Source organism: Tenrec ecaudatus, chromosome 12, assembly GCF_050624435.1.
Source record: "Tenrec ecaudatus isolate mTenEca1 chromosome 12, mTenEca1.hap1, whole genome shotgun sequence".
In the NCBI taxonomy this organism is placed as follows: Eukaryota; Metazoa; Chordata; class Mammalia; order Afrosoricida; family Tenrecidae; genus Tenrec; species Tenrec ecaudatus.
In genome coordinates, this window is record NC_134541.1 from 5,310,471 (window position 1) to 5,453,325 (window position 142,855).

General features: G+C 53.2%; 1 protein-coding gene across 1 annotated transcript; it reads left to right on the top strand.

Moving 5' to 3' along the window:
* The first annotated feature begins 24,471 nt into the window (after positions 1-24,471).
* Positions 24,472-112,345, top strand: BMP7 (bone morphogenetic protein 7). Its single transcript, XM_075527734.1, has 7 exons — positions 24,472-24,889; positions 75,959-76,151; positions 94,193-94,341; positions 103,124-103,321; positions 109,746-109,822; positions 111,291-111,401; positions 112,068-112,345. The coding sequence occupies exons 1-7, from the start codon at positions 24,472-24,474 to the stop codon at positions 112,215-112,217; spliced, it is 1,296 nt and encodes a 431-aa protein (XP_075383849.1). The 3' UTR covers positions 112,218-112,345.
* Positions 112,346-142,855: the final 30,510 nt, after the last annotated feature.

Here is a 142,855-nt window from a genome sequence, read left to right on the forward strand (position 1 = left end):
TAGACAAAAGAAATGAGCCTTACTGTTCAGGACACTCAGCTTGGGTGCAGGGGAGGAACCTTCCCTAAATGGCCCAATGGGACTCTCTGGGTGGTGTCAAGAGTCAATGTGTTTGGCTGCTCTCCCAAAGGTTAGAGGTTTGTGTCTCCCCAGAGGTGCCTCCGAAGAAAGGCCTGGAGATCTACTTTCCTTAATGAAAAGTCTTCATTGTTCAAGCTGCCTGATTAGGTTCTGCTTGCAAACAAATCCATCCCAGCTGCTGCGGTTGCTCTTTGGTGTGGTTGGGTTGGTTCTGACCCATAGACACCCCGTGGGCAATAGAACGGACCACTGCCTTGTCCTGCGCCGCCAGCTCAGCTGTGACTGGAGCTCAGCTGCAACTCGTGTGCCAGCCCGTCTCCTTCAGATGTTCCTCCTTGTGTCCCCACTTGACCACGCAGGCTCGACTTTCTCATCTGGTAAGTGCAGCCCAGACTCCGCAAGCGCCCACCGTCCCCTGGGCCTCCACTCACGGCACCGGCACGGCTCTCTCCCTGGCGGTCAGGCTAAAAACCGTAGCATCTTCCTTGGCTTTTCCCCCCATACCCCACATTTGATCCACCCCCAAATCCTGATGAACTACCTTGATAGAGAACCCCGAAGTCAACCACTTCTGATTCCTTCGGGGGCTCACCCAGGTCTAAAGCACACCCTAGATGTCCCCAGTGACCTTCCATCTGGTCCCTGCCGCCGCTATGCTACCCTGAGATCTAGTCTCCACTTAGCGACCAGACTAAGCCTCTCTGTGTGATTCTGAGAATGCACCCCTGCTCAGAACCCTCCCGCCGTTCCCACGTGAAAGCCCCAAGTCCTTATCTGGGTTCGCCATCGATGGCGATGGAGCAATATTAGCAGAAAGTCCGTGACTTCAAACAGCATACACTTATGATCTCGGCGGTGTCTGGCTCAGACGAGCCTGGCTGTTGGCCAGACAGGGGTGGATTACCCAACCAGCAAGGTAAGCCCAGGCGGATGGATGTGTGTTTACTTATGAATCTGTAGTGAGCAGATGTGGTGAGAAACACGAGAAACTATTCACGACAGAGTAGCACGAGAGCACAGGTCAGCCTGTGCTTATTCTGCTTCCCGAGGCCTCCGTCTCGTCAGGGATTGAGTCTGGAAGGGAGGTGCTGTGGGGCTGAGAGAGAGAGAGAGAGAGAGAGAGAGAGAGAGAGAGAGAGAGAGAGACAGATGCCAGCCGGAATCTCTGCTGTGGCAAAGCCAGGTGAAATGGTTCGCCATAGGTTAATAAGTAGCACAAGTCAGCCTGCGCTGACAGACAACGGCCAGAGCCCAGGTCTCCCCTGAAGGCTCCGTGTAGGAAGGTGGCTGCTTCCAGGTCCTGGGGGTGGTGAGGCCGTGGCCCTTGCAGGCTGTTGGCCTGAGGCTGTCCCCAGCTCCCTCTCCCTGTCAGAGAACGTGGCAGCTGCCTGCAGCAAAGCCCACTGGGAAGGGAGATTTCTTGCAAAACAGACATTGTCATCTCCAGGGGGAATCAAGCCAAGACGTGGCATCCCCGCTGCTTGCTCTGTGTAGAAGCAAGTCACAGTCCCTCCCATACTCCAGGGCAAGGGATGACCCGGGAGTGAACACCATCTGGGGGCGATGGAAGGCCACTTTCAAACAGGCCTGGGACAAGGACACTCGATGTCCCCTGTCAGCTAGCCCTCACTTTGTTCACCAATGCTCCAGCCACAGGGACCTTGCAGCTGACCCTTGGGCTCCCCGGGATGTCCTGCACAATGGCCTCCGACGAAGCGCTCCCTCTGCCATTGAGAGTCTCTCTGCTCTGCCTTTCCGTCCTCCTCAGACACACCTGCTCAGAGACAGGTGGCCTGGCGACTGTCCCCGAAGCAGCTCCCTCGCCTCTCCTCGAGCTCCCGGGCACTCCTAACCCAGCACTGCCAAAGCAGCACTGCGAGGGACCCACGGTGTTCTGGGCTGATTTGATTTGCCTTTGTCGCTGTGAGAGTCCTGACTTACACAATGCCTCAGGGACCGCTGTGCCTTCTCTTTTCTTACAGATTCGCCTCATTAAAGCCTCGGGGGTAGAGTGCCTAGTTGTGGCAGGCAGTGCAGGGCTTCCTCCAAAAGTTGGGATTGGAAGGAGCATGTGGTTGTTGCTGCTGCTGCCGTGGCTGTGGGGTGCTGTCGGATCGGTTCCGACTCGTGGGACCCTGTGTCCAACAGAGGGACCACCGCCGGGTCCACCCGTCCCACGCTCGCATTGTGCTTGTGTGAGCCCCTGATGCAGCCACTGTGTCTGTCATCCCTCTTGGGGGAGGCCTGAGAACTGCAGAGGACTCCGCCGGCCCACTCCTTGGCAGAGAGCCTAGAGCAGTGGTTCTCAACCTGAAGGTCATGATCCCCTTGGGCATCAAGTGACCCTTTCACAGGGATCGTCCAATTCATCACAGTAGCAAAATGACAGTGATGAAGTAGCATCGGAAATCATTTTATGGTTGGGGTGACCACAACACGAGGAGCTGTGTGAAAGGGCCGCGACGTGAGGCAGGTTGAGAACCCCCGGACTAGAGGATTAAGAGCCTCGCACAGAGAGATAGACACAGGCTCATGTTCATTGCCGGACTATTCCTCATAGCCCACAGAGGGAAGCCTGAACGCCCCCCAGTGGGAGACTGGATCCATCAACCGCGGCCCAGACACACAATGGAACAGGAACAACGGTGAACCCGCAAAACAGCTCGAGTGTAGACGAGCCAGGAGAACCGTGTGCTGAGCGACATTCGTCAGTCACAAAAGGACACGGTTGGCAGGAAAGTGATATTGTAAAAAGTCAAGAAAAGGTTTTCACCCTAAAAGAAACCGTCTTTGATGGCCACCAGGGATTGGAGGGAAGAGATGAGGGGAAATGAGCAGCTAGAGGCTAGACTTGGGTTAACTTGGGTGAAGGGGAAGGCAATAGACAATGGAGGGAAGTTGGGGGCGGGGGGGGGTATGATGGAGGCAGGGGAACACCCAGTGAGGCTTTGCCCAAGTTCAAGGCAAAAGGGACAAATACTGAAACAATCCTGAAATAGCGGTGACCTGTAAGTGCTTGGATAGACAGGCCGGCTGAACAAGTGTGAGAGGGCACGTGGGAGAACAGGCACAGAAACCCATAGGCTGGACAGAGGATACGTATGCGTGTGTAGAGTCTAGTTGCAAACATAGCCACGCATGCGGTGGACCATCCAGGGGGAGAAGTGACGAAGGCTTATTTGATGTAACCAAACACCTCGAGAGAATGAGCCGCTGAACCTGGGAGACCAGGACCAGGGTCTTAGGGCCACCAAGGTCAATTGTCACAGCATCCTTCACCAAGACAAGGTTCTACATCCGTGGTTCCCAAAATGTCCAATCCTGCCCCTAGGTGCGGGGCAGGGTGCTAGAATGACCGGGGGCGGGGGGGGGGGGGCTGCACAAGCAGATCCCTACACTTTGTCCTGGATTATGGGCTAGAGTACAAAGTTGTTCATTGCCAGGGAGCACTGAGTTAAAAAAAAAATTCCCCTGAAAAGAGGGTGGGGCCAAATAAGTTTGGGAACTTTTGTTCTACCTCCTGCTTTGGTGAGTAACAAGTGCGGTCTGGAGCGCTCACGAGCAGTCACCTCAGGGGCGGCGTGGTTCGCTCCCCTCCAGAGGAAAGAAGAGGGCGGAAAACGTCACGACTCGTGGGAAAAGGGCGTCCTGTGGACGAATGGGTCCCAGGAACCTCAGTCTCCACGGCCCTGAGACCAGGAGAACAGAAAGGAATCACATTAGAAGGCCCTGGATAGGATGGGGATAATATGTGAACTAGAACTCAAAATCATCAGAGACCAGGCTGAGTGATCGAACTTAGAGACAGGTGGGACCCCCCCAGGATGGTAGCCCTTAGTCACCATCCAGATCTGGAGCCAGACTCACCCCAGCATTAGAGAAACCAACCATTTAAGATCAAAAGGGCAGCACTTAGCAAGTATAACGCTCAGAAGGCGAGGAAAGGATGGGTGGACATAGGACACCCAGGGAGGAGGCAAGCTGAACAATTAGAGGTTGAGGGGATGGCAGCAGATGAGCTGAAACAAGATGTGTATGAACTGTCGGATGTCAACCTGACGGTCTGCTCGGTACACTTTCACCTAACCCACAACTAAACGCTTAGAAAAAGTAGTCTGGTTCGAGATACACTCTATGCAAGTGGACACCAGCCTGTATGATCCAAGGATTGGACATAATAAAAGCCAAGATCAGAGAAGGGAATTGGATGACAGTTGAAATTCCGAGTTTGGTTTGAGGAAGGCTATGGATGACAGTGAAAGCCCAGACCCCATTTGCAGAGCCCCCATAGGATTAAGCTTCCATTAGCCTCCGCACGTCTTTGACCAGAGATGTGAACAGTTTCGTCCTCTGACAGAGTGCACTGGAAAGTGGGTTACTGCAGATGGAGTTAGGTTAAAATTTAACATATTATCATTTGCTTTCCCTTTGGACCTATGTTTTTAAAATATTTTACTGGGTGGAGAGGGCTCTTACAAATCTTATGACAATCCATCTTTCAATTGTATTAAGCACATTTGTACATATGTTGCCATCAACATTTCCAAAACATTTTCTTTATACTTTGAGACCTTGATATCAGCTCCTAATTTTCCCCTCCCTTCCCTATCCTTCCACCCTCATGAAGCCTTGATCAACTATATATTATTTTATTTCATGTCTTACACCATCCGTTGTCTCCCTTCACCCACATTTCTGTTACACGTCCCCCTGTGGGGTGGGCTCTATATCTCTATATCCAACCTTGTGATGAGTTCCCCCTTTCTCCCCCTCCTGCCCCCATCCTCATGATATCTTCATGATATCGCTACTCCCACTACTGTTCCTGAGGTTCACAGCAGAATGCTGAGCGGTGGCACCCCCAGGCCTCTTGCAGTTACTAGTCCTGGAGCCTTTTCCCCAGGAGATATATGTGCTGCTGCGAGAAAGCAAGGAAGGGATGAAACGGCACAGGTCTCTCAGTCTCGTGAGGCTCACCTGGAAAAGGTGTTTTGAGCAAGCGGCCTAACAATATGACTCATACACAATTGTGTCTTCCTACAAGGTCAGATGCATTTGCCCATTAGGATAACAAATCAATAAACCAATTCCCAGAGCTGTGTGGTTCTGGGAAGGCGGGCAGAAGTTGGGGGGCAGTCTCACAGGTAAACTAACAACACACAGAGGAAGGATCCTTGGGTTTGAGATTCTGTGTGTGGGGGGGTGGGTGGGAGGGGTTCTGGTTCACCCAGAGAACAGACAAGCTCCTCCCCCTTCAACTCTGGACTCCCGCTGGGCTGGTGTGATGCTGGGCAACATGAGGAGCAAAGATCTCTCCTCAGGCAGGCACAGCGCGCTCTCCTTTCAGCTTCGTCATTTGGCAAGATAACGAGCTCTCCAAATTTCCAAAGAAGCCCTGGTTAGCTAGAAGGACGTCCAAGGCTAAAAACAAACAAACAAAAACAAAACTGTCTGCCATTCCATGGATTCAGACTTAGAGTAGCCCTGTGGGACAGGATGGAACTGCCCCTGTGGACTTCTGAGACCGTTAATCTTTAGGGGAGTAGAAAGCCTCATCTTTCTCCCATGGAGTGGCTGCCGGTGTAGAACTGCTAACCTACTGGTTAGTAGCCCAATGAATAACCCACTACTCCACCAGGGCACCTGCCATGCCTCTAGGGTGAGCAATGCTGTTTGTGGGCATCTTTCTGTACAGAAAAGTGCTTCTCACGTGCGTCGTCGCACAAGGTCTTCTATCGAACACATCTGTTTTGTTTTCGCTCGAGGTTTTATTTTCAACCCAGTTTTACTTTCAAACAACAAGAAAGTTATTTTAGAATGAAAACAAGTTTCACTTAAGAATTAGTTTCTTATCAAGCTGGTACATATGCTCATACCTGACTATGTGTTTTTTAAATTAAGATTGCTTATCTATTTGATAGTCATATCAAAAAGGGCTAGGAGGCTGCAGCTTAAAGGCAGGTCTCAGGGCTCAGCTGCAGAGAGAAGGGGGTGTGTGTCCATGGGGGGGGGTCAGTCCTCACTGCATCCGGTTCTGCTGCTGCTGTTGCTGGACCCCATCGGCTTGGTTCTAACTTGCAGCGACCCAAATGACCAACAGAGCCAAACACAGCCCAGTCCTGCACCATCCTCACAATGGTCCTGATGTGGGGCCGCATGGTTGCAGCCACTGTGTCCACCCATCTCGTCCAGGGTCTTCCTCTTTGGGGTTGCCCTCGACTCCACTGAGCAGGATGTCCTTTCACAGGGACTGGACTCTCCTGAAAACCTGTCCAAAGTACCGCTCGGCTGTGTTAGCTAGAAAAACTCTGCTTTGCGGAACCATCTGCTTATTGAGTGCAGGATGGCACCGGCTCAGCCTGCGTATGGCTTAACACCCGACAGGCTTTCGGAAGTCAACCAAGGCCTTCAGCGAGCCTCGGAGGCTGCCACCTCCACCCCCACCCCACCCCTGGCCTGGCCACCGTGATTGATCCCCTTCCTCCCTTCATAAATGGAAATGAACGAACCAAATATCTGTAAATTCAATTAGCTGCTTATAATGAGGCTTTTGAATCCCCTTAAACCATCCTTTTGTTCCTCCTGTCCCACCCTCCACCCCCAGCAAATTCCCACAAGGCATTTGGCAATCAAAGGCGATGACCCCGTGCCAAACAAGATGGGGGCTGCAGACTCAGAGATGTAGGCAAGTGGGGGGTGTCAGAGTTCTGTCTTCATGGGATCCCCCCATACCCCTTCCTAAGGAACGAGCCCTGGACTTGGTGTCTAGACAGCCTGGACCTCTGGGTTCTTCCATCTTTTGCAACCTCCCTGGTGTCTTGGAACCCCTGGGTTTGCAGCCCCAGATCGCTCCTGGGGGTGCATGCTGCTCGGAAGTGGTCCCACTGACAGAAGATGGGAGAGGCGGCTGCCCAGTTCTGGGCGCTGCTGAGGGCCAGAGCGCCCAGGCTGGGGGCTTGTGATGAGTTCTTCGTGTGTGTGTAAGAACTAGGTACCCATTCGAGTCACCCCAAGAATGTGGTGACGTGGTAACGACACCCATGTCTGGGACTGGGGTACAGCTAACCACCAGCCCCCAGGGAAAGCTGACATTAGGTGACTGTGGAGGAAGGAGGGCGGCTGGAGGGGCCAGGCTAAGATTTACATTATAGACCGACTTTCAGTTCTACATCCTGAGATCCCAAATCGTTTCCTTCCCTGGGATGGGGCTGGTCACCTCCTGTTGCTACTGAGCCATGCATTTTCTCTTCCCTTCCATGCTTTTATCTCCGAAGGTCTTCATCTTATCCATCAAAGAGCTCTGGATTCTGACTTGGCTTTCGACACAATCTAGGGCTTTGGTTTTGCTGTTTGTTTGAGTCTCTCTCTCTCTCTTTCTCTCTCTCTTCACTCAACAACATGAGGATAGGCACAGCTTCTCCACAAAGCCTTCCTGAAGCTTTGGATTCTAGAGATTCTTCACCAATAACTAGGATTTTGGGGTAGGGGGTGCTAAAGAAAATTACACATCCTTGCAAATGTCATTGGCTAAGGCCCCCTCCCCAAAGACAGCCACCTCTCCTCTTCCTTCCTCTGTGCTCCCGCTTCTTCAGGACAGCAGGGACCCTGCCACCAGTCCCAGGGCACATCTGCCCTATTCTGAAGAGAGGGGCCCAGTGAAGAAGGAAAGGAAGGGCCGGGGCAGGAACTAGAAGGGCCGGACTGTGTTCTCTCAGACGCAGCTGTGCATACTCAAAGACGGAATTAAGAAACAGGCAGGCCTCAGTCTCCAGCAGATGCAAGAACTTTCCAAAATCCTGAATCTGAGCTACCAACCGGTGAAGACCTGGCTCCAGAACCAGAGAAGGCAATGTAAGAGGTGGGAGAAAACTACCAGGTGGTCCGAGAGTGACCGTGGTGTGACTCAGGTGTCTTCACCTACAGAGGCCTGGGCCTCTGTGCTTCCAGCCCCCAAGGATGCCTGCCTTCTGGAAACCTTCCGGTGTAGAGTGACCAGAGGTCCAGCCAGGGCTGGAACAGCAGCCGGGGGTGGAATAGTCGGATGTGGTTCACCCAAGCACCATGGAAATCACCACTCCTGGGATAGTCAGGCCTGGAACAACCCATTCCAAAACGATTGAGAGGAATTTCCTGCTGTCCCAGTTCCAGCGAACTTCTGTGATCTGGAGGCCGTACAAACTTTAGATTTCTTTTTAAATGAGTCCATAGCTACCATCTGAAGGTGGGTGCAGACAGACACGTGGCTCCGCGTCCATCCGGGCCATTTCTGCATGCCTTCCTTTGCAGTAGGTCTTCTGGTTTTAGAATTCTCCTGGCTTGAAAACCTGGGTTTTCTCGTTGCTGCCATATGTGGTGGCCGGGTTGAAGACTGTGGTCGCTATTTAACCAAAGACTCCACAATCACCTCCCGACTGTTTGCCTTGGATGCTCTGGACAGCATGTCCCTGCCTATAAAGAACTGTGTATATTACCACCCTGAATATCTAACATCTAGCCTCAAGAGTAGGAACTAAAAGTACAAAGATGTGCGATGAAGGATGAGTTGTAATTTTTAGGATTGGGAGTCTTCTCATGAAACAAGTTAGGGGTGGGGGAAGGTTCAGTCATAAGGAGCTTCGTGGATTTCCTCAACCCTTCTGCTCTGTTTTAATGATAAACACTAGCTTGTTTCCTTTAAGTATTCTGCTATTTTGTATTTCGCTGCATCAGTATGACTGACTGAATTCCAAGTATTGGTCCGAACAAATAAAAGAATATGCATTTTACCTTTAAAGAGACAAAAAAAAAAAAGTGACTGTGGAACCAAATAGCTCAGGTGCTCTTTGGACTCACCACAGGGCCTTGCATGTGCCGGGGCACCAGAGGACGTGTTGGTTGCACATCTGGCTTCTCCGGGGACATCACCTTCTCAGGAAGGCCTTCTCTGGCCGCCCTGGGCTCTGAATCCTCTCAGTTGGCTTTCTTTGTCTCCATGGCACTCTGCTCTTTCCCAACTAGAGTTACCAGAGATCTTGAATGGTTTTCTGCGTCTTCGTTCGGGTTTGGACTGGAAAGGCATCACCAGATACCTTAAACTCAGTCGCACCTGTTGATTGAAACCGTGAGGAATTCAATCCCAGACTTCCGGATCCAATCATACTGGGGGCGCACTGCACAACTCTGGAGCCACCCTTCCCAAGGCCCAGGGCTGCATCAGAGGCAGGTCTGGGAGCTGAAGACACCGCCAAACCTGTAAGACTCAGGAGTGTCAGCACACTGGGCCCAGCCTGTAACCTCCCCATGTGCCCATTTCCGTCTGTAAGACCGGACTCCTGGTAGCACCTGCCTGGACCCTCAGGATCCAGGGTGGATTCACAAAGCGGGCGTTGAGGAGTGTGAGCAGTGTGGAGGGCCATCTTACGTTTAAATACAGCAACAAGCTTTCCTGGTTGGCTCTGCTGGGATGGGTCCCCCAGGAGACAGAGAGCAGGCAGGAGCCCCGTGGGTGAGATGCGAGGAGGATCTTTCCTGCATTCCACCCAGGGCCCAGGGCCTTCCCAGGGGCCTCCTGGTGTCCCAGCAGCCAGTGCCCGCCCACTCAGTCCTCCTCTCCAGGCCAGGACACCATCTTGGCCTTGACTGTAACCCGATCTGCCCATCTGCTACACACCTGGGCCGGCCTGGCCATGATGAAAGACGGCCTGGAAGTGCAGGGGCTGGTCGTGTTCACCAGCCAGCCAACTGGGGTCTGCGCCCCGCACCTGCTGCCGGGCAAGGGCTTTCATTCCATACGTCATCAGTCACATTGTGCCAAAACGATTGTGACTAAGTCAGCATTCAGCATGTGTCTCAAAGGCAATAAAAAGCAGACAGAATTCTGCTGACAGCACATTGTTCAGGGTGTGGACCTTCACCGGCAAATGCTGAGACCATCTGCACCGAAGCTCAGCCAGCCGGGCTGCCCGGCTGCTCCCTCTGACTACCTGTGGCCAAGCCGGCCATACCAAGAGCTCCGTGCACCTGGCATAGAATGAGCGTGAGCATGCCGTGTATATCAGATTCTGCCTGGACTGCATCTCCAGGGGCTGCACACCTGGGGTTTTTACACATACACACTTCCATAAAACCACAAACGACTAAATATCTCTCAGTTTGGAGTTCATGTGGCTGTGGCCACAGCACCAGATGAAAAGCACACTCATGCAAACACCCCTACATGCACAAATACACTGCACATGCACATACCACATTATGCACCGTGTACATATATACACCATGCACATGCACCACACACATATCCCTACCACATGTACACATATTATGCACATGCCACATTATGCACCATGTACATATATACACCATTCACATGCACACATACACCACACACATATCCCTACCACACGTGCACATATACATACCACACATGCACATACCACATGTATACACCAGGTGTGCACATATACACCATGCATATGCATGCACACAACACATACATATCCATACTACACATGCACATACCACATATATGCACATGTATATGTATGCACCACAAACATGCAAACACACCACCTACACATATATTCACACCACACACATATACACACCTAGATTCACAAGCCACATATATGACCACATGTATATATACACATGCCACATGCACACTACACAAGCATATACATGTTACACATACATGTACCACACACATACACCACACACATGCGCACACATCCCACAAACATGTGCACCATACACATGCACACATAACACATCCACACATCCACAGCATACATTCATTCTACAAAAATATATACACTACACATGCACATACCATATATACACACCATACACATGCACATATCACACATAAACACCCCCATGCACATCAATCCCATACACATGCACATATACGGCCAAAAAATACATACCACATAAATACAAATCCATACCACACATACATGCACCCACTCCACATATGTACACCATGCACATGCACTCCCCATAAACATACACATCACACACATTCACACACAACATATACACCCATATCAGTGCCTTATATAAATGCACACTCCACAAACATACACACCACACATATATACACACCCGTGAATATACCATACACATGCTTGTATTCACAATACACATATTCCACATATACACACCTATATATACACCACACATATGCATACACAGTATAAGCATACATACCACATAAACACATATCCACACCACTCATACATGCACACAAATCATACACCACACACATGAATTTATTGGCAACACACATATACAAACCAAATGCTCATACACACACATGCTCAAATGTGTACACATAAACATGTATGCACACCACCCATACATATTGCATACTCATATACACACCCCATGTACCTATACACATGTGACACACAAGCACAGCTACACATAATATGGCACATACCACATGCACACTACACACATATGTGCATGCATTCCATGTGTACATGCTATATACACACTATATATGCATACACACAGACCACACATATATATGCATATATAAACACCACGTACACACAACTACATATCATCTACACACAAACCTATATATACCATACGTGCACGCACACACAGCACATTACGCACATGCACACACATGTGTACACCATGTCCATGCAAACGACTACAAACATGAATCCATGGCACACACATCACATATGAACATAAACATACCATGCACACACATGCAAACCACACACTCCAGGCACACGTGAGTACGCACACCTCACCTCTAACAGCTGATTCCCTAGGCTTGCCCTGCAGCCAGGTCCTCACAGGTCGCAGGGGGCTGCGGGGGCTGTTTGCCGTGGGCACGGCCGGCCGTGGGCTCTTCAGCACACTCTGATCACTCCCTGGCCTTTGTGAAGATTGAGACTAGCCGTTCTCAACCTGGGGGCACAACCCCTTTGAGGGTCAGATGATCCTTCACAGGGGTCACCTAATAGGGGTCGCCTAATAAGTCCTGCATGTCAGATACTTACATTACAATTCATAACAGTAGCAAAATGACAGTTAGGAAGTGGCACACCTTTCCCTACCTGTGCTTCAGCTCCTGAGTCAGGAGAAGGGTCCAACTTACATCTGGCTGACAGACTTGAAACAGACAGGACTTATCTATTTCTACAACTGTGTGAGTCTTTTCTTGGTATCAATCTCTTTCCATAGACAGGCACATATAAGCACATTGGCTTTGCTTCTTTACAGGACCCAGCCTAACACAGGTGTGTTTTAGGGCAATCGCCTTTGAGAGTCATATAAAAAAAGCAGATCATGAGGTGTCAATGGGATCAGGTATCAGGCATCTAAGACCCAGAATAAAACCATACCCAAGGTGAATGGTTGGGGGGCATGGAGTGGAGACCCAATGCCCATCTGTAGACAATTGGACATCCCCTCACAGAGGGGCCACAGGGAAGAGATGAGCCAGTCAGGGTGCAGTATAGCACCAATGAACCATAAGACTTTCCTCTAGCTCTTTGGTACTTCCTTCACCCTACTATCATGACCTCAATTCCACCTTACAAATCGGATTACACCAGAACATGCACACTGCTACAGGTAAGAGCCTGGGACACAGGGAATCCGGGATAGATAAACCCCTCAGGGCCAATAATGAGAGTAGAGATTCCAGGAGGATTAGGGGAGGGTGGGGGAGAAAATGGAAATCGATCACAAGAATCAACCTAGAAACCCGCCCCCAGGGGGACGAATAATGGAAAGGTGGGTGAGGGGCGACAGAGGACGATGTAAGATATGGGAAAATACTCTATAACTTATCGAGGGTTATTCAGGGAGGGCGGGGGAAGAAATGGGGAGCTGATATGAGGAGCTCAAGTGGGAAGAGAATGCTGGCGGCATATGTGGAAATGCACTTGACATACTGGACGAATGTATGGATTGTGATATGAGATGTAAGAGGCCCCAATAAAAGTATTTTATAATAAAAAAAATCAGATCAGCCACAAAAAATGACGCGCAAGCCTGGGGCAGAAACATGTCCCAAGAAGATTGCTGAGAAACCCAGCACTGGCAACCAAAGAGACTAGCCTGCCCTTGCTCCAGAGCTGATCCGGAGAAAGAGCATCTTTGCCCCACATTTAAACTTCTAGCCTCAGCCTCCTACACGGCGAGAAAGTAAAGTCACTCACTTGTGATGCATGTCTGTGAGAGCATCACTGAGACTCTACCCAAAGCTACACTTGGGCCCCTGTGAGTGGTGAATCGCATCCTCATGCGGGGTGTCTGGTCCCAGGACCTGAGTGCTTAAGCCCTAGGCATCCCCAAACAGGGGCTTCCTTCTGCCCATATGCTGTAGCACACGGTGGGGGTCTACCAGTGTTCTGTGAACAGCCAGGGTAACTCAGAGTGTCTCTTCAAGTCTTCCTCTACAGCTGAAGTGTCGGACTTACAGGTCTGTGAGAACCATCCAGGTAACATAAACGTACAGGTGCAGAGCCCGGATCTCCCTCCCCTGGAGGAGACCATGGGCACAGATGAATATAGGGTCCGCCCAGAGGCAGTAGGGGATGGTGGGTTGGATTATCAGCAGATTAGTTTCCAGGGCCAGGACCTTGCAGGCCAGTGGGGAGCAGCCTCTGGAGAGGGCCAGGGTTCGAGTTTCAGGTCTTCCCCAGAAACTGGGCATCTCACTCCCTGCTGCTCTCCTTGCAGTCTCTGTGGCGCTCTCGCTGGTGCTGCCGGAAACGCTCCAACTTTGTGCTCCTTTCTTGATTTTATTTTTTTGGGGGGATGGGGGACCTTAAGGCATCCTCCAAAGCCAGCAGGACCCTTCATAAGGGGCAAACTGACCCCCCCAATAGGATTGGTGGTAGATGTGTCATCATTGGTCTAAATGGTTTTAAAATGTTGACATGTTGGGTGTTGTCAAGTGGATTCTGATCAGAGACCCTGTGCGGAGTCCTGGTGGCCCCGGGGCCAAGCCCTTAGAAGAGCTGACGAGTCCGTGGTTTGAACCCACCAGCAGCTCCACGGAGAAAAGGCCTGGTGATCGGCCCCCCTCCAGATGACAGTCTGGGAAACCCGATGGGGCCATTCTACTCGGGTCTGCTCTAAGTGGAAATCCACCTGATGGTACACAACAACAGGGCAACAACCACAATCCGATCCGTGTCTGCAAGTCAACACTGAGAGCTGTTGCACACCCCCCTGCACTTCCAGCTTCTCTTGAAAATTGGATTCATTGAAATCAAATCCTGGGGGTGGGCAGTGTCCACCGTGACAGCACCATGAGCATGAAGTCCCCAGTCCACTCCCTGTCATCCAGTCCCTGTCAGTGAGGTATCTATATTTGGCATATATTACCTTCAGGGCAGCAAACTCAAAACAAAACCAAATTCACTGACATTGAGTGATATCCAACTCACAGTGGCCCTATAGAACAGGGTGCTCCTATGGATTTCTGAGACTGTAACTCTTTATGGAAATAGAAAGTCTCCTCTTTCTCAGATCGGCTGGTGGTTTCACACTGCTGACCTTGTGGTTAGCAGCCCAATGTGTAACCCCCTAAGTTATTAGGGCTCCTTTATGGGCAGCCATGAGCCCCAGATGAATTTTGTTACTTGCATCTCCTAACCTTACAGGATAAAGCACTGAGGTCCATGGAAAAACATGCCAATTAGAAGTTTGCAGATATTTTCTTTTTCTGCTGCGAAAATGTACGGTCAAAGAAGGATCGCAGAGATGTCCCATGCAGGAATCAGAAACAGCTTCTCTGATGGAAGCCAGCAGGGGAGGGACTAGGGTTACAGCCTTTAAACCCACTCACTGCCACCCAGTCAATTCGGACTCAGTGACCCTCTAGGGCAGAATAAAACTGCTGTGAAGGATTTCTGAGACCAAAGCCATATGATAACAGATAGCCTCATTGGCCTCCTGTGGAGCAGCTGTTGGGTTTGAACCACCGACCTTGAAACTAGCAGCCTAGCCAGGGAGCCCCCAGGCCTGGAGATCGCTTTGGAAACATGAGCCCCTGGCAGTTCTGTGGTGCCGGTCCTCTGGGCTGGCTGGGGTGACTATGAGCTGGAGGTGACTTGGTGGTACCTGGTTATATCCCAGAGAGCATGCCGGACATAGGAATACCGAACAGTATGCACTGTCTGAAATGAAGATTAACCAGGGGGCCCACTCTGGGGCGACTCTAGCGAGGGAGCAGAGCCCTCACATGCCTCTCCTTCCGGCCGCTCTAGAAACCCACTTTGGAAATTGCCCATCGAGAGTAAGGTTGGTCCTAGAACGACAATGCAGGGATGGGGGCACACAACCGCATAGACTTTACAGCCGAGCCTCGAACAATGGCACGTTAGAACCACACAGGCCCTCGCGCACGCGGAGTTTTACTTCCTCCCTGTCACTGTTGTAGTGAGCTTTGTGCTCCGAGTATTCAGTCGCTTTAAACACCGTGATGCGTGAGCAGCTGTCTCCCAGTTAGCGGGGATGGAAGGGTGAACGGCGGGCAGTTACTGGGTGGAAGAAGTGCCCAGGCGGGGCTGATTCGTGTCGCACGATGTTTTAAGCAGACACTTGCACTCCTTGAGCTCACTGCAAAAGCAACGGGGGGAAATAAACAAACAAACAAAAGGTCCTCACGTTTGCTGGGTCCGGGCAGTTCAAACCCACGTTGTCGGAGGACCAATGGCAGCCCTCGGGTTCTCAGTGGAAATTCCCTGAGCTCATCGGGCCGCGTGATTTCTCCTCTCAGATGCATGGCTGAGCACGTGACCGGGCCTGGCCAATCAGAGCAGCAATGTGTGGTCAGTCTAGGCCAATGAGGCTCCACATCAGGCTCGCGTTGGCTCTGCTCCTCCCCTGGGGGATACGAAGGCCGCGCTGGGCACAAGCGGGGAGCCAGGTAGGAGAAAACCAGAGACTGAGAACGTCGTGAGCCGACCTGCCTGCCTGAAGGCAGCCCCAACCAGGATTTCTTAGCTGCACAAGCGGAAAAAACTGTTGAATGGTTTAAGCCAGTGGTTCTCAACCTTCCCCATGCCGCGACCCTAGAATACATCCCTCATGTTGTGGTGACCACCCCCCAACCATAAAATTATTTTCGTTGCTACTTCATCACTGTCACTTTGCCACTGTTATAAATCGGGCGACCCCTGTGAAAGGGTCGTTTGACCCCCAAAGGGGCCACGACCCACAAGTTGAAACGCTGGTTTAAGGCATTGTGTAACACGTTTTTATCCATTGTCAACCAAAATCTTGACAAGGTGCAGTGTACCCCTTCATGTGAAAGCCTCAGAGAGAAACTGGATGCAATGCCTGGGCATAGGACTTGGGCCCCCCCCCCCCCCCCCCCGCACTTCCAGGTCCCCCAGAGCATGCGCTGGTTACCCACAGTCACCTGGCTGCATTCGTTGCCTTCTCTCTCTTGCCTCATCATGTTCTGCTCGATTTAAAAATCCCCCTTCAAATTTTCATCGTTTTGCTCACCCCCCAGGGGTCAGCCTTCTCTCACCAGGTTGGTCTGCGCACCTATGAGAAAGAGAGTCTGGGAAGACAAGCAGATTGGAGCTCCTCTCAAATGCCGCAAAGAATAAGACGAGTGAGTGGCCAGGATGCAGCTCGGTGATGTGGGGCGCCTTCCAGATTATCTCTCATCTTCTCCCAGCCCCGCAATTAGATGCCAGGACTCCCATTTCACAGTGATGACACGAAGGCACAGGGGTCAAAGAGCTCGGCCACGGCCACGTGATCCACGAATGACAAAGCCAGCATTCACACCAGGGCGGTCTGACTTCACCCCACTGATTTCCCTGTAGACCGGCCCTTCTCATCAAGTCAGGCCAAGACGGTGACGTTCACGGCTCACAAGGTGACTCATCATGGAGTCGGGTGGCCGGAGTGGGTTCCTAAAAACACAGGACGCCCACCTAAATGTTAATTTCAGATTGGTATTTTTTTGCTGATGTCAGTGTGGCCAAAGTGTATGGATGGCACAGGTGCTGCTGAGCTGATTCTGGTTCTGAGCAATCCTTGGTGACCGAGCTTCCCAGGACGGGATTGGCAAGCCTTTCTTCTGCGGAGCCATGGGTCCATTTGCAGTGAGCAGCCTAGCTCTTGAACTGCTGCATCCTGGGGCTCCTGTGGGAGACACATTTACATGAACAAACATGGATGGTCTGCGCTTAAGATGGAGCTCGGCGCCCTGTGTTTTAGCAGGTGATGCGCCATGAAGGATCAAACACAGGGCGCTCAGCCCAGTCTCAACTCAGATCATCCAAGTATATACATGTATCTTCTGGATAATCCAAGGTGCCCCGGTGCTACCTTGGAAGCAAACACCCATCTGAGAGACTTTGCTTGGCTTGCCATGCCCTCTACCTGGAAGGCTCCTGTGGGGTTCACAGGGCGCTCTCGATGCTTCTTTTGAGTCTACTAAGGTGTCTTCTCACCAGAGGAGTTCAACCTGGCCATCCTGGCTCAATTCACATCTCCTCCCCTCCCACTTCCCCATTCTTACCTCCCTAGGTCCCCCCTTTCTCCGGAACAGTGCCACCTGACTTGTCAGCTATCCCATGGTCCTGGGTTTGTGGTCCGACATCGCAGGCAGAGATTTGGGTTGGTCAACTCCCTGGAGCCCAGAGGAATGGTTCCTATACAGCAGATGCTGAGCGAGAGAGTGGATGGATGGATAGATGGATGGATGGCCCAAGAGGATGCCAAGGTTCAGTCTGGTACACTGCCTGACTCAGTGTCAGGGGTTGGGATTATCACCCGCACCCAGTTACCTAGGTGCTGAATGACCTTGCCCTGAAGGCTCCACTCCCTGGGAGGGACCTACCCCTAGCCTCTCCTCCAATCAGACATGAGGTGACAAAGGGCCTCAGTCCAGAACAGCTGTGATTCAAGCATTCGAGCATGGCTTCCCTTTCTCATTCAAGAATTCGTGTTCCCAGAAGTCAGGGTCCAGGTGGCACACGCCCTAAAGTCAACAGGTGTCATGTGCCCCGTGTTCAACACCAACAACTCAGGGGGACTAACGGCTTCTCCGTGGCATTCGAGTATAAGATGTGGCACCCACGTGCTCCCCTCTCCCCCAGCCTCACTACTGTGTGAAGACCCTCAGTCCCACAAAGGTTCAAGGTGGGGAGGGGGGATGGAGAAGCTGAGTCTGCTGCAGAGGAGTAGCTCTGGGCACTGGAAGAGAGACCCAGGTCATAGTCCTCTCTGCTGGGACTGGAGGGGCAAAGTGACCCGGTGACTTTGCAGCACGGGGCCCTGGAAGGAGCTGGCGATGTATGGAAGGAGCTGGCGATGTGAGCCTTGCCAGTCCCTCTGAGGCCTGGAATGCAGGTCCCTGACTCCCGTGACTTACATCTGGGTCATTTTGTCCGTTCTGCTGCTGGTACACCTTCAACCTCCTCCAGATGGCCTGCCTGCCTCCTCTCCCCACCTCAAGCAGAGCGAAGGTTTCTTGTCCGTCCCCATCCCCACATGAGAGCCATCTCCTGGACAGAGGCCACCTGTCCTCCTGCTGTGTGTCCAGCCCAGTATTGTGCCGAGACCAGGATGGCCACATGATGTGAGGGCCCTAATTAAGAGATGATTAAGAATGTCCAGGTGGAGCAAAGACTTAATAAGATTGGGCCCTTCCCAGTGCAGGCCACTCTGGCTCACAGATGGCCGATCCAGGTAGCCACCCCGCCTGGCATCCAAGGAGTAAGTGGAAACTGGCCAGTGGGCAGAGGCCCAGGCAGAGGGACCTGGCATCTGTGACCACGGACAGCTGGCTCATTCATTTATTCAATGATCTGCTTTTAGTGACTAATAGCCGACATAAGGCAAATTTCCAAAGTGTGAAATAACTCACGCCTCCACTCCTTCATTCTGGCACAAGCCAAGCACATGCTACTTTCAGACCCTAACCACTCTGAGCTTGGTCTCTACAAGGGTAGGCTCTGTCCTTTCTGTCCTGCCCAGTGAGAAGAAAGCACCATTGCCTTCCACCCCTCAACCCCACGGGTTGGATAATTTGCTAGACTGACTCACAGAAACAATTACCCAGGCTTCCAGTTACCCCAGGTATTATAAGCAACAAGGTGACAAAGGGTAGAGATGAAAAGGCAGGGGAGAAGCCCCAGCTGGAGGTTTCCATGGTCCCCAGATCATGCCACACCACCTCCCCCACAGGGAAGGTCTGGCCATCCCGCTATCCCCCAAAGATCACTCAAAGTCGGGAGTCATCGGGACCGAGGTAGGTATGGGTGACCGGAGCCTTGTCAAGGCTGTTGTTTAGTTCTGACACATCACAACCCTCCCATCGGGACAACAGCACGAAACCTTGTCCCATCCTGAGCTACCCTCACTAGGGTAGCTCTGTTTGATCACATGGCTGGGGCCACTGTGTCAATCCATTCATTGAGGGTCTTCTTCTTCTTTTTTTAACATTTTATTAGGGGCTCATACAACTCTTATCACAATCCATACATATACATACATCAATTGTATAAACCACATCAGTACATTCTTTGCCCTAATTATTTTCAAAGCATTTGCTCTCCACTTAAGCCCTTTGCATCAAGTCCTCTTTTTTCCCCTCCCTCCCTGCTCCCCCCTTCCTCATGAGCCCTTGATAATTTATAAATTGTTATTTTGTCATATCTTTCCCTATCCAGTGTCTCCCTTCACTCCCTTTTCTGTTGTACCTTCCCCAGGGAGGAGGTCATATGTAGATCCTTGTAATCGGTTCCCCCTTTCCAACCCACTCACCCTCTACCCTCCCAGTATCGCCCCTCACACCCCTGGTCCTGAAGGTATCATCCACCCTGGATTCCCTGTGTCTCCAGCTCCTATCTGCACCAGTGTACAACCTCTGCTCTATCCAGACTTGCAAGGTAGAATTTGGATCATGGTAGCTGGTGGGGAGGAAGCATTTAGGAACTGGAGGAAAGCTGTATTCTTCATCGGTGCTACGTCGCACCTTGACTGACTCATCTCCTCCTCTAGACCCTTCTGTGAGGGGATCTCCAGTGGCCGACAAATGGGCTTTGGGTCTCCACTCTGCACTCCCCCCTTCATTCGCTATGGTAAGATTTTTTTTTTCTGATGATGCCTTATACCTGATCCCTTCAACTCCTCATGATTGCACAGGCTGGTGTGCTTCTTCCATGTGGGCTTTGTTGCTTCTGAGCTAGATGGCTGCTTGTTCACCTTCAAGCCTTTAAGACCCCAGACACTATCTCTTTTTATAGCCGGGCACCATCAGCTTTCTTCGCCACATTTGCTTATGCACCCGTTTGTCCTCAGCAATCATATCATGGAGGTGTGCATCTAATGATACGATTTTTTGTTTTTTGATGCCTGATAACTGATCCCTTCGGAACCACATGATCACACAGGCTGGTGTGTTCTTCCATGTGGGCTTTGTTGCTTCTGAGCTAGATGGCCGCTTGTTTATCTTCAAGCCTTTAAGACTCCAGACGCTATCTCTTTTGATAGCCGGGCATCATCAGCTTTCTTCGCCACATTTGCTTATGCACCCGTTTGTCCTCAGCAATCATATCATGGAGGTGTGCATCTAATGATACGATTTTTTGTTTTTTGATGCCTGATAACTGATCCCTTCGGAACCACATGATCACACAGGCTGGTGTGTTCTTCCATGTGGGCTTTGTTGCTTCTGAGCTAGATGGCCGCTTGTTTATCTTCAAGCCTTTAAGACTCCAGACGCTATCTCTTTTGATAGCCGGGCATCATCAGCTTTCTTCACCACATTTGCTTGTTCACCCGCTTTGGCTTCATCGATTGTGTCGGGAGGGTGAGCATCATAGAATGCCAATTTAATAGAAGAAAGTATTCATGCATTGAGGGAGTGTTTGAGTAAAGGCCCAAGGTCCTAATGCCACCTTAATACTAAACCTATAAATATAGGCACATAGATCTATTTCCCCATATATATATTTGCATGTACATGTCTTTGTCTAGACCTCTATAAATGGAGGGTCTTCTTTTTCAATGACCCTCGACTTTATCCAGCTTAATGTCTTTCTCCAGAGATTGCTCCCTCCTGATAATATGCTCAAAGAATGGCATGCATGGTTAAGGAATGGACTGCTAACCTCAGGGTCAGCAGTTCAAAACCACCAGTTGATCCACTAGAGAAAGATGAGGCTTCCTACTCCTGTAAAACGTTCCAGTCTGGGAGACCTACAGAGGCACTTCTCTGAGGTCCTATAGGCTGACTATGAGTTGGAATCAACTCAATGACAGCGAGTTTGGGTTTTGATTTGCGTGAGGTGAGATGAAGGAGTCTCACTCTCCTAACTTCTAAGAAGCATCCTGGTTGTACTTCTTTCAACCTCTACTTCATACAAGACAGACTTGCTGGTTCTCCTAGCCGTCGATGGTAGATGCACTATATTTTCAAAGATCTCAAGGATTCTTCCTCAACCTTCCTTATTCCCTGCCCAGCTCCTGCCTGCATAGGAAGCCATTGGAAATGCTGGCATAGCCTGGATTGGGTGCAACTCAATCTTCCAAGTGGTGCTTTTCTGCACTGGAATGAGCTCTTGTTCGGTGGAGTTGCCCAACGCAGCATGTTGTTTCATCTCTCTGTCTCTTTTTTTGATCTGTTTGTTTTTATTTTTTTCTCATCAAACAAACTTATTAGAACGTACTTTCCCATGCAGGGTTTTTCTTTTTCCATCTCTTGAAGCTGCTTTCAATCAACGAGCATGCACGACTGCCAATGGCCCCCCTCCCTTCCTGAGGCCAGTGGTCAGTGGCCAGGGAGCGGGACCAGAAGCCCCTCCTTGTTGACACTTGTTTGAGTTAGGCCTGTTCTGAAAGACAAAGAATATCCAAAATGCTTAGCCTGTTTTCAAAAACCTTCCACCAAAAGCCAAATTAAGCTCTTTGTCCCACAGACTGACCGGCTTGCATATTGCTTCTCTCTGCACTGAGGTGGCCCAGGAGACAGAGGGGGTCGAGGTAACAGAGAGGTGAAGCCAGGAGCTGTATGGCTGACTCACCTTTGCTCAGAGAACTGGAGAAAACCAGGCTCCTGGGAGCCGCTCTCACCAGTCCTCCTGCCTCTGGAAGGGTCAGCTAGGGGCTCCCTCTAGCCCTTAAGGACAGTCTGATTTAGACCCCAGGGGGCAAACCTCCTTCCCCCACACTCAGCCTAGACTCTTCTGGGGACCCTGCATCTTGACTCCATGGCACAACCCCACTGCCACTCTGGAAGGGAGCTCATTGTGTGCCATTCTAACAATGGATGAGAAAACCGGAGCGCCAGTAAGTAGAGACCACTGATGGACCTCCAACTTGCAGAGCAGTAGTGGCCTGGGGACCGCAGTCAGCGGGGCACAGGGAGGGCAGCTCTCAGCAGTATTTGTGGCAGGATGAATGAGGAAGCAAGTGGCTGGCAGGTGAAGGCTTGGCACAATCTCAGAAGTGTGCCCTGCAGACTGCTGATGGGGAAGGCCAGGCAGGGTTATGCAGATGTGTGGGGGGGGGGCGCAGGAGGGGGGCAAAGAGGAGGAGCAAGTTCCCTGGTTCCTCCCCCTGGCCATTCAGATTTTCTCCATTCACCCCAGAACACTGCTGGCTTTATCAGGTGTGGGGGTCCTAGAGCGGCTAAGCCAGGGGCCACTTTGGGCCCCCAGAGGCTCTGCTTCTAGTGGGGCAGACATAATACAAAGGACACTGCTTAACTCCAACAAATTCCAGACCGAGAGAGGAGCTCAGGGCCAGAAAAAGCGTTTGTGGGCCACCTCAGCTACATTCGCCAGGAAGGTCTTTGGGAAGAGATGGGCCTGGAGTAGGGACCTGGCGCTGGTGAGTCCCCAGCCTTGTGGCGCACTGGGGGTGGGGGTGGGGGTATGGTAGTGGGGGTGAGGTGGGATGGGGAGTTACTAAAAGCAAACCTACTCTCGTCCCAGAACACCTCGGCACGGCAGAGAAAGCGAGGCGAGACGAGTCTGACTATGGACAAGGCAGGGAACCCGCGTGGGGTCCCCCACCAGGCATCACTGCGCGGGGAGATTGCAAACACCGCAAGCAGGCTGACCTTCACCGAGCCGAGAGGATGCCGCCCGGTAGATTCACCGGGAAGAGAAACTGTTAATTTACCAGTATCTTCAGGGCGGGCCCCCTAGAGTTATGCTAATCTCCTTGCAGAAAAGTGGGAGGTCGGGTGTGAGTTTCCCTCATGCTTACATTTCAAGAGGAAGCATTCTAGATTTGCATACTTTTCCCGGATGATAAAGAACCTAAATTCCCAAGCTGGCTCTAGTGAGTTTTGAAAGGCGCGGGAACCTCTTCCCGAATTTTAAAATAGGACGAATGAAACCTCGTCAGTTCCGTAGGGATTGCTCTGACAGAAGGCAGGGGGTGGGGGGGCGGGGTGTCAGGGGTGCTGGAACTCCATCCAGACCCAGGGGACGCACGTGCAAAACCAAGCTGCCCAAGAGTTTGGGGAGGCGCGGGGGCAGCAGGGAGGTGTCTGCAAGCTCGAGTGAGGCGAGCGGGGGAGCAGGCCCGAGAGGGGCAGAGGGACAAGCCCATTCAGGGGCCACCTCCTTCGGAAGTCATCTACGATTCCCGCGTTTCCTCCGCGCTCCGCTGCAGCTCAGCCTCTCTGCTGGCTGCCCTGATCAACCCTCGAGCCCCCTTCTCGGGCCTCCCTCCCTGTCCCGACTGCGGGCCCCAAGAGGGCAGGGCCGACTGGGATTCCGCGCTGGGCACCCGGTGGGCACTCGGTCAATATTTGTCCAGCGCTCTAAGAGGATTGAATGAACCCATTGGGCGCAGCATGGGGGAAGGCGGGGCCGAGGCAGGTGGGAGGCCGCCGGCGCGGGAGGGGCCCCTGGAAGCCCGCCCTCCTCTCCCCCCATCTCCTCCTCCTCCTCCCAGGCTCCAGCGCTTACAGTCTGGGGCTCTCACGGCGGCCTCTCCTGCGATCTGGCGCGCAGGGCCCAGAGAACGACCCAGATCCCCGCTGTCCTGGGCGGCGCTGGAGGTCGGAAGCAGGCGGGTCGCCACTGCCCGAGGGGAGAGCGCTCTGGAGAGCCCGAGCGCCAGGCCACCGCCTCCCAGCTCCGAGGTTTGCGGGCTGCTCCTCCCACCCGCGCCAGCCTCCTCGCTCGCTCCCTCCAGACGCTCGCCAAGCCCGGCCGTGCGCCCCAGCGAACGCCGGGCGAGGGGCCCCGGGGCCAGCCCGAGGCGGGCCGGGGGCCGGGGCAGCGCGCAGCCGGCCGGGGAGGGGCCATGTCCGCCGCGGGCACAGCAGGACTGGTCTACAGCAAGTGACTGAACGGCGTGGACACCGCTGCCCTTCTCCGCCACCTGGGGCGGCGCGGGACCCCACGCCCGGAGCCTGGTGCCCGCGCGGCGCGAAGAGCCGGCGCGATGCACGTGCGCTCGTGGCGCGGCGCTGCGCCCCCCAGCTTCGCGGCGCTCTGGGTGCCCCTGCTCCTGCTGCGCGCCGCGCTGGCCGACTTCAGCCTGGACAACGAGGTGCACTCCAGCTTCATCCACAGGCGCCTCCGCAGCCAGGAGCGGCGCGAGATGCAGCGGGAGATCCTCTCCATCTTGGGCTTGCCCCACCGCCCGCGCCCCCATCTCCAGGGCAAGCACAACTCGGCGCCCATGTTCATGCTGGACCTGTACAATGCTATGGCGGTGGAGGAAGGTGGCGGAGCCGACGGCCAGGGCTTCTCCTACCCCTACAAGGCCGTCTTCAGCACCCAGGGCCCCCCTCTGGCCAGCCTGCAAGATAGCCATTTCCTCACCGACGCCGACATGGTCATGAGCTTCGTTAACCTGGGTGAGTGACTGCAGGAGGGGGCGCGCGCCTCGTCCGGGCGATAGGGAGGGGGTCACTTCCTTCTCCAGCTGCCCACCTTTTCCCGGCCGTTTGTAGAGCCGACAGTGCCCGGCTGAGGGTCTCCCACCTCCGGCCCTAGTGGACCCCTACCCCAGGTAGGGCGAGGTCGGCTTAGCTGGCCTGTGAGTGTTTCCGGGAGGGACGCGTCCATCCTAAGCGCCCCCTACCCCGGCCCCCTCCGGGTTAGGTTATCGGCTGCTCCTTGAGATCAACCCAGAGGCGCCGGCCGGGATCTCCGCTCAGTTCAAAGCGCGGGACTTGGTCATGTGAGCGGTCCCCTGGCCTGCCCGGCTGTTTCTACCTGGATTTACAAGGTCCCTTTGCAGAGGGCTGTCTTCTCGCGGGTCCTCGGCCCCGCTCACCCCGGATGGCCCTGGCTGCCGGGGCAGCGCGACGGGCCCCCGCCTTGGCGAGCCCTACCTGTTCGCTCCCGGTGCGCCTCCTTGGCTAGCAGCGCGCCCGCGGCGCCGCCGGGCCTCCCCCCGCCCCCCACCTCGTCGCCAGCGCCCCCCTCTCTCAGTCTCCCTGCTCGGGCAGAAACGTTGCCATTGCGAACTTTCTATTTTAAATATTTAATGATAGGTCCCGGGCGGGCAGAATCCATTTTCAGCGTTTATCACGTGTGGCGCGCGAAACCACCGGTTTTGGCGATTGGGTGGCGCGGGATCTCGGAGCCGACGCGGCCGGGGGCGGCTGGGCAGACCCGGCGGGGCCCTGGAGCGGCCCTCCGTCTGGGGCCGCGCACGTTCACGGACCTGCTCAAACCCAGCCCCGGCCGCGCGCGCTGTAGGGACCAGGCTTAAAGATTTGGTTTTTGAGATAACGCTCCCTGCTACTACCTCCCCACCCCACGCCCCCATCGCTCCCTTTCCTTTGTAGCTTTCCTTCTACCTGTGTCTCAGTGGAAATCCCAACGGAGGCGCGACGACAAGCTTCCGCCCACGGACGCTGTGTCAACGTGGAACGAATGGCCCATCTACTCAAGCGGGGAGCCGGCAGCGGCGTGACGGCCTGCGGCTGCGGGCAGGGGAGGCGGGGGGTGCACCTTCTCCCCCGGTCAGACCCCAACAGAGGAAGGTGGGTCAGTGAGCCAGCCGGGGGTGGGAGGCGGAGACGCCCCCGAAGACCCAGAAGAAAGTTTAAATGACACGAAGCGAGGCGGCCTGTTACGAACAAGGCTAAGATGTATGGGGTGGGGAAAGTGAGGGACAGGTCAGCCAGACTGCATGCGGGCCAGAGTGTCTTCAGGGTCAGGCACAGGGCTTTGAGAAAGGGAAGCTTTTGCCGGGGCCTGAGAAGCAGCTCTGAGGATGGATAGAGGGTGGTCTAGACTTTTCAATATCTTCTCTTTGATCTGACTTTTTTTGCTGTTTCCTTGCAAAAACCTGAAGGACAATTCTAGACCTAAGAATAAATGGAGTGGCACCTTAGCCCAGGCTAAACAAAGCCTGGTGAGCCAGGGTCCTGTGTGTGTGTGTGTGTGTGTGTGTGTGTGTGTGTGTGTGTGTGTGTGGTGGGGGTGGCCGGGAGTGGTCCTGTTATGGTGTCCTGTTGGGTGGGGTACCCAGACTTCTCAGTGAACTAGCCAACCCCAGCCCCGCTGCCTGCAGAGCCCAGCTGGGGTCATTACAAAGGCATTTGGAAGCTGGGCCTTCTGTAAACTGCTCTGCAAAGTCTTGCAAAAAGCGCCTAATTCCTAGCCACTGGCAGGCAGCTTGACCGGATTGGAGGGGGAGGGGGCCCTCCCCAGAGGAGGAGCAGGTTGCTCCCGGTATGCCTCTGGGGACTGGGGGCAGGGCTCCTTGCCCCCGTGGGTGGTGAGAGCAGGCCAGAACTCGCCTGGGAGGGCCCCAGCCTGCTGGTTTTCCTGGGCCGCACACACACCTTTCAACCCCGCCAGCCCCACTTCTTTCATCTCAAAAGGACAAAGACAGGCTTGTCTGTGCCTCGCCATCAGCTGGGCTGGCTTTGGGCTCTCGGGCAGTCTTCCTAGTTTTCTCAGGTCTCGCTTGCTGGAACATCGCTCCACAGGAGATGGTGGATCCGCAATAACAGGACACGCTCACTCAATCATGTCCCCCCTCTCTCTCCCTCTCCCTCAACCGATGCTAAGGAGTTAGGCCAAGGCCTGGGCCCTTCCTGGAGTCCCTTCTGAGTTTGGTCTTTCATTTCTGCTCAGCAACAGCCTGTGGAGAAACTGGGCGGCCCATCGATTTGATCTTGAAGGTGGCAGTGGGGTTGGAAGAGGACCCGGGAGTGGGGTGGGATAGGAGGGCAGCTGAATTTGCTGAGAAATCATGCTCACTTCCCTGCGATTGCAAATCACAATTTGTATAGTTCAGTGGAGGAGAAGGTAGAGACTTTCTACTCCTGTGAAGAGCTATAATCCCGGAAACCAACAGGGGCAGTGCCACTCTGTCCTCTAGGGCGGCTACAAATGGGAGAGGACTCGATGGCTGTGAGTTTGGCTTTTGCTTGTCCGTAGGTCTATGCACACCTCCCCCATGAGTGAGAAAAATACCAGTCGCTCTTGGCAAACCCTTCCTTGTTATCATTTGGGAGACTTGGGAAGCCTGGATGGAGCTCTTCCCTGGGAGACTGGCTCTCTGGCCCGCCCAGCACATACCTGCGTGTGAGCTGGGGGACCTTGGCTGGCCAGCCAGCTGTGGGGCTGGGATGCTGAAGGCTTTCGCAGACCTGCGTGGTTCTTCTTCCCGCTGGCAGCCAGACTGGTTTCTGGTCCTACAAGTTGTTCTGCTTGGAATCCAAGCTTTTTGCCAGGCTGAGCGGGACTTTAAAGGCAAGGGGGAGCTCATGACAAAACCAGGCCCTGGGAACAAGGACTTCAGACTGCACCTCCTGATGAAGACCAGCCTGGCTCTTGGAGCCCTGGGAGCTAGGTTAGTGGCCCGAGTGTGGGATGGACCACTCCCAGGCCAGGCAGGGCCCCTCAAATTCAATGGTGAAACTTGTCAACTTGTGTTTGGATTGACAAGCCCCCGACGCCTTGGGGCAGACTTCATTTTTTTGGAATTCAAAACCAGTGACCTCTGGAGCTCCTCCCTGCATCTCCCCCACCCTACCCCCCAACACCTATCAAATCCCTCGAATCCCCCAAAAACCCATTACCACCCTTGCTTTGGGACAACCTGCTGGCAGGAAGGTTGGCCGTGAGCATCCAGGTCTCTGACTCATGGAGTCAGTTGAGTCTTTGAAACAAAATCAGGAAGCAAACCAAACAAACGCACAAGGGAGAAAGGTGGGCATTCCATGCTGTGCGGAGGCATCCGCTGAAAGTGTCTTTTGTTTCTGTCAGGCCCGAGCATGGGGAGCGGGCTGGAGCAGTCCTGAGCTGCGCTGTGTGCCATCTGGCTGTCCTTTTTGTTGACAAGTGTTTGGCATTAAGATGGCTTCTTCTGCTCCTTAAGAACAGGCCCTACCACTGTAGAGTATTAGAGAAAGATTCTGTTACAGTTTTAAAAATTTCCTTCAGGGAGTGCTTCGCGGAGGGAGCCTGGACTGCAGGCATCTGCAGCTGTAACCTGGCTTGTGTTAAAATTTGGAAGGGCCGCTCCGCATTCCAGCCCGCGCCGGCCCTCCCTGGTAAGCAGCCAAAGGTTAATATAGATGTCACCCAGCCCCCCCCCTCTTTCTTCCCTTCTGCAAAGGGCCTTCCCTGCACGACTGTATCGGCAGCTGTGCTTTCAGTAAACCCTTTCAGAACCCCATTTGCCTGCTTAGAGAGCTCAAAGATCCCCCACCCCACCCAGTCTCCCCAAGGATGTGTGACCCCAATTTGAACTCTTGATCTTCCATGGATTTCCCTTTGGGGCTAAGAACAGGTTACAGCTGTCCCGTACCCCCCTCCCCAGGTGCCAGTCTTGGGGGGGGGGCTGGTTTGGTTTCTGTTTGTTTGGGTGTTCATCCCAGTTGTAGAGTGGGCTGGTGAGAGGGGGGTCCAAGGGAGGTAGCCTGGGGGAATTGGGTCACAGGGCACCCAGGGGTGTGATTCTCTGTTGGGCACTGAGCAGTGTGTGTGTGTGTGTGTGTGTGTGTGTACATGCGCTCACGGACCACGGCCAGCAGCGAGTCTGGCCTGCGAGACTCACAGCTGGTGCGCCACCCGGATGCCTGTGATGTGAGCGCATATCACATGGGCCCAAACGCACAGACAAGTGGTGACTTCATCACAGGGAGAGTCCCACCAAGATGATTGATCGCCCTATCGCCTTAATATCCACCCTCCCCCACCTCCCCTTTCTGGGTAAGGTCATACTTGGCCCATTATAATCACCAGTGTCCTAACACTCCCCTGCCTCCACCCTTCTCCGCCTGCCCACCATCTCCCCAGCCAGACTCTCTGATGGGGCTGTGCCCACTTGGGAGCCCTGACCCTTTTCCTGAGGCAGCTCTTCAGACCTAGGGTGGGAGCTGTCTCTGTGGCCGGGTCACTGCCATACTGTTGTCAGATGCAGTCCAGGGATTTGCAGGGGCATGGGAGCGAGGGTTGAGCCAGCTGGTGTACACTTAGGTTCAAGCCCCCCCCCCCCCGCGCCTTGGTAAAATCAATATATTGGGTTGCACAATGCCCCCGCTGTTAATTAGTTGAAATCAAGTGTGCTGGTGCCATTTTGCCGCCTCTTGCCTCCACGGGGTAAGGAAATACCAATATTTACACAGAAACTGTTAATGTGTGGCCACAGATATATGGCATCCCGCTTTCCACACTCCGACAGCTCCAGCTTGAAGGAGCCCAGGCCAACGTGGTGGGGAGGGGTGACGTCCACAGGGAGAGGGGCCAGCAAGGTAACACTGGTGTGAGGACTCAGGTGGGACTCTCACAGCCTCAGTACCTGAAGGTGCTAGTATCCAGACAGCGCACCGTCTTTCTATTAAGCTCCCTGCTATTGAGTCAACTCTGATTCTCATGACAGAGTAGAGCTGCCCCTGTGGGTTTCTGAGACTAACTCTTTACGGGAGTAGAGAGCCTCGTCTATCTCCCAGGGTTTCTACTACAAGCCAGAAATTTGAGAGTCACCCAATTGAAAGTAACAAATCCAAAAAACTCCCCCGCCACATAGCTGCCCTATAGCACAGGTACACCTGTCCCTGTGGGTTTGTAAGACTGTTCTCTACAGGAGTAGAAAGCCTCATCTTTCTCCCTCAGAGCAGCTGGTGGTTTTGAACTACTGACTCTAGTTGGCAGCCCAGTTCATCACCGATCATGCCCCCAGGACTCCTTGAGATTCACCCAGGGCACCCACAATCCTTTGCTCAGCGTTCTCTGAAATGAGCGTTCGACTGGGACTCGCCTTTTTGGTTGTCCGTTCTCTCAGCACTTGGGCTCCTTTGCACCGGGTGGCTGGGACACCATGGTTTATTTGCCACAGAACTCCCGGTGACAGAAAGAAGGTTGACAGAAGGAAGATGGGGTAGGGGCCTCTGCCTCCTCTTTAACGGCAGATGATCCTGGGTCCCACCATGGCTGTTACATGAGCTGCTTGGTATTAGCTGTGTGTTCAGCTGCGATGGAATTCCAGGTTCTACGGTGAATGGCATTTGACAAATAATATTGGACAAAAATGCACCCTGGTATTCCTTAATAGGGAACAGAGATTTCATAGTTAACCTTCCCCAGCGGAACATTGCTTGACCCCAATGCAGGTGAAGACCAGAGCTGCCTCTGCTGCTGCGCCCCCTGCCCCCTGCCCCCAAGCTCAGTGTTTATGATGGGGTGGGGGGCAGGATCTGAGAGCCAGCACCTTAAGCTTGACACCTACTAGCAGCAGCGACCCCGAGCAGCCTTCGCCATGCTGCTGCTGCGTTCACGCATCTGCAGGCATCTCGGGAGCCGCGCAAAGCCTCTGCCGATGTGCATGGGGTGGATTGAATTAATGACAACTCCGAAGGCTCCAGTTTTGGGGTAATTGCTTTATTGTTTTGGAGCCAGGGTGCTTTTAATCCGGTTCCTGTACAAACATGTTGAACGTGTGTTAATGCATTACCAAACCCGAGCGGCTCAGCATAGCCCTGCCTTTCATTAATTGATGTCGGTAGCATGGTACAGTATTTCAAAGGGCTGGCCAAGTTTAAACTGTGTTTCCAATTTCCTCCCTTTCCTGTGTTTGAAATGCCAATGTTAATTTGTTCCCATGCGGGAGCGGGGGCTGCCAACCGCTGCTTTATAGAAAGAACTTCTCAGTGAAACCTCCCAGCCCTCGCTGCCGGTGCTTGCGGCTGCCTGGCCAGGTTTCCTGACACTTCACAACTAATTCTGGGTGATATATGGAGTGGGGGGCTGGGGGGCGCCACTGCCGTGTAACGGAAGTTCTCGGTGACAGCGGTGGGTGTGACTTGGCGAGGTCTGATGGAGCAGCTTCCCCAGGGCGGCCCTCACCCCCAGCCTAAACCCCTGTGTCGGCTCCCTCTCTGCTTGCCTGTCGGCTGCGTGACCTTGGGCAGGTTACTTGACTTCTCTGCGTTTGTTTCATCTTCTGATGGTTGGTGAGCATCCCCTCCTTAGCAGGCAGGTGCGGAGGGCGACATGATTGGGTGCATAGTAAATGGGGGTGCTCTGTTTATTGTGGCAGCCAGATCAATAGCTACTCTGATGAATATTGGTGCAAAATTCAGGTTTTAATGACTTACGTTTAAAAAGCTGGTTATACATTGGGATGCTAACCCAAGGTCAGCAGTTCGAAGCCACTAATCACGCCTTGGGATAAAGAGGAGGCTTTCTACTCCTGTAAAGAGTTTACATTCACGGAAACCCACAGGGGCAGTTTTACCCTGTTCTATAGGGTCGAGATGAGTCGGCGTGGACTCAAGGGCAGGGAGGCTACTTTAAAGATATTGAGAAAATGGCCCCACAGGGATGCATGGGCACCTGTGTCCTGTGTCTCCAGTCCCTACCTTGGGATGAAGACACTCAACCTGAGGACCAGGAGGACCCCAGAGCATCATGCTGGGACCTTCTCTTGCTTTCCTCAAAGATCCAAACTCACTGCCATGAGCCGATAACGACTCCCAGCGATCCCATAGGACTGGGTTGGGGGCACCTGTGGGTTTCCGAGGGAGCAGACAGCCTCGTCTGTCTCCCAGTGAGGGTTGGTGGTTTCAAACTGCTCACCTTGTGGTTAACAGCCTGTCACTGATGCGTTTTGCTTTTTGTTGTGTTTGTGAAGTTGATTTGGACTCATGGGGACCCCTGTGTGATGAAATAGAGCTGCCCCAGAGAGGGGCCCAGGCTGTCACGTTCATGGGGTGGAGTCTCAGCTCTTTCCTGCTCTGGGTCGCTGGATGGGTTAGAGCAGTGGTTCTCAACCTTCCTGATGCCTCTACCCTTTATTAGAGTTCCTCATGTGGCGGTGATCCCCCAATCATAAAATTGTTTTCGTGGCTACTTCACTAAATTGTGCTACTGTTATGAATTGGGTGACCTCTGTGAAAGGGTCTTTTGACCCCCAAAGGGGTCACGACTCACAGGTTGAGAACCTCTGGGTTAGACCCTTTTGGTCAGTGGCTGAGCACTTAACTGCTGCACCACCAGGGCTCCTGCTACTTAGCCATTGCCCTTCTAGGAGAACTGAGGCAGGGGCAAGCAGTGGATGAGAATTCTCAGTGCTGGCTTTGCAGATTCCCTCTAAATTAAAATGTATCCCAAAATAACCATTTAATGCAGGAGGGGGTTGGGAAGGGGCGTGCAGGACCGGGTGAGCACCATCCAGCTTTTTCTTCCTCCTCCTTCTCTCTGAAAGACAAAGTACAAACGGCGTCTTCCTTCAAGAGAATGACAAGCCTGGAGCCTTCTGGAACGCAACAGTGCAACTTCCCACTCTTGCCTGAAGCAGGTGCAAGGCTGCTCCCCCTCTCCTGGCCTCCGTGCCACTCCACCTCCACCCCCCCCCCCACACACACACACACTCCCACCGGCTCCTGGCTGGCCGGCGTCCCCCAGCCCGGGGTCAGGCTGCACCAACAAAGCCCTGTGTGCACTCAGCGTGCTGAGAAGTCTCTGGAGACTTAAGCACGAAAGAGCACATGCCAGGGCCATGGGGGTGGGCTTTCACTCCAAGTGTCCCATAACTCCCCTGCAGCTCTTTCTATACGGTCTGAAAAATCCTACTTAGCGAGTATTAAGTTCCCCATGCTCCCCGAGGTCACGTGGGACTCTTTCATATCTTTATCTCCCGGAGAAGCCTTCAAGTTTCAAGCTCTTGTTGCCTGGCTTAATTAAATTTGGCTGTGAATAAAAACTTGTACTGTTTCCAGACTCGACGAGGGCTTGCATGTTTTCAGCATTGGACTTGGGCCTGTATGGACTTGCATCACCAGCCGCTTGCTCTCGCTTTCATGTCATTTGGGAAGGTAAAAAAAAGAAAGAAAGAAACACATCTGAGCATTAGCAAGACAGTCTGCATAGCTGGGTCTAGGGGCTCATTGGTCCTGCCACTTCCCAGTGGGCACACTCGGTGGTTCGGCGCTGTTGTGGTTTCAGCGGAGTGTGGGTTGGCCTTTGAAGAAGGGTGCACTGCTTGCTGTCCTCCTTGGGAACCGCCGTGCCAAGTTCTGATGGCTTCGAAGGTGCTCAGAGATGGCCTGTGTGTGTGCCTGGCTTAGTCAGGCGCCCGCGGGGTGCTTTAGATCCTACATGGCCAGCAGTAACTGCTGGGAGTGTACACCCTAAATAGAAGCAAGTGACGTGGCCCCATGCTGTGGCCTGTGCAAAGCAGAGACTCCCAGAGACACAGGACAAGGGGGCTCCCAAGAGGAAAGCGCTGCCAACTCGTCATTAACAGAAGAAATCAAGTTGGCAGCATCATTAAGATTTCCAGTGGTGTGGGGTGTCTTTTGAGCATTTTGTTTTAAATCATGGTTCAACTTTGGGGAGTCAGAGAGCAGAAGGTCTGGCTCTAAATGATCAGTTTGGGTGTGTGTGTTTTTTTCTTCAAATGTCCAATATTTTGCTCCTTTGCCTAGTCGGCATACGCTGCTAAGTAGGGATGGGGCTAGGGGGCTGGGAACAAGCAAGTTCACCATCCCAGGGATTTAAAAGCACAAGGTTTGCGATCCTGGTCCTTGGAAGGGCTGGTGGGGGAAGGGCTGATAGAATGCCACTGGATACTTTACCAGAACCCCGACTCGGTATGACTGAGTCAGGTGTGCTCATAGCAAGCCCCTAAGACCGAGGAGAATTCCCCTGTGGGTTTCTGAGACTGTGAACCGTTATGGGAACGAATAGGCTCCTCTTTCTCCCAAGGAGCGGCTGGTGGGCTAGAACCCTCTCTGACCTTGCCAGCAGCAACGACTAGTGAACCAGAGAGAAAAGCCCTACTTCTTATGCCATCTGATTGATGCCAACTCCTGGTGATGCCACAAGGCAGGGTGGATGGGGTTTCTGAGACTGTCAGGCTGCCTGCCACATCCTCCTGCTGGTGGTTGGAACTGCAGCTGGGTGCTTAACCCACCTGGGCTCCTTACCCAAGGGAAACCCAACCAAGCCAACTCACTGCCATCGCCCCAGTCAGTTCTGATTCATGGTGAACCTCTGAGACCAGAGGGTGAACCCCTCGAGGACCCTGTGGGTTTCTGAGACTGTAAATCTTGTCTGGAGCAGAACGCCTCATCTTCCTCCCTCCCAGCCACTGGGGTGTTCTGACTGCTGAGCTGTCGGTTAGCCGCCCAGTGCGTCACCAGGGCCCCTCCCAGGCAGACCATGTGTGTTTCATCTTGGCTTTTAAAATTGCCACCTGGGAGCAATGTGCCCCGCTACTGCCCTCCCTGCCCAGAGCCAGTCACGTGACCAGACCCACGGCGGGCTGAGGGGTCCCATCTGCCACCTACCATGCCGTCACTTAGGAAGACCCTCTTGCTTGATACCAAGACCGCGGTGGGAGAAGCACATGATGGCTGGGTTAAGATCCTCGTCTTCCAGCCTTCGGAGGTTAGATGCTGAGAGTTGATTCCGACTCACGGCAACTCCAGGGGACAGTGCAGACCACCCCATAGGGTTCTCTTGGCCATGACCCTTTAGGGGGGGCAGAGCACCAAGTCTTTTCTCCTCTGGAGCTGCTGGGGAGGGGGGTAGTGGGGGGAAGTCAAGCCTTCCTCCAGAGCTCCTTTCCAGCCCTGTGGGCCAATTGTTCCACACTTCTGCGGAAATCCTGTTCATGTTCATCCTTCCTGGTGTTCCCAAACCCTGAAATTCCCTCCACAAATATAATGGTAATATCCCAGGGCATCTCTGAGGCCTTTGCCATGGGCTGGCACCCTGTCAGGGAGAGCAGTGTTTCCAGAAGCTTCCACCTCCTCCCCAAAGTTCACGTGGTTCAAGAATAACCACTTCTTTCGGTTCCCACTTGTAAAATGAGTCACCTACCAGCGAAGGCAAGGGGCATTGGGAGCCCAACTGCTGGCCCTGATGAGGAGACCGCCCACTGCCAGGCAGTGCCTCCGCCAGGCTCACCCTGAAGGAAGAGCTGCTTGCTCTTCCCGGGCCTTCGAGGGGCACACCCGTCCTGTGCTCCTGCTGGGGGGAACTGGGCGAAGGCTCTCAGGAAACCTGTGCTTTCTCTTTGCACCTTCCCTGTGAATCCGAAGTTACCGCAGAAGGAAACGGATTGTGGATCATGCAACTGCCATGGGAAAGCTTGCCCGGGGGCGGGGGGGCGAGGAGGGACATGAGAAGACTCATCCCCCTGAGATGACAGTGCCGGGGTCTATGTGGGAAGCTTGGCCAGCGTGCTTGGCCTCCAGTGTACTCAGGCTTGATCCAGACCTGTAGGGACCCCAGGTGACAGCAAGCCTGCCCCCACAGTGCTTTCTAGGCATTGGCCTTTACGGAAGTGGACTGACATAGGATTCAAACTGCCGACCTCTCCGTGAGCAGCTAAGTGCTGAACGATTGCGCCCCTGGGCTCCATGGCTTCCTGGTACCCACCCCTTGCCCCCAAGGGCACTATAACTAATCAATGTACAGAACTCGATGGGAATTCAGGCACAAATGACCCCTCGGTCTGTCTAACACCAACACGAGGAGGTCCTGTATTTTGGGATACAGCGCAGCTGGGGGGGGCTCTTTAGTCTTTCCCTCTGGGTTCCTGGATTTCATTACCCGTCTCACACACACGGCCCCCTCCTCTTGTTCGCTTGCTGACTAACTTGACCTCACGTTCGTTGAGAAGGAAACCCTTAAAAATAGCAGTGGGGCCTTGCGATCTTGCTGGGCTAGTAAACGTTTATAGGGTGGAGGCACTGGCTGGCCATTTCCCTTAGGAGGAAACAATAAACGAAGCTACTTGCTTTGGACCAGCTCAGACCCTGAGCTCCTTAATTGTCTTACTATACTGTGGGGGGTGGGGGGGGGCCCTGGAATCTCACCCTCTGCTGCCTTGAACCTGGTCTGGACCTGGAAGGGCCCCTTGAGGGAGGGGTTAGGGCAGGGTGGACAGCAGCCTCCCCACCCCCAAGCCAAACTCACTGCCACTCAGTGGATTCGGACTCATAGCGACCCTATAGGATAGGGTAGAACTGCTCCTGTGGGGTTCTGAGATGGCAACTCCTTATGGGAGTAGACAACCCAATCTTGGTCTCACGGGGTGGCTGGTGATTTCCAATGGCTGACCTTGAGGTTAGCAGCCCAACATGTGACCACTACCCCACCAAGTCTCCTGGTCTCTACCCAGGAGATGCCAATAGCACCGCCTCCTCTGTTGTGCCCACTAACCACGTGTCCAGACTCTGCCACGTGTCCCTGATGGCTGTGGACAGCAAGTCCGTCCCAACTTCCCGTGTCTTCACGTGATAGAGCAGAGCTGCTCCATGAAGTGGCTAGGCTGTCATCTTGAAGGGGTGGAGCCCTGGTGATGCAGGGGTTAAGTGTTCATCGAGAATCAAAAGTTCAAATCTGTCAGGTGCTTGGCAGAAGAAGGACGGGGTCGTCTGCCTCCCTACAGATGGTGTTGCCGCCGGCACAGGGCAGCTCCACTCCACCACACTACGTCAAAGTGAGTCAGAATCCAGGAGTGGTCAGTTGTTGGGGCAGCAGATTGCCAGGCCTCTCTCCCTTGGAGCTGCTGCCGGGGTTCACACTGCTGACCTCTGAGCTGGCAGTGGCACATGCTCTTCACCATGGCGTTGCTGGGCTGAACTGTGTCCGTGGAGAACCACTCTCGGTGTTGGGTAGCTTTCTTCAGACTCAGGAAGCCCCGTCCCCAAACCCACTGGGGCATGCGGTGAGTGTGGACACCGCCATTATGTTCAACCGGATTGTTTTCTGGTTGAGAGGAACACAGTACAGTCTCTCCCAGGGACTCAGCTCTGCCTGGGACAGAAACGGTGGGGGGGTGGAGGTGGAGGTGAGAAGGGTGGCCAGCCAATAAGAAGGGGCCCCAGAGGGAAAATCTCTATACAGTAGATACGAGTGATGCAATCCTTGTATCTTTCTACCCCAGCTTCCTCAGAGAGGAAGCCCCTTCTTCCCTTGTCCTCCCCCCTCAGCCCAGGTAATGTAACTGGGTTGGGAGTATTTCATTCCGGGGGTGAGCAGAGCACAGAAAGCCTCCCTTGTGCCATAAGGAGCTTTCCAAGAGAGCGCTTTGCTGTTGTGGCATGAAAGACCTGCCAACCTGCTTCTTTTGCTGCAGACCCCACAGAGCACACAGCTCGATGCTGACCCAGGAGGCCCCCGCTCCAAGTCAGTGATGCTTTAGCCCAAGAGGCTGGAAACTGCAGTCGGGGGACCCAAACTCGGCCCGTTTTTGTTTTTTCACCTGCAAACGCAGGCTGAGTCTCACTTTTGGAAAATCACCCAGAGGAGGGGAGCATCGCTGGCATGTGAAAGTAGCACCCGGGGCTGAGATGGCAGCGTGTCAGTCACGTTTTATTGGCACCCACTCATCCACGCTCGTTCGTGTCTGGGTGGTCCGTGGCTGCTTCAGGGCCATCGTCCGCCACCGGAGACGGTGTGGCGCCAGAAGCCAGAGGGGTTTACTGCCTGGACCTTCCCAGCAGTTTGCATGCTATGGCCCTGATGACGACAGGGAAAGTGGAAGGGTGGAAAGCAAACAGGTCAACACACCCAAGGGTCGTATTGTTCATCATTTTGTTCTAACAGCCAGCCACCCAGATCCCACTGACTTCTTGGGGATGTCCACCATCCTGAGTCCAAGGTGACCGAGTTCCCCTCTGGAGGACTTCCGGCATCTTTCCCAAAGATGTGTGCCGTGAGCTCCCTGGGGACATGAGTGGCTTCTCCTACGTCCACTGGGACACAGCGCCCTCCTCCACCTTCTGTGGCTTTCTGATCCTTTAAAGCAGCTCGGGTGGTGGACCCGACCACGCCCCACTGCTCCTGGCTTGCCCTGTGACCCGGGACAGGCACTCAACGGCTATGCCCCACTTCCTCAGCTCGGGATCATCCGGGTGCCCACCTCCCCAGCTGTGGTGACATTTACATCCAGGGAGTCAGGTCAGTGGTGTTCGGAGCTCACACACCAGCCTGCGGACACCGGCCCAGAATGCAACGCTCGCCTGTCTGTCCTTAGGGGTGGCTCCTGTTGGCTCCTGTAGCAGGACGCGCTGGCCAGCACACCCTGGGCCCCAGGGCAGGGTGTACCCATGACTTCCACGCCGGGCCTGGGGTCTGAGCCCCATCTCCACAGGACAACCTGGGCGCAGGGGGCCAGGCAGGGAGCAGCTTGTGTCCTGTCGGACTCGAAAGTCGCCTCCCGCTGATTAAAATCTGTGTTTATCAGTTCTGGCGAACCTGCCAGCTCAGGGCCAAAGCAGCTCTGTCAGGTCCAGAAACGTAACCGTGAGCTGGCCTAATCTAAAACTGAAAAACAATCATGTTGACAGACGTTTCCCAGTGAAATTGTACCCAGGTTTTGTTTACGGTTTTCTCCTCATGAACTTGGTTTCTGCCCAACTCGGTCGTGAGCCCTGGTGGCGTAGTGCTTGCGCATTGGCTGGCTAAGTTCAGGGTCAGCGGTTTGAAATGCCCAGCTTCTCCTCGGGGCAGGGGGGTGTGGGGGCATGGAGATGAGGCTTTCTACTCCTGTCAAGAGTTCCAGTCTCAGAAACCCACAGGGCAAGTTCGTCCCTGTCCTACAGGCTTGCTCTGAGTTGGAACTGGCTTGATAGCGATGAGTTTGGGTTTTTTAATTTGAGGTGTTATTCCGCGGTATCAATCCAGTTCCAGCTCATCGTGCCCATGTGCAACAGAGCGCAGCTCCGCCCAGTCCTGCCCTGCCCTCCCAGGCATCTTGTCTAAGGCCTTCTTTTTTTCCTGCATGATGTCCTTCTCCAGGGACTGGCCTTTCCTGACATGTCCAAAGTGTGTGAGACTCAGTCTCGCTATCCCTGCTTCTCTGGAGTGCGGTGGCTGGCCTTGCAAGGCAGGCCGGTTGGTCCTCATGGCAGTCTGTGGTTCTTGGAATAGTCTTCGCCGGCATAATACAGATGCACCCGTTCTCTGGTTGTCCTGACTCAGCGTCCAGCTTCACATGTCTGACGTAGGAGGGTGACATCTCCCATGTCCCTCTTTGAATACAGACAGCCACACTTCCCAGCCCAATTGAGGGGACCCAACCCCACCAGCTCTCATCAAGCCATGGTGGGTTCTATAGTCGTTTTCACAGGTGAGGAGACTGGGGCTCAGCAGAGAAGCCACTTGCTCAGGCTCCCGGATGGCAGGTCACCTGGCTCTGCTTCCCGGTCAGTGGTGTGTGATCACAGGGACCAGAATGCTCAGGCCTCCAGAGGTGGGCTGGTGCAGAGCTCCGGGCTGCTGGGACGAGAGGACCTGGTGACAAGGAGAAACGCAATCCCTGGAGATTTCCCCCAAGGCAGTGCCTGCAGCCGCCAGTCTGCAGAACCTGCCCACTGCCCCTGAGGCAAGTGAGCCGCTGGGTGTCCGAGGAGAACTGCACTCCCTGAGGTTGGTGAAGTTGCTCTTTCAGAAGGAGAGTGCCAGGCCTTTCCTTGGTGCTGCCTCCAAGTAGACTTGAATCTCCAGCAGACCACCACGCAGGGACTTCTAGATCCACAACTTTCAGCTGCGGGTGGTTTCCTTCAGCCGCAGATCCAGCACCACCTCCACCACCCCTCAATCCAGCTGGGGCCCTCAAATATATACCTTCTCCCTCGATTGCAAATCAATAGGCAACCCAGCATTGGCCATCTCAGTAGCCTTCCCCCGACAGCTCAGTGAGGACGGTTCAGACATGCCCAGCACCGTGGTGTGGGCGCCCCCCACTCCCACCCCCCGCTGAATGGATGCCTCATTGCTGGACAACAGTGATCAAAACAGGGTTATGACATGACGTGTTGGCTCCCCAGTCTCCCCACTAAATGGCTTCCCTCGTCTGGATTCCTGTAGCACATTGTCCTCCAGTTCTTTCTTCTCGGTGTTTGCTTTTCCCTGGGATGCTGTCATCACGCCTCTCGTAGAAGTTAGATGAAAGGCAGCAGGTAGGGAGCGCAGCAATTGGACAGAGTGAACCTCTTAGGAAGCTACTGGATTGGAGGCTGTGTCTCTATATGATAAACCCTCTACCACCACCTCTTCCACCATCACCAAACCATCATTATTACCACCACTGCCTCCACCATCACCTCCATCACCAACCATCACTGTTACCTCCATTACCTCCTCTACCACCACCACCATGTCCACCATTAGCACCACCAACTCTACTACGACCATGTCCACCACCACCTCCACCATCTCTACCACCATCTCCACCATGTCCACCTTCACCGCCACTCCCACCAGTGTTTCTTTCCATGTAGTAGGGGTGGATTGCTACATCTCTCTTGCACGAGATGAAATAATTGGTTTACATTTAGGGCTCGTGTTCTATCAAGATCCTTATCTTTAAACACTAGAGCCACCCTGAGGGCCCGGACGTGCTGTGAGAAGCACGCTTCCTGCCGCCCTCAGAGGAGTGGTGTCTCAGCTGTCAGGTACGAAGCATCCAACGTGGCCTCAGCAATGGCAGCCGGTCATTATCTTCCAGAACAAGTCTTCAAGCAGCCGGGGTGGGGCTGGTTTTAGGCCTGGAGCATCAGTTGACTGATACCAGCCAGGACCCGTGAGCTTTCCCCTCTACCTTCCTCAGCAGCTCCTCCTGGTCACAGAATGGCTGCCTGGGCCCCAGCCACCGCATGCTCACATAGGCACACACTCAAGGCACCAGGTTAGGCTAAGGGTCCAGAGAGCTTTCATTCATCAGCTGCCTCTTGGTTTCTCAAAAGTTCCCAAAAGATGTTTCCTTTAGTCTCAGACAAACAGTTACAAGAACCGCACTGCTGCAAGGGAGGATGGGAAGAAAGAAACGCCTCTGTGAACAACACAGTGGGAGGTGGTCAATGGTTACTGAGTTGCTCATCCCTGCTGGTTACATTGTTTCACTCTTCCTCTTCCTTGCTGCTTTGCTCTCCCTTGGATTTGGATACATTATGTGTTCATAGTATTGTGCATGTCTGTGTCAGGGCCTGGTATATAGAGGCCCGAGGGAGTTTCCAAAGTCAGTGTTCCGCGTGTGAATAGGTGTAGATGGCTGGCTCGGTGTGCCAACAGCAATTTAACCAGGCCCTCCCACAGCCCATAAAGAGACTTGCGTTTCTTGCCAGACCTGAACCTACAAGGAGGTACAACTTTTTACCCTCACTCTTGACACCGGATGGGCGTCTAGCCAACAGCTAATTTTGCAAGCAATTTGGATGTTATCGACTGGAGCCTCATGATTTCCTGGGTCCGGGGCAGAAGGTCTTGAAAACGGCCTGGGGATGGTCAGGAGTGGTCATCTCCTGAGCGGGAGCCCAGGGCAGGGTGGGGCTGGGGCTGTCTGTCTGGTCAGACGGGTGGCTCCCGTTTCCCTCTGGGTAGAAGGATGGCCCCATTAAACACTCCCGGAATTTTAAGCATCTGTGTCACTGTGTGCTAGCCAGGGGTGAAGAGCTGCTGGGGGACAGGGCTGGAGGATGCGGGGCCCACACTGCTCAGAGCAATGTGGGACTGTCACCAGCAACGCCACTGGGCACCTATGACTACTTCAGGGGAGGAGAAGGGGCTAGAAGATCAATACGATGGGCCTCGATGTATCTATCCATGGGCTCATCAATTGGAAAGATGATCGGGCAGAAGGAAGAAGAGGTATTTACAGGGGCTGTTTCTGTGAGTGCATGTGGTAGAAACAAAATTTTTAAAATCGCTGCCATCGATGTGTTGATTCTGACTCATAGCGACCCTGTAGGGCAGAGGAGGGTGGCTCCTGTGGGTTTCTGAGCCGGTCACTCCTTCTCCCAAGCAGTACCTGGTGATCTCAAACTGTTGACCTTGCAGTTAGTAGCCCATCGGGTCACCTGCTATACCTCCAGGACTCTTAAGGGCATTTGTCAGAAGGCTTTGGTTGCAGGTAACAGAAATCCACTCAAATTAGCTTCAGAGAGACTAATTGCAGGGAACTGAGGGGCGCCCGGTGACATCGAGAAGACAGGAAGCTCCAGCCCTGGGAAAGGACTGCGTCGGGGACCAGGAGGTCCATTCCCTCAGCCCCTCACCTCGCTCACTGTCCTCGGACAGTCTACGCTCACAGCCGTCACACATGTCACATGCTTGCCTTCTGGCTTCCCCTGCTGCTTGAAATGACTACTGGGTGCTGTTCTGAGCAAGGAGATGTGAGGCTTCTCGGGTGGGAAAGGCCTCGGTGCGTGGCTTCGCAGGAGAAAGAGCTCACTCTGAAGCCTAGTTTGTGATCCAGGTGGGTTTTTATAAAGGATGGAAGCAGTGTCGGGCATTATTGTTAGCGAGAGAGAGCCCGAGACCGCAGCACGGCTAAGTAGAAGGCAGTGGAGCAATGGGAAAAGAGGGCCGTGGTCTCCAGGTTTCGGTTTTTAGGGCCTTCCGCTGGGAGGCGTGGTTGACCCCATGGGGTGAATTAAGCCCACCTGGCCTAATTTGGGGCCCACCCAGGTGTACTGCCTTCCTGGCTCAAGGACCTGAATTTGCACGTGCCCTTTAGCTTATTGCAGCAGTTCCCAACATGTGGGTCACAACCCCTTTGGGGGTCAAACGACCCTTTCATGGGGGTCACTGGATTCATACCAGTAGCAAAATGACAGTGATGAAGAAGCAACTAAAATAATGTTATAGTTGGGGGTCGCCACCACATGAGGAACTGTATGAAAGGTTCGTGGCCTTAGGAAGGTTGAGAACCACTGCTATTTTGGCTTCCAACTTAGGGGGGCCCTAGGCATGGAGAGGAACAACCCCCTATCTTGCTACCTAACAGAGACACAAGGGGACATCTGCTGGGGGTGCAGCAGGGTGGGAGGTACTTCTAAGAAAGATAGTGCTTCCTGCAGTGTGACAGCTGAGCAAACAGAACTCCCTGTCCGACTTCCCCCTTGGCTTGATTGTGACTCCATGAAGATGTGACGCTTGGAGCTGTGGGAGCTAGCTTGTAACCACGAGGCAAATCCTCCTGGGGATTAAGTCCATGTGCTGATGCAATTACTGGTCTCTCCTAGTCTGAAACAAAGGAGCCCTGTGCTGTAGCGGTTACGCACTGGGCTGCGGTCCTGCGTGGGCAACAGTTCGCAAACCACCAGCAGCTCCACAGAAGAAAGACTGGGCTTTCTACTCCCATGAACAGCTACCCTCTTGGAAGCCCACGGGGGTCCCTGTGAGTTCGTATTGGCAGTGAGTGTGGAGTTTGGGGTACTCATCCAGAACAAAAAGAAACAAGCCAGACACTCAAAGGGTGTCCTTTACAGGATCAATCATCTGCCCTGAGACCAGTAGAACTAGATGGTGCCCAGCTGCCACCACCACGTGTTCTGATGGGGGCCACACAGAGGGATTGTTACAGGAGGGGAGGAGAACGTGGATGAGAACTAAAGTCCTGACAACAAAGCAGACTGACTGTGCTAGCTGAGTGCAGAGGACTGTCTGCGACGGCTGCTTCCAGACGCTCTTCAAACCTCGAACAAAACTTAACTCCCGAGGTTGCCTTGTAGCTAAACTGCTAACAAACTTTTTTAAAATAAAGAAAATGAGCTAATACCAAGGGCTCAAGTAGAAAGAAAATGTTTTGGAAATTGTGAGGGCAACATATGTACAAATGTGCTTGATACAATAGATGCTTGGATGGATTGTGATAAAAGCTGTATGAGCCCCCCAATAAAATTATTTAAAATAATGTAACCGAGAGGAATTACTGAAACCCAAATGAAGGCTGAGCATGATAGTGGGACAAGAGGAAAGTAAAAGGAAGTAGAAGAAAGAACTAGGAGGCAAAGGGCATTTATAGAGGTCTAAATACAGGCATGTACATATGTAAATATATTTATATATGAGGATGGGGAAATAGATCTATGTGCACATATTTATAGGTTTAGTATTAAGGTAGCAGATGCACATTGGGCCTCCACTCAAGTACACCCTCAATGCAAGAACACTTTGTTTTAATAATCTGGCATTCCACGGTGCTCTTCTTCCCAACATGATCACTGAAGACAAAGCAGGTGCATAAGCAAATGTGAAGAAAGCTGATGGTGCCCAGCTATCAAAGATATAGCATCTGGGGTCTTAAAGGCTTGAAGGTAAACAAGCGGTCGTCTAGCTCAGAAGCAACAAAATCCATATGGAAGAAGCACACCAGCCTGTGTGATCACGAGGTGTCAATGGGATCAGGTATCAGGCATCAAAGAACAAAAAAAATCATATCATTGTGAATGAGGGAGAGTGTGGAGTGGGAACCCAAATTCCTTCTGTAGGCAACTGGACATCCCCTTACAGAAGGGTCTCAGAGAAGGAGACAAACCAGTCAGGATGCGGTGTAGCAACCATGAAATATACAACTTTCCTCTAATTCTTAATTGCTTTCTCCCCCACCACTGTCATGATCCTAATTCTACCTTACAAATCTGGTTACATCAGAGGAAGTACAATGGTACAGATAGGAACTGGAAACACAGGGAATCCAGGACAGATGAACCCTTCAGGACCAGTGGTGAGAGTGGCGATACTGGGAGAGTAGAGGGAAGGTGGAGTAGAAGGGGGAACCGATTACAAGGATCTACATATAACCCCCTCCCTGGGGGACAGACAACAGAAAAGTGGGTGAAGGGAGACTTCGGACAATGTAAGATATGACAAAATAATAATAATTTATAAATTATCAAGGATTCATGGGGGGGGCAAGGAGGGAGGGGAAAATGAGGAGCTGATAGCAGGGACTCAAGTAGAAAGCAAATGTTTTGAGAATGATGATGGCAACAAATATACAAATGTGCTTGACACAATGGATGTATGTATGGATTGTGATAAGAGTTGTACGAGCCCCCAATAAAATGATTTTTAATTATTTAAAATAAAATAAATTAATAGCCTCTGTCATCCATAAGTACTGTGCTTTGTCACAAAAGCACCTCCATGAGACCCCATGGTCAGCACTGACTTTTAAATAAAAGATGAGCAGGTCTGGGGGCAGAGAAACTAGATATGTGGAAACGGAGCCACTGAACAGAAGCCGTGAGAAAGTTTCCACCTCATGAAGGGTGTGGCCAAGGTCACTGAGCAAGCAGCCTGTCTAGAAATTGTTGAATGGGACTCTCAGCTCCTGAGATGTTATTTTTTTAAATAAGATATTGCAAGAAGGAGGAGGGGGGGGGAGCAGGAGGAGAAGTCAAGGTGCTGGTGATGGCCAAGCAGAAAGGCAGAAGGAAGTTGGGTTCTCGGGGACACGACCAGCGGCTGCACCGTGCTGAGACTCCTGGGAAGAGAGCTATTGCACAGCTTGGATTCCATCCTCCCTCGTGAATCATGTAGATCCAGAAGGTCGGTCACCCGAGTCCACCAGTTGTCTGGGAGTCAGCCTCTGGTCCTGGGTGCTCGGGCTAGGGTGTGGGGATGTGTTTGCAGCCCAGCGATCGCGTGCTTGCGATGATGATAGCAGCCATCTTAATGCTGACTTTTGTCCAGGGCTTCCTATGTGCCAAAGGCTCTTTGCCCACATGAACTTCTTTAATTTCACAACCACCATTTCAGGAAGGGCGGGGTGGGGCCATTGTTATTGTCTGTATTTTAAAGGCCGGAAAACCGAGCACAGAGAAGTTAAGGAACTAGCCCACGGCAACAGAGCCAGTGTGTTTTGGTTTTGGCGATCCGAATTCTAGAGTTCTAGAACCTTCTCTCTTAAAGTCCATCTTGAGTTGCTGCCCAGGCTAGGAGGATGGGTTTGGAGAAGACAGTGGGAAGGTCAGGTTTGATGGTGATAACCCAGTTGCATGGAACCCTGGTGGCCCAGTGGTTACATGTTAGGCTGCTAACTGCAAGGTCAGCAGTTCAAAACCACCAGCTACTCCTGCAAAGAGGGACAGTCTCAGAAACTCTTTGGTGCTGCTTTTGGGCAAGCGGATCACCAGGTCTTTCTTCATGGTGCCTCTGGGTAGATTTGAACCCTGGCCTTTTGGTTCGTGGAGTTTCACTGTTCGCATCATAAGGAACTTCTTGGGGGCAATAGGGAGCTACAGAAATGTTGTATTACATGCTTTAGGCCATCTTTCCATTCTCAATGTATCTAATATTAGAATGTCTTCCTCTTTGTTCTTTGTCCCAAAGAGCTGTCATCAAGTTGACTGTACCTTTGATGTAGAGTAAGTGGTCAGATCCTTCCTGGGTACAGCTGGAAACGGAAAGCCAGCCAGCTTGTCTTTGTAATGGAAGTGCTTGTTAGTGTGTACGGAAGGGTGACCAACTCCAGATCACTTGTGAGCTCTGGCCAAGATAATAACTGGACAGCCTTGATCCCTCTCAAGGAATAGACCCTGATCGGCTCCCAAGGCCCTCTCCCAAAGCTAGTACCCAAAGGCAATTGCTGTCTGTCTGGGCTGTGTTTGCACTTTTACGAATCTAACCAGATGACCTCTCCCTAACCAAAGGAACGTTGGTCTGGAAAGAACCCCCCTGAGAGTGGCTTCAGATGTAGCCCCAATGGCCAAGTGGAAAAAGCAGAAATAAAAACAAATGCTGGAGAGGATGTGGGGGATTGGCGCCCTCATACATTGCTGGCAGGACTGTGAAGCTGCTCAGCCACATTGGGCAGTGATATGGTGCCTCTTCCAACCAATGGGAATGGTAATGCCGTATGGCACAGCCACCCTTCTATTCCATGTACCCTATAGAGCCATATGCCCTTCCACTCTGCGTACCCTATAGAAAGAAAGGGCAAAACAGAAGCAGATTAACCCACCACATGTGTCTCAGCAGCGCTATGGACGATATCAAGATGAACTTGACCCCAGTGGCCTTTGCTGGAGGAATGGAGAAGTAGACCGATGGGTCCACCCTGTGGAGTACTATGCATCTCTAAAGAAGAACAACAAGACTGTCAGATGTCTCATGTCACGGACAGAAGGACGGATGGGCGGGGGAGAGAGCATGCTGAGCGAAGTTAGTCAATCCCAGAAAGACGAATACTATCGTAAAAGGAAAAAAAGCCAAGGAACAAAAAGGTTTTCGCATCCAAAGAAGCCAACTCTGATGGCTATGGACAAACTAGGAGGAGGACGGGGGTGGGAGGAGTGAGTGAGGAAGAAGAAAAATAAATAAAAAATTCAGTGGCAGCACTAAAGAGCTGCATGTTGGGGGTAGGGGAGAAAAAAATGATTGCCTCATGGAACCAGACTCAATTTGGAACTTTTGTAATCCTACTGTTGGGAATCTTAATGGAAAAATCAATTCTTTGCTTTGGTCTCAGAGTCTCTTCCTTACTGAGCACCCCGCCCCATCCCTCCCTCTCCCCCAATCCAAAAATCATATCTAAAGGATAAAGATGATGTTTGAAGGAGGTGTAGATACCTCGGCTTGGGAATTCTAGTATGGTTTGTCTTCCCACCGGACCTCTGGGTATGGCCTCTGAGTGTCTCAGCACTGCCCTGGTTCTGAAAAGAACCCAGTGGCTTGGTCCAAGGACAGGACTTGAAAGGAAACTCTTATTTTGAAAGGGAGGCTGGCACTGGGGCGCGGAGGAGTGGCTAACAAGCTCCTCCTGGGCTGCACCTGCGCCTCCTGGGCCTAATGAGTTTAGGTTGATGAAGCCCAGACCTCAGGAAGGATTAGAAATTCCCATTTGATTTGATTTGCTTCTAAAATACCTTAAACCAGCTGTGCCTGCCCCTCTGACCCAGGCTCTCTGACTGTTTTGGGAGATGGCCTGGACAGGCACCCTCCTGTGCTGGGGGGAGGGGAGTAGTGCTTCTCTGGTCTGACTGTAGAGGCCTGCTCTGGCCTGCCTGAGAGCAGCAGGCCACAGGTCCCTGCCAGGCCCCATGGTGGCAGCATCTATCCCTTGCATTTTTTCAGCAGCTCTGGTTATGTAATGGTTACACACTGGGCTGCAGTCCACAAGGTCTAGAGTTCAAAGCCACCAACCATTCCTCAGTAGAAAGACAGAACTTTCTACTCAGCCACCAACTGTTCCTCAGTAGAAAGACAGAACTTTCTACTCCCATCGAGAGTTCGTCTCCAGAATTTACAAGGGCAGCTCTACCCCATCCTACAGGGTTGCTGTGAGTTGGCATCGACTTGATGGCAGTGAGTTTTGGGGTCTGTTCCTGAGGGTTTTCTTACCCTTGTTTTATTGGACCAGGAAGCCAGGCCTCCCAGAGATGGGTTAACTCATCCTGAGTCCCAGCTGGCAAGTGGCTGAGCCCACATGTGAACTCACCACCCATGGTCTATGCTCAACCCCTATTTTCTATTGCTTCTTGAAGAGATGGCTTCTCTCCTCTTCGGCAACGGCTCACAGACCCTCACTTCCCTGAGGCTCCTGAGCACCAGGCTATGGTGGGTGGAACTGCAGCGAACAACAAACAGGAGAATCGTGACTGCCTTCCCGGATGTGTCAGGTGCTCCGTGCTGACAGTCCTCAACATGTGGTCACTGGTCCAGCAGCAGCACCAAGGACTGGCTGGGGTGGGAGTAGGGTATGGCATGTTCTTGGGCTCTAGTTCACCCACTGGCTCAGAAACACAGGGGGTGGGCCTGGCAACCTTTCACACTCCCCCATGATCCAGTCGTGCCCACCCTGGACTCCAAGGGGCTTCTTTCCGTGGATATTTTTCTCAGAGCTAGATTGCCAGGCCTTTCTTCAGAGGCACTTCTGAGTGGACTTGAACCCCAAATCTTATGTTTGGAGCTGGGTGTGTTTACATGAGCTCCTGCGAGGTCAGTCTTAGTACTACATCCCCAGTGATGGACCCAGGACTCACCCTCTGTCCAGCTTTAGCCTCACTTACTATCATGGCATCTGTTCCACTCACAATGACCCTTTAGGACCAGGTAGAACTGCCCTCTGTGGGTTTCCAAGAGTATAAGTCTTCCACAGGAGTAGAAAACCTCATTTTTCTCCTGCGGAATGGCTGGTGGTTTCAAACTCCTGACCTTCATGTTCTTCCATCCTTGGAGTTAAATCAAAAAGAAAAGAAAGTATGAGGCTGACCAGGCCCATCAATAAAGGAATGACAGCGCTCAAGTTCTACCTGGTGAAGGAAGGAGCCTGAAAGGGCAGGGGGCTGTCCAGGGAGGGCAGCTATGGGCATGGCACCTGAGGTGACATGGGCCAGGCTGTGTGGGGCAGGCAGATGCCCTGGTCCTACCTCCAGGTGCCTGGACATAGTAGAATATCCAGGTCCTGCCCCTCACTATGTCAGAAGTCTACTCCCAGGTGGCCCAGTGACCATAGCAGAGGTGGGCAGTTAATCCTAGATTAAACCAAGAGTTGCTCCACCCGCCCCACCCACCCCCAGTGTCTGTCCTGTGTCCACAGCCTGAAGTCGGTAACACTGGGATGAAGTCCTCCCAACTGTGCCATCTTGTGGATTCCAAACCCTGATGACCCTAAAGGATGGGCCAGAACTGGCCCCCAGGGTCTCCTGGACCGCGAGCACATCCAGTCTCTCATCTCCGATGCCAACGGGCGAGTTTGAACCTCCGCCTTCCCATGCACAGCCAAGTCCTTAACCTCTGGGCCACCTGGACTCCCTCAAATGTCCCCCCCGTCCCAGGAGCTTTCTCACACACCCAGCCTCTGTGTCACGGGTCCCTCCCGGTGGCCAGACCTGGTCTGCAATGGACAACAGTCAGTGTCCCTGAGTTGTGCCGTTGGATTTCTGAGCCTCCACGCTCAGCCAATTCAGAGAAATGAAGTGAAATGGCCAACGCAGCCCCTCGGTCCACCAGCTTCAAGACCATTAACAGACCCCTGTGGTCAGCGGCAGGGTGGGGCCGGCGGGCTGGCAGTTTGAGGCTGTTCAGTTGAACCACAGACAGGCAGACGTCAGAGATGTCACGGTTCGGTTCCCACCTGCAATGCAGCATCAAGCGCAGTAAAGCAAGTCACACATGTGGTTTGGGTGTCTGAGGGCACATAAACTTCATGCTTACACTAGACTGCAGTCTAGTAAGTGTGCAAGAATTCACTGCCAGAGAGTCGATTCTAACTCAGAGTACAACTGCCTCTACGCCAATCTTTACAGGGACAGACAACCTCATCCTTCTCCTGCAGAGCAGCTGGTGGGTTTAAAGTGCTGACCTCTCGGTTAGCAGCCCACTATGCACCACTAGCACAGAACGAGTGCACAATCCAGAACCCCAAACCAACTCACTGCCATCAAGTCCATTCCGATTCATGGCGACCCTACAGGACAGAGTAGAACTGCCCCTTGGGGTTGCTGAGACTGCAAATCGGTGTAGGAGCAGACCGCCCCTTCTCTCACACCGAACAGCTGGTGGTTTCAAACTGATGACCTTGAGGCTATTAGCCCACAAAGCCCATCCCCCTACACCACCAGGGGCCCTGAGTGCACTGTCAAGATGACACAGTTTGACGGGTCGTGAGAATGACTCAACACTGCGCTGACACAGAGGGAGCACTGGGAAAATGGCCCCAGGAGACTTGAGACTCGGGGTTGCCACCAACCTTCCATTTGTGACATAGAAGCAAACATCTTGCAGTATCTCCAAGGTGAAAAGGAGGCTTGCCCGCTTTCTGTTCCACGACCCAGGCGAAGAGAAAGGAGACTCTTTTGGTCCGTTTGGGAGCGCCGAACGCAGTGGACTTGGAGGGAAGCCCAGCTCGCTAAGCGCCCCAAGCCCGCCTGCTCGTCTGCTCCCACAGTGATACAGGGACTCCGGGGGTCCGAAGACAACTGTGATCCCTGGGGCTTCAGCGACTGGGCGTTTGGAAGGAGATGCCAGGCTTGCTTTCCAGGTGCCTCGGGTGGGCTCGAACCAAGTCAGCTGACTGCACCACGCAGGAACTCAGCTGAGAGCCCAGCTGGGGCAAAGCTCAGATTTTTAGACCCTCCCAAAGGTGCCCCGGTGACACAGTCAGTTATTCAAAGGGCTGCTTAACCACAAGGTCAGCAGTTTGAACCTACCAGTCACTCCTTGGGGAGAAGACGAGGCTGTACGAGGCGGCCTGGTGGCATAGTGGTCATGCCCTGGGCTGCTAACTGCAAGACCCGCAGTTTGAAACCCCCGGCTGTTCCTCAGGTGTGCGACAAGGTTTTCTACTTCAGCAAAGAGTTAGAGTCTGGGAATCGCCTAGGGAAGTTTTGCCCTACCCTATCGGGCCACTATGAGTCGGCACGGACTTAATGGCAGTCAGTAACAGTAAGGTAGCAGTACTGGTGCTCTATGGTGGGCTGGCTTGGGGGATGTTTAGCAGCATCTCTGCCTGCCCCCTCCTAGGGATTCCAGTAGCAGGCCCTCCCCTTAGGGACAACCAGAAACATCTCCAGATCTTGTCCAATATTCCCCAAGGGGCAACATGCCACCCCCCCCCCCCTTGTGAACCTCTGGTTTGGCTGAAAATAGGACCTGGTTTCTATGCTTGGCATCGTTCCCAAGAGCTGAGGATGGGGTTGGAGCCCAGAGGTCCTGAGGGGCGGGTGCAAGGGGGCCCCCCGGTTTACAGTGGGGAGCGAGCGTCACAGTCTGTTTCCCCTTCCAGCTTCAGCCGTGTCTGGGTCTTGAAAGCAAACAGCTTACCTCAGCCCTGGAGATAATTAAACCCATCTTTCTGGGCCTCTCCACCCGTCCCTAAACCTGTTGGTTCTTTGGACTCACAATGATAACATTGTTCACGCAGGGCCGCGCACATGTTGACATCGGAGTGTTTAATCTTGGGGGCCAGTCCTTCTCTGGGCCCCGCCCCCACCCCAAACATCTGTGCCGGCTGGGCGGCTCGAGACAACATGATGCCACGCAAGGCGCCCCACCCCACCCGCCCAGCTCGCCTCCCGGCCCTGCCCGTCATCCAAGCAGCACAGCAGTGTTTCCCCGGCCCCTCCCGAGTACCAGCTGTGGGGCTCCAGGTGGTCCAGCCGGCAGCGCGGGCACCTGGGGAAAGTTCGAAAGTTGAAGCCATAGTCGGGGAGGGCGAGACCATGCCGACCTGCGTGCCCACCACCAGGGAGTTGATGGAAATGGGTTGATGCCACAGAACCTCGGCTGCAGAGGAATTTAAGGGGTTTCTCAGGGCCTGAGGGAATGAATGTTGAGTGTTAGCAGAGCTAAAGAGCCCTGGTAGGGTAGTGGTTAGCGAGTTGGGCTGCTAACCTCAAGGTCAGCAGTTCAAAACTACCAGATGCTGTATGGGCGACAGAGGAGGCTTCCCACTCCCACAAAGAGTTGCAGCCTTGGAAACTCAGAACAGCTCCACCCTGGAGCTCACCATGCATCAGAATGGACTCAATGGCACTGAGTTTGGGTCAGCAGAGCTTTAGGACCAAAATAAGCTAGGAAAAAGGCCTGGTGATTTACTTTAGAAAATCAGCCTGTGGGAATGGACCACAATAAAACAGTGCCCAGTGAGTCCAGTGCTGGAAGGTGAGCCTCCTACATTGGAAGGAAAAAATTTAAAAATTTTTTAAAAACTTCCTCCCCGGTGAGTCAACTCTGACTCATGGCAACCGTACGGGACAGGGTAGAACTGCTCCTGTGGGTTTCCGAGCTGTCACTCTTTATGGGAGTAGAAAGCCATGCCATTCTCCTGTGGAGCAGTGGCTGGCGGTCTCGAACTACCAAACACATCAGCGGCTCAACACATAACCACTCCTCCACCGGGGCTCCCTAGAAGGCGCTGGGAATAGCAGCGGCTACCACAAAGGCTGCAGTCTGCAAACCTCCAAGAAGCTGCTGCAGGGCAGGCGACGCTTCCTTCTGTCGGCTCACGTCGCCCTGAGTCAGAGCAGACCCAGCTGCAGCCAAGACCAATGCCGATGGCTGCGCTCGAGCCGACAGCCGGCTGGACTATTGCGGTTGAGTGCCATCGAGTTGATTCGAACTCCAAACGACCTCACAGGACAGATCAGACCTGTCCCAAAGGGTTTTCTTGGCTGTTGTCTTTACAGGAAGGAGCCTTCGTGGTGACTCCAAGGTCAGCTGTTTAAGCCCACCAGCTGCTCCGAGGGAAAACGAGGAGATTATTTGTTCCTATCGAGATTCACAGCTGCAGAAACCCTAGGAAGGGTCTACCATAGGATTGGTTTGAGGTTTAGAATCTTTACAGGAAGGACCCCTGGTGGAACAAGGGTTAAGCACAGAGCTGTGAAGGTTGGCAGTTCGAATCCACTAGCTGCTCCTTGGGAGAAGGATGTGTGGCAGGCTCCTGGGAAACACACTGGGACAGCTCTCCTTTGTCCTGCAGGGTCACAGTGGGTTAGAATCGGCTCAGTGGCAATGGTTTTGTTGTGGTTTGGGGAATCCTTATGGGAACAGATTGCTAGGTTGTTCCCCCAGCTAAGCTGTGAGCGTAGTGGTGACACATTGGGCTACGGTTTGCATCCTCTACAGTTGGGAACCCCCAGCAGCTTCGCAAGAGAAAGACTGGGCTTTCTACTCCTGTAAACAGTCAGTCTCAGAAACCAACAAGGGGATCACATTGACTCGTGGCAGCAGTTTGGTTTGGTTTTCCCTCTCTGAGTTTCGGCGTCGTCGTCTGTAAAATGTGTCTGGTGAATGAGCAAGCCCACCCCTATGGAGGGCATAATTTGACATCTCTGCCAATGGGAAGGATTCTAAGACGGCGCTGTCACCCAGCGCAGGGCTCTGTGCACGACAGAGCTGCAGCCTCACTGAGCATCTACCACCTACCCTCTCCGCGAACCTGACAGCCGAGAGCTCTCAAGTCCCCAGCGGGGTGGCCACGAAATACTCATCGTCCAGAGTGCAAGTGTGAGGAGACATGATCTTTTCCTGGCCGGGGACTCCTAGGAGATTGAAGGCCTGGCCTTTCACCTTGGACAGCCCCCTCCTCCCCACTGGAGGAGCCTCACGTGCACATCGCCGTTCTGTGACAGAGAGCACTTCCCTGTGGGGGCTCGGCCACCCAGTCCTCCTAAACACCCACCTTGCTGTGCGCCTCAGGCAGCTTTACCTCATCATGCTCACATCCCTCGTCCTGGAAATCCTCTTCCTAAAAGCAGCCTTGGTAGCAACAGGCTCCAGTGAGATCTGGCGTGCTGCCGGAACCTCTGAAAGCTCTGTGTCCCGGTACAAAAGGAAGGGCCTCGGCTGCCATGACTTAGAGTTTGGGGGTGGGGGGGAGGGCCCTGGTCACACAGTGGATTATATACTCGGCTGCTAACCACAAGGTCAGTAGTTTGACCCCACCAGTCATTGAGAGAGAGGAAGGTGAAGCTGTCTGCTCCAGTGAAAAACAGAAGTCTCCGTCCTGTGGGGTCATGTTGAGTCAGAAGCGACTCAATGGCAGTGGGGTTTGGTTTGGTTTTGGGGTGGGGGTTGGTTTGTGGTCTGGAAGCTGTCTAGGGTCCTTGAAACTCTGTCCTGGCCTTTAGTCTTGGGGAGAGGGGTGGGGTGAGGCACCGATGGTAAAGTACTTGGTGACAAACTGAAAGGTCGGCAGTTCAACCAAAAGACACCTTGGAAGAAAGGCCTGGCAGTCCCATTCTGAAAGGTCACGACCTTGAACACCCTAAGGAGATGTTTTACTCCCCTGCACACAGGGGGTTGCCAGAAACCAGAATCTCTAAATCAGTGCAGCCACAAACAGCTTCTGGTTATATGGTGCACGAGGCTTGTTCTGTGGGTTCCTGGAGTCTTGACCTCATTAAAAGGGTCCCCAAGGGCTCTGTCCACTATGTGTAACTGGAGTTGAGGAGGTCGTGGGCCTGTCTGAAGTCATGGAAAACAGACTCTGCGAGAGTTTGGAGAGGAGACTCCTGCTGCACTGAAAGCTCTTGCCCGGCAAGAGCCCTGCTCTGGAGCACGGCGGCCGACTCAGTGCTTCATTGCGCATCTTTGTGGCCTGGACAGGGCTGCGGGGTCTGGCTGCCTGCCTGCATTTCTTCTAAAAGCCTTGGCATTTTTATCTTCTTTTAAAATTAAAATACTGTCCTTCTTTTAACAACTTTATTTAGATATACCTCACATACAGTCCACACATTTAAGTTGTCCGACGTGTTGGTTTCTGGAATCGTCACAGATAGGGAGCAACCATTGTCACAGTCAATTTTAGAATATTTCAAACAACTCACAAAACAGCCACCAAGACAAAAAGATGCACAGCCTCCTGCTAGCCAGCCCCGTTCCCTGGCCAGCCTTGGCCCATCTCTCCTCTCCCTTCTCAGCTGTTTTATCTTATTCTGGCTGCTGCATGCCAGTGGAACCAAAGCAGGTGTGTCTCTGTAAAACCTTCCTGTCACTTAGCATCAGGTTTCAGGGCCCATCTGGGTTAGGCTGTATCTGTAGCTCCTGATCTTTTTATGTTGTTTTTGTTAGGTGCCAACCAGTCAGTTCAGACGCATTGTAACCAGATGCACAACAGAAACACTGCTCTGTCCTGCGCCGTCCTCACAATTGTGATTGCATTGGAGCCCATTGTTGCAGCCACTGTCAAACCATTGCGCTGAGGGTATTTTTAACTGACCCTCTTCTTTATCAAGCGTGGTATCTTTTTCTAGGGACTTGTCTTTTCAGATAACGTGTCTAAAGTACGTGAGATGGAGTCACGCCAATTCCTCCTCCTCCTCCTGCTCCTTCTTTCTCCTTCTCCTCATCTTCCTCCTCCTCCTCCTCCTTTTCCTCCTCCTCCTCCTCTTATTCCTCCTCCTCCTCTTTCTCCTTCTCCTCCTCTTCTTCATCTTCTTTCGTCTCTGTCATCTGCCTTCCTTCTAGACGGAAAGCCTGTCCAAAGTAGTGGGATGAAGTCTTGCCATCCCTCCCTTCCTTCTGACGGGCATTCTGGTTGCACTTCTTCCAGGACAGATTTGTTTATGCTTTGGGCATCCCACAGTACCGTCCGTCTTCTTCACCAGCTCCAGCATCCAAGCCCATGGATTCCTCTTCACTCTTCCTTATTCAATGTCCACCTTCGACATGTGTTTGAGGCAATTGAAAACACCATGGCTTGGGTCATGCACACCTTCATCCTCAACATAACATCCTTGCTTTTCAACATTTCAAAACGGTCTTGTGTAATACATTTACCCAGTCAGTTTGTCACTTGATCTCTTGAGCGCTGTTTCCATGAGCATTGATTATGGGTAAGTTTTTGTGACTTTAGGTTTGGCAAAGAATTCTTAGATAAGCACACAAAAAAATGCTCATTTTGATGAAATCCAAATAATCTTTTTCTTTTGTTGCTCATGTTTCCATTGTCTTATCTAAGAATTCTTTTCCAAATCTGTACTCATGAAAGCATATCCCTCCTTTCCTGTGCTTCCTTCTAAGGGGCCCTGGTAGTGGTGGTTACACACTGAGCTGTAACCATAAAGTCAGCAGTTTAGAACCATGGGCTGCTCTGTGGGAGAAAGGCAGGGCTTTCTACTCCCATAAAGAGTTATGGGATATTCAACGGGGAAATTTTGCCTTGTCCCATAGAGATGCTGAGTGAGCATCTCCCCTTTGGCAGTGAGTTGGGCTTGGTTTTTAGTTTCCTTCTAAAAGTGTTTTAGGTTAGTGTTTACCTTATATACTCGTGTATAAGCTGAGTTTTTCCAGCACATTTTTAATATGGTTTTTGTGATAAAATTAGGTACCTCGGCTGATATTTGGGTCAGCTTATACTCGAGTATACACGGTATATTTAGCTTGTTGATCCATTAAGTGAATTTTGTATATGGTGTGAAGTAGGGGCCCGATTTCATTCCTTTGTAAGTCCTAGCACCTTTTGCTGGGAATACGATTCTTTCTCCATTGAATGGCCTTGAGTCTTTTCTAAATACCAGTCGACCATTTTGTTGTTGTAGAGTTGATTCTGATTCGTGGCGCCCTCGTTTGTGAGGGACTGGAACTTCCCCATGGAGTTTTCTTGACTGTCACCTCAAAAGGAGGAGGTTGTCCACTCTGGGCCACTGTCCCTCAGAGCTGAGTTCTGCGGTCTGTGAGCAGCTGATGGCCAAACCCAGTGAATGTCCTCCTCTCCTGCCTGCTTTATCTGGATCTTACCACCATTTGGTCATCCTGCCTACCTGGCCCTGGCCCTGCTTGGTCTCCTCTCCATCTCCATAATTTTCCATCTCCATGCAGTCTTGGACATTGGGCCAAGATCCTGCTTGTCTCTCTCATTGTGCATGCATTTTTCTTGTATCACTTTAGCCATAAACCTAACTCGGTAGCATCCAACTGGTGCATTTCCCCCATTATTCCAGACTTCTGCTTCTAGCTGTCCATCAAAGCTTCCTGTTGGGTTTCCACATGATACCTCTGTTTGTCAGTTTGTTACACGGGGATGGCTTGCGTGTTCTGTGATGCTGGAAGCTATTCTGCTGGTATTGCAGACAAACACCAGTAGGGTCACCCGTGGTGGACAGGGCTAATTGCAGCTTCTAGACGAAGACAGACTAAGAAGAAAGGTCTGGTTGTACTTCTGAAAATGAGCCAATGGAAACCCTATGGACCGCCCTTCTTGGTTCCTTCTCTTCAGATACCTACATCAGATCTGTAGACTTTTGTCCATTCCTGATGGAAGTTCGTTCCTCTTGTCCACTCCACCTTGTCCATAGTCCAGACCAGAAATGGGAAACTCAGTTGTTTCCATCTTGAGCCAAGAGGATTGGTAGTAGCTGCCTAATCACCAGATTGAAGGGCACTACTTTGATTGTTTAGTGATGCCTAGCCTGGTGTGTGTGTGTGTGTGTGTGTGTGTGTGTGTGTGTGTGTGTTTCGGGGGCGGGGGGATGTGTGCTGGATATATACCTGTACTGTCCCTGGTTCAGACTCTTCTGAGCACCCTGCCTCTGGTGGTTTTGAACTACTGACCTTGTGGTTAGCAAGGCAGTGTATACGAAGCCCACTAAGCTTCCAGAGCCCCTGATATTGTGCAAAAAGGAAGCATGAAATCCCAGGAATGAGTGCTTCTTGATGGAATGGCGTCGCCGATCTCCAGGACCAGCCACAGCCATCTCTTGGTTGGGGGCACACGTCTGTAGTACAATGTGGTTTCTACAATGGATGGCAAATTCATCGTAAGCTTGGAGCAAGGGGTCCAACCTTTGAGAACCCTGTGGAGGAGATGCTCACTTTGAGCACCTTCATCCCTAATGGCCCCACAACCCACTTAAAGTGTTGACCCAGTGGAAGGGTGTCTACCAAAAGTCCTGGACCTGAATGTGGCACAATGTGTAAAACGATTGAGCAGCACTGCCCAAATGCCCACCCAAGGCACCATGGGGTCTGTCCATTCAGTGGTGCCCTGACGCAGTCACGGGAAGGAAGGGGCTGATGCAGCACGGGGCGCCGTGAGTGAATGCGGGAGACTTTGGAAGGACTGCTGAATGACAGAAGCAGAGGCAGGGGGGCACACCTCTTGGGGGGTCCCATTGTTCAGGTGCAGCTCGGCATTTCCCCCTCCGGGTATCGTTCTGGTTTGCCAAACCTTTTAAAATTTGGTTCTGTTCTGATTTCACTCGATTGACCGGGACTGACCTCGCGCAAACAGGTTAGAACCTGTTGGATTTTTTGCTTTGTTTTGTTTTTTAACTCTCCGATCTCAAATGTCTAGTCTACAAATGCATAACCCAGAGCACTTTCATCTGAAGAAATACAGCTGCCAACTTTATCCCTCATATTGCAAGTGATATTCCATTTTCACACTAATCAGAATTTGCGTGCCCCAAGATTTTATCATTTACTTCGAAACCCTGACCTCCTCCTTTCTTACGTATTCCTTAAGCATTAACGCAAAATCACAGGATTACTAAGTCTATCATACGTGAGACATCAAAAACATAAAGGCAGAACACAATGAAGTGTGTAATAGTTTAATATTCACGCTGCTTCTAAGCGGGAGAATTGCCATAGCGCTACATGGAATGGGTATGTGATTACAAGTGCATCGTTCATTAAGAGTTGCACACATTACACAGCTCATTAAGAAAACATCATTGCGATAACCATAATTAAACTTAATTACAGGATTCTCTTAAATACAGAGCCTCTCATCTATAGATTTTTTTTTTTTTCATTTATGCTATCCCTATCGCCTAACCAGATGGATTTCAGACCCAAGGAAATTCTTTCCAAGCTGATCTGAGAAGCTGGTGCAGCCAGAGTGGCCCGAGCAGTTTCATACGGCTGGAGATACTGTGAACCGTTTCCTTTCCGAAATCCAGTCTCTTTGTTTTATTCACTTCAGTTTCTCCCTCTCAACTCTTAGTACTCTGTCAAAGCGTGTTCAAATGAGGGCCTTCCAAAGCTTTGTGGGACAATGGAGTTGATATTAACAGGACAGTCATTTGATTTGAATGGACCTTTTCTTTCTTTTTTTTTTTAATTAGAGACTCATACAACTCTTATCACAATCCATACATACATCAATTTTGTAAAGCACATCTGTACATTCATTGCCCGCATCATTCTCAAAACATTTGCTCTCCACTTAAGCTCTTGGCTTCAGCTCTTCATTTTTCCCTTCCTCCCTGATTCCCCCTCCCTCATGAACCCTTGATAATTTATAAATTATTATTTTGTCATATCTTGCCCTGTCCAACGTCTCCCTTCACCCATTTTTCTGTTGTCCATCCCCCAGGGAGGAGGTCTCATGTAGATCCTTGAAATTGATTCCCCCTTTCCAACCCACCCTCCCTATGCCCTCCCAGTATCACCACTCACACCACTGGTCCTGAAGGGATCATCCGCCCTGGATTCCCTGCGTTTCCAGTTCCCATCTGTACCAGTGTACATCCTCTGGCCTAGCCAGATTTGTAAGGTAGAATTGGGATTATGATAGTGGGGGGAAGGAAGCATTTAGGAACTAGAGGAAAGTTGTATGTTTCATCATTGCTACATCTCACCCTGACTGGCTCGTCGCCTCCCCGAGACCCTTCTGTAAGGGAATGTCCGGTGGCCTACAAATGGGCTTTGGGTCTCCACTCTGCACTCCCTCCTTCATTCTCTATGATAAGATTTTTTGTTCTGATGATGCCTGATACCTGATCCCTTTGATACCTCTTGATCGTGCAGCTGCACAGGCTGGTGTGCTTCTTCCATGTGGGCTTTGTTGCTTCTGAGCTAGATGGCTGCTTGTTTACCTTCAAGCCTTTAAGACGCTATATCTTTTGATAGCCAGACACCATCAGCTTTCTTCACCTCATTTAGTTGTTCACTCACTTTTTCGGGAAGGTGAGCATCATAGAATGCCAATTTAATAGAAGAAAGTGTTCTTGCACTGAGGGAGTACTTGAGGGGGCCCCAGTGTAATGGACCTTTTCTTTCATGAGCAATGGCTGCAGCCGTGGGCTCAGCATAGGAATGATGGTGAGGACGGCCCAGGACCGGGTGGTGTCTCATTCAGTTGTGCAGAGAGCTGCCACGGCGACGGAGCAGAAATGACTTGGCAACAGCCTCAACCACCACAATTTCTCTCCGTCCGAGAAATCATTCCAAATCCTCCACGTCACCCTTGGAAGTGAGAGTGTATCCTGAATCGTCTTCCTTTGTGGTGTTTTCAGAACTGCTCTTGTCAGATTCGCCGCCACTTCCCCAGATGCTCTGAAGTGGAGTCATTCACCTGCAGCTCAGCACAAACTAGTTAGGAACCTGCATAAACTACACGAGCATTCTCAATGTTTGCGTTCTTCCCCCCCACCCCCACCCCGAGACTGGTTTTTCACTCCACGTGTTTCCAAATGTATTATTAAGGATTCTCAATTTTAGCTTAATTTCCCCCACCCGAATGCCAAACACATCACTCGGGGTTTGGTTTTGCAGTCTGACTATCTGTAACTCCCTTGAACGGTTTTAAAGTGCTGGAAATGAACGCGACATAGCACCATTGATTATTGGAAGAGTAATGTCCATATCCTCAGCTAATTCATCTCAGCTGTGTTGGCATCCTACTGAGGTTTATAAACTCATCCGTGGTGTATATACTTTCCCATCTTGTTGGGCAACCCAGACTGTAACTCTTTAAGAGAGCAGAAGGCCTCTTTGTTTGCCCTCGGAGTGGCTGGTGGGTTTGAACTGCTGATCTTGTGGTGAACATCCCAATGTGTAACCCACTAAGCCACGAACGCTCCTCACTTTATAGCGGTCAGTCTTTTCTTACAAACCTTGTCAGCCTGCGATGGATAATGTCTGCCGGTCACAGCATAGCGAGTTGGTCAGTCTTTAAAACTGTCACTTTGCCCTGATACCTGTCATTCAGTTTCACTATCGTTTCTGAGCAAAGCTAAGAACTTGCATCATATTAGCGCCATTATCTGTGGCTATGGGATAAATCTGCTGTGAATCAATGCTGCCTAAAAATGGACCGTTGGGCTAGGTGCTGTCAGGTTGATCCTGACTCAGAGCCATCCCACCCAAAAAGACTGAGCCGCCACCTTTACAACTGCTTGAGGCCTTCGTTGCAGCTACTGTGCGGATCCATTTCCTTGGGGGCCTTCCTCTTCTTCACAGCCCCTCCCCTTACTGAACCGATGCCCCTCTCCAGGGACTTATGTCTCCTTATCACATGTCCAAAGCCCATGCGACAGAGTCTCACCATTCTCGCTTCTAAGGAGCACCGTGGCTCTGCTTCCAAGACAGATCCGCTCGTGCTTTTGGCCGTGCCCGGTACTTTCAGTATCTTCGCCAACACCGTAAGTCAAAGGCATCGATTCTGCTTTGGTTTGCCTTACTTATGGTCCAACTTCTACATGCCCGAGAGGCGGTGGAGCAGGCTCACTGCGGTCCCTGAAGTGCCATCTTTGCTGTTGGACACTTTAAGGAACAGATTTGCTGAAGGCACTGAGATGCCTATCGGCTTTCCTGCCTGCTCTGTCCATGGGTGTTGATGGCAGACACAGGATTTTCTGTGTCACACCTCTTACCCTTTTGTGCAAACTGAGCATTAATTGGTAGAACGGACAGGATCAGTCTTCTGGCCCTTTCTTCAGTCTTTATCGTCCTGCTTTGCACCGCCCCGTCTTCAGCGAGTGAGGATGCTCCAGGGCCTCTACATTCCCGACACGGTCTCCAACCACATACGAAGTCTGTGGGAAAGTGGAATCAAATGATTCCATGATTCCAAATGCTAGTGGGAACGGTCCGCAAACTTTTGAGCACCCGCCCCCACCCGATGTGTTGCACATTCAACACGTGTTTTTATTTACCACCTTTTCATACTTCAACACTCCTTGGCATGGATTTTCTCGGGGTTGCCCCACACTAAAACTCAAGGGATAAAAAGTGATGTTCACAGTTGGGCACATTTTGTAGTCACCATATTACATCCCAGTCCCGAAAACCCACAGGGGGCAATTCTACCAGTGCTAGCGGGTCGCTCTGAGTTGGAGTTGACTGGACGGCAGTGAGTGAGCTTGTTTATACCCCATGACCAGTAGGCCCAGCGGCACTGCGAGTTAGACGTTGGGTTGCTAACCACGGGTAAGTGATCCAAACCCAGCCGTTCCGTGGAGGAAGACAGGCGCCCTTGTGGCATAGTGGGGGACAAGGTGGACTGCTCCCCCTGCCAGCAACTACATGAGAGAAGAACAAGACTTTCCACTCCCACGAAGATGTCAGACTCACGAATCCAGGGTCAGTGTCCTCAAGGGCCACTGAGTCAGAATCAACTCTATGGCACTGACTTTTGTCTGGTCCCATAAAGATGTATCGTCTTGAGCTCTATTGCTATGAGACAGAATCAACTCCATGACAGTGGGTTAATTTTGGTTCTTTTTTTAAGTATTACTTTATTGGGGGCTCGTACAACTCTTATCACAATCCATCCATCCATGTGTCAAGCACATTTGTACATTGTTGCCATCATCTAATTTGGGTTCTTGGGTGACGTTACAGTGAGAACACATCTTAGATGCTGGTCGTATAAAATGTATAGAATGCATTTATAAATTTGTAAAGATGAAGCAGAGCCCCCAACAAGTCCCCAAACCATGGCCGTCAAGTTCATCCCAATGCACAGCAACCTAGAAGCCTGAGCAGGCCTGCCCGGCAGGGTTTCTGAGGCAGATCTTTACAGAACCAGATCTCCACGTCTCTCCCCCGGGTAGCAGCTGATGATTGTGAACCTGGTGGTGGCAGGTTTCCAGGCTGCAGCCGAGCACTCAGGCACCATTCCACCAGGCCTCCCTCAAATGAAGACCAGTCCTTACAAAAATGCTTCTAGTTAAAGAGAGAGAGAGAGAAGAAGAGAATGTTTCTAGTTACGCATTGCTAGTGTATTAGCAAAAGCGGAAAGCCATCGATATTTTACATCCCAGGTTTTTAGGTGCCTTCCACGCAGAATGTATCCTCATGCTCCTGTCCAGCACCTCTAGAAGATAAGGCCTCACTTCCTTGTGACAGCTTCGACTTGCATTCACAATTGTACCGCTCCTTGTCCTCCTGCTAGCTGCTGTTGCTGGCTGATGTTCCAGACTATTCCAAGTGATGTGTGAGTGCACCTTTCAATGGAATGTGAACTCAAACGCGCCGCCATGGAGCTGATTCCCCTTCATAACAACCCTACAGGACGGGGAAACTCTCCCTGCGACTGTCCAGGCCTGTCCGTCTTGGAGAGAGCAGAAAGCCTCGTCTTTTGCCCATGGAGCAGCTGGTGATTTTGAAGCTCTGACCTTGTATAACCACCTATGCCGCCAGGTTCCTCAAGTGCAGGGATAGGACTGCCCAAAAAGCGTATATGCTCATTTCCTAATTATGTGCCAATTTATTTTCTTTTGTTTCATACATAATACTTAATAATACACACCGTATCTCTGAATTTCTTAGATTTAAATGTCCCACATGGAAACGTGAAGGATGTACATTCAGTCTGCCTGTGCGCACTGGCGTGTTCCAGGCTCCGTGCCGTTGAGTCAGCTTGTTCAGGTCTCGGGCTGCGCGTGTCTCCATCACTGTGTGTGTCTCACACCTTCGGAAGGCTCCCGGCCGTGCTGAGTGAGGTCAAGCATGGGGCGGAGAGAGCGGCCCCAGCTGGCCTGTGGATCTTCTGCTGTGAAGTCACCTATCGTCTATAGCCGTGCCCAGTCAGCATCTCACATGGAAGCACATGTGTCCTGACCTACCGTGTCCCCGAGAAGCACATGGAAAATGTGGGTGCCCAATGCAGATCTAATGGTTCCATCATCTTGCTTACTGAAAAGTAACCCTGGGCCAGAGATAGCAGTGTGAAAAAAGGGAAAGTTTTAGATTTCAGCTCAAATCAGAATTGCATAGCTTCTCCCTCGGCCCCAGATCTCGATCTAGTTTTACACTGGTGAAAATGCAGTGGTCCTTCCCCAGTAACCCCATTTCAGTTTACAGTTCTGCAAAAATGGGGCCAAGACCATGTCTGAACACCGCTCTCACCCCCCAGCCCCCAGCTCTCTGGTCTGACTTCACTCAGGGGAAGGAGAATCAGACTCACATCTGCCCAGGACTGGCTCCTGGAGGCAGAGGGGAGACTTGTGTCCACCTTCTGATCTTGAGCACCCTTCCACTTCTCCCGTGGTGTCGCTTCTTCCCTGACGCGTTGCAATGGTCACACAGAACTCACATACAATAGCACCCTCCAATTATAGGGTTCGTTAGGGAAATTGACGGGTTACAAAGTCACGGTCAGAAACGTTAAAGGATGCAGTTCTTTTGTCTGCAATGCCTCTTCTCAGCCACTCTGCAGGCAGCCTTTCTCTGGTCCTGAGTCTCTGGGCGACATGGCCCGTGGCCTCTGCTGTACGTGGGCAAGTGTACAAAATCCCTGTAGCCCTGATAAGTCCCCCGAGAGCGCCCACTCTGCCAGCCAGACTCCCGCCCAAAGGTTCTCGGGTTTTCTTGTTCCGTGGGTCTGTTCTGCAGCCGGGGGAGCCCACCGCTCTGCTTCGTGGTCTCGATGCTGCCCCACGTCTCTGCTGCCCTGTGCCAGGACATCGACGCCCTCCCCTGGGACTCTTCGCTCTTGATGGCAAGAGGTGCCCTCGCTGTTTGTGAGCGGGCTCACTTCATACCCAGTGGAATGGCAACACTGACCGATCCCTCCCTGGCACCCCGTTCACCCTGTTTGCATGTTCTCACCCAGTCGTTTGGGGCACAGAGACCAGGGATGTCGAGGCCGCATGGGGTCATTTCATGTCACTGCAGGTTCCATTCTGGTTCGAAGCACTGGGTGTCAACATGCTGCCCACCGTTGGGGAGGAGAGGCTCATGTTTAAGAGAGAGGGGCCTTGGGGGACTTCCACAGCGGTAGGGAGGCACTGTGGTGGCACTGTGATTAAAGCACTCTGCCGTAAACCAAAATGTTGGTGGTTTGCCCCACCAGCCACCTTGAGGAGAGAAAGATGAGGCCGTGTGTTCAGGTAAGGATTTGCAGCCATGGAAACCGTGTAGAGCCGTGTGCACAGCTGTGTGGGGTCCCTGTGGGTCGCCATGGACTCTGTGACAGAGGCCTCAGGATTTGGGGTGGGTTTTTGTTCTTGTGTTTCCCACGCTGGGGTATTTGTGCTATGCAAATTCATCCAACTTCCTGAGCACATCATGTGTTGTCAGTCAGTAAAATCCATGCAGCTGCGTGTCCAACTGTGCTGGGCCTGAGTGTGGTGCATGGTCCCCGTTCCTACGGGGACCCTCTTGTCCTTGGAAATCATCAGTAGCCTGGGACTTGGTGTGCTGCCTCCCCTCTGCTCCTGGCATGCCTGCAATTGGGCTCCTGTTTGTTTTACACAGAACTGTTCTGGTTGCACAAGGCAGGGGCCTGGCTCTGATCAAAGACCTGAAACCCTAACCTTGAGGCTGGGACCACAGACCTGGGGATGGAACCAGGCAGGCGCCCTTGCTCCTGTCTGATCTCTCCTCTCCAGGCCCAGAAGCTTATTTCTCACAGACCCGCTTCCTCCAGGCACAGTGGCGTCTGGCCAGCCACTTCCTTGGAGCTCAAGGCAGAGAAGGCAGACCCTCTGTCCCACCAGGTTCCAGAGCAGATGAAGGAAACCCGTGCGTGACCCGCTTGGGCCTTGGCTCTGCCCATCCCTCACCCAGGCTGTGAACCAGATGGCACTACCCCGGGGGCCGCATGACTTGACTCAGACAGGGCATCGCTTTGTGGTGCCCCAGTGAGCTGGGCCGGCTGCTTGGCCCGCCTTAAACTAGGGAGCAGGAGAAACTGAGTCTCTCTCATATCTCTGCCCTCGCCTTTGTGAGCGTTTGCTGTGTTCGTTTAGGTTTGGTTAAGTGCTCTGGCAGGGAGTGCTGGGGGGTCGGCAGTTCAGAGCCAGCAGCCGTTCCTTGGGAGCCCAATGACAGTCTCAGAAACCCACAGGGGGCGCTGTGAGTGGGCAGGGACCCGAGGGCACTGTGTTCAGTGTTGGGGACACACTGGAGGTTTGAGGTCACCCAGAAGCTCTGAGGGAGTCAGGACTTGGCCCTCGGCTTCCAGAAAGATTCCGGCCTGGGAAGCCTTCTGGGCTGGGTCTGCTCCGCTCTTGAGTCCCTCTGACTCTCGAGGCAGGCTACGATTGTCCCGTCAGGTTTTCAAAAGCAAAAGCCAAACTCCCTGGCTCGAGTGCACTCTGACCCACAGCAACCCTGCAGGGCAGGGTAGAGCTGCCCCATGTTTCCCTGGTTTTATGAGAGTGGAAAGTCTCTTCTTGCTCCCGCCACGTGCCTGGCGGATTTGAACTCCTGGCCTTACAGCCAGTGTAACCCCCTACAAGCCCTGGGCTCCCCGAGGGCAGCTCTGGATCAGAGTGGACTCGATGGCACCTTTGCTGGACCATCACCCCTCCCTCCGAGGCAGCCATCGCTGCCAGTTCACTGCCGCTCTGAAACCCCGTGGGTCAGAGGTGAACGTCCCATCGGGTGTCTGAGAGGTGGCATCTTTCTCCGGCTACATGGCCAGCTGGTTTGAACCGCCAAGCACTTGACCACCCTGCCACCTGGGGCGCCTTTACCCCCACCCCCACCCATCTCCAGGGTGTTAAATCGGGTCCATAAATCCATGGTTCTGAATAGTTACACTGAGGAAGAAACGGACCCCGAGTCACCTCTGACTCCCCGTGGCCCATGTGCGCTGTAGGATCGTCAACGGCTGATTTCTGCACAGCGGATCTCCAGCGGGATCGCCTCTGTCTCTGAGGTGCCACAGAGTGCCTCCGAACCTCCAACCTTGTGGTTAGACCCCCAAGCGCGTTAAACTTCTGCCCCAGCCAGGGATCCCACAGGTACCCCGAGGTACACTTTAGATGTGTGACACCCTTGGTAAGTCTGCATGTCTTGTAGCATGTTTATCTGGTGGTTGCTCCCCAGCCCCCTCTTGATGAGGACTCCACTACTATTGGACGGCTATGCCTGACCGACCAGTGTAACTGAACCTCGGGGAAGGAACCCCCGACCCTGAGGGGAGGCTAGGTCTTCTTGGCTGGCTGCTTGTATCCCCCTCCCACCCCTGGAACCCCAGACCCTGAGGGGAGGTTAGGTCTTCTTGGCTGGCTGCTTGTATCCCCCCCCGCCCCCCGCCCACCCCAAGCAAAGGGCAGAGGGTCACGACAGGAAGGGCATGTCCAGGTGGACAGTGTCCTATTCCCACCTGCCTGGAGCCCTTTGTCTGCCAGGCCCGCTGGGGACTCTCACGGCAGGCTTTTGTAAAAGAAGGGCCAGAGACATGGCCTTGGGGTTGACCTCTGCTGTCAGACTGAGCCTTTCTGCAACCTATTCTCTTGGGTCTCGGAGTCATGGCACCTTTTCATCTTTTCCTTCTAAAGTAATAGTTTATGATATTTTAACGGAAAGTTCACACCCCGAGGGCTCTGCCTGACCAGCTTTTCACGCAGATTGCCCTGGGCCCTGGGTACTGTGCTTCCCTGCTGCTTTCCCACCACCCTCCCACCCCCACCCCCATCAAGCTTCCAGTCCCCCTCCTGGTCACCTCAGCTTTGCCTTTGGGTAAATGTTGGCCAGGCCATTGGGTCAATTGTTTACCCTTTTAATCTCTTGGAGATTAAAGTCCTTTGTGAGGGCCCCCTGAGCCAGCTTGGCTGGGTCGGCTGGAATGTGAAGGGTCATGGGAGAAAAGGTTGCCTTTCTGGGCAGTGGGCTCCCTCCTGGAGGCTTGGTTGTGGGCACAGCAAAACTGACGATGGACAGGTGGTTTTATACCTCAGGCCTGGGTCTTCAGTCCAAAAAGAAAGGGTCTTTTCTCCCTGAAAGCCCTGCTGAGCCTTGTGATGTGCTTTGTTGTGATGGTGGCGAGCCCTGGACCGGCCAGTGCCCGACACAGGTGACAGAGCAGAGCTGCCTCGCAGCCTGTTCCTGCCTGTGAGCACAGCGCTGTATTCTCCTCCAGACTGTTCATCAACCTATCTTATCTAGAGAGACCTGCAGGGAAAATGATATGCACAGAAAAACAGGACAGAGCAAAACAAAGCGACCACAACAAAACGACAACAACAAAGCAAATGACCAAAAAAAAAAAAGGAAAAGAAAAACCTGTAAATAGTTCAAGGTGTGTTTGGGCCTTCCTCTCTCACCGCCCCACCACGTCGGGGCAGGGCTCTCCAGAACACACGTCCAAAGCACCTGAGACACAATAGTCTTTTTTTAAAAATCATTTTATTAGGGGCTCATACAACTCTTATCACAATCCATACATACATCAATTGTGTAAAGCACATTTGTACATTCATTGCCCTCATCATTCTCAAAACATTTGCTCTTCACTTAAGCCCCTGGCATCCGCTCCTCACTTTTTCCCCTCCCTCCCTGCTCCCCCTCCCCCGTGAATCCTTGATAATTTATAAATTATTATTTTGTCATATCTTGCACTGTCTGATGTCTCCCTTCACCCACTTTTCTGCTTCCTGTTCCCTAGGGAGGAGGTTATATGTAGATCCTTGTAATCGGTTCTCCCTTTCTACCCCACCTTCCCTCCACCCTCCAGGTATTGCCACTCTCTCACCACTGGTCCTGAAGGGATCATCCGCCCCGAATTCCCTGTATTTACAGTTCTTATCTGTACCAGTGTACATCTTCTGGACTAGCCAGATTTGTAAGGTAGAATTGGGATCATGATAGTAGGTGGGGAGGAAACATTTAGGAACTAGAGGAAAGTTGTATGTTTCATTGTTGCTACATTGCACCCTAACTGGCTGGTCTCCTCCCTGAGACCCTTCTGTAAGGGAATGTCCAGTGGCCTACAAATGGGCTTTGGGTCACCACTCCGCACTCCCCCTCATTCACAATGATAAGATTTTTTTGTTCTGATGATGCCTGATACCTGATCCTTTTGACACCTTGTGATCACGCAGCTGCACAGGCTGGTGTGCTTCCTCCACGTGGGCTTTGTTGCTTCTGAGCTAGATGGCTGCTTGTTTACCTTGAAGCCTTTAAGACCCCAGACAGTATATCTTTTGATAGCCGGGCACCATCAGCTTTCTTCACCACATTTGCTTATTCACCCGCTTTGTCTTCAGTGGTTGTGTCGGGAAGGTGAGCATCAAAGAATGCCAATTTAATAAAAGAAAGCATTCTTGCATTGAGGGAGTACTTGAGTGGAAGCCCAGTGTCCTTCTGCTACCTTAATACTAAACCTATAAATAAAGACACAGATCTATTTCCCCATCCTCATATATAAATATGTTTACATATGTACATGCCTTTATTTAGACCTCTATAAATGCTCTTTGCCTCCTAGCTCTTTCCTCTATTTCCTTTAACTTTCCTCTTGTCCCACTATCATGCTCAATCTTCATTTGGGTTTCAGTAATTCCTCTTGGTTACGTTGCCCTTGATCACGCCCTACCAGGCCTCCTACACCCTCCTCACCACTGATTTGGATCACTTGTTGTTCCCTTGCCCCTGGATTTGTTAACACCACTACCTTTCCCCATTTCCCCCTCTCCCATGTCCCTCCAGAACTGTCGGTACTGTTGTTTTCTCCTCCAGATTGTTCATCCAGCCTGTCTTATTTAGACAGATCTGCAGAGATAATAACATGCACAAAGACAAGACAGAGCAAAACCAAGCAACAATATACAACAAAACAACAAACCAATGACAAAAACAACACAACAACAAGAAAGGAAAGCTTGTAGTGAGTTCAAGGACTGTTGGTTGGCCTTTAGGAGTGTTTTCCAGTCGGCACAACAGTCTTGCCTTGCTCACTTCTTCTTCTTTTTAAATCATTTTATTGGGGGCTCTTACAGCTCTTATCCATCCATCCTTCCATTGTGTCTAGCTCATTGGGCCCTATGTGGCTAGAATCATTCTCAAAACTGTTTTCTTTCTGTTTGAGCCCTTGGTATCAGCTCATTTCCCCTTATGAATCCTTGATAATTTATAAATTATGATTATTTTTTCATATCTTACACCAACCAATGTCTCCCTTCACCCACTTTTCTATTGTCCTTCCCCCAGGGAGGGGGTTATATGTAGATCATTGTAATTGGTTCCCCCTTTTTTCCCCCACCTTCCCCTTCCCCTCCTGGTATGGCTACTCCCGATATTGGTCCTGAGGAGTTTATCTGTCCTGGATTCCCTGTATTTCCAGCTCTTATCTATACCCATGTACATGCTCTGGTCTAGCTGGATTTGTAAGGTAGAATTGGGGTCATTATAGTGGGGGGGGGCACAGGGAAGGAAACATTAAGGAACTAGAGGAAAGTTGAATGTTTCATCAGTGCTATACTGTACCCTGACTGGCTCGTCTCTTCCTTGTGACACTTCTATGAGGGGATGTCCAGTTGTCTACAGATGGGCTTTGGGTCTCCACTCCGCCCTTGCCTTCACTCACCTCAATGTGATTTTTTTTTTCTGTGTCTTTGATACCTGATCCCATCAACACCTCATGATCACACAGGCTGGTGTTCTTCTTCCATGTGGGTTTGGTTGCATCTCAGCTAGATGGCTGACGCTGTATCTTTTGATAGGCGGGCACCATCAGCTTTCTTCAGCAGATTGGCTTATGCACCCACTCTGTCTTCAGCGACTGATCGTGTTGGGAAGGTGTCTGCTTGCTTCTAAAGAGTATTCTGATGGCACTTCTCCCAAGACAGGCTTGCTTGTTCTTCTGACAGCTGAGTGTTTAATCCGCTTTCTTCGCCAGCAACATAATTCAAATGCTCTTCTTCAGTGCTTCCTGTTCATTGTCCAGATTGGAGTCGCTTCCACATAAAGTGGAAGCCAGGAGTGGACTGGATGGGGGTGGGGGTGGAGGGGGGTGAGGTTTTAACTCACTCACTGCTTGTTGAAATCAACCACGGCGCCTCCTGGTCATTCACTGGGCAACTTTCAGAGCATGCGGTGATGTGGGTACCAGGGACTCAAGATGCACGTGCCACGGTTTATGCTCCGATGTGTGAAGACAAGGACGTAAACAGAGGACAGTTGGAGTTGGCAAGAGCTTTAGCTGGTCCCTGTAGCCCTTGTTGTTGCAGTTGTTGGTCGCCATCAAGTTAGTTCCAACTAACTTGGACCTGGTGACCAGATGCGCAGCGAATGCGATGTCGCCGGGTCCTGCTCGTGCCTCACACGGTCCCCTCGTTTGAGCCAGTGCTGCAGACACGTGTCAGTCCGCTCGTTGACCGTCTTCCTCCACTTTGCCGAGCATGATGTCCTTCTCCAGGGACGGGTCTCCCCTGACAACAGGTCCGAAGTTCGTGAGAGGAAGCCTGGGCATCCCGGCCTCTCGGGAGATTCTGGTGGCCCTGCTTTCCAGACAGGTCTGTTTGCTCTTCTGTCAGCCACAGCACCTTCAGTGTCCTTCACCAGAGCCATAGCCCAAATGCACGGATTCTTCGGCCGTCCTTATCCTGTGCCCAACGTGCACACGCATACAGGCGACCGGAGTATAATACCATGGCTGGGGTCAGGCGCACCGTAGTCCTAACGTCACAACGTAGCTTTTCAACACTTTAAAGAGGTCTTGGGCAGCAAAGGTAGTGTCACCCTTGATTGCTTTTTGAAAAGAAACCTTTAAACCCCAGACCTAAATCACCTTCACTGTGGAGCTGCACGCTGTGTCTACAGCGTGTTTCAAAGGTTGCACCTGCCGCAGACTGTGTCTTGGGCTGTCATCTCCACACCAGCCTCGCACTCAGCTGTGGGGCAGAGCAGAGCTGTGGGGGTTGGGCGGGAGACTGTCCCAGCACCTGGTTGGACTGGAATGCGCCAGTAGTTAGCAGCTGACACCAGCTAGGGGACTTCGTCAGGAGCTCTGCTGGCTTTCTGCTCCTGGGAAGATTTTCAGTCGTGGCAGCCCCCACGGGCAACTCTACCCTGTCCCATGGGTCGCCGTGAATCGGAATTTGATGACAGGCTACTGCTTGTTTGAGGGACTCGGTCTCTGTGATAAGGGTAGCAATAGCCAACCATTTCTCCATTGTTTGGCCCACGGAAAATGTTTTAAACTTCCAACCAAGTGACCGCAGCTTAAATGGGGAAACACACACTTACACACATGGCCCTTGCTTTTTCTGCACCGATGGACACCATTTTCCGGGAGCCCCAGTGGTGTAGTGGTGACGGCATTGGACTGCTAACAGAGAGGTTGACTGTTTGAAACCACCAGCTGCTCCGAGGGAGAAAGATGAGGTTTTCTGCTCCCAAACAAAGTGACCATCTGGGAAACCCACAGGGGAACTTCCACCCTGTCCTGCAGAGGCCATCCTCTGTGCGTTGGTGTCGACTTGATGGAGGTACATTTGGAGTGTGGTTTGACCTTGTGTGCCAGGCTGTGGCACAAAGCAAGCATGAATTATTTGCCCCATGTCATCCTCTGTGAGGGCCCACTCTGTCCTCTTCCCACCTAGACCAGAGTGGCTGTTAGAGACAAGGGGGGAGACCCACAGATGTTACTTGCTGTGTTAGTCTGGATAGACTAGAGAAACAAATCCAGGGAGACTCATATGTGTATAAGAAGAGCTTTATAGACAAGAGTAATTGCACATTAAGAAAACAGCCCAGCCCCGTCCAGATCAAATCCGTAAGTCTGATATCAGCCCATATGTCTGATACCAGTCTATAAAGTCCTCTTCAGACTCACGAAACACATGCAATGATACCGAATGTAAGAAGATCACAGGCCAGTGGGTGGGAAGTCTTGTGGATCCAGTGGCGTTGTAAGCATCTCAGCGATGGCAGGGGTCTCCACGTGGCTCCTCCAGCTCAGGGCTCTATGGTAGCTCCATGTGTCTTCTCAGTTGCAAAGTCTCTCAGGGAGTGAGTGTGTGTCCTGCCTCCTGTGAACTATTTATCTCCTTAGCGCCTCCAAATGAGCTCATCAAGCTGCAACCTGATTGACAGGCTAAACTCCACCCCTTCACTCTTAATCCTCTCAAATTAACAACAGAAGATGTAACTGCCACACTTACCTTGGTCAAGGTCACCCAGATGGTAACTCAGACCACCCAACTCCAAGGCTGGGGAGTTCAAGTAAAGCCACTTACCCAACTGTGGCTCTGCTGTGCTCAGGGACTCGTGCCTTCCCATCTCCAGACTCACGTGGGGACACCTGCCTCACTCGCCCTTCCTGTTCAGTCATGCAGTGTGTGTGGGGGGGGGAGGGCAGGAGCTGTAACCAGGGGGACCGTACGATGGGAGCAGCTATCTAATGAAGCCCAGGCTTCCAGCAGGTCCAAGTCAGAGATCGCCTCGCCAAGGGCAGGTCCCAGGCCACATCTCGCCTGTGCCATCAGAGCTCCTGACCTCAGGGGGCTTTGCTGCTCCGCTCAGCAGGGACCACTGGGTGGAGTGGACATCACTCAGCCGCCCTCCCCATGACCTTCCCCCCAGTGTCATTTTGAGTGGCTTTTCAGGTTCAAAGTAAAAGCAAAAAACAGAAACAGAAGCCCAGGCACCTCGGGAAAGGTGCCTCCAGGGGATGGGCTGCTTCTCTCTCTTTGTTCGCAGACAGAGTACAGCCATGTCCTGGCCAGCATCTGCGCCTCCGCCGCCTGCTCTGGCTGGAGACTGTGCTCATCCCAAGCTGGTGGGATTTCCTCTCTTCTGACCAAGCTGGTTCTCTTATCTCTCCTTATCTCAGGGCATCCCACCCCCAGACAGGAAGTGGAGGTGGGCTATAATCTGCAGGAGCCATCTGGGAGAGGGCAGGAGATGAAAGGCATCTGAGATCCCGCTCCGCCCCAGCAGGTCCCCTGCTTCTTCCAGCACTTGATGGCTTCCAGCTCCAGAACCAGCGCTGCCTAAGAGTCAGGTTCAGAGTGTGTGTGAACTCCAGGCCCACTCCCAGTCACACTGCTCCTGGGTTGTGTCCACCTGGGACGTACCTCCTACAAACTGGACAGAATCTCATGGTCCAACGTTCCTGCTGTGATAACGGAGAACGGCCCAATGTATCCCAGAGTCGCTCTGTTCCTGCTTCATTCTATGGCTCTGCTTACCAGCCCTGACTGCTCACTAGAAACTTCAGGCCAGGGAGCCCCGAGGGCCCCTCCCTAGAGGTATGGATCCAATTGGGTTAGGGGACAGCCGGGACCGTGCACCTGCCTCTTTCCCCGACTCCATGCCCAGTTGCTTGACATCTGGCACGATGGCAATGTTTACACCATGGGAATCAGCAGGCGCTACAGATGAGGACCCAGAGAGCCAGTCATTCGACATTCCTAGCTCACCGCAGGAAGAGCACACGGTGTGAAAAGGCCCCCATGGTGATTCTCGGGTGCCATAGGGTCGGCGCCCACTGCCTGACACGCACTGTATGAGGGTGCTCACCAGTAATCAAGACCGTTTTCCTGGCTCATGGTGGCTGGGGGCCTTGCAGGGTAGAATTGCAAGCTATGGAGGTTTGACGACTGACTATTGGGAAGGAGATCACCAGGCCTTTCTTCTGAGGTCCCTCCAGGTGCACTTGAGCCTCAAACTTTTGGGGTTTAGCCACCAAGTCTTCGCCCCATCCAAGGACTCCTGATGTCGATAGCAGGTGCTACTGGGCCAGCTCTGGTCCATAATCGTCTGTTCACCAAATGGCCATCCATCCCTGACAGATAAGAAGCTATGTAGGTAAATCAATCACTCAACCCTCACAGACACCCAAGAAAGGGGGTTAAACCCAGTGCTGTGCAGTTGATTCTGACTCACAGTGATTGCCACGGCTGTGAATCTTGACGGGCGCCGTGTCGTCATTCTTCCACGAAGTTGGTGGTGGGTTCGAACCTCCAGTCTCTTGGATAGCAGTCACGTGCTTCACCACGGCAATCCTTACGGGGCTCCCCAGAGGGAGTGACTACCCCATTTCGTCAATGAGGAAATCGTGTCAGCCAGAGCCACACAGCTAGTTCATGTCTGAGCTTGGGTTTGAGCCCACGTCTGTGGGCTCCCAGGACCTCTGGGGTGGCCATGGTGGGTGTCCCACCTTCCTCTGCTCATGATGACTAGGGGGAGGGGGGCCTGAGTTGTGGACCCTGCCGTGTGTCCCCGTGTCCAGGCTTAAGCGCTGGGAATGGGCAGTGTCCCCAGCACCAGTGGGTGCCTGCCCTCTAAGCCGGACCACGGCCCCACTGGGGCGGGTCCTCTGATGCTATGCTGTCTTCCTCTCCCCACGCCCCCACCAGTGGAACACGACAAGGAGATCTTCCACCCACGCTATCACCACCGGGAGTTCCGCTTCGATCTGTCCAAGATCCCAGAAGGAGAAGCCGTGACCGCAGCCGAATTCCGGATCTACAAGGACTACATCCGGGAGCGCTTCGATAATGAGACGTTCCGGATCAGCGTCTACCAGGTGCTGCAGGAGCACCTGGGCAGGTGGGTGCTGTGGGGGGGCCTGGGTCTCCTTCCGTCCACCCAGTGTACTAGGGGGTGGTGGCCGGAGGGGGCAAGACTGAGATGGGCCTGTGGCAGTATCTGCTAGAGCTGCAGCCAGGAGCCAGACCCTGCGCCCAGTGCCTTCTTCAGGAAGGTGTGGTCTGCACCACTGTCCCCGATCTCGCTCAGTACTGCCCAACGGGTGTTGGGGAGCCGCCTGGGCCAGGGAAGGAGCTACAGGTCGACCTCTCTCCCATCCATCACAGGCTCCAGGGTTCCCAACTCCCCAGGCCATGAGAGCAAGTGGGATGTGAAGGAGGGGGTGAGGGAGGGAGACCCACAGGGATCGTGTAAGCAAGGTGGAAAACTTAAGCATGCTGATGGTCTGATATGGTGACAGAGGGGTTGGGTGACAGGGTCACTGGCCACATCTAAGCCAAGGGGAGTCGAGGGAAGGGTCTCGGGTCTCTGGGGGAGGGGACCGTGGAGACAGAAGCCGGTGATACTCTGGGCCGCTGAGTGATGTCGCGGTCGCTTGGCGTGAAGGGGGTGACACACTGCAGACTCAGATGGGACTTTGTCGCCGTCACACCTGACAGCCCAGACTCCCATCTGGGTCTGCCTTCTCCACTCAGCCTCAGGGCCCCTCCCGGGTGGGTCAGGGCAAGGGAGGCAAGAAGAGGCTTGAGTCACTGGAGATAGCAGAGGGACAGGGGAGGGACAGCGATAGGTGTCCTCTGCTCTTTGGGTGACAACTGATCACCTCAACAGAACCATTTGAGCTGGGAGACAAAGCAAGTTCATTTCCTGGAGGCCAACCCTGATGGCCGGGCCTATGGTCTGTGGGCCCTTCCCTCCCAGACAGGCCTGTGAGCGCCTAGGCTGCTGGGCCGCCTGCCCCAGGCTCTGCGGCACCCTGGCTAGTCTCCCTAGGCTGAGGCCCTCGTCAGGCCACGTGGAAGGTCTCCAGCAGGCGCATCATTGGAATGTCATCTGGATTCCAGGAGATCAAGAGGACTCGGCAGAAAGCGACTCCCACGAGGGGAGACACTGGGGCCAGCCCAACACACTAATCCCTGCATCCCCGGGCTTCCCTGGGGCCCCGAGAACCAGATGTTCATGCTCCGCACAGCTGGGCGGCCGGTCAGTGCTCCTTCTGCTCAGAGTGCTGGGGCAGCTCAGGCCTACAGGCTCTTCTGCTTGAAGAGGTGGGGGCAGGGGCGGCCTCTCCGAACAGGTGAAGTCCTTGAAAGTCTCAGCACTTCAAAGAGGCCCAGCTCAGGGGCTTTGTTCCCAGTGCTGAAGCCAAGGAGGAAGCCCCTGCCAACCCTGGAGCCCGCTCACCCAGCTCCTCGGATGGCCCCGCCCTGCTCACTCCCCACTTGGTCAGTGAGGACAGATGAACCTCCAAGCTGCCCTGGAAAACAGAGAGCTGCCCCCTCTACCGAAACAGACCCCCATGTCTTTCTCCCCAAGAGCCTCTGGCGGGGTTCAAACTGCCAGCCTTCGAGTATCGCCTGAGCCTCTGTGCTACCTTCACTGAGGGTTTTCGTCAGGCTAGGCTCAGCTGGGCTCTGCCCTAAGCTTGTAAATGTCCACCGCCCTCATGCAGCCCCGGGAGGGAAAGTGGATGAGTATCCCCATTTTAAAGGTCAAGAAACTGAGGCTCAGCGGCTACTTCCGGGAGCCACCCCCAATTCCCCCATTTCTGTTGGCTCCAGATTGCAGCGTCGTGCCCTAATCGCTGGGCATCCTCGCCTCAAAACAATCTCCACTTCCCTTCCCTTCCTGAAGCAAACACGACCAGGCGCTGACTGACTGTCACAGGGTTTCCAGGGACTGGGTTTGGGGAAGTGGATCTCCAGGCCTTTCTTCTGAGGGGCTCTGAGCTTGACTTTCAGCTGAGCACATCAACGGCGCCCCTCAGACTACAGAGACAGAGCGTGTTCACCTGCATCACCATTTACACAGCGGCAACACTTCTGTCCTCTGCCTCCCTCTCTCCACCTCCAACATGGCCCAAGTGTGCCCCTCCCCATCACATACCCCCAACACACCTTTTCCAGCTCCATCTCTGATATTTGGCTTCTGTGGACGCCCCCTCCCTGTGTCTTTCTTATATCTGGAAGGTCAGAGGTCAGAGGCCAGCCAGGGCAGCCAGACAAAGGGGCAGGCAGAGCCAGCCTCCAAGGGCTCAGTCCCCGGGCAAAAGCAAGATGTTGTCAGTGTCGGGTAAAAGGAATCCCTTGCTGTGTTGCTGGGATGCCGGAGGGTGAGTCCGGTGCAGGCTCAGGGTCCCATCACTGCAGAGGTGGGAGTCCCGGCTTCTGCCCCCCAAGATGGAGGTCCTGCACGAGGCAGGGGCATTGTTTCCAGCTTTGTGTCCCCAGGGCCCTCTGGGGAGGCGGGTCCCCACCTCATGTCAGCGTGGGAGCAGCCGCTGCAGGATCACCGGCTCCCCGTGGCGCAGAGATGTGATTCCTGTCAGGCTGGGCGTGGCACAGGAGCACATGGGTTTCGTTTCGGCGACGGTGGCCAAAGACAGCAGCAGCTAAACTCTGGGTGGCCTTTACCTGACTTTAATGACATCGATGCGTCGGGCAGCGGCCCATGTGGCCCCACTCAGGGCAACAGCATCCACCCTTGGGGTCCAGCCCTCTGGGATCTTCAGCAGCGGCGGGTGTGCTCTGGGCACTTCTCTGAGATGCGTCAGCCCCGGTTCAAAGACAGGAAGTAACCACCTGAGATCACGCAGCACGAAGGAGGCAGAACTGGGGCTGAACTGAGCTTCTTAGACGCCACCACACAGGATCTCTCCTAGTTCTGATATCCACCTAGGTCTCAGGTGGTCCAACCAAAGTGTCCACATGGCCCCAGCCCTCAGGAGTTAAAAAAAAACCACACCCCAGCACTGCCCTGCCCTGACATAGGGTAGGGTCTCCCCAGTGGCTCTCCCTGGGGGGGCAGATACCAAGATGGCTGTGCCACCTCTCACTTGTGACATCTTCCGAAGGGGAGAGGATTTCCCACAGGCCCTCTGGCCTGGCCTCACGGACAGTTTCAGTCCCCCACAGGACTGAACCTAAGGTGCCGGCCAAACCGTGACTGCCAGTTCCCAGCACAGGGAAGGGGCTGGCTGAGCCTGGAGATCCCTTTGGCATCTGGCTCTGGAGGCTTCCAGAAGCTTCCGGAGGTTCCTGCTGCTCCTGAAGGCCTAGGTGCCTGGCTTCACATCTCCTGGCTCCCAGCCCTCTCACTCCACCTCAGGCCTGGGCGTGAGCACGGTGGGGAGCCGCCCTCTCAGGATTTGCTGGTTCAGCTCCAGAATGGCCTTCTCGGCTGGGTGTCACGGCACGCCAGGGTTGTCTGGGAAGTCAGAAGGCAGCATGCCAGGAAGCAGCCTCCTTACAGGGCTCACGGTTCCTTTAGCCCCCCCCCCCGCCCTCTCTCGGGGTGCTCTGGAGTGCTCTCAAGCCTCTAAGTGCCCCTGGAGCCCATTCTGATCCATCTGGAAGCAAGTCCACTGTGCTGGACAGTGCCCGCACAGCTGCGTTCATGGCAGTCAGGGTTGGCGCTCAGCACCCACTGCCAGACCAGCACTGACTGCCGGGCCTGGCCAGGTGGGTGGCTAGGGCAACTTTCAGGATCTCTGTGCTTGGCTTTGGGGGCCTGGCAGTCATCAGCCAATACAGGTTATTCTCGAGCGGGTTGGGCAGAGCAGGCGTGGCCTGGGCAGGTAGCAGGCATCTTCTTCCTTACTCTCCCCTCCCCTGTCTGTGCTTGCCCACTGTGTGGGTGAGGTGACTGAGGCGAGGAGTCAGAAGCCACAACAACACACCAGGTTCTGGGGAGTGTTGGCTAGCACCTGAGTGCTTGACTACACCACTACCCAGGGCCTCCCTAACTGACACAGGTGGATGCGCACGTGGGCGATCAGAGGTCAAATCTGCTCGTGGACTGGGCTCGGGCTGGGTGCTGGTACGCTCTCCCTTTGGAGGTGGCTCAGAGTCAGTGTGACCTCACTTCTGCTGCCCAGCCTCCTCACCCACTCACTGAGGAAAAAACTCCTGCTCCCCACCCCATGGAGTCTAGTGGGGTCCATCATGCCGGGTCATGGGGAGAGGATACCCCACCCCCCCCGCCCGCAGGTGAATGGATGGTTAAGAGAATGAAGATAGCAAAATGTGTCTCTCCTATCTGACCACCGCACGCGGATCTGAAGGTCAAGGGGAGCAAAACTTGCTGTGCGGCAGCCGGCCCGCTTTGCAGACATTTCTGGGAAACCAAGCCATCCCCTCTCTGTCCCATTGATTTGGCTAACATCTCATAAACTCAGACGTCACCTGTGAACCCAGGCTGTCAGATGCCCCCACCCCTTTCCGAGGACGCCACTTGGAAGGTTGGTAAAGGTTGGTAAAGCTGGTGAGTTTCATGCCCAACCAACCCTCCTCGGGCTCTCCCCCAGTTATCGAGCGGGCGCCGGGACGGTGGCAGAGGCAGGGATGGCACTTAAGGAGAGGGGGGCTCTTTGTCTGTTTGGCTTGCTGTTGCATCTTTCTGCCTGCAGCTGCACGCACCGCTCAGCTGACCAGCTAGCCAAACGTTTGTTGCCTGAATGGAAACAACACTACGCTGGCCTGCCCTTTACGATGTGGGCGTCTCAAACACATGGACTTGGGCTGTCTCTTGCGTCCCCGAGCACATGCGCCAGAGACCTGCTGGAAGAGGGGGTGCAGAGCACAGACGGCTTGGCCCCACCTCTGGTTCTCTCTCCCCGCAAACTTTCAACGTATCCTGTCTGCCTGTTGTAGAGGCCTGAAACCCAAGAATGGCTTGTGTGCAAATCGCCCTTCAGCATCTGAGCCCAATTTCCAAAAAGTGAAAATTGCCCGTAATTATCATCCTTTTCAATCCTACGGAAGCTGCCCTGTGATGATGATAATTACATGACTTAGCGCTTGTGTGCGGCGCTGGCTTCTCACTTGCAGAAAGAGGACAACCATCAGCCTGCATGCCGGGCCCCCGGCTGCTTTGCATCCAAATGACTGTCGGGAGGGTGGGCTTCGGCGTGGAGGCTGTCTGCACAACGTGATCTCCCTAGCGCTCATAACAAAAGCATTTCAAACAGGGGAACCCTGCTCGTCTATAGGAGGCTGCTGGTCCTGATGTATAGTCACATCTGCATTTCATATCAGGCCCGTAATTGCTTTAGCCTTTTTGGCAGGAGACAAAGAGAATTAATATTTTTCAGTTTGGTCACAGCGGTCATCTGTAACCGGGAAGAGAGGGTCTGTACAAATATTAACTCTGGAAAGATGTGGAATGCAGGCTCACCAGAGGATTGGGTTTGCAGGGAGTCCTCTTTAGCTCATGGAATTTCAAGTTCAGGTCAAGTCCGCACCTGGGATAAAGGCTCACGGTCAAACGCTTGCCACACCTGTTAGCTCAGCTTGTCGGTGCCGTTTCTTGTTTTTCCCTGGCAATAAATAACCACAGCTTTGAGACAGGAGGCAGGAGAGCCAAACCTGGCCTCCATTCCAGCACACAAGCCCTTGCCGCCCCTTCCAGACCCCAAGCAGGCATGGCTAATGGATTGCAGCACACCTTTCGGCTGAGTGCTCAGTATGGCTCCAGTGCTTATTGAGTGAAAGTGCTGGAGGTGAAACCAGTTGTCGTTCAGGCTCCTTTGAAGCAGACCCTGAGAGTGGCGTTCCTGTGCAGGGACCCCACAAGCCTGTGCTGTGACCCCTGGCCACTCCTGATTAATTGCTTGCCACCATCCATCCCCCAAAACTGTGCTGTAGGGTACAGGTTCCCAACCAATGTTTGCAGAGACTTCTAGAAGCAGTCCCACACCTCTCACCTGCAGTTGGTCTGCTGCAGGGACTAGAAACCTGCTTATTAATTTTAGACAAGGAGTCTATAGGGCCAGCTGGTTAACTTATTGGGCCCAGTGCAAAAAGAAAATTGTTTCCAAAAAAAAAAGTTTATAAGTTTTCAAGATGGTGACAACAGAGCATTAAACCAAGCACAGGCATGACTGAGCAGGAGCTGGCCCTGGGGTCTACCAGGGTCTCGACCGAGAAGCTGGCCCTGCGTATGGATGCCTGTGGCTCTCGATGTGCAGGAGAAGACCTGGGGCTGTCCCTCGGGACCCCTGTGGCCTGTACATGCACACACATGCACACACAGGAATGCCAGTCCTTGCACATGCACTCACGTCTAGTCACAAAAGGCCACACCTTCCCTGCGTGTCCCCTGGTGAGCTCATCCCAGGATCTCACTCAGCCACCTGGGCTCCCGGGCCGTGACCGTTTCCATGGCCTGGATAGTCAGTCAGCTTGGGACAGAGTGGGAACAAAGTCTTTTCACACCAATTATCTTGTTGTTGTTTGGGGGAGGTACCCTCATATCATTTTTTAAAAATCATTTTACTGGGGGCTCTTACAGCTCTTATCACAATCCATCCATCCATCCATTATGTCAAGCACCTTCGTACATAGGTTGCCATCATTTTCAAAACATTTTCTTTCTACTTGAGCCCTTGGGATCAGCTCATTTTTTCACACACGTGTTTTGAGACGCCCAACTCCAGCTCCCCCACCCCACCTCTGTGGTCTGCTGCAAGACAGACAGTGAGACTCTGCCCTCAAGCTAAAAATGCATGTGTCCTCTGGGGCTTGCCACCATCTATCTGGTCCCCTGGAGCCTGCGACTATTTAAAGCTGAGACATGGGGCACTGAGGCAGGTGTGCATTTTGCTCTCAGCCATGGGGTGTCCCACCTGGTGGGTTCAGGTGTGTCTCCAAGTCCTAGAGTTGTGATTTCCAGGTGATGGGGTCTCTGGATTCCCACTCACAGCTGGCCTTCCAAGTCCCTTCTCTGCTGGCGCCCACCCCTGACTCCTGCAGGTCTCAAGTTGCCCCCTCTCCCCCTCTGAAGGGCAGTCAGGGCCCTGGGTCTAGGAAGCATTTTTCTTCTAGCCCCAAGGGGAATACTCTGCCCTGTGCGAGCCTGGCCCTCGTCCCCCGCTCCATGACGAGGCTGCCCCTACCCTTGGCCCTGCCCCCATGGAGGCGGATGAACACCCCTCCTTCCTCACCACTGGGCTGAGGCATGTCCTCAGGGACAGATTACCCCATGACCACGGCAAAGCACAGGCTTACTGGTGCTTATGGTTCTGTATTGGACAATTTCACATTTTTCACTGCCTCGGAGATCCTGCACCTGTCTTGCTCAGGCCCACGGCAGTCAGTCACACACACACTGACAGTAAGCAGGGGCTTATTTGTGCTTCCTTATGAATGCAGGGGTCCGTTTCACAGGGGTGCCCAAGCACCATGAGCCCCAGGTCACTGGTCTGGCTTCCCTGACCCCTGCCTCACTCTCCCTCGCCCCCTGCGGGCGGTCCCTGGTATCACTTCCCATGTAGGGGCCAGGGCATCTCTGAGTTTTCCATGGGCAGAGCCACCAGCAGCGGGTTCGAACTACCTACCTCTCAGTGAGCGGGCCAGTGCATGTCCATGTTGCCACCAGGGCCCCTTTCAAATAAACGACCAGTCCTCAAATCTCTGACAGGCTTCATGGGGCCCTGCTCTGTGGCAGAAGATAAGAGAATCGGTTCGCAGGATTAAATGACATGAGACTCTCAGAGCTCTTGGCCTATTTCCCGGGACCCGGAAAATCCTCGCTAAGTTGGAGCCTGGGCCCTTTGCCTGCCCTCTCCCTTGCACACACACCCTTGGCGTTAGGAAGCCAGGATGGATCCAGCGCAGGCTCCCTTCCCGCCCCCGTGGCGGCAAGGTATCCCCGTCTGACTGTGGCTGCTGAAAATCTTGAACTTGGTGTCTGCAGGTCTCGTGTCTGTCTGCCCCGCCACTGCTAAGTTCATTTCCTCTCTCGTTGTCTGCCTGCCTGCCTCCCTGGTGTCTCTCTGTCTGTCTCTGGGTCTGAAATCTGTCTTTCCCTCCTTTTCCAAGGAGGAGCAGGTGGCCCCTTGCATACACCATGTGGGTGCTGGTCTGTTTACTCCTAGAGAGTGGCCGCCTTCTTTTCTGGGCAGGAGCTGGAGGCTGGAGGAGACAAGGCCACAGGGAAATACTTGCAAGACGCGCTGCCTGCCCACGCACGCTGTCGGGCCAGACGCCATGTGGGGTTGTCCTGGAGCCCTTTTTAGAAAGGCAGCATTTATCGGGCAGGGTGGTGGGATGGGGAGGCGCTCAGCAACTCACCACAGATAGGTCTGTGAGCCCCGAAATCTATGGCCTCTCGGGATTGGGGTCCTGTGGCTGGAGCTGCGATTAGAACGGACTGGCAGAGCCTCCAGCTTCCAGAAGGTTCTAGGGCTCTGGGATCAGCAGCAAGAGAGAGTAAGAGTTGGGCCCAGAAGTAAATGTGAGAGGGGCTTTCTTCCCAGCCCACCTACCTCTGGGACCCCCGACTCTCTGAGAAGAGGAGGCAGAAGATGGGGTGGGGTGGTGGTGGTGGTAAGCAGGAAGCACTAGGAGCAGAGGCTTCTCACTGGGAGTCTGTCAGGGGTAATTTGGCAGCTCATTCCGCCCGTGCCGCCTCCCCCGCCCCCTCCACACACCCCCAGTCTGGCCCTGTGGGAAGGGGAGAGTGTGTTCAGCAGTCTGGTCCCCAGGACCAGAGCCCCTTCTTGGGGGAAAGGATGGCCTGGGGAGCTGGGGTACCAGTCCTGTTCTGCAGGCATTTGGATCCTTGTCAGTAGAGAGTGAGCCCACAAACACCCCAACACTCGGGGCCGGCAAGCATTTGCGGGAGATTCTAAACGCCCCCCCAGTCGGCCTGTGCGTGAAACTTACTGTGTGCTCCCACCTATCTGTTTTGGGTTGCTGTGATCCTGAACACGCTTCGGTGAGTCGGATTTTGAGACTAAAATGGATTAAGGAGAAAGACCTGGTGATCTACTTCTGAGTAGGAGCCCCGGAAACACCACCACCACTCCCGTGGCTCATACCAGCCCGATCCCCAGCCACACACTGCAGTGTGCAGGTGGGGTGGGGTGGGGCGGGGCTGACCTGCAGACACTGCCCACCCCAGCCTGTGCAGTTACCATAGCAGCCTGGTCCTGACCACCAGGTGCACTTGGGTTGGGACTCTGTGGTACAGGAGGCTCAAAGAAGCCTTGCAAACTCCCGCCTGGGTGTGTCCCAGGGTTTGCCCCAGGGAACCCACAGGGGAGTCAAAAGCCAAAGGAGGGGCTGGCCTGGCTGTGTGAAGGCTGGGCGGGTGCCTCTAAGCTGAGGTAGGTGGGCAGGCCCGACCAGGCAGCCCTTCTAGCATGGTGACTAAGCCCCATAGCCTGCCCGGGACACTCCTGACCGCTCCAGAGTGCCCATTGCCCCTGCATCCCCAGCCCAAGGTTCTAGTTGGCATCCTCTCTCCCTCTCTCAGTGCATTAGGGTACACAGTGACCTTAGAGGACAGAGTAGAACTCCCCTGGGGAAGGAGGTCGAGAGTGTCCATCTTAAGGGGAGTAGAAAGCCTCCTCTTTCACCCCCAGAACAGCTGATGGTCTCAAACTGCTGTTCCAATGGGCAACCACCGCGCCACACAGGCGCCTCCGTTCCTGCATCTTGTCAGCTCAGGCTCATGGCGACCCCCGTGCACAACGGAACACATTGCTGCCCAGACCCTGCCGGTGTTTGAAGGACCAGAGGCATAACTTCCAGCATCGACACAGCGTGCCCGCCACCTCCGTTAAGTGTCAGACACCATGGAAGAGTGGTGAGGACGCAGCGGGGGTCGGTCAGCAGGGCTTCCTTCTGTCTGTAGAGGGTCGCGGTGGACTGGGACTAACCTGACGGGAGTGAACCATGACAGGACGCACTGGAGAGGGGGACAAGGGGATAAAAAGGTCTTTCCTCCTCGACGCCCTAGAGGGCTGCACCTTGCCTTTTTAGCAAATTCGCCAGTAGGTAGATGATCCCTTCCTGTGCAAGTTGGCCATGCAGATGAAGAGGGCAAGGTAGCACATGATGGAGCTCGTGGGCTTCTGTTGCCACAAGGTGGACAAGGCCGTTTGAACAGCCACTTCTCCAAGCAGACACGTGGCCCGTGAGCACGCGAGAGGACGCTGGGCCTCGTCTGCTGTCCCAGGAACGTGGGACACATCATGCCCACTGGGAGGGCTGCCATCCAAGCGCCAGACAAAAGGAAGGGTTGACGGCTGGATGTGGGCACCTGGGACCCAGAAGGTACGGCGGTGCTGCCACTTTGGAAAACCACCTGGCAGTCTGGCCAAAGCTGGAACATAGAGCAAGTGGAGGCTCCAACCGTTCCAATAGGAGAGTGTGCTGAGCTGTCCGCTAAGCATCTTGTACACGAACATTCCTAGTGGCGGCTAGGTGGGAAACAAAATGCTCATCCATGACGGATGGAGATCTACTTGGGTGAGTTGCGACTAGGGTCTTAATAGCTCGTGAACAGGCATCCAAGGAGTGCAGCCATTGGTCTCTCCCCATCTGGAGGAATGCAGAGCGCTGTAGACTGAAAGACAGCCTGTGGACTGATGGGCCTCGGACATCAGTCTCCACAACACTGAAACCAGAACTAGATGGTGCCCGGCGCCCACAACCAACTCTTCTATAAAGGATAACATTAGAAAGTCCTGGACAGTGTGGGAGAAAATTGTGGAACAAAACTCAATGTCATGAAAGAGACCGAGTTGACGTATTGGACAGAGAGCGATGGGCCCCCACCCACTTTCACGTCTAGAGCTGGACTCACTCCCTGTTAGAATCGCCAATAACTTGAGGTCAAAGGGCAGCGTTTACCCCAGGACAAGCAGGAAGCTCGAAGGGGAAGTGGAATTGATGACGGGGGGTGGAGAGGGGGAGCTGTGGGGGAGCTAGAACAGAATGTGTACGGATTCCCGGATATCGAACTGGCGACCTGCACCATACGTCTTCACCTAATCTTCACCACAAAATGGTTTCAGCACAATAAAGGGTGGGTGGATCTCCAAAACGTGGCCCACCACGCGATTTTAAAAAAATTCACCGGCCGTAAAAATATTCTTAGAACTTATGCCACCTGAGCTATTCCTGCAAGAGCGCTTCGCCGGCACGGGCTGCCTGCCTTCTTCAAGTCCCGCCACCACGCTCGGTTCCCGCCACCACGCTCGGTTCCCGCCGTGCTGCGGAATGCGGTTCTGCCTGAGAGGACATGCTGCAACGGGCTGGACAGGACGCTGAGTGAAAGGTCTCGGGCTCCAATTCCACGACGGTGTGGGCTGATCCATGGAGACAGGAGAGAGAGGAGGAGTTCCCAGGGGCCGTGGGGGAGGTGAGAACTGACTGTCAGTATGCATGGACGACAATGGTGGCGTGATTCTGACTCAAAATCATTGAGGGGAAAGGGCGTGCGATGTGGTTACAAGAATATTTCATACACACTGGGTTTTAGCGAATTGTTTGTTTTCATGGGAAAAGGCCAAGAGAGGCCCAGATAGAGGATGGCGACATTTCACTGGGAAGTTCTCATCTTCGCGTGCAAAGTCTGCGTGTACAGAGCCCCGAGTCTCAGCACCAAGTCACAGAGACACGCTCCTCCCTTGACAATCTAGCACCTGCGCAAGGGCATCATCTCAACATTAGCACGCTCAAGCCTAATACGGCGAGGTTCACTCGGCCCTGCTGCTCCCGTGGCCAGTCCGGTGCTCACCCCACTTTGTGAGTGAGGCCCGTGTGCCCCCCTCACCAGGCATCAGCAGAACAAGTCTTTTTGACCCCAAACTCTGTTTCTTCCCGGTAAAGGAACACCAAGACCCAACAAGTCAAGTTCTCTCTGGATACTCAGCTTCCGCCCCTCCTCCACACACCCCCCAAACCCAAGGCCCTGCATTAACTGAGAGTGACCCTCATTCTGGGAGCAGCAAGGTTTTACTACTTACCCTCATTCTGGGAGCAGCAAGGTTTTACAGTTCAGGGCTGGGCAGGGCACAGGGACTTGCCACCTTAGCAGCACTAACAACAGGGGTGAGGTGTGGTTGTGAACCCCATGCCCCTAGCTGACATCCAGAAGGAGAAGCAGCAAGACCAGCTCACCACCAGTTTGCTTCCAGATTCTCTCAGCCCACCTTCTCCTGGAAAGTTCTACCGTGATGGAAAAATGCATATTTTAAAATCTCCTCTGAGGGAAGCCGGGAAGGCCTTTATTTCTAACCCGCGGGTGACTTAGAGGCTATTTTGAGATGGTGATGTACCAAGGCCTTCGCCCACGACCCACTCCCTGGCGGAGTAAGTTCCCGCGTGGGCTGCTGGACGGGCCAAATGGGCGGTTTGCACAGACAGACTCTGGGGAGGGGACACAGCAGCCCGGTTTGGAAGCCAGAGGACATCTCTGCCCCGGAGCACTCTGGGCCAAGGCAGGAACCATGGAAGGCAATTCCAGCTGGTCTAGCCAGCCTGCACCCTGATGACCTTGGCCATTCCATGTGCACCCTGGGCCCTGTTTCAAACTGCGTCCCACCTGCCTAGCACGGCTGTTGACAGATGTTTGCCCATCCACCTTGTGCCAATGGGCTTCCAGCCCTCGGGGTCTGCGAGCTGAAGAAGGTCAATCCAAGCCCTTCAAGTTCTGAAGACCCGAGCTGTTCCATCTGGTCCGAAGGGCCCACACAGGGGCTGAACAGCCATGAAAAACAGCCATTGACCTTTGTCTGGGGGAGGGAACTCAGCGACTCTTCATCTCGGGCAACACCAGGCCCCTCTTGCCTATGACCACGGTCTCTAACCGTTTGGCCTGTGGGGTAGAAAGGCTTACTCACTGGGTTACTAACTGCAAGGTCAGAGGCGGAGCCTCCTCTTAAGAAAAGAGTTGAGGCTCTCTGCTCCTGGAAAAGAGGTACAGCCTCCAACCCCCCTGGAGACAGCTCTCGTCTGCTCTCCAGGGTCCCTGAGTGCTGGAATGGGTTGGTTGGCAGTAGATTGGGGTGTTTGTAATCTTACATTGTCTGTTCATTTGTCCCCAACCGATGCCATTCAACACAATGTTTCCGAGATTCAACTTGATTGGGGCACGCTTCTGAATTTCACTTCTCTCGGGCCGGAGCGACACCCCCTTGTGTGGACAGGTTATTGCTTCATCTCTGGACTCTGGGTTGCCGTCATTTTGGGCTGTGACTAGGGACCCGGCGACGCGTACAGGGCTCAGGTTCTAGAGTCAGATTCCCCTGCGCTCTGTCCTGCTTCTGTCACCTTAAGGTCTGTAACAGTGGCGTGGTGAGCTGCACATTGGGCTGCTAACCGCAAGGTCAGCAATTTGAAACCACTAACCGTTCCACCAGATAAAGACGAGACTTTCTTCTCTACTCTGTCCTCCAGGGTCACTCTGAATTGGAATGAAATCGATGGCAGTGAGTTTTATTTCTGTGTTCATGGTGGGTAATTGGCTTCACGTCTCCATCTTCGTTTTTCTTACCCATGAAATGGGAACGGGCATCCTAAGGTAACCAAGACTCGATTCGTAGGAAATGCCAGCTTTACCACCGGAGAAGGTGAGCAAATGTCTTTGGATTCCCTGAGCGGACCTTCCCAGCGGCATCAGCAAGGCCAAGGAGCTCAAGGTGAACAACAATGCCTCCAAGAGCTCGCTCAGTTCTTTGCTGGTTTTAAGACCCTGTGCTTTGACGCCCTGGTGGCACAGCGGTCAAGCACTCAGCTGCTAGCCTGTAGGTTGGTGGCATGAACCCAGAGGCAGACGTGGCCATCTGCAGAGAGGGGTGTTGCTGGTGCCAGGCACCATCTAGTCAGTTCCGACTAGTTTGTCAACAGCCTTGGTGGGCACCAGAACCCGGGGACGGGTGGCCCTGAACCCTGCTGGGCCCTGCACCGTCCTGGCCAATGCCCCCCATGCCTGAGCCCAGGCTTCTCCTGTGGGGCAATTGTCCTCAGATCTAGAGGGTCGCGATGACTCCAAGTCCACTGACCAGCTCAAAGTTTGATTTTGTTCTGGGGTTCTTGGGAGATGCTCAGGCGGTACCTAGACATGCCCTCTTTCTCCGTCCTCCTCCTCACAGCACCAGAAACAGCTACACAAACCCTTTTAGCATCTGTCCGTTCCTCCCCCCACCCCCTCACCCCTGGAGCCTCCAAAGGCCCCTTTCTTTGACTCTCCCAAGGGAGCTGGGAACAAAGGGAGATTCAGACTTGGGGGAAGGGAGTGGTGACTTCACACTGGCTCCTGGTGAGTACCTCTGCCCAGTGAGGTGTCTGCTCTTTAAAGGCCAAGCTCTGTTCCCTAGGTCACCATGTATCTTTTTACTGCCCAACAGGGCTTAGCTGAAGAGCTGGTCACCTTTCCCCAGAAATAATGATTGTCCAGCAAAATCACCACCCAAGTGTGTGACGCGTGGGCTGCGCTCTGCCCTGGGAGCTGCTGCTGCGGGAGCCAGCATCTCACTCTGATAGGACTCCCTGCTCTCCTGGGCTCGTGGCAGAGCAGGGCTGGCTGGTTGGTTGACACGCTTGGCGGGCGCCAGAACCTGGGCATGGGTGATGCCAGGTCAAACGAGCTGGAGACAGCACGCAGGGCGTCCATATGTGCACATTTACAACTCATGTGCACACACATCCCCCTCCCTCTGGCCCCTCGGGCCATGTGGCGTGAAAACAGTTCTACCAGCACACGGGGAGGAGAAGAAAGAAGCAAGCTTTCCATGACAGACCGGCTCAGTCTTCTAACTCCACCTGGACCTGAAAGTCAGACACCAACTTAAATACCACTTGCCTTGGGCATGAGTTCCCTCTCAGGGCGACCGCACATGCCAGAGTAGAGCTTGGCTCCATGGGGTTCTCCGTCTCTGCTAATCCAGGAGATCCCTAACCCCTTCCTCCAAGGGACCCAGCTAGGCTTGAACCTCCGACCTTTCCCTCAGTCACCTAAAGCCAAGAGAACCAAACTGTACTCCCAGAGGGTCAGAGCTGAAGCCCCGAGGGAAGGGGACTTCCCTCAGGACCCCGATGCCAGGACCAACCCATAACCAGGATCTGGGGTGATGGTTGGTCTCAGGAAGAAGATTGTTTCGAGCCGGGGGGGCCAATGATGCTTGTTCCACTGGGCTTGGGCCCGTGTGTTGCCTGATGCCCTTGCGATGGGAATGCCTCCCAGGTGCCTGGCCCACCGTGAGGTTTGGACACAGGTGGCTGGTAGTCCAGAGTGTGCACATTCACAGGTGCAGAGGAATTTTTCCCCAGGATGCACTACACCTAAATCTCACCCGTGTTTAATTGAGATGATTCCGAAGATGAGATCTTGGCCTTGGAGTTGCTTTCAGACTTTGGGAGTGATGTCATGGGGTGAATGTGTTTGGCATGTGGGGAGGATCTGAATTTGGGGCAGCCGAAGGGGACAGTGTTATGGATTAAATTGTAGGTCCCCCTCCTTTCTACCCTCCTCCCCCATTGGAAATGCTAATCTTGAGGCCTGTGGTTATGGTACTCTTTGGGGATGGGGTGTCTTTGTTTTGTCCGTGGGGCAGGATTCCCGTAGGGTTTGTCTGGAGTCAATCTGCTTTGATTGGTGGCAATAAAAGATGACAAGCCAGCCATTGAGCAGGGGTGGGGTAGGGTGGATGCCACGACACAGAGATGGCTCAGGAACTAGGAAACGGAAGCCACAGACACAAGGACCACTAACCCTTCCCCCAGAGCCTGTGCTCTGAATTTGGGCTCCTGGGCTGTGAGTCGATCAACCCTGCTTGGTAAAGCCACCCACTGGGGCCCTCCTGTTCTAAGAGCACTAGAGAACAGAGACAGTTGTCCTGGCCACCGGCTAATTGCGCCACCCACACCCAGCCACGGACGGGCCATGTGACTTGACGAGGCCCCTTCCGTCCATGCTGGTGGGACTTGATGAGATGACCCTGTGCCTTCACATTGACCGCGATGCTTGTTTCTGAGCCTGGCTCTCCCTCCCTGCCTGGCTGCTCAGAGTCACCTGTTAATCTCCCAGATTAGAGTCTATAGAGTCGACCTAAGGAGGTGGCTTCCTCTGTAGATGTGTCCCCTGTCTTCTTTGAGTCTTTGTGTTTTTTGCACATATCCACAGGCCTGATGAATTGCTCATGTACTATGACATCATCAGGTTCATAACTCAGGAGGCCCTGCAAACCCAGATGTCCCCCCAGTCCAAGTAGGAGAGAGAGTGTTGGGTAGGTGTGCTGGGAGGGCTGGGGACTCGGGTCCACCGGAGGTATGTGCTTCATCTGTAGGAGGACCTGCGCTCTGATTCACCCAGCGGCTCGGCAAGATGGAGCTGGCTGAGGTGCAGGCTCTGCCCTGAAAACTGTGTGGACAGGGCAGGGGGTGGGGGGGGCAAGTTTGCCTTGCAGACAGCTGCCAACACTTTGTCCTTGTGAGGTAACCCCAGGCAAGCCACCCAGACCCTGCTCCTCAAGTCTGGTCCACACGATGGCAGAGATTGTCCGTTTTATATGTCACTGCCTGGTCACGGTGCTAGTCAACTGGTTGCTCTGAACCAACGGCGTCTCTGTGTGTGTGCAGAGAAAACACACGGTAAGAAAACCGAGGTGAGGAGCAGATACCAAGGGCTCAAGTAGAAAGAAATGTTTTGGAAATGATGATTGCAACATATGTACAAATGTGCATGATACAATTGATATATGGATGGTTGTAAGAGCCCCCAATAAAATGATTTAGCTTAGAACGAAAGAAAGAAAGCTGATGTTTTTCCAAATATATCAGAGACTGAGGCCAGTCTGTGGCATTCGCTAAAACACTGCAGTATCTGGAGCTCCAATATTTTAACTGATTGAAGACTTTAAAATACTGAAACTTCTCACTCTTTAAAAGTACACGGGAGACTTTATGAAGACTTTGCATGCTAAAATTCTATGGGAGTTCATCCGTCTGTCCATCCATCCAACCACCAAGTCACTCATCTGTTCATCCAGCTCTCCTCCTGCCCCCTGTGGCCAATCGGAGTTTTACCCATCTGCCTACTGGAAAGGGTGGGGAGAAAAGGAGGAAATGGTCACCGTCAGTCACCTCCTACTGCTAGACGGAAGCTGACTGGTGTAGCACTGAAGAGCACCCACACTGGCGTTCAACTGCTTTTTTCCTGAGCCCAGGCTGGCCACCCGTGAGATGAACTTGGACAGGTCCTGGTTTTTCCATGTCGTCATGGAGATGTTGCTGTCCCTGCCTTTAAGGGTGGTGGGGATTAAATGAGATCGGGTAGGAAGCCTTTAAAACACTTACAAATGAAAGCAGATCAAAAAGGAACGCCTCACATGGAGACTACCTCATTAACTGAACTTTTGCTCCCTGAACCGAGCCCAGGGTGGTCGTTACATATTAAGAGTGAAGGGGTGGAGTCTAACCTGTCAATTGGGTCGCAGCTTGATGACCTCATTTGGAGGTACGACAGAGATAAATAGCTCACTGGAGGCCAGATACACTCACTCCCAGGAAGACATTCCTGCTGACAAGCCACACGGAGCTATGCTGATGGAGCCAGAGTCCTGGAGCTGGAGGAGCCACGTGGAGACCCACGCCAGCGCTGAAACTCTTGGATCTACTGGATCCACAAGACTTTCCACCCACTGGCCTGTGATCTTCCTGCATTCGGCGTCATTGCATGGCTGCGTGAGTCTGAAGAGGAATTTAGGGACTCATATCAACATGTGGGGTAATATCAAACTTATGGACTTGATCTGGACTGGGCTGGGATGTTTTCTCAATGTTTGTATCAAATGTCTTTGATATAAAGTTCTCTCTTACGAACATATGAGTGCCTTTTGTTTCAACCTGGATAAACACACCCAGCAGCCTGGAGGCTGCCATCCCTAGCAACTCTGGGGGGTGAGCTTGGCTCTCCTCAGCATCCTGCTCCCCAGTGCTTCTGCTTCCACCCCTCTCCCAAAGGCTCCTGTGTCTGGAGATGGGTCTAGTTATCCAAGTGTGGGGCCTCGATAGACCTCCTCAGGCCTCCCCACCGGCCCGAGCACCCCTGTCCCAGTGACTAACCCAGAGTCCTGTCTCTTCTCTTCCCAGGGAGTCCGACCTGTTCCTACTGGACAGCAGAACCCTCTGGGCCTCGGAGGAGGGCTGGCTGGTGTTCGACATCACGGCCACCAGCAACCACTGGGTGGTCAACCCCCGGCACAACCTGGGCCTGCAGCTCTCCGTGGAGACTCTGGACGGTAAGGCCCCTGGCCCCTGCCCCACCCTGCACTCAAAAGACCAGCCTGTTCACCTCAATCCTAAGCTGTCCCCTCTCCCGCCCCTTGCCTGACAACACCCAGGACCGGGTGAGGCAGTGTGCTTAAAGTGTGGCGTGCAGGACCTCTGCATTAGGACCTGAGCCTGAGCCCCAGGTGGCACCTGTACGCCGGGTATCTGAGACGCAGGGCCTTCTCATCTGCAACATGACTCTTCTGTGCTGTGCACCTTGCGAGGTTGAGCGGCATCCACCCCTTAGATGCCACATGCCTTGCCAAGTGCCCCCCTGGGGGACAGCATGGCCCCTGAGACTTGAGCCATGGCATCCGTTCTCCTCCAGGCCCTGAGCAGGACTCTGCTGAGTCTCAAATGCTGGGAGAATCAGGTCAGCCCCTCCCGCCGGGTTCGCACATTCTAGGAAATGACATCATCGGTCCCCTTTGAGAAGGGCAAGCACCTCCCCTCCACCAAGGGGAGGACCGGACGTGAGCCTGGCCACGTCCATTTCTCTTTGCTCCAAAGTGCATTTCTACTCCGTGTGGATGCTTTCTGGGTGTGTGACTTTGTCCATCATCCAATTGGAAGGAAAAATGTATTCATCTGTTTTGACGACATAACCCACACCATGACTCAATCAAAGTCAGCTAAGTGTGTAGCCGTGAATAACGCCCCTCCCACCACCTCTTCCCCAGCTGCAGAGCTCCACCAAAGAGGCCACTGTTAGTTTTTGTTTGTGTTTTACCAAAGCCAAACCCATTGCCATGAAGTCCTTTCCAGCTCATAGCGCCCCTACCGGACAGAGTGGGCCTGCCCCTGTTGGGTTTCCAAGACTGACTGTACAGGAGTAGAAAGCTTCATCGTTCTCCCGCCCAGGGGCTGGTGGTTTTGAACTGCTGAACTTGCAGTTAGCAGCCCAACTTGTAACTGTTGTAACTTTTGCAATCAAGCCAATTCCAAGCCCTGGTGACAACAGCAGGAAACCCCGCCGGATCCCATGCCCGTCCCCCATCATCATGGCCACTATGCCCATTCATCTTGAGGCGGCACCCCATCAAAGGGAAGCAATTACACATGGATTCTGCTTGCTTCCTTATTCCTGCCCATGCCAGCCCAGGATATATCGTGTCCCTCGCCTTTTCTTCAAAGGTCTGTGGAAGGTCCGAGCTTGAAAAGAGGACACCTTAGACCATCCAGGTAAGAGCCCAGGTGGCGTGGTGCTGATACGTTGGGCTGCTAACCGCAAGGTCAGCAGTTCCTAACTACCAGCCGCTTCTTGGCAGACAGATAGGGCTCTCTGCTCCGGTAAAGAATTACAGTCTCGGAAACCCCACAGGGCAGCTCCACATTGTCCTGTAGGGACGTATGTGCTGGAATCGACTCTATGGCAATGGGTTTTTTTCTGGAAAACCACCCAATACCCACAAGCTTCAGAAAACCACAATGACTTGCCTCAGGCAACATGCCTTCTGGGAAGGGACCTCGGAGTTGAGGGCCTCGCTCCCATCTCCTGTCTTCCTGACTGGTCTCTTTCCTTGTTCTACCATGCCTCTACCTTCCACTGCCATCCCATCGTGTTTCTCCTTTCCAGGCCCCTCCATCTGGACAGGCCCTGGAAGGGGCCAGAGTTTCCTATGACACTGTACTCAGAGAAAGCACGCTGTGGCCGGTACACCCAATTCAGTCTGCCGCTGGGTTTTGTGGCCTGTGAGGTCAAGATGGTTCTTCTCCTTTTTGTGTGTTATGTGGCTGGCAGGAATGCAAAGACGAATAGCATGTCATGACCCCTGCCGTTCCCACTCGGTGTCTATCAATAAAGTTTTATTGGAACACGGCCCCTCACACCTATTTTCTGAAGGACCTTTCTCCCCTGCCCCCTGCTGGAAAAAGCCTGTAGGCTCACTCTGCCCACCCCACCCCCGCATGCTGCCCGGTCCCTCTCATGGAAGAAGCGCTGAGCCGGGGCAGGGAGCACTCTGCTTGTGGCTGTTGGGAATCTGCGAGGGGCCCCACTGGCCCTGCTGGTGGCCTGTCGGGCTGCTGAACACAGGGTCAGCACTTTAGACCCCTTTCTGCCCCCAGGAAGAGGCAGAGTCTCGGGAACCCCCAGGAGCAATGCACTCTGTCCTCTGGACTAGATGACAGCCCGAGGGGGGTTGATGTGTGTGAGGACCTCCTGACAGAGAACGAGGCACAGGGACGTCCCGGGTGGATTTGGGTGGCAGAGACACACCTGACTGTGCTGAGCATGGGCGCCCCGCTGCCCTATGGCTGTTTCCCCACCTGGGAGGGGGAGTCCTAGACTCCCCAGCTCTCCTCAGTCCCTGCCTTCTGCTTTTTGATTCGGCCTGCTCAGCTGGCTTGGGGGTAGGAGGGTGGGGGGAAGGTTTATGTTTTCCTCTTCCTAAGTAACACCCATGTGACTTAGGTCCTGAGTTGGTACTGGAGCTGCCAGCATCTGTATCCCACAAACAGAGCCGGTTCTTCCCCCTCTTTGCCCCCAGCTGCTGCTCCCTCCTCCTCTGTGGGGGAAACTTGGCATCTCCCAAGGCCACACTGCCCACCCACCTTCGAACCCCAATTCTGCTGCTTACAGCCCATGACCCTGGTGAGTCACCGAAAGTCCCTCACCTGGACAATGGGGTTAATAGCTGCCTCCTCCGCCTCCAGACTTGTGGCTAGGGATTAGGTGAGCTCATGCAGGTGAGAGCTTAATTGCTCCCCGGGTGGCAGGTACTAAGCTGCAGTGCTGTCTGCCATTGTCTGGTAATCCCCACCCTCACCCAGTGAGGCCTATACTATCATACCATGCCAGCGCCCCATGGTGCGCTGTGGAAACAGGCTCCTGGGCTCCCTGTGCTACAGCACACCTGGGGGCTCCCCTCCACCCAAGGGCCACAAGGTACAGCCTAGACTGAGTGCCTTGTCCCTCCCATCAGAGGCCTTTACTGAGACTCTGAGACCAGATGGGTGCTTGGTGTGGTGACCAGGGGCCAGGCAGGACTATCCTGCCAAGGAAGGAGTGAGGTGACCAGGCTCTGGACATGAGGATTTGGGATCAGCTGGGTTGAGATGAGAGGCAAGCAGGCTGGCATTTCGGAGGCCCCAGCCTTAAACCTGATCGATTTCTTCAAATCTGAGCTGTGAATTGCTTAAGACACCCCGACATGAGCATCCTCCAAGAACCTTCTTCTCCAGTGGGGTCACCCTCACAAAGTGGAGGGCCCAGGGCTTAAATTGGAGGCACAGCTCAATCTATAACGAAGGCGGCTGAGGGGCTGGAGGGCCTGAGTCCACTACATGTGATGCTCCTCATGGCCCCAGGGCCACTGGTCACAGGGGTGTGGTCACTCAGAGCAGATGTGGCTCCTTGTGGTCGCTCCACATCCTGTTTGTGCCGGAAGTGCAGCTGGGAGAACAGTGAGGAGACCTTGACCACCCAGAAGCTGGGGTCACAACTTCTGGGGCTGAAGGAGCACGGGCGGCAGCCTGGCAGATGTCCCCAGTGCTAGACCATCTCACTTGACACCTGGGCCTTGGTGAATCCAGAGAACTGGCTGAAATGAAGGTGTTTCCCGCAATTAACAAAGACTGCTTGAAGGCCAGACGCCTTTGAGGGGGCAGCCTATGGCCCCAGGCCTGTAAAACAAAGCCACCAGACAAGGATGCCAGCTGTTCTAGGCTGGGGGGAGGGTCACGTCCCCTCCTTCCCTCAGAAGCCTCATTCAGGTGGCCAGGGGCTGCCCTGTTGTGCCATTCTGGATGTGCCATTCTGCCAGTGTTAGTCTGGGTTAACTAGAGAAACAAATCCAGAGACACTCATGTGTATAAGAAAGAGTTTTCTATCAAAGAGTAATTATATATTAAGAAAACATCCCAGCCCAGATCGTCCATAAGTCCGATATTACCCCATATGTCCAATGCCAGTCTGTAAATTCCTCTTCCGACTCACTCAACACATGCAATGATGCCAAATGCAGGAAGGTCACGGGCCAGTGGGTGGAAAGTCTTGTGGATCCAGTGGCCGTGGAAGCATCTCAGCACTGGCGTGGGTCTCCATGTGACTCCTCCAGTTTCAGGGCTCTGACTCCATCAGGGTAGCTCCATGTGGCTTGTCAACAGGAACACCCCGCAGGGAGAGTGTGTCTGGCCACCAGTGAGCTATTTATCTTTGTAGTGCCTCCAAATGAGGTCATCAAACTGACCTGATTGACAGGCTAGACGCCACCCCTTTGCAAGCTGACAGATTATGTAACGGCCACACTGCCTCAGCTTCCTGGTCTTAGAGAGGGCAGAGATGGGCTCTGACTGGCCCCTGCCCTCCACTCGCCTTCCCACAGCCCTGCTTCTGCACCACCTTGCCCTCCTGCCCACTCTGGGAAAGCATGAGAACTTGGCGCCCCTCGAGGCCCTGCAGCTCCCCTCACCCACCACTGAGCTCTCCTTCCTGGATTCTCCAGGACTCGGAGGCTGGAGCAGTGACTGCTCACACTTGACTCTGCTGCACCAGGCTGTGGGCTCCGTGTCTGCCCTCCTGGGATGGCACCTGTCACCCCATTTTCCTCCTCTCTGAAACCGGGACCAGGCCTCCTTCCAGAAAGGCGCTGGTGAAGGGCGGTGCCAAGTGCAAAGTCCTCATCCATAGCAGCTTCCGTTGTTGTTGAGAACCAGTACAGGTGGAACCAACTCTGTCCGTTAGAAACACTTCCACTGGCCAGCGATGGAAAAGAAGGTCGTCTCACGAGGTGGGTGAGTTATGGGGAGCTCGGCTGCTAACCAGAAGGTCAGAGGTTTGACCCACAAGCCACTCCATGGGAGAAAAGTATGGCAGCCAGCTTCCTTCACATCAGTCTCGGGAGCTCTCCCGGTCATCCCCTGGGGATCAAAACCCAAACCAGACTCACTGCCCTCAGGTCAATTCTGATGCTACCCCAGAAGACAAGGAAAATCTTTACGGCAGTAGACAGCCTCGTCTTTCTCCTGAGGAGCGGCTGGTAGGCTCGAACTGCTGACCTTATGGTTATCAGCCTAATGGGCAATCCATTATGCCACCAGGTCTCTTTCCTTGGGGGACATCAGGGATGTTCCTAACAAGTCTGAAAGTAAGGGGGTGGTCTGCTGCTGTTGAGTTAACGCTTCTCTCGGCAGGCCTGTTGGACCGGAACCAGTAAGCCTTCTCTGTTCAGTCCCAGATAGTACACACTTTAGGCTGCATGAGTCACATGGTGTCAGCCATGCCACCAGTGTTACTGTTGATGCCATGAAGATAGCCGTAGACAGTACATAAACAACGGTGTGTGGCTGTATTCCAATAAAACTTTATGGACAAAACCAGGCTGCAGTGCCCTGGTTAGATTACCAACAACAGGCATGGCGTGTTCCCTTTGGCCCTGCCATCTTGAGTCTGCCTTGGCTTCCCTGATGGTTACTGATGAGATGGGTGCCCTCCAGGGAGCTGTGGTGATGTCTAGAGACCGTTTTGGGGATCACATCCTGGAAGATGAGGGTGAGGGGCGACAGGGTGCTACTGGCATGTAGTGGGCTGAGGCCAGGGAGGCTTCTACACACCCTACAGCACACGGGAGCCCCCAACCCATCAGAATCCATCCCAAAGTCCATGTGACCAGCTGTATCTCAGACCAGGTGGAGAACACAGTCTGGTGTGGTGAATGGACACTGGCCCTCCCTGGTAGAAGAGCTTGCTGAAGGAGGGGAAATTAGGATAGTGTGAAGCTCTGGAGTTGCCAGCTTCCCTCCGTAGGGTGTCCAGAGGGAGCCTCTCCCCAAGTCACCCTGCTCACACTCTGCCTGCAGCACTACCCTGCGAAGCTGAACACGGTTCCCTACTTCCTGCTGGTGACTCCGAATCCTGTTGCCAGGAACATTTGTGCACAGGTTTTTGTGGAATTTGTGTTGCCGGTTTTCATTGGTCATCTTTCTGGAATCACTTTTGACAAATTTCCAGGGTTTTCCCTGACCTCTTTTTTGATTCAGCATAGAGTTGAAAACTGCAGTCGTTCCTCAAGCTCCGCAGCAGAAGGACTGCTTCCTTCTTGTTCTCTGAGGCAGACCTGATTGCTTTCCAGCCGGGCATGAGAAGTCAAGCCTGGTCTGCCAGTCTCCACTCTGCCTCCTATGTGAAAATCTGCTCCTCCTCTGGTCGCTGGATGGGTGATGGTTTATGGGGCTCCCTCGACCCCCCAGGAGACCTGTCCAGCGAGGCAGGAAGTGGCTTCTGGATGCATGCCTCTTCCATTCATGGGCCGACTTTGGTCATTTGCTCATAGTCATGGTGGCCCCGTGTGACAGAGGAGAGTGATCGCCAAGGGTTTCCTGCGCTGTCAATCTTAAGGAGCGGGTCACCAAGTCTTTCTCTTGGAGAGCCGCTGGGTGGGTTTGAACCACCAACCTCATTGTTAGCAGCTGGAACGTACCTGTTGCACCAGCAGGGCTCCTCAGTTGCCACACATTAGACTCCATAAGTCCCCGAGAGGCGCACATGGTTAAGGTCTTGACTACTCACTGAAAGACTGTATGCAAATCCACCCAGAGGTGCCTCAGAAGAAAGGGCTGGTGACCTGCTGTTAATGGGTTCCAAATTATCTGCCCTGGAGTCATAGCGCTCCTTGTGGGCTTCCGAGACTGTGACTGTTGATGGGAGGAGAAAGCCTGGTCTTTCTCCCTCGGAGCTGCTGGTGGTTTCAAACTGCTGACCATGGGATCACCGCCCGATGTGTAACCACTGCACCACCAGGGCTGTGATCGGTTGGATACCTGGAAATGCTGTAGAACAGGGCTGCTCTGCCCCCGCTGGCTTTCCCTGAGATGACTAGACGCCAGCTGGTTGGGTCGGGCTGGTTGAACCCCTGTGTAGAGACTGGAGGGGTGTCGGCTGAAGGCACAGCCGCCAAGACAAAAATGCAGTTCGTTGCCAAGAACAGGCGGATGTGCGACTCAGCAAGGCTTCGTGCCCACAGGTGAGGGCGTTAAGGCTCCTACAGGCAGGCTCACCTCTCTCGGGCCACACAGGCTGGTCAGTGGCACAAGATTGGACTGGTGTCCTGGCTCTGCCTGTCCTGACAGTCTGAGATCCCAGGCGTGGGTCAGCAGGCCTGGAGCAGCATTGGGTTTCCAGTGTTTTTACTTTGCTCTAAAAGCCTGGTGGTGAGAGGAAGGGAGGGGAGCACCGTTCCTATTGGATCGGACTCGATGGTCCTTTTATAGAATTGTTTTGTTTGTACCTGGGCGAGCTTGGGAGTCTGATCAGAAAGGCAGGCAAAGCCAGGAACCACCAAGTGTAGGGCAAGGGTGGACCCCCGGTGCTGGTCTGTCCTGGCCGACGAGTTGGCTGCATTTCCAGGGCCTGGGAACCCCAGAGGACGGTCCTTCCAGACTGGAATGGATTGACCCAGGGTCTCCAGCAGCCCCCACTGCTCCACAGCATGAGTCCGAGACTGTCTCGCCATCAGCCTGATCCCCATGCAAGTTCTGCTCTGTTCTGGGGCGTCCTTGATGGTCCCTGGGCCTGTGGTCCCGGGGAAACAGCCCTGCCTGCCTTTTCATCAGAATGCATGGGAGCTGAAGGCGTCAGTGTCACCACTGCCCATGCACGGGTTGTTCTCAGCCCTGCCTCACTCAACCCATCAGCAGAGCCCGGCAGAAGGACCCCTCCCTCAACCTGCACCCTCATGTCCAGGACCCTTGACTCGCTCACATCTTCCTTCCCAAGCTTCTTCGATCCCTCCTTGCTGGGGGGCTGCTACACAGACTCCCAGCGTCCCTCAGGCTTTCTCCTCGGGAAGGGTGGAAGCCTGGGCTGTCAGCAGACAAGGGCCCGACTGCACAAACGGCCAGATAGCTTGCCCAGGCCCAGCCCTAACCCACACTGGCCCAGGGAGTGCACCCAAGCTCACCCTCATCTGTACCAGGGCTCTATCTGACCCAGGGCTCTATCTGACCCATCCTATCCTCCGTCGCATCACACCTGACAGCTTCCCTTAGGTGTCAACTCGGGCGTTCAAAGGACATGGGAAGAAAACGTTCACTGGGAAATGGATTTAAAGAGTGGAATTGTCGCCACAAAGTTGGGGAAGCTTCTCCCAAACCGAACAAGCTTGGTTCTCTGCCCGCCCACTTCTCTCACCCCAACCCACTGCCTGCAAGGTGATTCTGCCTTTACAGGGTTCAAGGCTGTAGATCTGAGCAGAGAGCCTGTCTACCTCTTCTCTCTTCCTTCTCTGCCTCCAGCAGACTGGCCTCTGCTCAGACTCCCGAGGGTTTCCACCTCATTTGGAGTGAAGGCCGAGCTGGTACCTGCGGGGCTCCCTCTTATGTATCTACATCACTGCTCAGAAGCCCTTCTCTGGGGCGTGGTGCCCATCCGGAGGGCTCTTGGCCACTGTCCACTGTCCTTGGCCCAAAGAAGACTTTTGCATGCCCAGCCTTGTTGAAATGAGGTGGGTCGGGCAGGCTGCTGTGGCCAATGACCTGTGTGCACATTCCGTGAACCACTGTCCTGTGGCCTCCTTCCCTCCCCGCTTCATTGTCACTACCAGATGGCAGGGGGGCCTGTGCTCCCACCGCCCCCTACGCTGTGCGGGCCAGGCCTTTCTGTGTTCCTTTCCCGGCGAGCTCTGAGCTGCTTGCTCAGCGCCGGCCACAGTCAGTGCACAGCAAACCCATGCAGGTGCCTGGCCCAGGCTGCATGATGGGACAGACCGACCTGGCCCTCCTCACCTTGCCCCTGCTCTGTCTGGTTCTGTCTAGGGCAGAGCATCAACCCCAAGGTGGCGGGTCTGATCGGGCGGCACGGGCCCCAGAACAAGCAGCCCTTCATGGTGGCCTTCTTCAAGGCCACGGAGGTCCACCTGCGCAGCATCCGCTCTGCGGGGGGCAAGCAGCGCAGCCAGAACCGGTCCAAGACACCCAAGAACCAGGAGGCCCTGCGCATGGCCAACGTGGCAGGTACGCCCGGGTGGGAGGCCAGTGGTATGGGGCGGGGGGGATCCCAGGTGGGATCCTGGAATCCACTCCTATATTCTCCAGTGGGAGAGAAACTGGCAAATCCTTCTCCCCCATGGGGCCACTATCTTCCTCGTGTGACCAAAGAGCGGTTGCCACTGGGCCGAGCCTGACTCCTGGCCCCAGAGGGCTTTCATGAGACAGTGTCCTAGAAACTGATGAAGCCAGGCCTGTCTGTCAAGGCACCAAGTGCCGACTGCACACATGGCCAGGGCGCTCACCCAGGCCCAGCCCTGCTCCACACCAGCCCAGGGCGCTTGCCCAGGCTCACCAGGTTGTTTGGTGCCATTGAGTTGGATCTGACCCACAGTGACCATGCACCACAGAACCAGACACTGCCTGGTCCAGTGCCTGAGCCCGTTGTTACAGCCATGGTGCCAATCCATCTTGCCGAGGGCCCTCCTCCTTTTTTGCCTCCCCATCTGCTTTACCAAACATCGTGTCCTTCTCCAGGGACTAGGCACTCCAGAGAACATGTCCAAAGGATGGAAGACAAAATCTTGCCAACCTTGCCTCTAAGGAGGACTCAGGCCTCACTTCTTCCAATACAGTTTGGTTTATCCTTTTAGCAGTCCATGAACTTTGCGTTTTCTTCTCCAGCACAATTCAATGCATCTTCTAGGCTCTTCCGTATTCCGTGCCCAACTTTGCCAGGCGTACGATGCAATAAAGTATGCCCTGGCTTGGGTCAGGCGCCCCTTAGCCCCCAAAGTAACGTCCGTGCTCTTCAACCCTCTAAAGGGGTCCTCGTGCAGCAGATTTACTAATGCAGTACATCCTTGGATCTCGAGTGCTGCTTCCATGAGCAATCATGGTAGATGCAAGTAAAACAAAATCCTGGACCACTTCAACTTGCCTCCATTTATCATGCTGTGAAGTATTGGTTCAGGTGTGAGATTTGGATCTTCTTCACACTGAGGTGTGATGCACACTGAAGGCTGCGATCTTTGATCCTCATCAGCCAGGGCTTCAGACCGCCTCACTTTCAGGACACAAGGTGATGTCATCTGCGTATCACAAGTTGTTAATGAACCTTCCTCCAATCCCGAGGCCACATTCTTCTTTGTACAGTCCAGCTTCGTGCGTTTCACCCGAGAAGCGCAAGTAGTAACGGACAAGACAGTGTCTACACATTGATGCAGAAAACGGTGAAGATCTAGGGGGAGTTGTCACGCCAACTTCCATAAACCGAAAGAAACCAAACCCACTGCCGCCGAGTCAACGCTGACTCCTCGCGCTCCTCTGGCACAAGGCAGAATTGCCCTGTGTGTTTCCGGGGTTGTAGATCTCTCGCTCTCTCTCCCCAGTTTCAACAGTTTTATTGCCATGTCAGCCACAATCATACAATGCAATCGTTCGATCGGATCGAGAAGAGCTGTACAATCAGCCCCACAATCCATTGCAGGGCACGTTCTCCCTTCTGGTTGTAAATCTCTAAGGGAGCAGAAAGCCTCGTCTTCTTCCCTATGGGGTGGCTGGTGGGTTGGTGCTGCCAGCCTTGTAGTTAGTAGCCAACATGTAACCCACTGTGTCAAATGGCGGGGACCGGAGCCTGGACGGTGGCTTTCCCCCTTTGATGAGCGTTTTGCGGTGTTTGGGGCAGAGGCTGACGTGCAGTTTGGTGTCTCAAGAAACCGGGTCTGTCCAGCAGCACTGACTTCATTCTTTACAATATGTGGCCCTTCTGATGATTCCCACCCTGTTTGCTCCTGTCCGTTCGCTTGCTCTCCTATAAGGAGCCTGGGTGGCATCGTGGGGACAGCTTGGACTGCTAATCCACGGTTCAGCAGTTCAAAACCACCAGCCACTGCATGTGAGAGATGAGGCTTTCTACTCCCTCCAGACTGACGACCTCAGAAGTCTCCAGGGGGCTGCCCTGTCTAAGAGGGTCGCTGGAAACCAGAACGAACCTGGTGGCAAGGGACTTGGAGCCTTGGGAGGTGATTTTTAAAGGAGCACGGTTCTCCTGGCGATGGTCTAGCTTTTGTGAGTTCATCTGGCAGTTTTGATTCATAGTTTAAAGAGTAACTCTCGGAACTCTGATCTCAACCGGTCTGATGAGTCTGGGCTTTTTGTTGTGTTTCTTTAAGGAACAGGAGGTTCTGGTCCACGTTGTTTCCTCCCAGTCTGTCAAGGTCTCCCTATTGTGGCGCTGAGGAGAATCGCCGCTAGTGGTAGTTGGGCTCCAAGTAGTTCTTCTAGTCTGTGGTTCCTGAGCTCAGAGGCGGGTGGAAAGGTGGTCGGAGGGGGGCGGACGACTGGGGCTTAAGTAGTTTGCCCAAGAGCAAACAGCAAGACAGTGGCTGCTCTGGGATTTGAACCAGAAGAATCTAGGTTGGCATCCATGTTTGGCTTTGCTGGGTGGTGTCTCCCTGCACTAGAGTTTTTGACATTTCTCCAAGAGTTGGCTGAGCTCCTACGTGGACTGCCAGCTTTGTGTCTCCCACCCCTGACTGCTGGCTTTGTGCCAGGCGTTGCATTGGGGCTGTGGATGGGACTTGGGTCCTCTCCCTGAAGCTGACTGAGAGGCAGATGTTGACAGCATCCTGCTGCCTGAGCTCCTGGGATCTGAAGACAGTACCTTACAGTCCTGGGGTTTGGGGGCTGGGCTGACTTAGAAGAGCTCCCAGTTCTGGGAACATCTGTGTTGGTAGGTTATATCTGTGTGTGTAATGATACAGGTGTTTGCATCACTGTGAGGTGTGTGTGTGTGTGTGCGTGTGTGTGTGTGTGTGCGTGTGTGTGTGTGTGTGTGTGTGTGTAAGGACCCTCCTAGGCGCTCGCCCAGGTGGAACGACACACCAGGTGTCCTTCTGGGCCACACACGCTGAGCTTCTGGCAGCAGCGCTCAGAGGCCACATGCTCGGGCCTGCCTCCTGCAGGCTCCCGGCCCCCGGGGGCCTTCATGCTCTTCAGATGATATGGTTTTGAGTTGAGAAACGATGGGTCCCTCGCCTCCCTTCACTTCCTCCTCCCCGCCCACGTTTGGACCCAACTCCTTGCTAATTATCCATCGTCACCAGCTTTTCGGGAAGGGGGGGTGTTTGATCTAAGCACCAGCTGTAACTTGTTAGCTGCTGCCGGCGGCTCGGCGGGGAGGCCGAGGAGGTGGAAGGAGCTGCCTCTGGGCCTCCCTTCTGCTGCTGGGCCCTCTGCCTCCAGGGCCCCAAGGTGTCTCCCCTTCCCCTCCTTCGTGCTCATCAGAAGAGGTCATTGCCAGCCAGGGTGCAGCACAGCACCAAGGAAACACACACAATTCCTCTAGTTCTTTAATGCTCCCCCCCCCCCCACTATCACAACCCCAGTTCTACCTTACAAATCTGGCTAGACCGGAGAGTGTACACTGGTACTGATAAGAGCTCTTGACACACAGAATCCAGGACAAGCAAACCCTTCAGGAATGGTAATGGGAGTAGCAATACCATGAGAGTAAGGGGAAGACGCAGGGAGAAAGGGAAACAGGGGTCCAGCTACAACGATTGACATATAACTTCTTTTGAAGCTCCCTGGCCGCGAGTCGCTGCCTGTGAGGAAGACGCCCCTGGCTGCTTGCTGGGTGCTGCAGCTCCTAGAAGCGTCCTCTGAGGACCGCGTCATGCCAGTGTTTCTACCCATGCTTGAATGTTACCTCCACTTTTGATCTGTTCACGCATGCTACCGAAACAATTCAATCTATCCCCAAAGCATTCCAAAGAAGTTAGCAAAGCTCCTACCACCCAGGCTTTTAAAACTTAGAATAGTGAAACATTTGAAAGAAACCTGAGAGCATCCCAAATAATCCTCATCCTCATTTAAACAACCAAACCATCACCCATATTTTGGACAAGAATTGGACTTTTTCTGTGTTTGAAAAAGTTTCAGTTTAAGAAACAGAATTAAAGCTGTAGAACAGCTATCTCGGGGACAATGATTGGTTTCTCCTTGTGCAGAGCAAAAGAGCCAGGAGACCAAGATAAATCCAGTCCACAGAGTAGTTGACTCAAACTAAGACCTCCTCTACCCTGAGACCAGAAGAACCTAGCCTCCAGAGGACCTGTCCCTGGGGCTGTCCTCCTCTCTTGCTCAGCCACCAGCTAACAGGAGGGAGGAGGCATCACGACCACCCCTCGCTGCTGCCTCCAGCCATTGGCCCTCTTGTCCTCACTAACCACTCCCTCCTCAGCCTTGACCCCACCCCACCTCTCCATGACCTGACCGCCATCCTTCTTATTTCTGGAGGATGTTCACCCTTGTCCTGTCACGTGTGACTCATGATTCTGGGTGACTCCAGCAGTCATGAGGGACAACCTCCCATCATCCTGGCGTCTCCACCCCCCAGCGTCCCCGTCCTGGACCCCTTATCCTCTGGCTCACCCTCCAGTGTCCACACGAACTCCCAGTCCCCGGCACAGCCTTGCTGCGAGGGGTGGTTACTCATCGCCATCAACTGGGCCCCAGCTCACGAGCCAGGAACAATGTACAGCCCTGTCCATCCCTGCCCAACAGCCTGCAACGTGGCCGGGCCCCGTGCCGTCCTCCTGCCTATGCACAGAGAAGACCACCTGTGTGGTGTAAGGCAGGTACTCGCCCCACAGGTAGCCCACCTGTCTTGTCCTCTGCCTTTGTGTTTCCCATCACACTTCTCTTGACAATGGAGGTGGGGGGTGCCTTGTATCACGTGCTTATTCTCTGATAGTCTGGCCGTCTGGAGACTGTAGCCCCATAGCCACAGGGGATGCCCTCAGGTCCCATCTGTATCTCTGATGCCTAGGAGAGTGCTGTCACTCAGTGAAAACACAGCTGAATGAATGATGGGGGGCGTGGGGGATCCCAATGTAGAAGCTCCCAGGTACACAGTGGCAGAAATGTGGCTGTGCCACTCAACGAGACCACTTCACCTTGGGATCTGAGTGTCTGTGTGGTGCTGGGATTCCTCATATAAACACAGGCACTTCTGTTACAATCGAGTCAATGTAACCAACTTCTCCATGGGTTTGTATTTTTAAAAAAAATTTGTAACTCTGCCATTGAGTCGATTCTGACTTAACAACCCTACAGGTAGGTCAGTTTCCCAGGCTGTAACCAATTATGGGAGCAGAGCGCCTCATCTTCCGGAGCTGCTGGGGGGTTCGAACTTCTGACCTTGCAGTGAGCAGTCTCTCCCTGTGATCCACTCCACTTGTGGAGACTCCGTGGGTGTCAGCGTTGTGGATCCGAGAGGAACTGCCCTTGACAGGGTTCTGAATGGCCGTTTCTCAGCAGATCACTCTGTATTTTTCCCCAGGGAACCGCTAGGTGGACTCGAACCAACCACCCTTCCTTTAGTAGCTCAGCACGCTAACCCCCTGGGGGCTGAACCACAAGCACAGAGCACTGGGTAAAATGGAGTGTTCTGAAAAACTAATGGAGATACATGCAGCAGGCGATGGAACCCCCCCCAAGCCTTCTTTATTCCAGACCTGAATCTTTTTAGAAAAACTCTCCAAAAGCATTCTGGGATTCCACGCTGCCCTCACCCCCTCTTCTCCTGCCCAGCCTTTTTCTTCCTCCCTCCCACCCGGGCTGCCCGTCAGTCTGCCCCCCTCCTCCCCAACACCACCCCCAGCTGTGGGTGAGCACCTTCCTGGCACAGGAGGAGGTGGATGGAGACAAATCCCCTAGTGGATGGGTCAGCGGTCCAGGACACACACCATGAGAAAGCCGGAGGGAGGTGGGGCGGAGAGACGGGTTTCAGTTAATGGAAGGAGCCCCTGCAGCTGCAGGGTGGAGAGGGGGCTGTGCAGGGACAAAGGTCACGAATGAGTGTGTTTGTGAGGAGGGTGGATTTCTGTACTGTTTACAAACACTGCGTTCCTATCCCAAACGCCTACCGACCACGCAAGCCTCCAGGAAACCCCCAGGCCTCCCTCTCCTTTCTCCACAAACAAGCAGCTGCCGGGTGGGTTTCTGGAAGGTCAGTGGGATTTGACCTTCTGACCTCTCATTTCCTCTTCCCTGTGATAGTGATGGGGGCCACTCACGCCCCAGTCCTTGCTTGGTGATCTTCTCTAGAGGAGTGGGCATCCTGGGGTGGGCCCCTAGAGAAGCTGGTTCAGATGGCACCAAGCTGGGATGCCCCTGGTGCTTTGGTGGCCTTATGGAGCCCAGGACAGAAACTACATTTTAAGAAGTCAGTGTTTGTAGAAGGATCCAAAAAGTTCTCTGGAAGAGGGACGGGGTCCTTGGGGTTAGAAACTAGCCAGTGGGGAAAGCGGGGTAGCAGACTCTCCAGGTCTTCACACCGTCTTCTGCACACCCTCCCCCATGGCCTTGGACAAGAGTGTCCTAAGTGTGTGTCGATTTCTCCTTTTCCCCCTTGTTCTGCTGCTCGGCCCTCTGTCCCCCACAGAAAACAGCAGCACTGACCAGAGGCAGGCCTGTAAGAAACACGAGCTCTACGTCAGCTTCCGAGACCTGGGCTGGCAGGTAAGGGTGGCGGACGCGTCCCAGGATGAGAAGCCCTGGGGTGGGTGGGCCTTGTGTGTCTCCCATTGGTGTCATCTAGGACTGCACTACTCACCGGCCTGCGGCTGGAGTGGCAATGAAAGGGCACATGGGTTAAGGATCCGGGAGTGTCTGATACCTGTCAGCTGTGGCTTCCGTACCAATGGGTCTCGGTGGGGTAGGGTGCAAGGGTGTCTTACAAAACCCAAAGGTAGAAATGTGGCTGCAATTAAAACTAGAACAGGAACCTAACACCTCCAGACCCTGAACCCCCTCGTCCCCTTCCTGTGGACAGGCTGCCTGCCTGGCCTGGGCAGTGGGCAGGGCAGGTGGGTCCACTTGACCGAGCCGGTTCTAGCTACAATCCAGCATGCTGTTCTGTCTGCCCCACCTCCCCTTTCCATGACCCACACTCTCAGGGAAGTTGCTGATTGGTCTGGTTTGAGCACAATCAGTACATTCGGGGGGAGGGGGGTAGTGCTATGTGGGAGGGCCCTGGCTGCACCCTCCAGAACCATTGAAGTGGAGTGGCGTGAAGGGCAAAGGAGAGTCCCTGGTGAAGGAGGGAGGGTCGTACAACCCAGCCAGGCTCCTTGCTGAGCTCTGATGTGACACCGAGGCAGCGCTGGCTTGGACAGCTGCTCCCTCTGAGGCCCGCTCTGGGAGACCAGCATTGAGCATCCCAATATCTCTTCCTTTGCTGTCCTCTCCACAGGGAGTGTGTCGTTCAGTGGGAGAGACTAGACTCTCCCTATGGACTGGGCCCAAATGTATGTTTAGGGGACTTCCACAGAAGTCCCCACTCCCTCCACTCTACTCCCCACACCGCACCGCCCCCCGGTCCTTCTGTGACACTGTCCTCAGGACATCACCTGCTCCCAGCAAAGCCAGACCACCCTAGAACAGAACCAGGATCCCAAACTCCAGAGCCTCTGTCAGAAAAGTTCAGGGACAGTGTGGTCAATAAGGCTGGACGTGGACTGTGTCCATGCAAAGCAGACCCAAAGGCCAATGTGTCCTTTCCTGAAGAGCATGGACAGGACAGGCCCTATACTGGGCAGGTTACACACATTATCACGCAGTTCTCTGCGAACCACGATGGGTGCTCAGTGCATGTGCAAGAATGCACACTGAGATGCATGTTGCTTGTATGAGCCAGGCCTGGTCACTGTGACACCAAAGCCCACTTCCCTGGACCACCCTCCACCCCAGGAGATAATATTTGGGCTTGCCCATTCATTCTGGGCTTGTTTTACATCCTGCTGGAGCCAAGAAGGGCTGCCATCCCCGTGTCCTGGTTCTGCCGCTCAGGAGGGTGTGCAAGGGTATGGCCCCGGACAGGAACCCAACTCCAAGTCTCGACTCCTTGTGGCGAGGTCTTGGATAGTGCATGCAAGTCCCATAAAACTCCAGGACAGGGGTCCAGCCCTACCCCTGATGCTCTTTGCAGGACTGGATCATCGCCCCTGAAGGCTACGCTGCCTACTACTGCGAGGGGGAGTGTGCCTTCCCACTAAACTCCTACATGAACGCCACCAACCATGCCATTGTGCAGACGCTGGTAGGTACCGCCTGTGCACCACTGCTGGGGTCCATGGAGTAGTGGTTCTCAACCTGGGGTCGAATGACCCTTTCACAGAGGTCGCCCGATCATAACAGTAGCAAAATGATAGTGATGAAGTAGCAACGAAAATAATGTTATGGTTGGGGTCACCACAACATGAGGAACTGTGTGAAAGGGTTGCGCTATTAGGAAGGCTGAGAACCACTACCTTAGAGCATGACCCCTGGGAGCCCAGGGCAGGTTCCCTTCCATGGGCTCATCCCTCCGTGGAAAGTGGTCAAAAGGATGTTGACTGCTCCTGGGAGCTGCTGTTGAGTTGGCGCCAACTGGTGTGCCACAGAACAAACCATTGCCCCACCCATATCATCTTCCTTAGCATCTGTGTAAACCAGTGGGGTGAGGGGACCCAATTGGAGAGAGGTTCCAGCTCTCCACCCTGCGCTCAGGTTCTTTCAGATGTGAAATAGGGGGAAGCTCAGAACTGACAGAGGCAGCTTACAAATCGCCCCCGGGAAAGAGTGTGCCCTGAGCACTACCAGGGATCTCCTTGCTCAAGCAGGGTGCCCTCCCGCGTGAGAGCATGGAGCCATGGAAAGATGGGTGGGGGTGGCGCCTGGCCTCGAGCGCCACCTCTCACCACTGCCAACATGTGCTATATTCCAGGTTCACTTCATTAACCCGGACACAGTGCCCAAGCCGTGCTGCGCCCCCACCCAGCTCAATGCCATCTCTGTCCTCTACTTCGACGACAGCTCCAACGTCATCCTGAAGAAGTACAGGAATATGGTGGTCCGGGCCTGCGGCTGCCACTAGCCCCTCCTCGGAGCTGGACCCTCCGGGGCCATGTAATTCCAAATGGATCCTGGGTCTCCCACCCGCCTGCCTTGGCCAGGAGCCAGCTGACCAACCACCTCTTCCGGGGACCCCCTTCCTTCCCCTCCCCTGACTTCATCCTCGTAGGAGTATTTGGGAATTTGAAAGGCAAATGGCTTTCGATGGGTTTTCATTGGCATCTGATGGACCAGCAGCTGCCAGTGAACACCTGGCCGGAACAAGCACAGAGCGAGGACCATCTCGGCCAGCCATTGGCTGGGAGGACTCAGCGGCGCACTGACTCACTGCAGAATTAGGATGCCTTGAGCCAGGCCACCCAGCAGAGAGGACAAAGGCGGAGCGAGGGGTGGGCGCAGTCTTCTGTGTGAAAGGAAAACTGACGCGGAAGTCCCTGTAATAAATGTCACAATAAAAACAAATGAATGAAAATAGTTAGGGTCTTATGAGAGATTTTCATAAACAATGTATCCCCGTTCCTTCATTTACTCTAATTTCATAAACAGAAGCCTTGACCCGTGGAAAGAGGGGAGGCCTCACCATTTCTTCTGGTTTCATTCTGAGACACGGAGACCTGCCCGGGCCCGAGGAAGGGTGGGTTGGGAGGGGCGACAAGTGGGGGGTGGTAGGATCTTTGCTAATAGGAGGGGGTGTGCTGACCTCGAAAATACATCCAGTCATTCAGATGGGTTTGCGGTGACCAACGTCAAAACAGGCAGGCAACACCCCGCAAACGCCTGAGCCCCAGTCTTCCACTCTGCCCTGCAGTGGGAAGTCCATGTGACATTGTAGGGGGGGGGGAGCAAAGAGGACTGAGCTTGGGATTGATGCTGTACCCTGTCCCTATTTTAAGAAGCACAAGAGAAATCCACGTCTCACAGGAAATTGCCAGGTGGAGAGGTGGCCTGTCCAGACCCCCAACCCCTGCCCCCAACAGACCCTCTTTTCGTTGCTACTTCATCACTGTCGTTTTGCTACTGTGATGAATCGGACGACCCCTGTGAAAGGGTCATTCGACCGCCCCCAAAGGGGTCTCGACCCACAGGTTGCAAACCGCTGGTCTACCTGTTTCCTTCTTTCCAGCTGCAGACCCTGGAGAGGGCTCTGCATACGTCTGCCTGAAGGGAGCGAGAGCCGTTGTGGTGGGAAGTCCACCGGGCGCGGGGTGTGCTGGACGCACATCTCAAACGGAAGGGTCTAGAAGCTGATTGGAGAGTGCCACCTGAAGCCAGGGTCTGCCTGGGAGCACCTGTTTCCCACTCCCGATGTTTTGTCGTGGTTTTGGTGGAAGAACAGGTAACTTAGTCTCTCATTCAACAAGCTTGCATGCACTGTGTTTGCTGGCCTTGACTGCAGTCCCCTCAGCCCAGCCCCCCACGTCCCACCTCCGCTCCGCCTTCCCTGTCGCCATCCGCCCATCTTTCCTACCCTTACCCCTGCCTGCCTGCCCGGTTGGTAAGTTCTGTAGCTGGTGTCCACCCACACTAGTGTCACCTGTGGGCGTGGGCTCTCCACCAGGACGTGCGTGGTGCTTGGCAGACCAGGCAGCTGACGTTTCCAGGCCCGACCTCTGGCCATGGAGCATCTGTCTGGGGTTAGTGTTGGACTCCACGGGGTCCTATTTCCCACGGTGACCCAGCACATCAGGGTGAGACAGGGCCCGGGCCGGCCCCCTTCTCGCAGTCGTTAGTCTAATGGACCGTGATTAAGGCGATGCCTTTTTCTCGTTTTCATTCATCGATGGCAGCTGGGGCTGCGGCCTTCCATCTTTGTCAATCGGAGGGAGGGTTTCCTCCATCCAAATCTGCAGCGTCAAGGCTTTGTGGTTGGTGTGTTCTGGTCTGCTCCTCGCCTCTGCTTGTCCCCACTCTTTCCCCACCCCGCCCTCTGTGCCCGTGAGCCCATGAAGAGTGATTGCCAAACAAAAAGAACAGCACGTCCCTATTTCCATCAGAAGCGCTTCTCACAGGCCCTCTCATCCGTCCTTGTTTGGGGACGTGTAGCTCGCTTGTTTGTTTAAGATGAGGTAGGAATGGCTGGACCAGGTCCCCACAGCGGCTGCAGAGGGCAGTCATTGGGGACTGCTGTGGGGAAGTAGACTAAATAGGAAGGGCTCTGACTGAGCAGTCCCGGGAGGCATTGGGTTCTCAGGCCCGTGTCTGCCTCTGTGTGTGTTGTGGTTGTCTTCTTCTTTCAACTCCGGGAAGCTGGAGCTCCCTTGGCCTCCACCGTGAGCTGCTGTTTATCATCCGGCCCCCAGAGAGAAACTGGGGCTTGTCAATATTTGGTGCAGCTGTGTGGTGCTCCGGGCGGGAGAGGGACCCACGCACCCGATGTGGAGCTGGGAGGCTGAACTACAAAGGTCCTGATGGGCCTGGATCACAGGGCAGCTGTCAGCAGCTGCCTCAAAGAGGCAGGGGGTAAATTAGCTGTGTTTCCGGCAAACATACTTGAAAGCTGTAGTCATCCCAATAAAATAGAGGCACAAGAGAGGGTCAAAAACAAAAAACAAAATACTCTGAGGCAGCCGTGGCTGCTGGCCACACTGTCCGGTGTAAATTCTCTGGGCGCATGGGGGTCTGCTCTTGGCCAGGGGCAGGCACGTCGAGCCCGGGGAGGAAGCGGCACTCAGCCACTTGGCCGTCGGGAGGACAGTCAAGTCTCTGCTGGCTTTGAAGTCCTCGTTCAGGCCACCTGATGGATGTTCTTAAAAGGCTCAGCCCAACCCTTGGACAAGCTGTGTGTTCCCCCACCCCACCCCCCCTACAACGGGACCGCTCCTAACGAGCTCCAGCCCCGGCGATTTCCAAACCCCACTGCCAGTGTCCCAATGCATCATCTAAAGTGTGGTTTTCTTTCCCAGAGCTACGGACCCTGAAGGGCCAGCTGTGGCCCGTAGCCCTCCTTCAACCTCACGCGGGGCGCTGCCTGGTCGACAGGTTAGGGAACACCCAGGTCGGTGGGGGGAAGCATCCCGAGCCCGGAGTCTTTGGGGGATATCAACAGATGTGGGTCCCACTCCTATGGGGCAGCTCTTGGCTGGAACTGAAGCACAGCTGCTGCCGAAGTCTCCACCATTCCCTGTTGTTCTGGTTCACCTTGTGACCGATGCCTGTCGCTGCAGGTTCGGATGTAGATAACCGTTTTTAAACAGAGCCTTGGTGGCGCAGCAGGTAAGCACGTGGGCTGCTGGCAGAAAGGTAGGTGGTTCGAACCCCCCAGCTGCTCCACAGGAGAAAGAGGAGGCAGCCTGGTTCCACAAGATGACAGTCTTGGAAACCCTAAGGGGCCGTGAGCTCTGCCATCCAGGGATGCTCTGGCTCAAACTCAATTCGATGAAGCCCAGGGTGAACACCGTTTGGTTGCCACGTAGGTAGTAGAAGGTGGAAGAGGAAAACTGCCCAGAGGGGCCATGGCCTCAGAGGAAAGGTGAGGACAGGCCTTCCTAAGTTTGTCTCTGCCCGTTTCACCCGCTGGGGCTCCAGCTCTGGTACCTGCAGGCATGTGGCCAGGCTGCGACGGCCCCACCACGGAGCATCGTGTCCTCAGCTTCTACCCTTTCTTGGCGCTTTTGTACCTTTCTGGTCAGAGCTGCTCCCGCCCCTTCAGCTGTGGAGGGCCCCCGCACATACCTGCTGGCTCTGGATTTCAGCTCCAGTGATTGGGCTCGGGATTGCCCTGTCATACCTGCCTCCCCCCTCAAGAGTGGAGACAGATGGTGGAGGGGGCGGCCCATCCTCTCTGCCCAAGGTTTGGGGTAGGAAGAGGTTCCTGGTCAAGTTCACATGTGGAGGCAGCGGGAGGACAAACACTCACTTCCCTGGGGACAGACTCCTGCTGCCTTCTTTCAAATATTTACTTGGAGAGTTTGCATGCCTCGGAGGTGGTGTGGCTGCGGAGTTCCCAGCTATGTGCTCCGGACAGGGTGCCAGGGGGGCCAGCTCGGGTCCCAGTCCCGTTAGCTCTGGGGCAATCCCCAGCGCCCCGCCAGCTTCCTGCCCATCTCTGCCCCACTTTTCGTCATCCGTGAGCGGGAACCCAGATGACCTGAGTCAGGGCCAGCTGCGCATACCAAACATTCAAAATAGCAGTGGTTTCCACAAGGTAGAAGTTCGTTTTTCTATTAAGCTGATCTGAAAGACGGCCTCAAGGACCTAGCGGCTGCGCCCGCCCCCCCCCCCCCCCATGGGATCCTTGAGGATCCAGGCTCTGTATCCTCCTTCCTCCCCTGCCATCCTGGCTCGTGGCTGCAGGATGGCTGCGGGAGTGTCAGCCATGACATCGCTGTTCGAGGCTCTCTGGAAGCAGCCCTCCCACAGCTCAGACACAAAAGAAGCCTATTCTTGATCAAGGAAGACAGCCTTCGGTGTGGGTTACAACTCGAGGTAGAGAAGACCCAGGTCGCCACAACTGGACCCTAGGCAACCTCATGGCCAACGGAGGAAAGAGGGAAGTTGTTGAGGATTTCATCTGGAAGAAGGAAGACCGAAGAAGACTCCATACCTGTGCACGGTGGCGCTGGCGAAGAGTGGAGTGGAACCCTAGACCTCCGACGCTGGTCCGTTCAGGAAGGAACATCGAGATGCAATGTGGTCGAGTTCCGAATCAATTTCTCCTATGAGAAATAACTGAAAATGGAATAATCGGTTCTTGAGCGCCGAGCTTTGACCCTAAGCTCGCCTTTTTATACAAAACACTACACAGAAATTTCAAAGTAAGTAAGTTCAGAGTTAAATAATGTAATTTAAATAAGAAACACAACATTAACAAAGTGTTGAACAAGTACAGTATGGCCCATACCTTGAGATGGATGAGGATCTGAATCTGTGGACACGGATGTGGAGAGGAGATACGGAGAGAGAGTTGTTTGGAATGGGAATCCCTTTCCATAAAATCAACTGGTAGCTGCTTTTCAGGAGTTTTTCCCCTTCTTTGCCTTTTTCCACTAGGACCTGGCTGCCATTCTAAAAAAAAAAATCTGTCTAATGTAGTCTGCTGCTGGTGTTTCCTTGGCTGTTTTCTAAAAGGGCTTACTAACTTAACAAGATCATCGGTAACATGGTTAACCAGTTCTTTATCATAATGATTCTTTAAAAAGAAAACTTTCTTAGGGTCCATGCTTTTTATCTAAAAACAGTACAAAAAGCCACAAAACTTAAGAAAATTAAAGCAAAACGCTTGGAACACAGCCGCAAAAAAGTTTAAACAATGCACACTAACAATGCCACCTAACGCCAAGTGACCAAAACTCGAACTGCTTTTGTTTATAAAAATCCTATGTGTCAGGTCGGATTCTGATGTCTTGTTTGAGCTCCGACGCAGAGTTTTCTCGACATTTCACATCAAAATCCGATGGTGTTGAGTACGGAGAGGGTCGAGTACCAGGCCTCTACTGTATGGAAAGTGCCAACGAGCAAACAACTCTGTCCTGGAACGCTCTTTACAGGCCAAGATGGCGAGACTTCCTCTCCCCTACTCTGGGCGTGTCAGGAGAGACCGGTCCCTGGAGAAGGACAGCATGTTGGTAACGTGGAGGGGCTACCCAAAAGAGGAAGGCCCTCAACGAGATGGATGGACACAGGCTGCAACAATGGGCTCAGGCATCGAACGATTGAGAGGTGGCGCAGGGCCAGGCAGTGTTTTGTTCTGTTTTGTGTGAGGTCCCTATGGGTCAGAACTAATGAGATAGCATTTAACAGCCACTCTCCTTAGCTCGTGGCCACCTGCAGCTGAGATGTAGATAGAGTGAGGACAACCACAAGCGCTCATGCTAGGTGGCATGTGCAGAAGCAAAAGCCAGAAGCTGGGATCCCATGGCCGGCAGTTTCATGGGTGCTGGAGATTGCCAGTCAGTTGTTTCTATTCCTTGGTTCACGAGGCTGAGGTCACAGGTCAGCTGCCACTTTCTCTTGTGGATCACGGGGTTCTCTGCCAAGCTCCCCCAGGCTGCCGGCCGATTCAGTTCCTTGTAGGAATGGGTTCTCATATCTCCTGGCAGCTCTCTCTCCAGTCCTTCCGGTGTAGCCCACTCACCACCCGGGAGTGCTGTTCCTCAAAGCCAGGAAGAGAACCTCCTTCACCTGAGTGGGCCAGTCCCACCAGAGGAATAGCCTCTTGGATTAACTGAAAGTCAACGGGAGGATTGGGAGCTGAATGATATCCCAAAAGCACCCGCAGGCTCAAGGTCGTGAGAGGCGAGCACTGCTGGGGAAAGGACCATGAAAGGAGAATGGCTTTTTCCTACGAGCGGTTTAAAAGCGTCCTCTTAAACCAGCGAGTGGATCCCGACTCACCACAGCTGGCTTCTGAGGCCATCCATCTTTCCAGGAACAGTAGCCTCCTCTTTCTCCCGCAGAGCAGCTGGTGGGTTTGAACCGCCAACCTTGCAGTTAGCAGTTCCACGCTTACCCAACAGCGCCACCTGGGCTCCTTAGATGCAAAGAAAGTCCCTGCCCTACAGTAGATACACACTAAATAGAGCAACAATGGCTGAATGTAGGGCTTGGGGGCGGGCGCCCCCTCCCACTAAGTATCCCCCACTCCACCAAATATTATAAACCACCTGATCCGTGACTCGCCATACCTAGGGCCATCCTCTCTCATCTCAAAGTCCCTCATCACCTCGGCTCAGCTACTCATATGTGCTCCTGATGGTTGGCAGAGTGGTCTTTCTGGGTCTTTCTAAAACATAGAGCAAGCTCCTGAGTGCCCACTCCGGGCAGAGACCATGCCCAAAGTACCCCCTCCCCCAGCTATCGCGTGGATTCAGATGCATAGAGGGTCCGTAGGACCGTAGACTCTGCCCCCATCAGGTTGCCAAGGCTGTGGCCTCAATGAGAACCGAGGGTCACATCTCTCTCCTGGGGAGGAGCAGCCGTGGCTTCCAACCACCCTTCTTTCAGGTGGCAACTGGCCATGTGACCATTGGGTCACCAGGGCTTCTTACCCGAGGGACACAAAGTGCTCTCAACCTGAACTCACGGAATCCCCCGGACCTCCCTTTCAGTCTGAGGCCTCTGGAGTGAAATGTTTGCTGGATGATGTTGGTGCTTTTGACAGAACAGCCCTGCACAACTCCAGGGGGCACTGTTCACACAGGCAGCCGTGAAAGACATGCCTCCGGGGTAGGCAACCCTGCCCCGCCTCTGCTGGAGATGCATCAGGTGGCACATGGCCACGCCCAGCCCTGACTTGGGTTTGTGTTCGTCTGTCCCTTCCAGGGACACTCGCCATGACCTCTAGCCCACGAGACCTCCCTTTCGTCCGTGGACCAGTTCCTCCTGGCTCAGGCCCCTCGGGACTCTGGCACTGCGCTCTCTTGCTCTGAGATGTGAAGAAATAAAAATAGAAGAGGAAAAACACAGAGCTCTCCAAGCCTTTGGCGTTTCAACAGCTGTTTGGATGAAGATTTTGTGCACCTGGGCTGGGGCAAGCAGAAGGGCTTCCTTCCCAGACCTTGATCTTTCCCCACAACCCCTTGGACCAATAGCTCTGTCCGGCAGAAGAGACATGGAGGGGGTGGGGGGAACAGTAGGACCAGGTCACTAGCCCCTACCTCACCTTGTGCAACCCGCAGTTGGCCCTGCCTTCAGAGGCTCAGAAGGGAGCCCGAGGACTAAGACATGTTCACACATCCCATCACAGCCCTGGAAGTCGGTGCTGGGAGACGGGTGTGTCCATCACCTGCCAAGGCCAGCTCTAAAGGCAGGTGGCTGTGCCGTTGCCTGGGGCCAGCATTCAGAATGAGCCAGTCCCAGGTGCCATCCGGTCACCTCTGACTCTCGGTGTTACCATGTGTGTCAGAAGACTGCTACAGAAGAGCCCACACTCAGTCTCAGGCTCGCCGTGTTGAAACGCAGCAATGTTGGAGCGAGGTGCTGTTTCGTTTTGCTTCAGGACCCACAGGCTGCAGAGCTGGCCCTGTGCCCAGTGGGTGGAAGAACAAGGACTTGGGAGCCAGGCTCAGGCCCCAGCACCATCTCTGCCGTACTGTTTGCTCAACACGCACATTTTGACCATCTGAGAGTTGGCAGATGTTGCTCTCGGGGCTGAGAACATAGTGGACCAGAGACAGGCGAGGGCCCTCCTTCTGGACGACACCTCCAGTGGCCGAGTGAGGAGGCGCAGGAGTCAAGACTCAGTGAAGTGAGGAACGTGTTGTACACAGAGGGAATTGCAATGAATGAATCGAAACAAAATGGGAAAGATCTGTTGAATGTAAAACATGTTCTGCGTTGTAAATCTTCACCTAATTCACAATCAAAAGTTTTTTTTAAAAAACAGCTACTCCCAACCTATAAAAGCTTTTGAGAGGCGGTAGATCAGTGGTTCTCAACCTTCCTAAGGCTGTGACCCTTCAATACAGTTCCTCATGATGTGGTGATGAACCCCCCCCCCGCCCCGCCCCATTCGATGATTTCCGCATTCCCCGGGTCCCAGGTGCCATCTGAATGGAGGCAAACATGATTCTCGTCCAGTGGGTTGGCTAGGTTTCTTTCTTCTGTTTTAAGACAGTTTTATCATAAGGTGACCAGATTTTAACATTGCGATCGCTTCTCGACCTTTTGGCTAAGATCAAGTGCAGATTTTAACATTGGTAAAGTGGGACATCATTGACCTGGGGGGTTCTTGATTAAAAATTTGGTCTATATGGAGCAACAAAAATTTTCAAAGAATGCAAAAATAGTATTGTAATATTTTTTCAATTTCAACATAAGTACAATTTACAAATATAATACATTAAAAATTATGTATAGTATTATTTTATTCTTTGGCTTATTTCTCATTTGAGTGAATTTTTTAGTAGATTGCTGTTGTTTAAAAGGTCATGAAAATTTTCACAAGAATTTGTTAAATTATATTTCACACATAAAATGGCTTTCAAAGTCTCAACACTTAATTGTGATTTTTCTGATGTCCACACTTTACTTACCGTAAAAAAACGCGTTCAGTCCCAGCATTAGTTCCTGTTGGACAGCACGTATTCCACAATTTTTAGTACATTATTGTATGGAACATGGTTTGTTTCAAAATGATGAAATATTTCCAACCATTTGTGCTCTATTGTGATTTTTGCTGATGCCCAAGATTTAACCTTTTCCTTATCAATATATATTTTTAATAATGATACCTCATTAAAAAGATCATTTTCGGAAATGTTACTACATGGGAAATTTTGAGTAATATGATCAAATGACTTTTGCACGACAGGAAGAATGATATTTCAAAGCACTTGGGGACACAGAAACATAAAAGATTTTTAAATATTGCTGCATCTTTCTCTAAAATACAGGAATTTTTTCAGAAAACAACTTATGGAGATGAAGAAAAGAAATTGGCATGAGCAGAATAGCTGATTTGTTGCCATCACTTGTTTAACTAGCACTAGCACGCAGTACGATGTGTATCGTCTGAGAGACAGTTACAAAATGTTTCGTCGTTGCCAATGTCAAAAATGCCATTGTTCACTAAGTCCAAACAATGGTGGTCGGATTCTAACAACTGATCAACAATGCGAACTTTGCTAATCAGTTCTCAATAATTACTTGTTATTATTAAAATTTAACATTATAAAATTAACAAAAATAATATAAAACTCAGATCCTGGCGAAATAGCCACATGGCAGCCAAAAACGGTCTATTCTCTTCCCGTTCTCCCGCCATTCCCTAGTTTGTCGTGCATTTTTTCCAAAAATCGGGACTTTTTAAAACACTGCCGGACGCGGGACAAATTGTTCAAAAGCGGGACGTCTGGTCACCTTATTTTATCAGCACATATTCCACATACTGTATTATTTAATAGTTCAATCATATCAAGAAGAATTATATACCGTATATACTCTTGTAAAAGCTGAGTTTTTCGGCACTTTTTTAATGCAGTTTTGTGGTAAAATTAGGTGCCTCGGCTGATATTCAGGTTGGCTTATACTTGAGTATTACGGTAATCGTTGCCACAATCAATTTTAGAAAAAAAATTTATTCCTTGTACTCATTGTTCTTAGCTCCTCCTTTCCCTTGAACCCCCCCCCATATACCGCCAAGTAACAATAATCACTTAATGTATAGATTTGCCCATCCTGAGTCTCATATACAGAAAAACATACTCCGAAAAAACAGCAACAAGGAAAAAATTAACTAAGTAAAACAGTGAAAAACCTCAGTTGAAAAAAAAAGTAGAAAATATTAAAAACTAGAACAAATGTAAAGTGAGCGCCAAGGGGAATCTAATGAGAAGGTATTAAATCTTAAACAGCTGCGCCTGCAGTACTCCACTTCCCAATGCACTTGCCTGCTATCCAGGCTACACTCCTCCCTGGCCGGTGGGCAAAGCGTGTACAGGAGGCTTCTTCCACAGGCATCCCCTTCACTTATTTTCCCCTTAACTGAACCAACTTCCAACTAGGTCAAAAGGGAGCTCAATAAGCCATTACATTTGAACCTAACTACATCTTCTACAATTGACTCTACAATATTCTCTGTCGGATAATAAGTCTACTCGCATCCCTCAACCACGGTCGGAGGGGATTCACCTGAGGCTTAATCCGTGTGCAGACCAAATGGACTTGGGGCTTCCACTGGCGTCCACACCTTCTGCAAACCGGGTGTTCACAAGTCAAGCTCCGGTACCATTCCCTTCTTCAGATTTGGATTACATTCTTTACAATCCTTGGATCACACAGACCAATGTGCTGTTTCCATTAGGACTTAGTTGAAGCCTCCTTTAGATGGCTGCTTGTTTAAAGACAAGCCTTTAAGACCCCAGATGCTGTTCTTTCTGATAGCGGGGCACCATCTAGTTTCTTCACCACCGTTTGCTATAGCACCCATGCCTTCAGAGATCTCTTCACTGGGATGAGCACCCAGCAGGGTCATGCTATAAGAACTAACTGTTCTTAGATTGGGGCTAGAATTGACTGTGAACCCCAAATCCATTCATATATCTATGGTTTACATATGTTTCTGGTTCACCGTAGAGGCATCATTGTAATTTTATGCTAGAACACATTATAAATCACCCCCCCAGGGGCATAAGTTAATTCTATTGGCAGTGTCACCAATTTCTCCAATGATACAGCATTTAAAACCCCATTGAGAAAATGAAACTACACAAGTATCGCCTGGCTACTAACCACTGTGCATTAATTGTCGACGTGTACAGACTAAACTCTTAATTGGCTCTACACTATTTATACGGACAATGTAGACTGGGGATGGGGATACTATTCATTAACAGTGGCAGAACAGCACCGATCAGATGGAAACATGTCAGAATAAAGCAAGGGAGCATTCCACTAGGAAGCACGTGGTAGTCCCAGCCCATCCATCACTGGGCATCATCAAGGGAAGATTGCTGAACCAAAGTCTAAAGACTGCCCATTCTGGACCCTTGGGATAGCAGTCATCTGCCCACCTCACACTAAGGGGTTTCAACCTGAAGTCCAAGTGAGTTTAAAGTAAAGGGTTGGCCAAGTTGCTTGCCATACACTGGTTTCTTCCAAACTTCTTGGCGTAGACCACTAAGGGCTTCCAGTGCTTCATCCGCTTATTGAAGCCTTTCCATTGGCATTCCATCAATTCTTGGAACTTTGTTTCTCATTAATACTTTCAATGCAGCTTGGACTCCTTCCTTCAGCACCATCTGCTCCTTATTTATATGTTACCTCATGAAGTAGTTGACTGTCGACCAATTCTTTTTGGTACAGGGACTCTGTATTCTTTCCTAACGTAAATAAATAAAGAAGCAAATCAACCCACCAATACAATCCCATTGTCCTTCTAACTCCAGGTCTTTGTGCATTCATTATAACATTTCACTCGGTCACGTTGAGCCGCCCCTGGGAATTTGCTATTCAGCTCTTTTACATCATCATCTCTTCCACTGGCTTTAGCTACTGTCCATTCAAGAGCAAGGACCGACCGCTGCGTAAGCACTAAGGCAGGATGGGATGTACCACAGGCACATCCAGTGGAAAAGGATCTTACTCTTTGTCGCGGTGAGTGGCGGCGGCTCATGACACCCCTGCTAGAGACAACAGTGCTCCTCTTCCAGCGTTCTTCTGCCTGGATACCCACAGTGACCCCGGCTGACTTGCTGTCTAGGAAGCAGAAAGGCTGGGAAACTCATCTGAAGTGACTAGACCTGGCTCTTGGCTTCCTTCCTTCCTTCCTTCCTTTCAAATGAGCTCGGGGGTCATGGGAAGAGCTCCTCCTCCAATGGCACCTGGGCTTCACTCAGAGACCATCCTCAAAAAGCTGCCCCAAGTACGCCCGAGCACGGGCTTCTCACTGACCATCTGCATCCCTTCCTCAGTGCCCCCTCTGTTCTGGCTGGAGGAGAGGCGGTACGGGGGAAATGGAGATGCCAGGCCGTGCTTCCTTACCACCAGCAGGTCCCTGAGTCACAGATAACCCTCTGTGTGTGCTGAGGGGACAGCAGCAGTAAGGGGAGGGGGTATGCTTGAGCCCTGGTCTCCTAAGGGATTGACACACTTGCACTTGACCTGGAAGGTGCACATCCAGCTTCCTTAAGGTGCAGAAATGTTGGCTGACACAGTGTCCATTACTGAAGCTGACAGGAAGGGTGCTTCTGAGATCTGACCCTGTAGCTGACTCCAGGCAGGTCTCTTTTAGGACTTAGCTGAAGGCAGCTCATGTGCCCTGTAATCTCCAGGAAAGGCCTGTGGCAGGCTCTTGAAAGTTACCTTGGCCTGTGGGGGTTGGGTGGAGGCAGAGCAGCCCCTGAACCAATTCCTGCCCAGGAAGGAGGGGCCTCAGCTTCTCCTGCTCTGGTTTTTGTTCGTTCCACTTGAGGGTGTTGATGAAGGACAGGATGACAGGTGACCAGTCACTTTCCATCCTGTCCTGCTGAGTGCTTCCTAAAATAATACCATTAGTGGGCCCTGCAGGGCTCCTTATCTGCTGATAACCCTGAGCACTCGGTGGATGCCCAGGCCGGGCCGTCAGGCTGTGTACTCCACACACACCCCCACCACTGCCACCATTTGGGGGGCATGGGGATGGGCAGGGGCAAGCCAACCAGTGACATTCCAAGAGACATGAAGAGTCTGGTTTCTCAATTATGCAGGTGCATCTGAGCCTGGGACACTGGAGACAGGTGCCCACCTAAACTCTGTGTCTCCCCGGCCCAGGCTGAACAAAGGCCCTGATGACTCAACACCCACCAACAGCCTTCCTCTGGGCTTTGGCTTGGCCCAGCCCTCCTGGCCAGATCCTCCGTGCTGAGCTCACCTTCAGTGTCCCCGCCTGAGCTTCGGCCTGGCGGTCAAGAGCTCACTGTCAAAATGGCCCTTGTGTTGCAGTAACTGTACTATTGAGAGATTTTTACTGTTGTCAAAAGATTCACCAATTCAACCATTTCTACATCTCTAGCCACAAGGTCAACAGTCACTCTGTGGGAGAAAGACAAAGCTTTCTTCTCTGGTAAAGAGGTTCAGCCTCAGAAACCCATGGGGACAGTTCCACTCTGTCCTTACAAGGTCACTGTCACTCAGAACCAGCTCTGGGCCAGTGAGTTCTTGAGAGTTTCAGTCCACCAACCTTGGTTACATTCTCGGACAACAAAACCATTCGCACGCTCCTTCCAGATCCTTCCACCAGCATGGACATAAACTCAGCATCCCTCTCTGCCTCAGCTCTGATCACAGATCGTCACTGGCTTCAACATGTTTCCTTGTTCCCGTGAGTGAGCTCCCAGTGTCTGTCTGGTTGTGTCAAGAACATATGTACACCCTAATAAAATGTAAAAAAAGAAAAGAGGAGAAAAAAATGATTAGGGCAAAGAATGTACAGATGTGCTTTATACAATTGATGTATGTAGATGTATGAACTGTGATAAGAGTTGTATGAGCCCCTAATAAATTGTTTTAAAAAAAAGAACATATGCACATATGTTGCCATCATCAGTCTCAAAACATTTGCCTTCTACTTGAGCCCTTAATATCTGCTGCTCATCTTCCCCCTCCCTCCCAGTCCCCCCTACCTCATGAACCCTTCATCATTCATAAATTATTATTGTTTTGTCATATATTACACTGTCTGACATCTCCCCCCGCCTTCTTCTCTGCTGTCCATCCCCCAGGGAGGAGGCTGTACGTAGATTCTTGTAACCTATTCCCCCTTTCTACCCCACATTCTCTCCACCCTCCAGGCATTGCCACTCTCACCACTGGTCCTGAAGGAGTCATCTGTCCTGGATTCCTTGTGTTTCCAGTTGCTATCTGTACCTATGTACATCCTCTGGTCTAGCCAGATTTGCAAGGTAGAATTGGGATCATGATAGTGGGGAGGGGGGCAGCATTTAAGAACTAGAGAAAAGTTCCTCTAGTTCTTAAATCTCTTTCTTATACACATATGTGTGTCCATGGATTTGTTTCTCCAGTCTACCCAGATTAACACATCCACTCTTTACACCGCATGCAAGACTGTGTCCACCCAGAAGGACCACTGTGATAGCTAGGTTTTATGTCAACTTGGCTAGGCCAGGATTCTCCTATGATGTGATCTAACATAATGTAATCAATTCCCTGTAAGCAAAATAGATGACTGGGGTGGAGTATCACTTCTCTTAATCAGATTCTTGATATAATTGAAAGAAAGTTTCTTCGAGGGCGTGGCCTGCTCCTATGTAAGCAGACTCTGTGGGCAGCCCCCTTTCTTCCGGCTGGGTCTGGATCCTTTATCTGTCTCTTCAGCCTCCGGTTCCTGGAACTGGAGCTGCTCTATTGCTGCGACCCTGGGAACTATCAGGAATCCTGTCATGTTGGCTGCCAACCTGGATCCAACCTGGAGCCTCTGACTCCACCAGCGGTGAGCTTCCCATTTCCTGATTCACATCCCAGCAGCCACCTGAGTCAAGAAGAACTTCCATCTGAGCATCTGGCCCATGGACTTGATTCCGATCAAACCTACCCACTTGAACAGTGTCAGCCATTTCTTTGTTACAGATTTCTGTGTGTGTGTGTGTGTGTGTGTGTGTGTGTGTGTGTGTGTGTGTGTGTGTGATCACTGGTCTTGCTTCTCTGGAGAGACCAGTCTCATGCAGCTACTCGTTCCTGGGTCACTGTGGGGTTTAGAGAGGGCCCAGTAGAGTGGCCCAGAGAGCAGTAGATAACTGGTCATGGCTGCACAATCAGAGGAGAGACTTCTGACTCCAAACTCACACCAACCACTGTCCAGCCCATCAGCACACTCCCCTGTGCCAGGTGAGACGACCTAGCTTCTGCATCCCTGAACCAAAGAATGTTTCTCTTTGCTCCTGGCATCTGCCCCAGACTTTGAACATCTCAAACACAGGCCCTGATCACGTGCCCAGGCATCCAGGCAAACGGCTCCTTGCCCAAACCTGCATGTGGAAGAGTGAAAATCACAGCAGTGACCTCATTGGTCACTGGCTGAGCACAGCATGAGAAGGAGACGGGACGTGTCTTGCACACTGACCTTGGGCTGAGCGGCCCTGGGAACCCAGGCCATGAAATTCCCTTTGCTCAGACAGCCCCAGCCCGGGGGAACGCTGCCCACTCTCTGCAAACTCTGCTCTCGCCAAGACTGCCCAGAAAGGAGAGGGGTGTGTTTATTTATTTAGGATTGCTAGGTGGCTGCCTTCCAAAAACAGGTTTTGAGAAGGCTTAGCAAGAGCCCTGAACACACGAGAGACAGGAAGATTAAAAATAAAATTGGAGAAGTCTTCAAAGGAGCGGAAGCCTCCATGGCTGGGAGGTACCAGCCACACGACGGCTGTTGAGGGGCCACAGTGGGGTCTGAGGATGGTGCAGACCCCGTGGAAGGCAGAGAAAGGGAAGACCCAGCTCCAGTGAAATGACTGCTGGTCCCAGTTTGTGTGCAATGGAGGGGTTTACTCAGGAGGCAGAAATATCCACGCTAAACGCCAAGAAAGCCCTGGAAAACGCTGGTGGTCAAGATGGCCACCCTGGCCCTCACGCTGTGCTGGGTCCGGCTCTGCCTGAAAGCAGTTGCCCCTTGTCTCTTCGGCTGGGCATGCCTTGTTACTTTTCCATTTTCATTTTTGGGTGTACGAAAAAAAAATAAAAGCTGAACAGAAACGCAGGGTTCCTAACAGACATCTGTGCTCTACCTCCCCCTCCACTTCCCAAGCTCCTGCCATTTGGAAATCATGACCAAGGCCAACGGCCACCTCTTTCTCCCAGCAAGCGGCTGGTGGGCTCAAACTGCCAACCTTTCCAATGGTACCAAGAGCTTCACCACTGCAGGACCAGGCTCCTCCCGGTGTCGTACTAGGGTAAATCCAGAAGTAGGGATAGGGCTGCGGCTCACACGTACGTGGGTGCTTTCCAAGCAAATGTGTTTGAACGTGTCCCTGCCATCCTATGACTACAGACAAGTTCCTTCAGCAACGCACCTGCCGCCCGTCGCCTCTAAGCAGAACGGGGGTCTGCTGGGCCAGCAACAAGGGCATCTCAGAAGGTGGTGAGCACTCTTTCAGGGATCCCAAAGGGGTCATCTGGACAGATCTTTCTCAAAGGACATGGGTGATCAAAGGAAGAAGTTGTAAGAAAAAGAAAACTGCATTCCTGAGGAAAAGGACAGACAGGAGCGTTATGCTGAGGAATTTATTTTATTTTTTTGCCTGTTAGGACTTCCCTTCTCACCATCTGGGGACTTGCTGTCACCTCCCTCCTAGGAGGGACCCTGTTCCTGGACCCCCTGGCTTCTTCCTCTTCCAGGGGCACCTAGCTGTGTGCAGCTACGGTGACGAAGGAGACTGCTAGTGCAAAGCTCCCCGGTGACCCCCCCAGGAGGAGGCAGCGGCAGTCTGTCTGCTTCCGTGAAGCTCTACAGCCTTGGAAACCCAAACTCTCAGAGGCAGTTGGGCTCTGTCCTGGAGCGTCACTCCGAGTGAGAATCCAATCAACACACTGGGCTGTCCTGCCTTTACTGCCGGGGGACCAGTCCTCCAGCAGCTGCGGGTCTGGGACCACGCGACCGTGGGTGGAAGCTTTGAAGCCTGCCAGTGTCGTCGTGATTCCGCCTCACCCGGTCCTACTTGGACCAGCCTGGTTCTGAGTTAAAAATCTAAGTCGAAACACTGAAGTGGAAATCTCAATTCTCAGGGGAAGATCATTCTCCCCACGTTTGAAACCTTGCCCCGTGCTCCTCAGCCGGCCCTGTCTCTGGGGAGGGGGCTAAAGCACTGGGGGCTATTCTGAGTCCTCTCCCTGGCATAGGAAACCGCCCCCCACCCTTTTCTTTCTGTCTCAAGACTGGCCATGTCTCCCCTCCTCTTTGATTTTCTGAAAATCTTCAAAGCCCACATTTCCCTCCGGTGTCTCTTTCAGAAACTCTGACTGGTGGGAGCGTCACTTTTCATGATAAGCCTCAGACACAGAAACGGCTGACCGCCAGAGCTGGATGGCCCTGCCTTGTGTCGCCAGTTCTGGGGAGCACTTGGCCTTTGATGGGATGCGGTCTGGCCCCGTGTCTCTCGCTTGTTCTAGTGGGACCTAGATGGGTGCCCTTCCCTGGAAGGGCCCTGCCTTTTACGGGCCCTCCCATCACAGGCATACTGTCTCTCCATTGAACTTTCTATGTACCCCACAAAGTAAGACGAGCCGGAAACCGAGCCCCCCAATGGGTCCTCCACTTCTCTGACCTCGTCGTTCTAGCTCTCCATCTCTATCTTTACCCCTACATGAGACAGGGTTCTCTAGAGAAACAAAACCGGAATGCTAATGAGTTTATATATATTTATACAGATAGATATATAACATAAGAAATAAACAGTTAATTAAATTATAAAGCAATACAAATGGCTCAGCGCAACTCACTCCCGTGTGACAGTTGTAGACACTGGCAGTCCTTTGAGTCTTGAGGCCCCCCCCCAGGTAGTCCTCTGTAGAGCAATTCAGGCTATCCGGGCACAGGCAGCAAACAGCAAGGCAGGTCACTAACAGTCAGCCAGATGACAGGGTCCCACAGTCCCCAGCTCAAGAGATGTAAATCCAATGGTGTGCCAAAGCAGGTCTTGAAGGAACCTCAAATTTCAGTGACACAGTCCACGGGTTAGGTGTCCCACAGGTAGTGTAGCTTGCAAATTGAGGCAAAGAACAAATAAGGCGGTTGCACACTGGTCCGATGATCAAAGAGTGAGATACAAGAAAGAAGAGGCTTGCCGAGCCACTTATCTCTCCACCTTTCAATTAATCCCACATGTGTTTATCAGTCGGTTGGCACAGTAAACTAACTACCTCATCCCCCAATAGATTTATTGAGATTAAATTCACATATCATACACTTCCATAGTTCAGTCACATTTCAAAAGAGTTGTATAGACATCACCACAATCAGTTTCATGCCTCCTCCCTGCTCTGGTAGTCATTATTTGCTCCCCTATTCCCCTCAACCTCCCTTTCCCCACATCCCCAATAAGCTATATTACATCCACCACTTCTGTGTTTCATAAACTGGGAACCATACCAAAAATAAAAACCAACCAACCAAAAAAGAACAGAAACAGTATATATACATATACATACACACACATGTATGAAAGAAATAAAGAAAAGACCACCGGCAATATTGAAATAAGCCAGAGTCCATCTCCATCCTTTCAATGTGTCTTACCTTCTGTCTTCCAATCCTGGTATTGATCCTTTGTTGTGTTTCTCGTGTTTATCCTGAATGAGGTGGAGGTTTACAGAGTAGATGACAGGTTTTACAATCAACCATTTGTACCTTTTGTTTCGTGTCATTGATTGTCATCCCCTCAATGTGCCACCACTTATCCCCTCCTCCCTGGGTTTCCTGTCTCCATCCCTCGGTCTATCTTAACCCTCTGAGCTTTGCCCTGGAGGGAATGCTGCCCTTTTGATCTTGAACGGCTGATTGTCTTACGGGGTATGAGCACCTCCAGCGCTGTAGTTCCCCTTAGAGACCTGCGTATTGTTTGAATGCTGAGCCCTGGGGGTAAGTGCAGCCCCAGACCTGAAGGGTCATTAAGGGCCATGGTCTCGGGGTTACTGAGCAGTGGCTATCTGAGCAGTAACCCTGGTCCCTTTGAGGATTTTGAGTTCTGTTTTGGACCACATTTCCCCTGCTCTATGCAGGACCTTCTAAGAGATCCCTGTCACAGCAATTGGCAGATCTCCTGGCTCTTTGATTGGAGTGTTACAAGTCTTGGTTGATGAGTTGTGGCGGTGCCAGAGTGACCCTGTGCGCCACAGAGCAGCCCGCTGCCCAGCCCCGCGCACCCTCCTATGCCTGTGTCCCTGCACTGCGTCCACCATCTCGCCAAGGGCCTTGGGACCACAGAACAGAATGCTGCCCAGTCCAGCACCATTCCCACCATCATCCCTACGCTGAGACCCATGGTAGCCGCCACTGCATCGCTTCCTCGCCTTGAGGCTCTTCCTCTCTGTTCACTGACCCTCTGCGTGACCCAGCAGAACCCTCCGCCTCGTGACTGGTCTCTCCTGATCGCATGTCCAAAGACCGTGGGGGGGGGGAGGGCTCACCATCCTCACTTCTGAGGAGGAGCTGCACCCCCTCAGGGACAAGGTCGACAAGGACGCCTCTGCCTTGCTGAAGACCCTCCTTCTCCTTCCTGTGTAAAACAGCACGTCCTTCCTGTTCCCCGCGCGGCACCTGTCTGACCCCATGAGGGAGGTCACCGCTGTTGGCTTGGGCTTTTCCTTAGGAGAGTGCCTGGCCTGGCATCGTCCCGTTCCCTGTCTTGGTCTCTGCCGTGCTCCGTTCTTTTCTGCAGGGCCGTGTCGGTGTCTGGGTTTGATGTGGAGGCATCCAAAGGCCTCACCGTCCCCCTCAGAGACGGGCATGTCAGAATCCTGTTTCCCAACTGGACTCACCGGCTTCTCACTCTGCTGTGTCCTGACTTTGCCAGGTCTCAGTTTGGTTCCTCTGCATGGGAGACCCTCATGTCCTCCAGGCCAGGGGTGGAGGGGTGGGGGTGGGGCTATCTCATTCTCCTGAGCCCCCAGAGTTGTCCCCTCACCCTTGCTTCTTCAAGGCCATAGTCCCCGTTCATTTGATCCCCAACCACCAGCACCCTGTGGGTGTCCTTCATCTGTGATAGGTACAGCTTTTTGGATGTGACCTTTGGGACGGGACTCTGGATGGAGCAAACAAAAGTGCATATGTCGCATTCCAGAGGTTTTCCAGGAGTAGAGCGGCCACCTCGCCCTGCTCTGCCCCGGGACACTGCGAGTGAAGAAGTCCCCACACCCCCTAGGGATGCCATCGGTGCTAGGCTTGCTCTCCCTGCAGCTGCAGCGCTGCGGAATCTCTTCAGCCCAGTCAAGAGCCAGTTTGCCCTCGGTTTCCCCAGAGAGACCACAGAAGGGTCCTGGCTCCCCAAGGAAGCATGTCCTCTGAGCATGTCATACACATGCACATATTTCTGGAAACCCAGAGGATAAACAGCAGGCACGACTATCATTACTGAAATTGCCAGCTGCAGAAGAGACGGGCAAGCACAATGGCATCCTGGCGGGCGGCACAGTCCCCCACCCCACGACCTCTGTAATTATAAGAAAGCGTTTTACATTGTTCCAGTTCGAACAAGACCTGGAAGTGCAGATGGCAAGCCAGTCATTAGAGCCAGAGATGAGTGGCCGCCTCCGAAGAGCCTGGAACTGCTCTCGGCCAAGGGCAGGGCCAAGTGATGGTCTCCTTCTCCCTCTGCACCCATAGTGTGGACAACCACGGAAGGAGCAGATCTGGGCCTTCCTCAGCACCCCTTGTCCTGCCCTCTGCGATGGACATCGGGGAGGTGCTGCTTCTCCCCCTTCACCAGTGCAGCGGGCATTAAAATAAAAAGGCAAGCGGCTTCAGGAGGAGGTAAGTGTAGCAGTCACTCACACTGTAGCATAAACGAGCTTACACAAAGATAGACGGAGCCCAGGATTTGGGATCTCTGTACAAGGCTCTCACTAGAGGGCAAGTGGGAGGTCAGTGTGGTAGAAGAGGCTGGCGGGGAGGGGGCAGGTGGCATGGGGGTGTCAGTGCCAAAAATAAAGTGGCTAATGAGTGTGTTCCAGGAGCCCTGGTAGTATAGTGGTTACGCTTTCGGCTACAATCCTCAAGGTCAGCAGTTTGAAACCACCAGCAACTCCGCGGGAGAGACTGGGCTTTCACTTCCATCGACAGTCACAGTCTCAGAAGCCCACAGGGGGCGTGATGAGCCAGCACTGACTCAATGGCCATGAGATTGATTTTGGAGTGAGTGTGAATCTTTTTTCCTTCTTACCTCTTGGGTTATTTGCCTATTGTAATTTAAAATGCATAGCTATCAAGCAGGCACACACCTGCTGCACAGTTTCTGCATGGCTATAACCAGTGACAGTGATGGTAGTCTTTGGGTTGGGTAGCCAGAAATGTTCATTACCCTGAGATTTCCAATGGAGGGGCTCTTCCCAGCCAGGCTCCTATGCTCCTCCACTCACCTGACAAAGCATGGGACTTGCTGGACTCCTGGACTCCAGTCCCACGGCTCCCGGTCTCCTGGGGGACAGACAGGACAAGGTGGCTCTGTTCTGACTAAAGCCCTGGATTCTCATGGAATTAGGCCAATTGAGCAGTGAGTCAGTCTTCAGTGTGTCAGAGTGTCTGAGTGACTGATTGACAAGAATGAGACAGGTATACACAGACAGGTTTGCAGGAAGCCCTAGGTCTGAGGGGCCAGAGTGGACAACTTCCAAGACAGCCAAGCCGAGCCAGAACTTCTGTCTCCCAGCCCAGCCCCCATACCACCCGCCCTTTCTGTTTGCCTATCATACCTCCCACTCCCGCTTCACAAAAACCCTGACTCTGGTTAGGCTGTTTGAGAGCGCAGCCGAGAAGAGGAAATTCATCAGGAACCGTGAGTTAGTCTGGGTAGTTTAAAGAAACAAATTCATAGCCAATCATATTTTATGAGAATTTTATATAAAGGATAAGTGTACATTAAGAAAGCATCCCAACCGAGTGTTGTCCAAGCCCGTAAGTCCAACATTAACCCATATGTCCAACACTGATCTACAAAGTCCTCCTCAAACTCACAAAACACACGCAATGATGCTAACTGCAGGAGGAAAGCCAAATCAGTGAGCATGTAAACATCTCAGCGCTGGCAGGGGTCTCCATGCAGCTGCTCCAGCACCCAGGGCTGCATCAGGATAAGTCCATGTGGCTTCTCCTCAGGGATGTCTCGCAGGAAGTGAGCCTTGCCAGCTGAGACAGAGAACTAGCTAAGGCAGCAGCTACACCCTGGCCTGACCATCAGAAAGCAAGAGATCAGACAGGCGAGGCTCGCCGAGCCATTTATCTCTCAGCTCTTCCATTAATCCCACATGTGTTCATTGGCCAGATTGGCACAATAAACCTTAACTACCACAAAAATATAAACCCCTCTTTCCTGGTGGCAGTGGTGGGGTGCTCAGGCAGACAGAGGGGCTCTCACACGTGATTGACTTCTGCCCCTGTCACATTAATCTGGGAACACATACTGCTCCTTCTACCTCTTTCCTGTCGGGAAGGTGGGCGTGATGTCTGCAACTGCAGCTACTGGCTCTCAAGCCTGAGGCCGTGTGCAGGACATGAAGAGAGAGGTCAGAGAGCAGGCGGGAGAGTGTCAGAGAGAGACACCCAGAGGGAGAGGGAGACGCGCACACACACATCAAGAGGGAGCGACCCGCTCCCTCTACGTGGAGGATGACTGCTCAGGGAAGCCCCCACGTGTAGACATCACTGCCGTGAGGCTGAGAGAGTGTTCCTCGCTGTCCTACCCCAGTCGGAAGGAGAGTCCACACCACGTGTTGTCTTGCATGGACCCCCGCCCCTCCCCCCCCCCCCCCCCCCCCGCCTCAGAGTTCAGGATGGAGTGAGCAGGTGGGATGGAGGGGCTTGCAGGCTTCTGGTTCCTCCTTCGTTAGCAACAGAGGTGTTGACCCAGGATGAAGACTACACTCAGAGGACCCAGGAGCAGTGGTCCAGGCTGGGCACACAGCCAGTCAGCACCATGCACGAGGTGGTGTGTGTGTGTGTGTGTGTGTGTGTTTCTGTGTGTGCTTGTGTGCCTGTGCCTGGGAACCTGTGGCCACGTGTGTGTGTGTGTGTGTGTCTGTGTGTACCTGTGTGCCCATGGGCGCACACAGTAAATAGGCATTACCCTGTGACCCTCATAACCTCTATCACCTGGCACTTTAGGGTTTGCACAGCTCTATACCCACACACATGCACAAACATAAGTTAAAAAGTCTTGCTGCGTGTCATAGAAGCACTTATTAAACCAAATTACCAAAATGTGACACTACTGTTTCTCAACCTATCCTGCCTGTGGGCAGCTACACCTGGGAGGCAGGGTCTCCACCCCTTTAACCCACGGGTAGCACGCTGTGCCAGTTTGGGTCCCCTGAGGGACTCACGTCGTGTGCTTGTCCGATGGGCTCTGAGTTGGGGTGAGATCGGGCTGTGGGTGGATGGGGTGCAGTTTCCCAGTGAGACTTTCATAGGGAAGTCCCGGCTACTCTCACCAAATGAGCAGGTGCATTTTTCGTTGGGGCAAAATTCCTCGGCACAGCTCTCCTGCCCGTTTCCCACGAAGGCAGCCTGCTGTCTCCCAGGAGGTCTTCCTCCGAAGCCCCAAGAAGGCCCTGTGTCTGTCAAGACCCCTTGGGATCCCATAACCCCCCAGCCACCATAACCTTCTGAGCTGACCTCTGATCCTGAATGGAATGGAATTGACCCAGCAGCACCCCCTGTTCTGATTGGGCTCTTGGGGGGAGTGGGTGGCACATTCCATTGATTTTTTTTCCAAACCATTTCATTGGCAAGTAATTTACATGTCGTATAGTTCAATAGTTAGATCATTCAATCATATCACAGAGAATTGTACAATCACCCCACATCACTTTTAGAGCTTTCCCCCCACTCATGGTTAAATCACCTTTAAGGTGGTTTATGCCATCACAATCCATCCAGTGCTACTTCGCCCTCCCGTCTTTGTTACTCCCAAATCCCCTTTCCTTCCCTCTGTTCCCCGCCCCCACCCCTGGGTCCCCTATATTCCCTTGTAGCCATAATTATTGTTCTGCATCCACTCCTGTGCTTCACACCCGGGAGACCCAACATCGCACTGAGGAGGTCAGGGAAGAAGCATGATCATGTGCAGACAAAAATGCTAGTGATGCGCAAGAAGGAAAAGACCCCAACAGCATTCAAAAAGCCAGGGAAGAAATGTCTGTTGTGGAACCGGAAAGAGATACTTGCACCCGGAACAGATTCAGATCTCGTCTACAGGGTGGTCAACAGGCCAAGTGTCAGCTCGATCCAGCAGAACCAAGACGACGGTGGTGTCTGCCTGCTAGCAAGGCTGATGAAGACTCTTGCCTGTGGAAGGGCCCTCCTGCGACTGAGACGTTGTTAGTGGGAAGCTTGTCTGTAGCCATCCACTGCTGGCAGACCTGTCTAAGCACATCTTGTTTGGAATAAACCCGTGCTGGCAGATACTGGAACCCCTTGTACTAATTCTCTTGACTGACCCTTGTGGGTGCGCACGTGTGTGTGCATGTGTGTGTGTAGCAGCTCTATAGAGATATCATTTACATGCCACATATTTCACCCATGTAGAGTGTAAATCTCACTGGTTTGAGTAGATTCACAGATCTATGTAACCATCATCATCTTTTAGAAACTTCCATCCAGAAAATACCCCTATTCCCAGAAGTAGTCATAACTCACGTCCTCCCAACACCCCATCTCCTGGAAAACTCTCCTTTAGCACCGTCTCTGGAGTTCCCAATCCTCAGCTCTCACGTGAGTGGGGTCCAATCATAGGTCTTTTGTAAGTGGCTTCTTCTGCTTGGTCACCCACGCTGCCGCATGAAGCAGCCCCTCTTCCTGTTCATGGCGCCAAGTGCTCTGTGGTAGGGAGAGCCCACTGCTGTCTGTCTGCTCGTTGCCCATCGCTGCAAGGCTTTGTGTCTTTTCCTCTCTGGGCGCTATCAGAGTCATCCTGCCACAGGCCTCTGGGTGAAGAGCACCCGTGTGAACATTGTTCGTTCAGTTCTCTCAGTCGTATGACTAGGAATGGAATTGCTGGTGGCAGAGTGGTGACACGATGGTCTGTGACCGCAAGGTCCACAGTGCAACACACCAGGCTCTTCCCAGAGGAAGGACAGGAGTTACAGTCTCGGGCTCTCTCAGGGGCCGTTCTACGCTGTCCTGCAGGGTCGCTGTGAGTTGGCGTTGGCTTGAGGCAGTGAGTTTGGCTTTTGTTTCAGTTTGGTTTGGTGTATGGCAAGTCTGGAGCCCTGGTGGCACTGTGGGTTAAGCGCCAGGCTGCTCACTGCGAGGTCGGTGATTCAAACTCACCAGCTGCTCTGTGGGAGAAGGATATGGCTGTCTGGGCACATCAAGATGTGTCTTCTTGGGAACCTTCTAAAGGGTAGTTATGAGTCCATGCTGACTCAATGGCACTGGATCTGGGGTTTGGGAGGGTAACTCTACACTTCACTTTTGAGGGGCTGATAGACGGGTTTGCTACCAGCTGGCTGCCCCACTGGATATGCCTCCAGGAATTCGAGAGGGTTCCAGTTGCCCCTCACCCCCATCAACATGTGCTCTTGTCTGACTTCTTGATAACAGCGGACTTGGGGGCTGGGGGGTAGGGGGTGAGCGGAATCTCTCCTTGGAGCTTTGGCCTGCACTTCCCTAAAGAGAGCCGGACCCTGGATGAGGAAGGTCGGGAAGAATCCGGCGCCTCTGAGTGACGGTATCGGTGAAGAGCAACGGCTATGCAATGGGCTGCTGGAAGAAGCAGCAAAGCCGTCCTGGAAGAAGTGCAGCCACGGGGCTCAGCGTCTGCCTGCGCCTGCCGCTGGCCCTGCTCTCCTGCCCCCAGCTGGCCTGGGCCCCGTGCTGTCAGACGGTGGTGGCTCTGCGGGGTTGGCTTTTTGTCATTGCGCTGTATACTTCCTCGGGGCCTGACACTGGCCACTTTGATGTGGTCCTGCTCCCATCCTGCATCTGGCCAGCACATGAAGGGGTGGGCATCAAAGACTGTCCCCTCGCTGTCCTGCACACATGGAAGGGCCAGCACTGGAGCCCAGCCTCACACAGCCCCCACCCTTGGGCCTCTGCATTCAGGGAGGTTGGGGCTTAGGGAGCCCCTGGGGACTGAAGAACTAAGGATGGCCTGGCAGCCCGCCTGCCCCAGACAGAGAGCGGCCAACACTCACCCCGCCTGGCCCGAGCCTCTAGAAGCTGCCAGTTGGCAAACACCATGGCTCTCAGCCTTCCCTCGATTGCCTCCTCTTGTTCTAAGGACTGTCCCTCACTGCCCTCCAAAGCGGAACCCACAACTCTTGAGCTAACTGACCCTTGTGGTTCTGCTTAGAGCTTCCCCTTGGGGTGCCCAGGCTGTCTAGATCTTTATGGGATCAGGCAGCCCCTCCTTCTCCCTCAGAGCAAGTGCTGGGTTTTAAGAGTCCACCTCAAGGTCAGCAGTCTAACCCTTAACTCACGGGACCACAGGGGCCAGGCCTGTACTCAAGGACTGCATGCTCCTCTCCAGACGCCGCTTGATGAACACCTGAAGAGTGGCCACGCAGAACTGGCGGGTGAGGTGTGTGGAGTGATATTTAGGCCTGAGACAGGGACACACCGAATGCCTCTGTGGGTAGCCATGACGGCCACAGCCCCTCTTGCCAAGTCCTAGAGCCCTTGGGGAAGTGGCTGGGCAGGCTGTGTGATGGCCGTCACTGATGTCCCCCAGACCTGGCCTCCTGGAGGCTGGGCTTGAATCCCAGCTCCTACCCCAACCACTGTGTGACATGATGTGATGTCATCAAGTCACCAAACACCCTGAACCTTCCATCTGCACCTGGATGAGGGCGCTGGAAGATAAAACAAACAATAGACTGTGCTGGCTCAGCACCAACCCGTGGTCAGCCCTCAGAAAAGGACACTGCCAACTTGTGCCCACCGGCCTGCCCCTCTGTTGCGCCGGGGTGGCCTGTATGTTGCTGTGACACTGGAAGCTGTGTCACCAGAAATTCACACACGAGCATGATCACCCGTGGCCGGTAGGTTTTGGCGTAGCTTCTAGGCTAGCACGCACCAGGAAGAAAGGGCTGGCTATCTACTTCTGAAAATGAGCCGGTGAGAACCCTTGGGTCACAGCATAAGCCCCACCCCCCACCACGCCAGGAGCGAGTTGTCCAGGTTGGAAAGTGCTCCACATACCCAGTGGCCACGGTGATGGAGTCCAACTGGACACCAGCAGCAGCCTCTCTGTTGACAATGGTCACCGACAATCCCCGGGAGCGGTTGCCCCCACTGGCCCATCCACGTTGGCCTGTGAGCTGGTTTCTAAACCGAGCTAAGGGCTTTCTGTGCCTGTGGGTGTCCTTCTGCCAGGTCACACTGAATGGCATCTCTGGATGGGCGGTCCAAAGTGACCTGTGACTCGCTGAGCACCAGTTTCCTCCTCAGAAGCACAGGGGCCACCAGCGGTTTCCTTGAGAACCGAGCCTGGGTCACACCACTGGCTGGAGGCTGCCATTCCCGTCGGCCGGGCCTCCCGGAGCCCTGATGGTACGAATGGGTCAGTGCTCGGCCGATCATCCAAAGGTGGGTGGTTTGAATCCACCCCAGAGGCTCTGAGGAGAAAGGCCTGGCGACTGTCGCCCGGGAGACCCTGGGGGGCAGTTCTGCTCTGTGTCACAGCGGCGCTACCGAGTTAGAACGACCCAGTGGTACCCAACAACAGCAGCTGCTGTAAAGGGCACCAAAGTTCCCAGGGGGCTTCCCTCTGACCATTGAGGGGCCAGCCCGGCCCGCAGTGTCCCCCAAGGTCAGCATGATTAAACCCTGGCGCCACTCTGTCGGCAGGCTGTGCCATCTCTGCGGTCACTGCTGATTTTTAAAAAAATGCAAAACTCACAAGCAATGCTGCTAAGGGACCATTAACTGCCGGTCTTGACTTACACGTGGCTTTTTCTAATGCAATAAAGCAAGAGGGGCGAACACAACAATTAAAGTCAATAGTGAGCGTTTGTGCCACATGGCCCATCTGAAAGCCGCCCAAACCACATGAGTGGCCAGACCGGATCCTAACAGTCATGGTCTCAGTGACCTGGGCTCTGGTCCCAGCCCGCTGCTGACCCTGTGACTTGTCTGCCAAGCCAAGCAAGCAAACTGCTGCCGAGTCAGTCCCAGCTCACAGAGCATGGCTGCCCCAGCGGGCTCCCCAGGCTGTCCGTCCGTAGGGAAGCAGCCGTCAGAGCGTTCTCCCTCGGAGCAGCTGGTGGGTTTAAACCACCCACCTAGAGGTCAAGCACTTAACCACGCAGCCACCAGCACTCCTATCCGCAAAGGAGGCCCTGAAAACAACCTCAAGCAGAGTTCCCAGAGGAACCGGTGCTTCCCCTCCGGGGTTGGCATCCCAGAGACCTTGAAGACAGGGGCTCACCGCACAGGTCCACCAAGGCCTGCTGCGGCACTGTTCACAACAGCCCCGAGTGGAAAAACCAGCTGAGTGTCTGTCAGCTAATGAGGGGATTATTTTTTTTTTGCATCTTTCAAATTGTATTGTGTATAACATAGTAATGATTCCTGGAGGAAGGGTGGGGAAGGGAAGTGATAGAGGGGAGCCGATATTGAAGAGTCCGAGAAGAAAGACAATGTTTTGAAACTGATGGTGGCAGCAATTGTACAATTATGTTTGATCTTATTGAGTTGTGGATTGTTATAATAGCTGTAAGAGCCCCCAATAAAATGATTTAAAAATTTTAAAAATAAAAAAATTTCATTGTGAATATATGTGTATATAATACGTCTTAACAAAATGTTTGCTGTGTCAGCATTCTTTCCCCCAACACTCTTTCATTGGGAGCTCTCACAGATGTCGTAGCATCCCACAGGTCCGTCACATCAAGCAGTGCTGTACAATTGCTACCACAATCAGTTTCAAAACATTCTTTTCCTGCTTGATAGCATTTTTTTCTTTTTTTAATGCAGTGGCCCACACTGATTGAGCGCTCAACTGCTACCTGAAAGGTGGAGGGTTCAATCCAGCCAGCAGCTCTGAGGGAGAAAGCCGCTCCCAGAAGGATTTTTAAAAAATAGAAAAAACCAAACTCATAGCCTTCGAGTCATAGCCTTCGAGTCTAGGGCTGGTTGGAACTGCCCCTGTGAGTTTCTGAGAGTGTCACTGGTCTGGGGGTAGAAAGCCGTCTTCCACTGCACCGCCAGGCCTCATCACACAGAAACGCTGTGGGGCAGGGCTGCTCTGTCACGTTGGGTTACTTTGAGTCAAAATTGACCAGACGGTGCCTAGCCAGAATGAAACCCGTTATCGACAGCCATGGATTTAGGTAGCGCATTCCTTTTGTAAATAACAAACGCCTTGCCGTTCCCATTGGTCTCCCTTCTCTTGAGGCATTTATGGTATTTTGCACAAAAATTTTATGATCCTTATGTCGAGAAATTAAAGGACAAACCGAACCAAAATCGAACTCCCTGCCATCAGGTCGATTCTGACACACAGCGAGCACGGAGGCCAGCGCAGAAGTGGCCTGCGGGTTTCCCAGGCGGGGAGCTCTCCGGGAGCAGCAAGCCTCGTCTGTCTGCAGGGAGCCGGCCTCGCAGTTAGAGAACCACGCGGGGCCCAGCATGCCCCCGGGGCTCCAAAGACTGCACCAGGAGCTTCAAATCAAACATCACGGTGCCCAACCACGGAGATCATTCCGACTTAACAGGGCGAAAGCCCACAGCAAACGTCACGCTATTTACTCGGGCCTTGGGTCCGAAACGGACCCACGCTGCGAACTTCGCCGCAGGCTCGCCCGGTTCTAGGACGCTCCCAGCGGAGGCGGGCGGCCTGGAGGCCTCGCTCCCAGGAACCAGCCGCTGGCCCGAGGCGGGGGCGCCGAACAGAAGCCCTCTCCGTGAACTCCTCGGATCCAGGTTTATACGACACTCGAGAAATAAAAGGAAATTGAGGCCGAGCTGGGAAATTACAGGGGAAGAAACTGCAATAAAGACGAGCGATAGGAAGCCGTGGTCGGGCCGACGCAGGGAAAATAAAACTCGGATGTGTGGCCCGACTTCCCCACGGAATCATGAATACCGGGAAAGCCTCCCCCCCGCCCCCCCCGAAAAATAGCTCCTCCTCCCGCCTGGGCGGCAGACCGTTATAAACAGCTGTGCACACCACACAGGCTGGGGAGCCGGATTGCCAGGGTCAGCGGCCGGTTCTAAAGGCAGGAACCACAGCTCTGTGCCTCATTTTCCTCCTCTGCACCTACCCGATGGGCTGCTGGGTTCAGTGGTACGCGAGGGGGTGGGGGTGGGGGCCTGATCGGCATTCGGCAACCACGAGGGTGGGGGTCGTTGTAAACGTGAAAACCGCTTGCCTTTGGATTGCCGCTGACTTCCTGTCGGAGCAGACCTGGCCTCCGCTGGGCTGTCAGTGGCTGGGTTTTGGGCAATAGGTTGTCAGGCCTTTCTTCTGGGTCAATTCGAACCTACAACCTTCGTGTTAATAGATGAGTCTACTCACCAGGAGCCCCTTCCTCTAGTGCTTCGAGGCTTCTTCCCACCCACTATCATGACCCCAGTTCTACTTC

Bases quoted from the DNA above. Each gene is read 5' to 3' on its own strand.
- BMP7 (XM_075527734.1), top strand. From the start codon at position 24,472: ATGCACGTGCGCTCGTGGCGCGGCGCTGCGCCCCCCAGCTTCGCGGCG. The intron at 76,152-94,192 runs GTGGGTGCTGTG...TTCTCTTCCCAG, and splicing joins CTGCAGGAGCACCTGGGCAG to GGAGTCCGACCTGTTCCTAC. The intron at 109,823-111,290 runs GTAAGGGTGGCG...TGCTCTTTGCAG, and splicing joins TCCGAGACCTGGGCTGGCAG to GACTGGATCATCGCCCCTGA.